The 134555-nt window shown below is 42.4% G+C and overlaps 10 protein-coding genes across 13 annotated transcripts in view; 4 read left to right on the top strand and 6 right to left on the bottom strand.

The window, feature by feature from the left end:
• acadl (acyl-CoA dehydrogenase long chain) overlaps nucleotides 1–3477 on the bottom strand; it is a 9475-nt gene extending 5998 nt beyond the window's left edge. Inside the window, exons 1-7 of the mRNA XM_030764917.1 lie at nucleotides 3359–3477; nucleotides 1811–1987; nucleotides 1388–1525; nucleotides 1147–1311; nucleotides 538–604; nucleotides 295–459; nucleotides 1–95 (exon numbers count right to left, since the gene is read on the bottom strand). The exon at nucleotides 1–95 is cut by the window's left edge and continues 7 nt beyond it. Of these exons, the coding sequence (XP_030620777.1) occupies nucleotides 1–95; nucleotides 295–459; nucleotides 538–604; nucleotides 1147–1311; nucleotides 1388–1525; nucleotides 1811–1987; nucleotides 3359–3450 (899 nt within the window). The 5' untranslated portion in view covers nucleotides 3451–3477. The remainder of the gene's footprint in view (nucleotides 96–294; nucleotides 460–537; nucleotides 605–1146; nucleotides 1312–1387; nucleotides 1526–1810; nucleotides 1988–3358) is intronic.
• Nucleotides 3478–13032: 9555 nt separating this feature from the next.
• On the top strand, nucleotides 13033–23005 carry scg3 (secretogranin III). The gene is given in 12 exon segments (XM_030766736.1): nucleotides 13033–13129; nucleotides 13538–13590; nucleotides 13821–13888; nucleotides 14007–14185; nucleotides 15581–15723; nucleotides 15893–16051; nucleotides 16151–16370; nucleotides 16459–16575; nucleotides 17578–17661; nucleotides 18116–18226; nucleotides 21328–21417; nucleotides 22887–23005. Coding segments are annotated over 12 exon segments (1440 nt in total).
• A 1703-nt stretch (nucleotides 23006–24708) lies between these two features.
• lysmd2 (LysM, putative peptidoglycan-binding, domain containing 2) lies at nucleotides 24709–29599 on the bottom strand. Its single transcript, XM_030766432.1, has 3 exons — nucleotides 29221–29599; nucleotides 28069–28409; nucleotides 24709–25193 (listed from the first exon to the last, which is right to left on the bottom strand). The coding sequence occupies exons 1-3, from the start codon at nucleotides 29464–29466 to the stop codon at nucleotides 25145–25147; spliced, it is 636 nt and encodes a 211-aa protein (XP_030622292.1). The 5' UTR covers nucleotides 29467–29599; the 3' UTR covers nucleotides 24709–25144.
• A 13563-nt stretch (nucleotides 29600–43162) lies between these two features.
• tmod2 (tropomodulin 2) lies at nucleotides 43163–62516 on the bottom strand. 2 transcript variants are annotated; one of them, XM_030765975.1, is made up of 10 exons: nucleotides 62420–62516; nucleotides 57722–57919; nucleotides 56953–57109; nucleotides 49932–50054; nucleotides 49630–49695; nucleotides 47716–47846; nucleotides 47486–47593; nucleotides 46745–46888; nucleotides 45936–46080; nucleotides 43163–43320 (listed from the first exon to the last, which is right to left on the bottom strand). In XM_030765975.1, the coding sequence occupies exons 2-10, from the start codon at nucleotides 57845–57847 to the stop codon at nucleotides 43289–43291; spliced, it is 1032 nt and encodes a 343-aa protein (XP_030621835.1). In that variant the 5' UTR covers nucleotides 57848–57919; nucleotides 62420–62516; the 3' UTR covers nucleotides 43163–43288. The 2 variants fall into 2 exon arrangements, with proteins under 2 accessions (XP_030621835.1, XP_030621836.1); XM_030765976.1 differs by having other exon boundaries at nucleotides 57722–57900.
• Nucleotides 62517–81589: 19073 nt separating this feature from the next.
• Nucleotides 81590–82321, bottom strand: LOC115806168 (regulator of G-protein signaling 9-binding protein). The gene has a single exon (XM_030766919.1). It carries the CDS (start codon nucleotides 82319–82321, stop codon nucleotides 81590–81592), a length of 732 nt encoding a protein of 243 aa, XP_030622779.1.
• A 15989-nt stretch (nucleotides 82322–98310) lies between these two features.
• On the top strand, nucleotides 98311–115004 carry zdhhc7 (zDHHC palmitoyltransferase 7). The gene is made up of 8 exons (XM_030766985.1): nucleotides 98311–98475; nucleotides 100034–100169; nucleotides 105939–106235; nucleotides 108027–108151; nucleotides 108309–108405; nucleotides 109451–109532; nucleotides 112083–112213; nucleotides 113615–115004. The coding sequence occupies exons 3-8, from the start codon at nucleotides 105945–105947 to the stop codon at nucleotides 113792–113794; spliced, it is 906 nt and encodes a 301-aa protein (XP_030622845.1). The 5' UTR covers nucleotides 98311–98475; nucleotides 100034–100169; nucleotides 105939–105944; the 3' UTR covers nucleotides 113795–115004.
• Nucleotides 115005–116023: 1019 nt separating this feature from the next.
• Nucleotides 116024–117884, bottom strand: nip7 (NIP7 nucleolar pre-rRNA processing protein). 2 transcript variants are annotated; one of them, XM_030766986.1, is made up of 5 exons: nucleotides 117744–117884; nucleotides 117430–117516; nucleotides 117192–117330; nucleotides 116925–117065; nucleotides 116024–116834 (listed from the first exon to the last, which is right to left on the bottom strand). In XM_030766986.1, exons 1-5 carry the CDS (start codon nucleotides 117797–117799, stop codon nucleotides 116715–116717), a joined length of 543 nt encoding a protein of 180 aa, XP_030622846.1. In that variant the 5' UTR covers nucleotides 117800–117884; the 3' UTR covers nucleotides 116024–116714. The 2 variants fall into 2 exon arrangements, with proteins under 2 accessions (XP_030622846.1, XP_030622847.1); XM_030766987.1 differs by lacking the exon at nucleotides 116925–117065.
• A 98-nt stretch (nucleotides 117885–117982) lies between these two features.
• cog8 (component of oligomeric golgi complex 8) lies at nucleotides 117983–121864 on the top strand. The gene is made up of 5 exons (XM_030766984.1): nucleotides 117983–118311; nucleotides 119540–119747; nucleotides 119919–120737; nucleotides 121073–121241; nucleotides 121440–121864. Exons 1-5 carry the CDS (start codon nucleotides 117983–117985, stop codon nucleotides 121640–121642), a joined length of 1728 nt encoding a protein of 575 aa, XP_030622844.1. The 3' UTR covers nucleotides 121643–121864.
• A 1003-nt stretch (nucleotides 121865–122867) lies between these two features.
• Nucleotides 122868–126805, bottom strand: nob1 (NIN1 (RPN12) binding protein 1 homolog). Its single transcript, XM_030766982.1, has 9 exons — nucleotides 126721–126805; nucleotides 126199–126331; nucleotides 125905–126038; nucleotides 125752–125823; nucleotides 125289–125432; nucleotides 124910–125101; nucleotides 123775–123872; nucleotides 123432–123576; nucleotides 122868–123278 (listed from the first exon to the last, which is right to left on the bottom strand). The coding sequence occupies exons 1-9, from the start codon at nucleotides 126787–126789 to the stop codon at nucleotides 123003–123005; spliced, it is 1263 nt and encodes a 420-aa protein (XP_030622842.1). The 5' UTR covers nucleotides 126790–126805; the 3' UTR covers nucleotides 122868–123002.
• A 143-nt stretch (nucleotides 126806–126948) lies between these two features.
• Nucleotides 126949–134555, top strand: part of wdr59 (WD repeat domain 59) — an 11785-nt gene continuing 4178 nt past the window's right edge. The window contains exons 1-23 of one of the 2 annotated variants that reach the window (XM_030765840.1): nucleotides 126949–127004; nucleotides 127517–127566; nucleotides 128010–128145; nucleotides 128410–128495; nucleotides 128602–128682; nucleotides 128780–128817; nucleotides 128918–129006; nucleotides 129294–129410; nucleotides 129515–129592; nucleotides 129721–129877; nucleotides 130156–130235; nucleotides 130361–130490; nucleotides 130701–130825; nucleotides 130961–131125; nucleotides 131409–131504; nucleotides 131836–131980; nucleotides 132094–132163; nucleotides 132372–132525; nucleotides 132888–133021; nucleotides 133142–133223; nucleotides 133399–133511; nucleotides 133678–133828; nucleotides 133998–134076. In XM_030765840.1, coding sequence (XP_030621700.1) covers nucleotides 126951–127004; nucleotides 127517–127566; nucleotides 128010–128145; nucleotides 128410–128495; nucleotides 128602–128682; nucleotides 128780–128817; nucleotides 128918–129006; nucleotides 129294–129410; nucleotides 129515–129592; nucleotides 129721–129877; nucleotides 130156–130235; nucleotides 130361–130490; nucleotides 130701–130825; nucleotides 130961–131125; nucleotides 131409–131504; nucleotides 131836–131980; nucleotides 132094–132163; nucleotides 132372–132525; nucleotides 132888–133021; nucleotides 133142–133223; nucleotides 133399–133511; nucleotides 133678–133828; nucleotides 133998–134076 — 2410 coding nt within the window. In that variant the 5' untranslated portion in view covers nucleotides 126949–126950. Of the gene's footprint in view, nucleotides 127005–127516; nucleotides 127567–128009; nucleotides 128146–128409; nucleotides 128496–128601; nucleotides 128683–128779; nucleotides 128818–128917; nucleotides 129007–129293; nucleotides 129411–129514; nucleotides 129593–129720; nucleotides 129878–130155; nucleotides 130236–130360; nucleotides 130491–130700; nucleotides 130826–130960; nucleotides 131126–131408; nucleotides 131517–131835; nucleotides 131981–132093; nucleotides 132164–132371; nucleotides 132526–132887; nucleotides 133022–133141; nucleotides 133224–133398; nucleotides 133512–133677; nucleotides 133829–133997; nucleotides 134077–134555 lie in introns of both variants that reach the window. The other variant, XM_030765841.1, reaches the window with a different exon arrangement.

The following is a 134555-nucleotide window of genomic DNA, read 5'->3' as shown; positions in this document are numbered from 1 at the left end:
AGTTCATTCATGAGGTAATAGAAGCCTTTGTTGACCTGACCTAAGAGGGCATCTGCAGGCAGACGGACATCTTCGAAGAACAACTCAGCTGTATCCTGGAAACCGAAGTTAAACCATCAGATCAATCAACACATGGAACCACTTTTGTTTCCTTTTTTTTCTTTTGCATAGCGACTGAATACTGTGGCTGCTCGTATGAGGTGTCTGGATATCTGTAATATGCCTTTTATGACCTCTTTAATAGTACGTAAACATTCATAAATACAAATGCATGTCGAGGGGTTTGAATGAAACCTGAGCTTTGAGGCCGATCTTCTCGAGTTTGCGGCCTTTGTGGAAGCCCTGGGTCCCGTTCTCGACCAGGAACAGGCTGATTCCATGAGCAGCAGTCTTTGCGTCACGGTTTGTCACAGCCACCACCACGACCAAATCACTCATCCAGCCATTCGATATGAACACCTAGGATCCAAAAGAAAGCAGTCAACCCCAGTCTGAAAACAAAGTCAGCCAGCATCAATCCCAGCATCCTCTTCTCACCTTGTTTCCATTGAGGATCCAATCACTGCCATCTTTCCTTGCATATGTCTTCACGCCTTGGATGTCACTAATTAGAAATCAGAGAGATCTGAACCTCTTAAGCTTAAGAATAGTTCGCAAAATTACGTTTTTACAACAGTGAGCTGAGTAGCAGGAGGTGAGGAGGAGGAAACCCACCCTGGAGTCTGCTCGGATCCTCATAACCTGCTGTGGACATACGACTTTTTGCACAGGTTTGGAATTTTGGAATTTCACTGCCTGTTTTAGGTCACAGTCAGATTTAATTACAGTTTATAATTCTGTTAATTTAGCAGATCTCTATTAAGAAAATTTGATTCCTTTTTTTTTTTTTTTTACATTGCTTGTGGATAACTTTAAAATGGCAATCAAGTCATATGAGTGTGCATTTCATTACCAAGCCCAAAACTATTGTGGTTAAGATCAGGAATGAGTCCAAAAGTTAGGGTTAGGGTTACAGCCTTACAGTGAAGTCCGTTTATCCCGATAATGAAAGTGATTCTGAACAGTTTTTGGAGAAGACCCTTTCTTCTCTAGGACAGTGTCGGAATGGGTTAAACTGTGAGTTTGGAGACTACAGGGAGGCCTCACCTGCCTGCACCTGGCTCTGTCATGGCTATGGCTCCAATGCATTTCCCAGCTGTCATGTGAGGGATGTAACGGTCTATCTGTCTCTTGGTGCCATAGTGACTGATGTAAGGCATGACAATCTCTGAGTGCAGGGAAAATCCTGGGCCAGAGCAGTTACAGTACATTCTGGGACGACAGGGAGAAAATCAGTCAAGACAATATACAATATACTGTCTGCAGAACTTACAGCATGGACACTCACTGCTCCTCCCAAACCACCGCAGCAGACAGCAGGTCTCCTCCAATCCCACCATGCTCCTCTGGAGTGAAGACTCCTAACAGTCCCTGCTGCCCAGCCTTCTCCCACACATCTCTGCTCACCTCTCCAGCTTTCTCCCACCTTCAGTGACAAATCACAACTAATAAGTTATCATGCATCTGTAAATATTTAAACACCTACTGCCAAAGTTGTGTTAACTCGACAAAAACAAACAGGGTTAGTCTACTGCATGTAAATCTCCCAGGAGTAATCTGTCAAAGCAACATTGTGAAGGATTTAGACGAATTAGGCTTTGAGATATTTCAGTGATAATGAATACTGATGACATATTCCTCTACATACGACAGAACAGAATAGACCAGCTTTATCCTGCAGTCGCCACGAAAGAGCCCAATGCAAACTTACTGAGAATGGTAGGGAACCACCTCCTCCTGGAAAAAGCGTCGAACGCTTTGGCGAAAAAGGTCGTGCTCCTCTGAGAAGATGCGACGGGTGCCAATGTCCATTAAGGTTTTAGCAGTGGAGGTCTCTGGGCGAAATGACGCCTGTGTGTTGCCATGTTGAGCGTGGGTATGTTGTGTTCTGTGGGGGTGGAGGCATAAGGTCAATAATGTCACTTTCTAACAGAGGCACAGCCATCTTTCTTAGGCTGCTTTCACACTTGGTCTGTTTTGCTGGTCCGTACCGAGTGCGACCCCCCCCCCCCCACCAACCCCCGCTGATCTGCTTTCACATTACATCTTTTGATTGCAAACCCTGGTCTGATTACGTCATCAACACATAAGGAACATGCAACTTTTATTTACCACTGTCGCTAAGCAATGACGCAAAAGGGAGTCAAAATGGAAAGCCAAATTATATTTGTATTCTTATTTTCTTATGTGTTATCTTTTTGTTAACATGGTGTCAGCACCGAAATAACCGTGTTCGGTATTTTCACTAGGCCATAAATGCGTCCTGCTGTCTGAGACTGATGCAAGCTGCTCGGATAAGGAGGTTTTTGCAGAGACAGGCGGCAATGCGAAATGAATTTTGCAGCTTTGCAGAGCATACACGCACACCTTCAAGGTGAGCGAACAGTGTGGCTGCTTGCAGTTATTTCCCGAATAATTTTTAGATGCGACAAGTATGAATTGTCACGTAATTGCCTGTTAATTAATAAAACGAATTACATTAATAGTGTTTACTTCCTGGTTTTTGAATCGGATAGCTTTCACACCAATGCGAACCGCACTCGAGTTCAAGCGAACCGTACCCTAGACCCCAGTTTTCTGGAGGACTCGGGTACGGTCCCTTGGTCCGCGACCGAGTTCGGAAAACAGCGTTCACACCAACAAAACGAACCGTACCAACGGCTGAAGCGTACCAACGCAACACCAAAAGCTCTAGTGTGAAAGCACCCTTAAAGTTGAAAACAAAATGCATGAATGCAGCTCTGTGAAATTTTGATGCATGGCACTGTTCAAAACTCAACAACTCAACGCAACATTGTTCTACGCAGCGGGACTAAATCGGAATTAGTCATATGACTAGGTGACTCTGTCACGCGTTCATGAAGGTTATAGAGATGAGTACTTCTGGGTACTGGAAAAGCCAAGCCTAGCCTACCCGACAGACAAAGTGACACTATGTTGTGTGCATCTTATTTCCGCAAAACCAGTCTGAACAGTAGAAGCTACAATGAGCTGGTGTTGGAGAAATATTATTCTCCTTTAAGATAACCACTGTAGCAACCATGATAAACAATGTAACAATTATATATTCGTTATTATAGGGGTGAATCAATGTAATCGTTTATATTAACAGCTATAACTATTCTGCACTGGTAAGAACTTGCAAATCTGGCTACGGACTCAAAGTCTGACAAGATTAAGCGACATCCTCAGGTAATACTGGCGCATGTTTTAAAAACACACTTGACACCAGTCATAGTCAAGCTACACAATATCGTACCTGACATTTAACACAGACAGAGCTTGTCTGCCTCTCAGACAAACACTTTTCATTCCAAGACCACTTTTTTTCAAAACTTCAAGCGTAAACATTGTGCAGCGACCTCTGGCCCGTCCTAGCTTTCTGTCTTGTAAGCACTATGAAGTCAGCACATTTAATGAAAATTAATTTCCGGCCCACGATACCGACGAAGAACGCCAAAATAAGAGTTCGCTTCAGCTTCGCTCTCCACGGCACTGCACTGCTGTTCGAACGAGAACAATTTGCGTGGCTATTCCGTATTAATGATGTGGTTTTGGATGGGTATCCATGATCACTGAGTGTTTTCGGAAAGCCTAGTGGCAATCGAAAAATTGCAGACTTAACATTATTTTTCACATTTCAGTGTGTGGAACACTGAACAGTGGATTTAACGTGCTTCTCCATTTATTTTTGGATTAACGCTGTTTTTTGTTGACCGGGGTGAGGAATTATTATTGTGAGAACAAACTGCATTTGCAAAACTGAAAAAGAACAGGAAAACTGCCTGCTAGGGCAAATCTCATGAGTTTAGACGTATTACAGGAGCTTTCCTCACCAGTCTTGTCTGTGTCTAATATACTACATCGATCAGTTTTGCACAACTGGATTTGTGAATGTTTGCTTCTTTTGTCTTGCCAAAACTGTGCAGAATTTGTGGGGCTCCTTAGGGGCACTGGGCAGCAGTCTTCACATGATGCCACAAATATTTGATTAGATTAAGGCAAGACCACTGTAGGGCAAGTCGCTTTCAAGAACATTAAAGCTTTTAATTTCCTTTTCACAAGCAGAGCTGAATATGTATGTTTTTTGTTTAAAAAAAATTCTAAAGAGAAATTAAACAATATCATTTATGCCTGTTGCAGAGATGCAGGTGAAAACTGCATTTGGTGAAAAGAGCAGAAGTACAGTAGTTGGTGTAGACTCAGAGCGTAGACACTGAAGACACTGCACTGAAGTACCAGTCATGCATTTTAAGAGAGGTGCAGAAAACAAAGTTGAATATACTTCACTACCAAGCATCTCTGCCGTCCCGTCAATGAACACAGCGGCTCCCAAAAGGCACCACAATCCATGAGGTGTTAGTTGGTAAACTGACCAATGCATGGTCAAATCTTGTCACGACTGTGGAGTTTTGGTGCAGTGGGCCTGAAGTTAGTCCGATTCGGAAGGACACGCCTGTTGAAGCTGAAGTGGAAAGGAGTATAATTCCTGACTGCAGTCTTGCAGAACCAGACACAAGGTTCACAAAGCAATCTGAAGTTCAAAGTTCAGGGTAACATGCCAAACCGAAGAAGCATGAACTATCTTCTAATTTCACTGGTCTCCCCTCAGTTTACCACATACAGCCAAATGGGGTGTGCTAAAAGGATGAGCTAAAATATCTCAAAGTACTAACTCATACAAAGAACAGGATTCTACATCTTTACCAAAAATGTACAGACAGATCAGTGAACAATGGGAAGAGAGACTTTGTATAATGTGTCAGGGCTCAGTGCTCAGTGTGAATTCACTCATTCCAGTCGTAATCCCGTGTGTTCTAAATTAACTAATGGTCTGTAAAACTGTGCAAATTTCCTAAGAGAGGGATGCATCTAACAGCTTTAAGGTTTGAGCATGTGAAAGTAATTAAGAGGCCTGCTGATTAAAGCAGCACCCAGCAGTCTGCCCTGCCACTGCAGGCAGGTGGTTTATGAGTGAAAATAAGCATTGTGTGAGGCAGCTCATGTTTTAAACATAATCACACCACAACTGTCTTCCTCTTACATAATTCCACCATTCCACCAAGAGATGCCAAACAAAAAGTTGAGGAATTAGTGACCCCTTGTGGCAAATGATATTCACAATTCAGTCATGGAACTTTACAAGGCTGCCATGTGTTTTGAGTAAAACTCAATGGAGAAAGGTCTTCCACAGAGTATAGTTACATTTTCATTTCTGTTTTTAATTTCTATTCACTTCTGCCTGGTCTCACTCTGTATGTTAGTTGTTGGGACCAGCAAAACTGCTTTCATAATTCACTCTGTATAATTCAGTCTGCATAAGTTAGTTATCAAATTAATTTTATGCATGAGTAATAATGAAGTTGAATAATGGATAAAGAATAATCAATAATGCATAAGTAGTAATTGCTAAAGTAAAATTGCTCATTGGGAGTTTAGGCACTGATCTCTATTAACATGCTTTGAGACCATGTAATTGTGAAAAGTGCTAAGCAAATAAATTTGAAATTGAAATTCAGTGTAATAATTGGCAGAAATGTACCGTGAACTTAAACAGTCTCTACTTTTGGATAAAGCTGTCTGGTCTAATGATAATCAGCGACACGAAGACATGAAACTTGATATAAGACATCCAGCTTCTATGGGTTTTTACAAGGAGATGTTTGTGTTGCATTAGGAGTAGAGATGTATGGGAGTTGTTTGTGTTGCATTAGGAGTAGAGATGTACGGGAGTTGTTTGTGTTGCATTAGGAGTAGAGATGTACGGGAGTTGTTTGTGTTGCATTAGGAGTAGAGATGTATGGGAGTTGTTTGTGTTGCATTAGGAGTAGAGATGTATGGGAGTTGTTTGTGTTGCATTAGGAGTAGAGCTGTATGGGAGATGTTTGTGTTGCATTAGGAGTAGAGATGTATGGGAGATGTTTGTGTTGCATTAGGAGTAGAGATGTATGAGATGTTTGTGTTGCATTAGGAGTAGAGATGTATGGGAGATGTTTATGTTGCATTAGGAGTAGAGATGTATGAGATGTTTGTGTGCATTAGGAGTAGAGATGTATGAGATGTTTGTGTTGCATTAGGAGTAGAGATGTATGAGATGTTTGTGTTGCATTAGGAGTAGAGATGTATGAGATGTTTGTGTTGCATTAGGAGTAGAGATGTTTGGGAGATGTTTGTGTTGCATTAGGAGTAGAGATGTATGAGATGTTTGTGTTGCATTAGGAGTAGAGATGTATGGGAGTTGTTTGTGTTGCATTAGGAGTAGAGATGTTTGGGAGATGTTTGTGTTGCATTAGGAGTAGAGATGTATGGGAGTTGTTTGTGTTGCATTAGGAGTAGAGATGTACGGGAGTTGTTTGTGTTGCATTAGGAGTAGAGATGTATGGGAGTTGTTTGTGTTGCATTAGGAGTAGAGATGTATGGGAGTTGTTTGTGTGCATTAGGAGTAGAGCTGTATGGGAGATGTTTGTGTTGCATTAGGAGTAGAGATGTATGAGATGTTTGTGTTGCATTAGGAGTAGAGATGTATGGGAGTTGTTTGTGTTGCATTAGGAGTAGAGCTGTATGAGATGTTTGTGTTGCATTAGGAGTAGAGATGTATGGGAGTTGTTTGTGTTGCATTAGGAGTAGAGCTGTATGGGAGTTGTTTGTGTTACATTAGGAGTAGAGATGTATGGGAGATGTTTGTGTTGCATTAGGAGTAGAGATGTATGGGAGATGTTTGTGTTGCATTAGGAGTAGAGATGTAGCATGCTCATGTACAATGCTAGAGTGCATTAACTGTTCTTTGTATTTGCAGTTTTTGTGTGAATGATGAAGATAATATGGTTGATATCTTCTCTAGTCCTGCGTCAGGGGAATGACAGTTCTCCCTTGAAATGACATAAAGATGAAGTTCAGAGTAGGTAAATGGGTCAGGCAAAGGGTCAAGACCAAGAACAGGTATATAAGGGCAATCTAGGAATCAAGGCGAGAAAAGCACACAAGGTCAGTACACAAGGAAAACACAAAGACTTAGAATAATTTGGCTTGGTACACTTAGATGATTAAGAGACATTGCCTGGAACTGAATGATTCCAAGTAATATATATACACAGGGAGAAATGAGGTAACTGAATGAAACAGGTGTGATCATTAGACAATGAGCAGAATACAACAGTGGTTAGTGATCTGGGGAATCTAAGCTCTGATAGGTCTGACGAGGCAGAGGAGACGAAGGCATGACAGAGACCCAGAAGAACAACTAACCCAAGGAAAGAGTTGTGATGAACAAGTTATTCTTATTCTTATTATTATTATTATTATTATTATTATTATTATTATTATTATTTATACATACACACATATATAAACAGATCTGGGTTCGAGTCCCTGTTACGGCTCCTCTCTGTATGGAGTTTGCATGTTCTCCCTGTTTTCTTATGGGTTCCATCCAGGTACTCTGGTCTCCCGCCACAGCCAAAAAGACTACAAAGGTGCAAGAGAGGAAGCAGTGCTAATAATCAGGATGCTGCAAAAAATAATCAACAAAGCAACTAGACTTCTGCCATAACAACAAAGTGGGTCTTTCACAGCATAATATAAACCTATAATGTACCTTTCGACAAAAAGTATCTCAGAAGTTACTTATACCCACCATAAAGTTCTTGAAGGTTGTGGGGCGAGTCTGTGAGTCTGCAGACTGGATGGAATTCAGCAATTCATTCCAGGAATGTGTAAGAAGATGCCAGTTTGTGAGTTTCTGCTGGGTGTTGGTGGAATCACCAAATGCCGTTCCCTCGCAGATCATAATGGGTGGGATGGAATATAGGTTCTAATGAGTGACCTGATGTATATAGCCACAGTTCCACTAGTTGATCTCACAGCAAACAGCATCTGGGACTTAAGCTTGATGTGGGCAGATGCTTGGAATAGTGGGGGAGATGAAGAGGGGTGTGATGTATGGGTGGGCAATACAACCAAAATATCATATCACAATATTTTTATTCAGTATCACAACCAATGTTAATTATTGTGATTTTTTGGAACAACTTCATACAACCCAGCTAGAAATTATGTAATGCTCCATTCGCAACCTTTTAAGATCTATATCTATACCTAAAAGAAATCTCCACTCATAAAATTATGGTATTTAAAATGCAAAAATGTAAAAGAGTAACTGAAAGCCTGTTTGCACTGCAGTTTCCAGTCATAAAAGAGATGAATAATGAGAAATGGCACCAGGGGGCTTGGGGGAGGTGCCCATGGAGGCATTCACTGGCAGGTGGGCAGTGCCAGCAGAAATTCTTAAAGTCTGCTGTCGGTCCCGACCCTGTCCTGGATACATTCCTCTATGTTTCATGCTCCGAGGTGGCCTGCCATTGGGTGGAAGTGTGCTAGATCCACCTCCATGTTGATCTGGCTCCATGGCATCACCTCACTTGATTGCCGCATAGTAGATGTGACAAAGGACTTTGAATGGCGGGCGACTCCTTTCTTCAAGACTTGTCCTGGGTAATGGAATTCATTCCCACAGAAAGCCACAAACCCTAACCTTAGTTTCATGCAGGACCAATGTGACTAGGAGATCTGCTACAATGCCCACTGTGACAGGATCGTCTCCAGGAGGCCCTACGATCCTCACCGTGACAGCTGGCATGACGTACATCCCCACTGACACAGGCAATGGCTTCCCCTGCACATGAACCAGATGGGTGAGGGGTTTTGGATGCCCCTCCTGGTGGATGGTGCAACCAGTCAGCGTGATGTTTTGCCCTGATCAAGCCCTGGTATAAATGGGCATTGACTTATCCCATGGAGAAGGTGTTTGCTCCCAGTACTCTGGCCATGAGGTGCCCTCTGCACCACTCCAATCCAGGTCCAGGTTTCCTGAGGTCCTCTTCTGGATGCTGAGATGTTCCTTTCTCCCCCTCAGCCTTCTTTACTAGTGCTAGGGTGACCACAGCTCATAGCCTCTGCCATTCCAGCTGGGTATGAGCAGTTTTGCAGGCTGACTACCCATGCTCTCCAGTTAAGGGAGAGCACAGACAAAGGGATTCATGGCCACCTGCTCAAAGGATTACTGTGTGGTATGGTGCCACAGTTGAAGCCAACGTTTAGCCACCCCTCATCAGCTGGGTGGGAGAGAGGAAGTGGAGGTCACAGCAAAAGGAAACAGCAGAGGGTGAAACTGTGGGGTTTAAAGGGAGAGAGACTACACACTAATAGCTCTTTTCCACTAGGACGGTGCTGGCGCCTGTGCCGGTGCGGTGCCTGTGCCGGTGCGGAGCCAGTGCTGCCTTGGTGCCTTTTGAGAACCGGCCCGCATTTCCACTGGTTTGGGAACCGAACGCTACATAGCAAAAGTTTGGGTAATTTCCGTGGGCAAAAAATAATGGCGGACAGAACACATCTGCTTTCTTTTTTATAAATTTACTTTTACGCTAGGCTTCCACACAGCAAAACACCTCAGGAATTTTGCCCTGAAACTTTTCGCTCTGTGGGCAAAATTCATGAAAATAGTAAGTCTGTCACCTAGCTCAAAAGTTAAAACGAGTGTTTAAATGAAGGTCTGCAGTGGTCTATTTGCACCAGCCAGAGCCAAGAGAGAGAGTGTCTTTTTCTGCCACCCTGGGTCTGACTACGTTCATGTAACATGTAAACAACAGCCCGTGTTGATGTAGACACAAATTGTTGCTCATGCATCTTTTAATCATATACATATTTTCATGCTACAAATAGCCTCTAGCCTACCGCTACTTGGTCAGACGTTTTTTGTTACTCCCGCCTCTCTAGAGAACGTCACGTACCAAACACATCAAACGCTGAACTGATTGGTTCTCGCGTGGTTTTTATTTGCATAGCTTCTGACGTCAGCGGTTCCAGCTTTTAGGACCAGCAATTCTGTGGTGCCGTGCCGGTGCCGGCTTTTTGGCACCGACACCAGTATTTTATCAGTGGAATAGCGCGGCCCCGGTGCTCGATTAGGCACCGGCATGGCACCGCGGCAGTGGAAAAGGGGTATAAAAGGAAAAGTAATCTGATATGTACAAAGCAGTAACAAGGGAGATGTTAATAATACAGTTAAATGTCAGGATGGGATCCAGTTGGTTGCCTGTTTTGTGCACTGCTGAAGTGTGGAGGCATTTAAGGGCAAATGGAGTCAGGAGGGAGAGAAATTTAGCAGCATGTAGTTTGTCCAGGTTTATGTTCAGGTCTGGAGAATTACGGATGGACTAGCATATTCTGAAATAAATGACAGCAGCATGTCTAGTCCTTCAACAAAATTCCCTAACTGACCTGGAGGACAGTAAATGACAACACTGTACATTTTGACAGCAGTGGTGACAGATGGTAATAGCATGGTATTCGAATGAAGTGTTAATGCATAAGGAGGAGAGGTAAAAATTTCTAGCTCTAAGAAATCAGCAAATCTGTTGATCAGCCCTAATTGTGGGAGGAGGAGAAGTTAGAGTTGCTGGAACTGGAGCCTGCTGTGTTTTCTGTACAGATCCATGTTTCAGTGAGCACTGGAGCCTGGTGTGTTTTCTGTACAGATCCATGTTTCAGTGAGCACTGGAGCCTGCTGTGTTTTCTGTACAGATCCATGTTTCAGTGAGCACTGGAGCCTGCTGTGTTTTCTGTACAGATCCATGTTTCAGTGAGCACTGGAGCCTGCTGTGTTTTCTGTACAGATCCATGTTTCAGTGAGCACTGGAGCCTGCTGTGTTTTCTGTACAGATCCATGTTTCAGTGAGCACTGGAGCCTGGTGTGTTTTCTGTACAGATCCATGTTTCAGTGAGCACTGGAGCCTGGTGTGTTTTCTGTACAGATCCATGTTTCAGTGAGCACTGGAGCCTGCTGTGTTTTCTGTACAGATCCATGTTTCAGTGAGCACTGGAGCCTGCTGTGTTTTCTGTACAGATCCATGTTTCAGTGAGCACTGGAGCCTGCTGTGTTTTCTGTACAGATCCATGTTTCAGTGAGCACTGGAGCCTGCTGTGTTTTCTGTACAGATCCATGTTTCAGTGAGCACTGGAGCCTGGTGTGTTTTCTGTACAGATCCATGTTTCAGTGAGCACTGGAGCCTGGTGTGTTTTCTGTACAGATCCATGTTTCAGTGAGCACTGGAGCCTGCTGTGTTTTCTGTACAGATCCATGTTTCAGTGAGCACTGGAGCCTGCTGTGTTTTCTGTACAGATCCATGTTTCAGTGAGCACTGGAGCCTGCTGTGTTTTCTGTACAGATCCATGTTTCAGTGAGCACTGGAGCCTGCTGTGTTTTCTGTACAGATCCATGTTTCAGTGAGCACTGGAGCCTGGTGTGATGAGTGGTTGGGGAAGGCAGGGATGAGGTCTGATTTGCTGACAGCAAACTGGCAGTTACAAAGTGTAATGGAGAGTGAAATCACAGTAGCAGTGCATTTTTGGAGTGAACAAGGTTGTCAGGGTTGCGTTTTCTCCAGTAAATAAAGTAGGATTTGTTTCGGTGGTGCATGCTTCCGATGATGCTTCTGCATCTGTGTAATTCTCTGACTTAAATTTTCCAAATGTAATTGTTTACAGTGGACAGTGCATGAAACAGTAAGTGGGTGTCCTCGACGTCCACAAGTGAAACAAACCAAAACCAAAAGGTTAATCTGATCTGAGTAAATGTTCTAATTTACCTGACATAGCACAAATTGTTTCAGGTTACTTAGCTAATTCACAACTAGGCCCTGGCAATTAAGGCCCTTGCCTACTCAGCAGGCAGTAGTGACCTAAAGCTAAACTGTCAATGAAACACTTTACTAAAGACCTCACACATTCAGGAGAGTGTTACCAGGGCTAGCTACAATGGCTCTGATGATGTCATCCATATTGGTCACCCATATTGGTGTTATTTATTAGACTATAATTTGAAAGGTGCATAATCTTCGGGAGCTATAGTGTTTCTGATTCCAGCCATTTTATTTCTCAATTTTATAAAATTTCCTCCTGTTACTTTTTATCATCTTTTTCCAATTATGCCAATTACCCATAGCCTACTACTGTAAATCTTCCATCATGACAGCATTCACATCTATCACAATATAGATATACAGTAATGCTATTTTTATTCTATTTATTTATTTTAACTGCTTTGCCGCTGATTCACTTCTCAAATTATATGTTTGGGCACCCTTGACATAGATCGTGACTGTGATAATATATGCATCAAAGTACATCAACTGTAGGTCTACACAACAGTTGTCTATTGTGCAGGCGAGATACGCTAGTGCTAGTAGCTGAAAAACCGTAGTCTCAAATATATTAACTTTTTAAAATACTTCCTCATTGTGTTACGCCAAAATATTATCGTTAGTATTGCAAGTTAGTGTGGCAAGATAAATTATAGTTACTCACCATTTGGAAAACTAGCATATTAACCAACAAATCAACCTAGAAATTACCCCTCACGATTCACTGATTTATTAAATTCAGCCTTTGTCTGCCCATTTGGTCAGCCTGTTCCTATTGTAAAATCAATTGAAGATGGATTGTCTGACGCAGATTGTGTGGAGCTGACGCACATGGGCGGATATTCTTTTTCATCGGCTGGCTGAAGTCCGCTCTTGTCTTGCCATTGCAATAGAGCAGGTGCAGTGGAAGGCTCGCACGCGGCTTAGAACCAGGGAGCGTCCACCAGCTTATCCCGTTTTAATTATAGCAAGCGACCTGATTTCAGCACCGCGGCTACATAACAGCTCCACAGCACCTCGTTTCCAAACGCTACCTTGTACCACCAGCTTGAAGGCGCTAAACACACACTAAGCAGCAAGTCTCAATCCCATCATCACCAGGCTTGACCAGGCGGAGTTCATCAGTTTCTTCCCACAGTCGGTAGAAGAGGGCACAAATAACACCAATAAGGGGAAGACAACCAGGGGCTCACCTCCTGGACATCGCCATCACAGTCTAACGGAAATCCGTTCGAGAATGGCGTTTAAGGGCATGGAATTTTTCATTTTATTCCAGGTTTTTGCTGTAATTCTGCACGACATCTCGGCATTTCCTACACCTGCTCAAACGGAGGGTAAGCGGCGATCTTCCATTGTTGGAGTTTTCAATATTGTTAGTGAATCAATTTACTAATCTGGAAAATCAAGAGTGTTGAATTTTGATGGGCTCGCTCGTAATGTAGCCCGGTAAATCGAATGACCAGAGGATGAAAAATTAAAACGATTTGGAGAATATGTTAACAGTAATTCAACAACAACGAGGCTTGTGTTGGAGCTCTCGAACGCTGTTTTTAAAATGTCTGTTGCGCATGATTTGAGGTTGACTGTACTTTGTTTTTATGGTAATTTAATCTGTTGTTCAGTAAGCCGATTACGCCGCTCCGACTGGGCCGTCTAGGCCTATGAGAGCATTAAATATTGTGTGAGACGAACATATAAAAATATGTAGTATGCGGTCGTTCTGTCTGCTTTTTCCATTCCAGATCAAACTCTGTCCACCAGACAATTGAATGAGGAAAGACCATTACAGGAACAGGTATTTTATTATTTTAATAATAAAATTTCCTTGCGAAGGAACTATATCTGCAGAATTACAGATCTACAGTTATCAAATTGATCTTATAATGTAAGAGGTTCCAAAAGATGTCCATGTATTACAAATTACTTACAAGAGAGTGAGGCTTAAGAGTCAAGGGGCAAAATAAGCTTTGCCTACTGTGAAACTGGCTGATTAGACACATGTGTGTTGGTTTAAATCTCTGACAGATTGCAGAAGCAGACAGTATCAGGAAAGCAGAGACAAACGGCGAGTAAAACCTTAACAACCATACATGGTCAGTATTACTAATAAAGCCTTAATAAATGTTGGCGTCATTGTAACATGGTATTGATTTTTTTGTTATCAGAAACCAGACCAACAGAGCCAAGTGAGGCATACACAGATGCAGACAGTGATGACTTCAGTTTGTTGAGGTCTTTAGCTGAGAAGCAAAAAGTCACAAATAATCTGACGCCAAACTCCGGGAGTAGAAATGATGAGAACTTCCCTGATGAAGCCGACTCCACCAAGAACAGGAGATTGGTGGAGGACTATGACTCTACCAAGAATGGCATGGACCAGAAGTACCAAGGTATGGTAACCCAGTGCCAAATACAGTCCCAAGCTCTGCCCAACACAGTGAGAAACATAGTGCCAAACATAACATCAGTCCTCACAAAACAGTGTGTGCGTTGAACATGAATACTGAGGAAATGTCTGAATACAGAACAGGCGAGTGGAAATCAAACTGCAACATCCAGTGGACAACATCCAGTCTATATCCCATTTATGATAAGCCCTAAGCTGCTGTCACCAATCCTGTCTGCGTGACGTGATCTTTGGCTCTGTTGGCTAGGACAGTAGGAGACATTTTGTTTGAAGTAGAGAAAGGATTATCAGTTCACTGGCTGTTGCCTGAAATGTTTGAAGCTAAACCCCTGCCATGCTTTCACACACACACACACTCTTTTCGCCTCACCCTTACACACACCCCTATTCTCATTCTACACTAAAACTAACCAAATGTAAGTTCAATACATTATGAAAACCTTTTGGTTCACTGGTATTTAATATGTGTTGTCACGATAAATCCAAAACTAAATTCAATAACAGCATCACATTCTGAGGCTTGTGAAGTGTAGTATTGTAGCATGTTGTATTTCCTGTGATTTTATTTTTTGAACAAATAATCTACATTATCTGGGGATCTTTTATCCAGACTCATGCTACTTGATCTGAGCTTTCACACAGTGTGCTATTTGACATGATCACATCAGCCTTATCAGTGCTCAGAACTACAGTTTCTTCTGAGGAGAACATATGAAACATTAAAAGTAGCACTGAAATCCTGTCTAAAGGGAGCATGTGCAGTAGTGCTTTGGAGGTGATCATATCCATTTTGCTGGTTTAGTTTTATGTTCACATTTAACATGGTGGTATTAGTGTTGTTTAAGTTTAGTATGGTAATAATAGTGATTTGTGTGTAGTTTGTTTATAAGAGGAAGTTTGACGTTTAGTGGAAGAGTGCTTTTATTTGAGTAGCCCCTCACTGAAGTGCTAGACACTGGCCGCTGATTGCTGGAGCACTGCTGTGTTAGCGCATTATGGAAGAGTCAGATTACACAAAGCAGAGGCAGTGAAATAGACTCATATCACAGATAGACAAAGCATAGGCACTCTGAAGTCTTGATTTACTTTCATCAACAGCACTGTTCAGCTCCAACTCCTCAGTGTGTGACAGACCTACTGTGCCGCCGAATGTGTCCCAGTCTTTCTGTAGCCTTCTGAACACAGGCTGCGTGAGCCAGAACCCACACCTGCTCAGAGCACATGACATATATGCAGACATACATGGGCAGGTCCAGATACCCATCAGCCCACAAGTGGAAAACTAAGAACCATCGATGTCTGTAAATGAATGAGGACTCTTTCTATGTGGCCATTAACAGGCATAATCAGATTTTCATTACAGGTGTTTTCATTTCAGATGACCCAGAGAGTTTCCGCAAGCTGGACGGAACCCCACTGACTGCAGAGGATATCGTCCAGAAGATCGCCAACAAAATCTACGAAGAAGATGATAGAGGGGTGTTTGACAGGATCGTCTCTAAACTCCTCAAACTCGGACTGGTATGGGCAGCTTTCATGGGACCTGTTTTTAACTAATCAAATCCCTCCAGCTAAGCTGATTTTCATGTAATGGTGATTCAATGAAATATCAGTGCTACACATATCAGAAAATGAAATGAGAGATAGAGAAACAGTGTGATCGAGCCCATGCTTCATCGTTCGCTCTAAGATCACGGACAGCCAGGCCGACACTCTGGAGTATGAGGTGGCAGAGGCGCTACAGGACCTCATCACTAAAAACGCCAAAGACAATGAGGTTGATGATCTCAGCATGGACTACCCCATGTCCAGAGGCAGTGATGTGGAGGAAACCACAGAAGATAACATGGTAGGACAAGGTTATAATGATTAACTGGCTGTGTAGAGTGTTTAAGAGTAGATGCCACCCCGACAAATGGACTTGTTCTTCTCTGTCATCTGTGTTTAGGAAGAGAATGACAGATCCAGTCGCAGGTATGAGGAGGAGGAGGAGGAGGAAGAGTCAGAGGACACTGCGAATGCTGATGATACAGTAGAGGAGAAGGCAGACGACACATGGGATGTTGCCAGTGAGGGAAATGACAGAAATGAGCTGAGCCCAGAGGACGGCCTTCAGGACCTGCAGTATTTCCCCAACTTCTATCGGCTCCTCAAGACTCTGGACTCAGGTAGATCTGGGGTTACAGTGATCAGTTACAATCATCAGACAAATATCACTGTGCTTTGATACAAGTAGTAAAACTGTTTATTTTGTAGAGCAAGATGCAGAGGAGAGGGAGACTCTGATTACCATCATGAAGACCTTGATCGACTTTGTGAAGATGATGGTGAAATATGGCACTATAACGCCTGAGGAAGGAGTGTCTTATTTAGGTATATCTCAGTCTCCTAATTGGCTGTACTGTGTGTATTCTTTGTGAGTGTCCCAGATTTGCTGTTGGCAGTGGGTAAAAGTGTAGGATTTTAGAGAAGCCGTTTTAATCCTAGTCTGACACGTGCACATGTGGTCTTGTCTGTGAACAGTTTCAGGCGACGACTCCCGTATAGAACACACACAGTATCTGTATGTTAACAGTCTCAGGGTGACTCCTGTATAGAACACATATCTGTATGTGAGGTACCTTTGGCAAGACAAGCAGGGTGTCAGATTGACCTGCATAACTGGGAGCCAGTTTTGGATTATTTACTGCCACCACTGATAGATATGATCAATAATCACAGTTAGTACAAAAGCCACCAATCAGCATTCACCAGCTTTATCTTCCACCGTTCCTCGCCTAATGTGCTGACAAAGGTCATTAAGACGGAACAAAGATGACAATATGAAACCTCCATTACGCACACAGTGGGTTTCCATGGTAACCTCCACCACATTATGTCAAGGCTCCGTGCTTAACGGGGCATGTAGTGATACGTTGCCAAGCAACAGCCTGCTGTTGACCCCCACTGTGTTCCTGGTGTCATCTGAGCGAAGATGACTCACCTGTCGCTCTGCCTTTATCTGCATCTTGCAGAGCACAGCTGAGCCATCATCAGATTTGAGTCTTTCAGGCAAACACAACAGTGACGGCAACAAAAACAGGAGAACAGCTCCCAGCCACCTACAGCATTTACCCTCAGGAGAGACTCGCATCAGGCGTCGTATTGGACTGAGCATGAACATGAGACCTGAGACAATACTGCTTGTTTAATGATATTTAACAGAAGTTGCATATTTGTTTGGGGCTTTTACAATAGATATAGTCACAGTGCAACTTTACAGGACAACAGATCTACGACATAGGTTAACTGAGTGAACCTATGCACTACTAACAAAACTATTATTCATTGAAGATACTATTTGCATTATGTAATAACTCAATATATGTTACCCAGAAAACCTGGATGCCATGATTGCCCTACAGACAAAGAACAAACTGGGCAAGTCGCTGGGGAAAGTTGATATCACACCACCCACAGGTACCTGTCGCTCTCTAACCCTTACCCTAACCCTAACTCTGTCACTCTCTAACCCTAACCCTAACCCTGACCCTGTCACTCTCTAACCCTGACCCTAACCCTAACCCTGACCCTGTCACTCTCTAACCCTAACCCTGACCCTGACCCTGTCACTCTCTAACCCTAACCCTAACCCTAACCCTGTCACTCTCTAACCCTGACGCTAACCCTAACCCTGACCCTAACCCTGACCCTGACCCTGTCACTCTCTAAACCTAACCCTAACCCTAACCCTGTTACTCTCTAACCCTAACCCTAACCCTGACCCTAACCCTAACCCTGTCACTCTCTAACCCTGACCCTAACCCTAACCCTGACCCTGTCACTCTCTAACCCTAACCCTCTGCTGTGCATCAGGCTCTGGTGAGCGGCATTTGGCCTGAACCAAACGTTCTGTTGTATCTCCTTGTCTCAGGAAAGATGTTTGATGAAGATGACAATACGAAAGCAGAGGCTGCCAAGATGCAGAAGGAGTACGAGTCTCTGAAAGACTCTACAAAGGATGTCCAGACAGCGACAGAAACCGGTCAGTGCATGTCAACGCTGTTATTAACGCTTTCAGTTCCATCCATTCATCCTATGTGCTATGATGAAGGATGATATAATATGCTTATGTGCTCACACTGCAATATTATGGAAGGGGAACTCTCACAATAGCTCATAAACCCACATTCTGCAGTCTGTGTGCATCTGATAGTCCAGAGGAGCAACCATGTCCTCATCAGAGCAGTTCAGGAGCACCTCCAAAGCACCTCTTAAAGCACCTCCAAAGCACCTCTTAAAGCACCTCCAAAGCACCTCTTAAAGCACCTCCAAAGCCATCAGAGGAGAGCCAGAGAGAGCAGCTGCTTAAGTTTAAGCTTCAGTTTAAGCACTGAAAGTCAGTTTAAGCACTGAAAGTCAGTTTAATCACTGAAAGTCACGAGGGTTCAAATCTGTGGGAAGGATTTCATAGTGAATCAAGATTCAAATGACTGTCTAAATGATGATTATTACCTGTAACTTCACTGACAGCATTTATATATCACTATTATATTGTAATGGGTTAACGCATAGACCCACATACAACACATAACACACAGCACATAATTTACACAGTGACACTGTAGGATCACCTCCCAGACTGTTTCCCTGTAGCCTTTATGTGTCACCTCCCAGACTGTTTCCCTGTAGCCTTTATGTGTCACCTCCCAGACTGTTTCCCTGTAGCCTTTATGTGTCACCTCCCAGACTGTTTCTGTGTAGCCTTTATGTGTCACCTCCCAGACTGTTTCCCTGTAGCCTTTATGTGTCACCTCCCAGACTGTTTCCCTGTAGCCTTTATGTGTCACCTCCCAGACTGTTTCCCTGTAGCCTTTATGTGTCACCTCCCAGACTGTTTCCCTGTAGCCTTTATGTGTCACCTCCCAGACTGTTTCCCTGTAGCCTTTATGTGTCACCTCCCAGACTGTTTCCCTGTAGCCTTTATGTGTCACCTCCCAGACTGTTTCCCTGTAGCCTTTATGTGTCACCTCCCAGACTGTTTCCCTGTAGCCTTTATGTGTCACCTCCCAGACTGTTTCTGTGTAGCCTTTATGTGTCACCTCCCAGACTGTTTCCCTGTAGCCTTTATGTGTCACCTCCTAGACTGTTTCCCTGTAGCCTTTATGTGTCACCTCCCAGACTGTTTCTGTGTAGCCTTTATGTGTCACCTCCCAGACTGTTTCTGTGTAGCCTTTATGTGTCACCTCCCAGACTGTTTCTGTGTAGCCTTTATGTGTCACCTCCTAGACTGTTTCCCTGTAGCCTTTATGTGTCACCTCCCAGACTGTTTCTCTGTAGCCTTTCTGTGTCACCTCCCAGACTGTTTCTCTGTAGCCTTTATGTGTCACCTCCCAGACTGTTTCCCTGTAGCCTTTATGTGTCACCTCCCAGACTGTTTCCCTGTAGCCTTTATGTGTCACCTCCCAGACTGTTTCCCTGTAGCCTTTATGTGTCACCTCCCAGACTGTTTCCCTGTAGCCTTTATGTGTCACCTCCCAGACTGTTTCCCTGTAGCCTTTATGTGTCACCTCCCAGACTGTTTCTGTGTAGCCTTTATGTGTCACCTCCCAGACTGTTTCCCTGTAGCCTTTATGTGTCACCTCCTAGACTGTTTCCCTGTAGCCTTTATGTGTCACCTCCCAGACTGTTTCTGTGTAGCCTTTATGTGTCACCTCCCAGACTGTTTCTGTGTAGCCTTTATGTGTCACCTCCCAGACTGTTTCTGTGTAGCCTTTATGTGTCACCTCCTAGACTGTTTCCCTGTAGCCTTTATGTGTCACCTCCCAGACTGTTTCTCTGTAGCCTTTCTGTGTCACCTCCCAGACTGTTTCTCTGTAGCCTTTATGTGTCACCTCCCAGACTGTTTCCCTGTAGCCTTTATGTGTCACCTCCCAGACTGTTTCCCTGTAGCCTTTATGTGTCACCTCCCAGACTGTTTCCCTGTAGCCTTTATGTGTCACCTCCCAGACTGTTTCCCTGTAGCCTTTATGTGTCACCTCCCAGACTGTTTCTGTGTAGCCTTTATGTGTCACCTCCCAGACTGTTTCCCTGTAGCCTTTATGTGTCACCTCCTAGACTGTTTCCCTGTAGCCTTTATGTGTCACCTCCCAGACTGTTTCTGTGTAGCCTTTATGTGTCACCTCCCAGACTGTTTCTGTGTAGCCTTTATGTGTCACCTCCCAGACTGTTTCTGTGTAGCCTTTATGTGTCACCTCCTAGACTGTTTCCCTGTAGCCTTTATGTGTCACCTCCCAGACTGTTTCTCTGTAGCCTTTATGTGTCACCTCCCAGACTGTTTCTCTGTAGCCTTTATGTGTCACCTCCCAGACTGTTTCCCTGTAGCCTTTATGTGTCACCTCCCAGACTGTTTCCCTGTAGCCTTTATGTGTCACCTCCCAGACTGTTTCCCTGTAGCCTTTATGTGTCACCTCCCAGACTGTTTCCCTGTAGCCTTTATGTGTCACCTCCCAGACTGTTTCCCTGTAGCCTTTATGTGTCACCTCCCAGACTGTTTCCCTGTAGCCTTTATGTGTCACCTCCCAGACTGTTTCTGTGTAGCCTTTATGTGTCACCTCCCAGACTGTTTCCCTGTAGCCTTTATGTGTCACCTCCCAGACTGTTTCCCTGTAGCCTTTATGTGTCACCTCCCAGACTGTTTCCCTGTAGCCTTTATGTGTCACCTCCCAGACTGTTTCCCTGTAGCCTTTATGTGTCACCTCCCAGACTGTTTCCCTGTAGCCTTTATGTGTCACCTCCCAGACTGTTTCCCTGTAGCCTTTATGTGTCACCTCCCAGACTGTTTCTCTGTAGCCTTTATGTGTCACCTCCCAGACTGTTTCCCTGTAGCCTTTATGGATCTTTATTAGATGATACAGTTACACTGCATAGTTCAGAGTCTGTGAAGTGCAGTCAAAAGCAGCTTTGGCTTTTCTTTTTGCCTTCAAAATGTTTTGTGTCAAGTTTATTCACTCAAATTTTATCACTATTATGTTGTTGTTATATCAATATTATATCAGTCATCTCACCATTTACATATTTATGTTTTCTTTTCAATTCTTCTCAATGCCTCCCTCTGTCCCTTTCTCTCTCTCTGTCTGTCTCTAGGCCACCCTAGCAAATCAGAAACCTATTTGGAAGCAATTAAGAAGAACATCGAGTGGCTCAAAAAGCACAACAAGGATGGCGGCAAAGACGGTAATGTTTTTCCTCTGCATTTAATAGCCCTGGTTTCAATTATTCAGACAATCTTCTGCTCACTGCACACTGCCACACAGAGAACAGGTCTGAGCAGGCAAACATATGCACCAGAATCTGAATATGAATATCCAGAATCTGAGTTTATACCCAGAATATATTGAAAATGAACAGTTGCTATGCTAGAAAAAGACATTCCAGTAATACTGAGCACAAAAAGGAACAATCCAGTGAAAATTCTCTTCCACAGACTGGACTATACTCTAGATTATACTCTAGATTATACCTCTGTGCAGTGAAGACCTAATCCACACTAGTGTTAAGTGTGTCTGTGCTCACACACGGGGCTGTGAGCACAAACACAAGGACAGAGGATCTTTTTGTTCAACTGAATTTGCAATTGAAATAAGTGTGGGCAGAGAGGGAGTGGGTTCTTCACTGAGGCAGGTCATGAATATTTATGTGACGGGATGAGCTTGACCCAATTACTGTAGGGTTCCTTTCAAATCTGAGCCTTTTCTCATCTTTCCACCTTTGACCACATGTGAAGGTTACGGTTAGCTAACTGGACACAAACGCTCAAACTAACTCAAACCTGCCTGCACCACTTTGCACAGCTGTGAGCAACTGTCTTGTGTTGACAATGCCATTGTGAAGCCCTTGAAGTGGATAATACAATCATTACTCGAAAACTACCCATCAGTATGTTTTGTTTAAAGAATCTTGACAAACTAGCAATGAGTTACTTTAACACAACAACATGGTTGGTTTTAAGAGCCATAATCCATCGTTTAGCGTTTTCGAGTCAGTCACTTAGGTTGAGCAGAAAGTCTAGCTGACTGCGGGAAATCTACTGAGCAAGAGCTGGTGAATGGTTAACGAGTGTTACAGGCCCGTCCCCTGTAGTTTAGCTTTTCTAAAAATAGATAACTTCAGTGAGGTATATTTGTCTCTTTTTAATTTCGGAGACTTCACAAAAAGGAAATGCTGATTGGAACAACCGTGTGGCACACCATGTGCCTTATTCAATGGACAGTTTGTCATGTGTTACTAATAATAGTCCTATGTGTTACTAATGCTAGTTACTGAGGCTGGCAGACATTCATTGTCTGTTGATCTTAAGTTGACACTCAAAGGCGTTAGCATGGAGAGATGCATTTGTTTTACATATGAACTAGGTTTTGCTGATGTTGTCATACATGTATATTGGGTTTTTCTGAGGTTGTTTTACATGTGTGCTGGGTTTCGCTGATGTTGCTATACATGTATACTGGGTTTTTCTGAGGTTGTTTTACATGTGTGCTGGGTTTCGCTGATGTTGTTATATATGTATACTGGGTTTTTCTGAGGTTGTTTTACATGTGTGCTGGGTTTCGCTGATGTTGTTATATATGTATACTGGGTTTTTCTGAGGTTGTTTTACATGTGTGCTGGGTTTCTCTGATGTTCTGTTTCTCTCTGTGTCTCAGACTATGACCTGTCCAAACTGAAGGACTTCATGGACCAGCAGGTGGACGCTTACATAGACAAAGGCATTCTCCAGAAGGATGAGGGCGAGGTCATTAAGAGGATTTACGGAAGCCTGTAGTGAAGACAAATGCATAATTAACCATGTCTCACATTAAGTTATGACAGTTAGACAACATGCTCAAATACCTAATACCTGCCTATTGAATCACAGTATAATCACAGTTACTATAGTGACATATTATTAGTCATGTTCACCATTTGATCTGAGGCAATATTGACTAAACAGTCAGCAATACTCCACTGGCTGGCCAATCCTTACCATCACCAGAATATAAGCGCTAGAAAACTCACTGACAGAAAGAACAGAGATTTCATAATGTTCAAAAGGTCATGTCTCTGAACTTTCAGCCTGTTCAGTAACACACTGCAGCGTTTTCTACCTAAAGGCCTGAGGCTCCATGTTTTCGCTTATATGAGTAGAAAGTAGCTTTATGTCAGCGTTTTCTCCTGATTTGCAGTAGAAAAGTATCACACCATATATATCATAATTATTATGAGTAATCTGTCCTAGCATTCTCCCGTCATTCTTTTTCTCTTCAGCAAAACCATAAAAACCGAGTCCTGGCTTTTCACTGAACCACAAAAGAGTCAAAAAAAGAGTCAAAAAAAAGGGGCAAAAAGGAAGAAAAAGCCGTCTGTTTTGTTTTGTTTTGTTTCTTGGCGCCTAGAAGGTTCTGTTTTCAGGTCCCTGCATGTGTTAGTATACATGTTCACTGTACTAGAAACAGAAAATCAAGTATTTTTAAATGTAAATATTTGTGATTTTTTCCAAACGGTTGAAGCAATTAAACATTGCTTTTCTTTATCTGTGTGGTGGATGTGACTCTAATTTATGGCATCTAATAATTTTATTGCTGGGAATCATCGATCTAGCACCCCCTGCATTACTGTTTCCCCATCCTGCTCCTTCAGATCCACAGCCCTGAGCATTCTCCACCTCTCTTGACTCAGCTCATCAGGCCCATCAGTTAATCCTCTAGCCCTGTGTAAACTTCACCTCACCTGGCCAGTCCTGTCAATTCATGTTACATGGTCAACAACATTCTCAAATTGAAATCGACGTTACAAATGCAATTAGTGACAAGAAAGACCTTAATGTTGAAATGTCCACAGCTGCATCTAGCAACAGATTTCGACCATCAGGAAACGTTCACGGCTGAGCTGCCCTTGAGCAAGGCACCTAACCCCCAACTGCTCCTGCGCCCCGTGTGTGTGTGTGTGTGTGTGTGTGTGTGTGTGTTCACTACCGGTGTGCAAGGACGGGTTAACTGCAGAGGATAAATTCACTGCTCACTGTTCACAGTGTGTGTGTGTGCGTGTGAGATCAGGGGATTTTATTCTATTCTAAAATGGAATGTTTAAATCATTTAAATGAAAAATGTACTGCAAAGAACCGGTTAGTTCCTGGAACAGAGATCATTCATAAAAAGTCTCTTTCTCAGTTGCCTGTAACAGTCTGTCTGTTCTTGAATGTTTCAACTGAATCTCAGGTTGCATTGTTTTCCAGTCAGATGGTCTTTTATTAGATTTGTTTATTAACTTGTTTGGCATTTGTCATGTTAGTTTGGCATAAATGTGAATCAAATGTTTTCTCCCCCAGTATGAATCAGACATGTGGTCAGTTTGATTTACAGATTAATTTATTGTTTCTCAAACGCAAAAGTCAAGAAAAGCACAATAAAATATGGTTCAAAGCACACATCACACACAAACAACACATTCACACTGCCAAGCACAAGCTGATTCCCTTACTACACCCAAAAGCTCTGCATGGGATTTCAACCAATGATGTCAAAGTGACAGGCTGTCAGCCTTCGGTTTCATATTGTCTCACTAAGACTAAATGCAGCAGAGTGTGTTCACATACACTGGGTTTTTAGAGGAAGGACTTTCCTTCATATGCTTATGCACTACACAGGCTGTTCCTTATGTAGTCTGGGAAACTGAAGCTTTCTCCACAGCACTCAGTGAGTTTGAATGGACGCCTCTATGTCCCTAGGATCTTATTTTTGAAAGTTTGGATAAATTATTTAAAAGAGTAACAATAACCATAACAGTTTGTGAAAGGCAAAAACATGACACTCTCAGTGCAAACACATGGACGTGACCTCCCGTTTCCTGGTTTGGTGAAACGGTTAAAAAGAGCCGGCATAGGATGAGGATTGGATCATGTCTATTTCAGGTAAACATTGTTTTCTCAAATCTCCTGATACAGTGAGCCTTGAAGTGATGGATCTTCATCCTCCCTGTAAGCAAACAAACAGACACACCAGTGAAATTCAGAAGGAATCCTACAAAATCCGAAGCCAAAGCCAGACACTCTGACGTTATTAAGACTGCCTTCAGGAAACTTCTGGAAAAAGCTCTATTAGAAATCTTTTGAGAAGTGAAGATCGAGAGTGCGGTCTGGACCGTTGGAAGCGTGTGGTTTCAGAGCCTCACAAAGTGTCACGTTTCCCTGACACCACCCTGCTGCTGCATCCTCCCTTTCCAGGCAGAAAACAGGCTCTGGTCCAAACTCACCTCCCAGCAGTTCTCTGCGGCGCACTCCACAGCCCATACAACAAACCTCCAGACTCAGCACTGTGTTTACTGAGCAAACGCAGCTCAGACAAGGAAAAGATTTGAGATCGTTTACACAGAGCACAATGCAAACACAGGCATTACGCTCAGCTCTGTGCGTGTTCAGTCTGCCAATCTGACGATCTTCACTTCAAATCTGAAACTGAAATCTAAAGCCAAACACACACCATTTCCCTTCATTTCACATCAGCAAATAACGGACAGAGAGTCAGAGCATGAATGTTCCACCATAAGAGCAAAAACACCCGAAATTTGGACAGCTGGCAGGCAAAGCAAGGTTATCAGTGCCAACTACACTGATGTGGTTATTCAAAGTAATAATGATCTCCTCTGTCACAGTGTTCCAGCCGCTGCACAGGACTGTCTGCAGGTTTGTATGTGTTATGTGACCAATGACTTCAGGAAGGAAACGGGTCTTACAATGTCTAAATCTAGAAGCAAATTAATCTTGGTTTTGCCCAAATTCAAGGGGGTTAAACAGTGAAATGTATCCATACTAAAAATAAAGAGAGTTACAAAGTGCTAAGCATTAGGTTTCTCCTGGATGTGGCTTGATTTTCCACCCAGATATGCAGGCATTGGAAATTCACTGCAGTGAATAACAGTACGAGTCCTGTCTCCCATGCATAAGCTCTTCACTACCACAAGCACTTACTGTCTTTCCCTACACTTCTGCCTTGGCTGGTAAACAAACAAAACAAGACACTGGAAAGGTCTCCAGTACAGACAGCCTAGACGTAGACAGTGGACTTGAGTGGAACCGGTAGCGATGGAACTGAACCAGTTCACGGAGTTTCATCATTTATTTATCAGAATCCAGAGTCGGCTCAGTTACAGCAGAGCTCTGCACCCCCACAGCGTGAAAATGCTTCTGGGAGGTTTTAGTCCTCTCTGCCAATACCAGTGTGATGTGCCTTTGTCCTCAGAAGTCTAAAATCCTGTCTGTTCAGTTTCAGCTACAAAAAAAAAAAGAGAGAGAGAGTATGATAAGCTTTAATGAGCATGTGAGATTTTTTGTTTCAAGGCCATTCCTGTTAAAGACCCCTCCACAGCATGAACTGGTGAAAATATGTTTCCAGAACATTTGGAGAATGCTGCTTCAAGCCTCTTCTTTCTAATGACATGAAGCAATATCATAAACATGAAATGGCTAAGAAGTCATCCACTGCCTTCTCATTTAGGCCACAAGTTTTGTCTTAAACTAGTAGTTTTAAGAATCAGTTCAAAATTATCCACAAAACATATTTATATAGCTCTCCCTTCCTTATCAATGTCATCAACCTTCAGTGTCCCACTGATGAATATATCCTGTGACGGATGAGAGCCTGAACACCTCTCTTTGCCTGCAGGCTGAGGAGAACCTGCACATGGGAACACAGAGCTTATGGAGGTCCATGCTGTTTTCCATCAGCATTAGGAATCACTGCAGCACGGAGACAGGGAGGAGACTCCGACCGCCCGAATCACACACTATGTGGCCGCCTCCTCTGTGACACCCAGCTGGTGATAAAACTGTGGGTCAGACACGCGGCATCCTTGGTGGGTCACAGTGTCATTAACCACTGCACCAAACAGGGGTGCGTAATACAGGTCAGTTTATCCTGAATGTTACATGCATTAGCATCTTATGAACATCACCCTCTGGGCTCTCACGCCCTCCTTTCATCTGATTGGTTATTTGTAATCTAAGTATTTATGATGTTCAAAAAAGCCATGAGCAAAGTGTTAAAGAATATACGAACGCATCATAAACAAAACACTTATATTAAAATGTTAAACACATATCAGAGCTGAAAACACTGTGTGGATGGATGGTCAGCCAAACACGGTCGTGGGCCATTCTTCCTTACAGAATGCTGTGAAAGGCAGTAACGCTGGCATGTTTCACCTCAGCACGAAGCAGAGCGCTCTGGGAAAACAGATCACAGAGGCTTGAGTTTAACACTTTTGTGAAGCCCTGATGCCCTTGGCTTTCCTGTTGGCAAAGCCAAGAGTCAAAATGCACATGTAAGTGGCACACACTCAGAGTGATGGCTCTGATCTCCCCGCGGTGGGTCAGACAATTCTCTCATCAGCTGAAAAATATAAACAGAATTACAACAGGGGTGTGTAATTCAGTCCCACAAGTCTAGAGGCCCTTTGGTTCTGTATTTAAAAATCACCATGTGTGTTTGGCTGTACGAGTCACTCCCTTTTTAACCAGTAAAAGCCTGACCGTAAAGCAGCATCGCTTCAACCATCAGGGAACATGTTTCAGCAGCACCACTGCACTGACACAGGGAACACTGTACCACTTTCTCAACACAGCACAGAGAGACCCACCAACTAACCCACAGAGAAACCTGTCAGTCACTCAGGGGGAAAGAACTGTTCCCGAACATTGTCTGAAAACGAAAAGCTATCTTCAGTGAATCCCACAATCAGCTTTCATGTAAGATGTGGGTAACATTTAAGGTGACTCTTTTATGTCTTCTAACTACACCAAGTTTATTGTTGCTGATTAGCACCCTTTGACATCATGCCAAACAGAAAACATACCTGCCATCCTCTACTTTAAGTTTTCTCGCAGCCAGTTTAGATAACTTAATTTGCATGTCCAGTCTATGTAAGTAGTCTTTTGCAGAAAGCTCCTCTGCTTGCTGAGATTGGCTGCTGGATCCTGACGGTCCTGGGGCAGGAGAGAGAGGGGGAGATGGATCCTCTACATTCTGCGTCACACACACAGGCTCCTGAGGTGTGTCTGCCTCACTCTCAGGAGATTCCAAAGACAGTCCGTTAAAGAGAGCGGGTCTCTCTGACACAACCGGAATGTTTAAACTATTCCGCAAAAATATGCAGTCATTGCTGAAAAGCTTGTTCGCCCTTTTGATCTGTTCCATCTGTGTTAAAGATATAAACAAAGAGAAGGAACGTGTCAGTGAAAAAGACACATTACAGTTCAAAGTAGCCTCGCGAAGATGACAAAAATTACCTCCCATAAAATCATGAAGAAAGGACATGCAGTGCTTTTCATTTCTTTTAAAAAAATTTGACTAATAACCTCTTTATAAGGAAAAGTATACGCTCGACTATACGTTCTCCATAAAAAGGTATAAAATATAGGGCGACAATAGTTTACTTACATATTTTAGCTCACTCCATTTATTGTGCATTATCTGTGTGTTCTACATTGCTTTATTTACTGATTTTCTGTATTCGTTTAAACCTTACGGGTAGTCTTCATTCTAATAGCTAAGCTTATGAGTGCACTACCGCATTTGTCATATTTGCATCAGACTCCTGGCTCTCTCATCAAACGGTCTTTTTAGCCATGCTGTAGACTATGAACGGACGGACAAGTCCCTCCACTAGTACTTCCTGGTTCTGAGTAAAGCCTCAATCAAAGCTTCTGTCACTCGAATACGGTTAAACAGTTTAACAGGCAAACGTCTCACCTATGCTTCATTACTTCCATCAATCACTTAACATTCCAACACGTCTTAAAATAACCTTCTTAAAGAATCCAAAGGCATTCCTAGATAACGCTATCATGGCAGTGCCTTGAGAGTCAGACCATCCCTGGTTATTTTGACGACAACAACCTGAGTACAAACTCATGTGATAAGATCAGGTATGAATCTCTAATAGCGCGTATTTGGCATTTTGTACATCCCTTCAATATTTTGTCAGTTGTTTTCGATTCACGCTTACCGTAACACCATATTTAAGCGCTATTCCCTGTAAGGTATCACCGTCCGTAACACGGTGCTCCACATACTTCTCTCCCAATGGGGCAGTAACGCTGGCTGTACTTCCATAGGAACGGGTTTTTGTCCGGGCCAAACTCTGCGACAACTCACTCTCCGATTCTGATCCGGACCGAGATCTTGGAAATACAGGTTGACCAAACCGTCCGCCTCCATCCCGTAAAGGCAGGACTGGGGAAAATTCCGCCATCTTCTTTCTTATAAATAAAGCTGTCCTGCAAGGACACTAACGCCGATTCGCCTTACCCACAAATGACAGTTCTTTAAACTACAAAAGAACCCGTCCCTTCTCATGTCACATTTTTGAGAATAATATTTCACCACGCTCACATTAACAGAGACGAACCAATTTCATGGCGATGTTCAAACAGTAGGGTACCACCACACCGCTGTAACTGCATGCGTTTTATGATGAGCATGTTGACGCTGGCAGTGATCCAACGATTCCTCGGGGAGTGTCTGTCGGGAATTGTAGTATGGAGGCAATTGAAAAGAAACGTTAGGATTCCTTGGTAGAAATTTCATTGCATTTTCATCTTTCAACAATTAGCTAATGTGAACGCTTGAACAAATTTTCTCATAGTGTAACGAAGTCCACCCTATCAAATTTTACCATGTAACTGTAGGCCTAATTGTGTTTTTTTCTTGTTTTGAACTTGGACGTAAAAATACACGGACGTAAATCTATCCACGAAATACTGTATGTAGAGTCATAGCACACATCTGCGGTCTCTATGTGCAGTCATCCTCCATTAACTTTAGTCAGCTTTCCTCATCCCGCCGTGACCTTTGGAATATTTCTGTGGAATGTCACACCACGACCTGATCGGTCGAGGATTAATCAAGAGAGTTCATTTGCAAGACTTGGTCAAATTTAACAGTCCAACGACGGAGGCTCAGTCATCATCATCTCCTCTCATTCATACAGTGTGTGTGTGTGGTGTATGGTGTGTGTTCCATGGTTTTAAATGCTTATGTCTTTAAATAGTTATTTCTTTGTGTTTATTTCTGAATTTAACAACTTTCTGAACTAGTTTGTAAACTCAATGATGATAATAATAGTAATGATAGTAATAATAATACTTTATTTGTATAGCACTTTTCATACAAAGAATGCAGCTCAAAGTGCTTTTACATTTCAGCATATGACGGAGGAAAACATAGAATAGTAATAAACAGACCACACAATAAAAAACAAAGATAAACCACACAATCCAAAGGGAATAAAACGGTCAGGATCATCTCAGATACAGAATAAAACAGTCAGGATCATCTCAGTTACAGAATAAAACAGTCAGGATCATCTAAAGTAAAGAATAAAACAGTCAGGATCATCTCAGTTACAGAATAAAACAGTCAGGATCATCTAAAGTAAAGAATAAAACAGTCAGGATCATCTCAGTTACAGAATAAAACAGTCAGGCTCATCTCAGTTACAGAGTAAAACAGTCAGGATCATCTAAAGTAAAGAATAAAACAGTCAGGATCATCTAAAGTAAAGAATAAAACAGTCAGGATCATCTCAGTTACAGAATAAAACAGTCAGGATCATCTAAAGGAAAGAATAAAACAGTCAGGATTATCTCAGTGACAGAATAAAACAGTCAGGATCATCTCAGTTACAGAATAAAACAGGATCATCTCAGTTACAAAATAAAACAGGATCATCTCAGTTAAAGAATAAAACAGTCAGGATCATCTCAGTTACAGAATAAAACAGTCAGGATCATCTCAGTTACAGAGTAAAACAGTCAGGATCATCTAAAGGAAAGAATAAAACAGTCAGGATCATCTAAAGTAAAGAATAAAACAGTCAGGATCATCTCAGTTACAGAGTAAAACAGTCAGGATCATCTCAGTTACAGAGTAAAACAGTCAGGATCATCTAAAGTAAAGAATAAAACAGTCAGGATCATCTCAGTTACAGAATAAAACAGTCAGGATCATCTCAGTTACAGAGTAAAACAGTCAGGATCATCTCAGTTGAAGAATAAAACAGTCAGGATTATCTCAGTTACAGAATAAAACAGGATCATCTCAGTTACAAAATAAAACAGGATCATCTCAGTTAAAGAATAAAACAGTCAGGATCATCTCAGTTAAAGAATAAAACAGTCAGGATTATCTCAGTTACAGAATAAAACAGTCAGGATCATCTAAAGTAAAGAATAAAACAGTCAGGATCATCTAAAGTAAAGAATAAAACAGTCAGGATCATCTCAGTTAAAGAATAAAACAGTCAGGATCATCTCAGTTAAAGAATAAAACAGTCAGGATCATCTAAAGTAAAGAATAAAACAGTCAGGATCATCTCAGTTACAGAATAAAACAGTCAGGATCATCTCAGTTACAGAATAAAACAGTCAGGCTCATCTCAGTTACAGAGTAAAACAGTCAGGATCATCTCAGTTACAGAGTAAAACAGTCAGGATCATCTAAAGTAAAGAATAAAACAGTCAGGATCATCTCAGTTACAGAATAAAACAGTCAGGATCATCTCAGTTACAGAGTAAAACAGTCAGGATCATCTCAGTTACAGAGTAAAACAGTCAGGATCATCTAAAGGAAAGAATAAAACAGTCAGGATCATCTAAAGTAAAGAATAAAACAGTCAGGATCATCTCAGTTACAGAGTAAAACAGTCAGGATCATCTCAGTTACAGAGTAAAACAGTCAGGATCATCTAAAGTAAAGAATAAAACAGTCAGGATCATCTCAGTTACAGAATAAAACAGTCAGGATCATCTCAGTTACAGAGTAAAACAGTCAGGATCATCTCAGTTGAAGAATAAAACAGTCAGGATTATCTCAGTTACAGAATAAAACAGGATCATCTCAGTTACAAAATAAAACAGGATCATCTCAGTTAAAGAATAAAACAGTCAGGATCATCTCAGTTAAAGAATAAAACAGTCAGGATTATCTCAGTTACAGAATAAAACAGTCAGGATCATCTAAAGTAAAGAATAAAACAGTCAGGATCATCTAAAGTAAAGAATAAAACAGTCAGGATCATCTCAGTTAAAGAATAAAACAGTCAGGATCATCTCAGTTAAAGAATAAAACAGTCAGGATCATCTAAAGTAAAGAATAAAACAGTCAGGATCATCTCAGTTACAGAATAAAACAGTCAGGATCATCTCAGTTACAGAATAAAACAGTCAGGCTCATCTCAGTTACAGAGTAAAACAGTCAGGATCATCTCAGTTACAGAGTAAAACAGTCAGGATCATCTAAAGTAAAGAATAAAACAGTCAGGATCATCTCAGTTACAGAATAAAACAGTCAGGATCATCTCAGTTACAGAGTAAAACAGTCAGGATCATCTCAGTGACAGAATAAAACAGTCAGGATCATCTCAGTTACAGAATAAAACAGGATCATCTCAGTTACAAAATAAAACAGGATCATCTCAGTTAAAGAATAAAACAGTCAGGATCATCTAAAGTAAAGAACAAAACAGTCAGGATCATCTCAGTGACAGAATAAAACAGTCAGGCTCATCTCAGTTACAGAATAAAACAGTCAGGATCATCTCAGTTACAGAGTAAAACAGTCAGGATCATCTAAAGTAAAGAATAAAACAGTCAGGATAATCTCACTGACAGAATAAAACAGTCAGGGTCATCTCAGTTACAGAATAAAACAGGATAATCTCAGTTAAAGAATAAAACAGTCAGGATTATCTCAGTGACAGAATAAAACAGTCAGGATCATCTAAAGTAAAGAATAAAACAGTCAGGATCATCTAAAGTAAAGAATAAAACAGTCAGGGTCATCTCAGTTAAAGAATAAAACAGTCAGGATCATCTAAAGTAAAGAATAAAACAGTCAGGATCATCTAAAGTAAAGAATAAAACAGTCAGGATCATCTCAGTTACAGAATAAAACAGTCAGGATCATCTCAGTGACAGAATAAAACAGTCAGGATCATCTCAGTTACAGAATAAAACAGTCAGGATCATCTCAGTTACAGAATAAAACAGTCAGGATCATCTAAAGTAAAGAATAAAACAGTCAGGATCATCTCAGTTAAAGAATAAAACAGTCAGGATCATCTCAGTGACAGAATAAAACAGTCAGGATCATCTCAGTTAAAGAATAAAACAGTCAGGATCATCTCAGTTACAGAATAAAACAGTCAGGATCATCTAAGTTAAACAGTTTAAGGCAAAATAATTAAAAGAATGGATAAAATGAATCAAAACCAATAAAAAAAATTGAAAGAGATAATTGCTAATAATACACTAGACTGAAAAGGTATATTTTTAGTTGCTGTTTAAGACTGTCCACGGAGCCTGCCTCTCTAATATTGTTTGGTAGGGTGTTCCACAGTTTAGGTGCAGAGTGGATGAAGGGATGTTTCAGAGAGCTGCTTAGAGAAGACCCAAGGGCTCCTGAAGGGACAGAAAGCAACAGAGAACTGGTGATGTAAGAGGGTGCTAAACCATTAAGAGCTTTGTATACTAGTAGAAGGACTTTAAAATCAATTCTAAAAGATACAGAGAGCCAATGCAGTGCAGCTAAAACAGGAGTAATATGCTCTCTCTTCTTTGTTTTCATTAAAAGTCGAGCAGCAGAGTTCTGAATGAGCTGTAGATTCTCAGTTGACTTTTGTGGAAGACCAGTGAAAAGAGCATTACGGTCATCCAGTATACTGGAAATAAAAGCATGAGTGAGCCTCTCAGCATCCTGCTGAGTTAAAAACAGGCGTAGCTCAAGTAAGAGTGCTTCACTTCAGTGAAAAGACTAGACCTCTATGTCAGTAAATTCCTGCCAACCTCACAGGCCACCAAGCTTATGATACAATACAAGCCTCTTCAACTGTGTTAATAATACCTCAGAGAGGTACATACTCACACATTATTAATGAAAAACAATCACTTGTGTAATTATAAATATTTTCTCAATATTATGAAAGGAAATTCTGGCTTTAGACACCTAAAATGAATACTTTGCATAATGTTGTGATCAGCTACATTGTTTATTGATGCGATTGATCTCCAGTATGTATTTTGCAATGTTCTCGAAGAACGACAATTTCATTTTATCTTCAGGTAATTGCCAAAGTAAATGTGGATTATCAAACCCGTATGTCTGCTTTACAAAATGGCTTTGTTTTGCTACACCTTAAACTAAAGTTAGGATGTTGCCTGCTAATGGGGAAGCAGGTGTTTTGAGGTTTCCCGTTCATATGCCTGTAGGTCAGAGCTCCATAGCAACCAGGAAAACACAATGCAACTTAAAAGGAGATTTAAGAAAACTGCACTGCCAATGCTACCAGTGGTCACTTAGACAGAAAGAATCTCAAGTCTAATTAATCAGGAGTTTGGCAGAATTGACTTTTACTGAGAATATATGTGACTCAGGGAGACCTCTTTTGAGATTTTGTCTAAAATGACAAACAAACAACCAAACAAACAAACAAACAAACTAAAAACACGAGGGGCTCTTGGAGGTCTGCAGTAATCTCCTATACAGAGATATAATCTCCTATAGAGGCACTCCTTTGATAGAGAGATATAATATAGAGACACTCCTTTGATGTGTGAAAAACTTGTGGGGACACATTATGTAGTTGATGCTGGCCTCCAGCAGATACTACTCCTCCACAGAGGGCTGCATAATGTTTGTGTGTGTGTGTGTGTGCGTGCGTGTGTGTGTTGAGGGGCAGTAACGTAGATGGTGTGAAAACTAAAACGTGTGTGGGCTGTACAATATTACCAACCACATATTCTTTATAAGGTACAATCAAGGTCAGCAAATTAGGCCAGTTGTTTACAGTATTGCTGGTTTGCATTTGGAGAATTGCAATAAAGAACAGTAAGTATGAATATCAGTTAAATGGTCAAAACCTTCCTGTGCTAATCTTCCATTCTAATCTCACAAAATGTGTGTGCTGTATGCAGTGAGGGGAGTGTAGTGTGTGCTGTATGCAGTGAGGGGAGTGTAGTGTGTGCTGTATGCAGTGAGGGGAGTGTAGTGTGTGCTGTATGCAGTGAGGGGAGTGTAGTGTGTGCTGTATGCAGTGAGGGGAGTGTAAAATGTGTGTGCTGTATGCACTGAGGGGAGTGTAGTGTGTGCTGTATGCACTGAGGGGAGTGTAGTGTGTGCTGTATGCAGTGAGGGGAGTGTAGTGTGTGCTGTATGCAGTGAGGGGAGTGTAGTGTGTGCTGTATGCAGTGAGGGGAGTGTAGTGTGTGCTGTATGCACTGAGGGGAGTGTAGTGTGTGCTGTATGCACTGAGGGGAGTGTAGTGTGTGCTGTATGCACTGAGGGGAGTGTAGTGTGTGCTGTATGCACTGAGGGGAGTGTAGTGTGTGCTGTATGCACTGAGGGGAGTGTAGTGTGTGCTGTATGCAGTGAGGGGAGTGTAGTGTGTGCTGTATGCAGTGAGGGGAGTGTAGTGTGTGCTGTATGCACTGAGGGGAGTGTAAAAATGTGCTGTCAGATAGAGTGCTAAATGACATCCAAACCTTTACCTCCTGACTCACATCAGATCCATTTCAGGAAACAACATGAAAGGATAATGGGTTTAAAACACCATTTAAAAAACAAAACACACACACACACACACACACATAATGTTGGAGCCAGAATACGGTTTTATTATTATTCATGATAAGAATATTAAATATTTCATTTAGCTTGCATGTATGGTTGCATAAGGTGCTGAATGCATATTTATTATGATTTTGTTAAGAGTTTGGTTTACCTGAGCAATGTGGAGGTACACAAAGACGTGCCCATTTCTTCAGACAGGTGACTGCAGCACCTTAGGGCTGTACTGCAGAGTGAGGTCAGTGGCTTATCCAGGGGCCTGTACTACGAAGCGAGGCAAAGGTAACCTCTGGTTAAGTTAACTCAGAGTAAGTAGTAAACCCTCTGATAGAAGAGACCTATGACCTCATTCTCCTTGTAAAACAAGGCCATAGGGCTCTTCTAGTAGGAGGTTTACTGCTTACTCTGAGTTAACTTAACCAGAAGTTACCTGGATAAGCCAGTTACCTTGCTTCATAGTACAGCCCTCTACTCTGTTAGGCCTTATTTAGAACGAAACTTGTGTCTCTAGGCAGGAATGCAGCCATACGGTTTTTGACCATGGCAAGCGCTACATTTTTTTAAAATTTATAATTTAGAAAAACTCAAACAACACATGCACCTCCATATTGCATGCTAAGACCGACTCCTTACTGGATTTATTGTCATTCTATCAGATCAATAAACAGATAAGTTCCCAAACAGATAAGTAAATAACGGCATTCTGAGACAGACAACATTATCAGTAAACAGATCAGTAAATAAAGGCATTCTGAAACAGACAACATTATCAGTAAACAGATCAGTAAATAAAGGCATTCTGAAACAGACAACATTATCAGTGAACAGATCAGTAAATAAAGGCATTCTGAAACAGACAACATTATCAGTAAACAGATCAGTAAATAAAGGCATTCTGAAACAGACAACATTATCAGTAAACAGATCAGTAAATAAAGGCATTCTGAAACAGACAACATTATCAGTAAACAGATCAGTAAATAAAGGCATTCTGAAACAGACAACATTATCAGTAAACAGATCAGTAAATAAAGGCATTCTGAAACAGACAACATTATCAGTAAACAGATCAGTAAATAAAGGCATTCTGAAATATTATTAGTGTGTATTAGTGCTTTTGCTGTTGTTGTTGTTGTTGTTGTTTTGTTTTTGTTTTCTGTGAGCTACAGATGAACAGAACAGACCAACAGCCAAAGGCACTGACTGAACAGAAGAGTGCTGCTGCTAATGTGGCGATACAATAGCTGTCCTGTAGAGGGCGTGGGCCAAGCAGCGGGACAGGCTGTTTCACACAGGACTCCTCTGCCCTCGTAGGCCAAGCCATCAAATGAAGTCATGCACTTGTTTTACCCACAGCAGTGGATAATATTACAACAATATTACTGTGATTTTGTTGTGGAAATGATATCATTTTAATACCCAGATAAAAAAAGAGGGTAATTATGTATTTTAATGTGTGTAATGAAAAGCATAAGTGAACTAGAGGAAATAAGATTGATTGGAGACTGAAGATTGTTTCTGTGTTAGGGGATTGTACTAGCTGTTCATCAAGTGAAATTCTTGACACACTTTAGAAACACTTTAGAAAAAAAGACATTTATGAGTAGGAGCCAGACTGGCTCTCAGATAAAGTACAGTCATACTGTAGCCAGGCTATAGGAGCCAGACTATAGGAGCCAGACTGGCTCTCAGATAAAGTAAAGTCATACTGTAGCCAGGCTATAGGAGACAGACTATAGGAGCCAGGCTATCGGAGCCAGACTGGCTCTCAGATAGGCTGTAACTGGGCAATCTGCAATTTGTTATGTTGATGTTATATTTGCAGTGTGATATAATGTTGATACAATGTTAGTAATATAATGTTGGCGATATAGTGTGGGTAATATTGATGGATTTCAAAAACTGTCCCAGTTTCACAATATCAATATTAATATCAATAAAACTGAAAACATTATATAGAAATATTAATTAAAAAATTAAATAATATAAATATGTAAAAAATGTAATATCAAAACCACTGAACAGACAAGAAGTGGTTTGTAATGGTCATCAGGGCGACTGGATCATCTGTTTGTCCCACCACCTTTGACCATGGCCATCGATAATTCAGTTGAAAGGTTTCAGAGGAAAGTGATGTTGTCATGACACGGTGAGAGCCGAATCAGCCCTTAACCCTAACCCTAACCCTGACCCTTCAATCTGTTCTCCTCCAACTATGTTCGCCTGATGATGCAGCGGCGGCAGGTGTGTGTGGAAGGGCATTCTGCTCCAGTCCAGCTGGTCTAAACCCACAGTTAAGCACTGAAGCTCTTTGTTCTCACAGTTTAATGAGAGAATGGTGCTTTTGGATGGTTTCCTCCCTATACTTTACAGATGAAAACATCACTCAGCTCCTCTCCAGTGCAAGACTGTATTTCCCTGGAGTTGTACCAGCTGATCCTAAAACAAACAAAAATATTAAGAAAGAAGTAGATGAAATTCAAAAATAAATGACTGATCAACAGGTAATTGTAATGTAAGCAAACTGCCCCACCATGAATTGATTACAACATGACAGTTTAAGCAATGGTTTGTGTGGTAGGGTAAGCCGAAGAGGGGTTCGTGTTGCCCCAAAACACAAGAAATGGCTCCGCCGCAAATAGCACTATAGTGCAAGTTGTTTATTTACAGCGCACAAATTCAGTCCCAACCAAAGTGAAAAAAGTGAAAGTGTCCAAAAGCTGAAATATGTATATATACAGTGAAAGAAAAATATTTACAAGTAAAAAACAAACAAACAAACAAACAAACAAACAAAATATATATATAGAACAAAGAATTTGATAAACAAGCCGCTACACACAATGATTGAAACCCACTTTTCACTCATAAGCCCCTCCCCCAGAACATACCACATTCGTTCTGTTTATTTAAAAATAATATTGCATATCATATTCATTTCATTGTAGAGAAAAATTAACCACTACTTTTACACACTTCAAATTTATACAATTCCAATTTCACATGCCCCTATACTTTCAATGGATCATCACATTTTCACATCAAACTCTTTCGCTGGTTTTGTGGTACCTTCCCATACTACACTGCGCATGTGCAACTCCGGTTAACCGCACTAAGCTAGCCCGTGTTGCTCCAGCTCGGTTTAATCCTCCACTGCACCGGTAGTTGTACCCCGCTATGGCACAGACTAACACACACACACACACACACACACGGAGAGAGGAAACGGGGAACGGATTGAGACACGACAATGAACAAAATCCTGTATCGCAGAAAGACATTTAAACCGCTAAGTACAATAAAGACGGGAACAAACATTTAAATGTGTAATTGTGTGTTTGTGTAACATGATAAAGACGGTGACCATAAAGACAACGACAGTAGAGACGATAACAAACAGTTAGGTGTAGTTGAGTGTGTTTGTAGTGTGTTTTAAACTGTAGGATTGTGAACGTGAATTGGAAATGTTTGTGTGTATGAAACCGGGTAATCTCCTGCTTGCTTCGAGTGTGCACCCTCGAAGCTATCGCGATATTTTAGTGAAATGTGCGTTAGTGATATGTATGTAAACACGTACAGGCAACGGGACACAAACACAAATGAATGAATGAATGAATGCTGTGGAACTATGGGGTAAGGTGGGAGAAAGGATGCCGCTCGCGCCCTGAGACAGAGCTTTCTGTCACAGTTTACCTGTTTAGAAGTGGATGGGGAAAATAAGATCTGCTCCGTCAAGCCCAACAGATACGTGTGGTTTATTATGACACCTACTGGTTAAATGTGATATTACAACCCTGCTCACTCAATGAATGTGCCACCACGAACCCATGATTGTGTGTTAGTGATGACGTGTGATTTAATTTCACTTTTACACAGTAGATGGCGCTATTACATTAGCTTGTTCTGCTGTGAACACTTTCCATCAGAACAGTGATCTCACATGTTCCTCAAATTTATCCACAAATACCAGGAGGAAAAATATCAATTTTACTTTGTTGTCTGTGACGATCAGTGTGACACATAACATTAATAATCTCTGGAGGTTTGATCAAAATGAGGTTTGATGTATATGAGGTGTGGTTAAGAAGTTCTAAGATATTTATTTGAAATGGTCAAGTCACTTTTATTTATAGGGTTAGGGTTATTTATATAACACATTTAAAACAACAGGAGTTGGCCCAAAGTGCTTTCCAGTTGAGGCAGAATAGAGTAATGTGCATATGTCATTATTATGTGATGTTCCCACCACTTGTGAAGCATTGCTGGAATCCAGCTGTCATTCTGTCTTCAGATTTTCCCTCTGATTTTCAGGATCAGAAAAAAAAAAATCCATTCCTGTTGTGTGGCATCACACAAATGTTTTTTTGTTTGTTTGGGGTTTTTTCTGTTTTTTAATACATTCATGTTGCCCTCCTTTTCTATCTATTGTTATTCAGATGGGTAAAAAAATCTGTCTATATTTCTTAAATACTTTTCTTTTGTACTTATCTCAGTGCAGTTCACTGCCTCCATATCGGCACCTGTAAGAGAAAAGGTCTCTTATGAAGTGATCATAAAAGAACTTTATCACTTCATAAGGGTTAAGGGTTTTTTTTTTTTACCACTGAACACTGATGTAGTAACTGAATGTGAATTGTGCTTAATTCCCTAGCACTTCCAAGATAAACAAATACACCTCTGCACTCATTCAACACACAATACACTCATCAGAATGCTCAGCTGAAAGTATAGTTTGGGTCTTGTCTTTATATGGGGCTTTGTTCAGGTGTACGCCTTTTCTCTGTTGAATCTTATCAGGCTGACAGATGAGTCTTTACTCTGCTGACACTGACTGAGGTCACATGTGTACAGACACAGGGCCTCACTGTTAAACCCAAGGCCAGGGGAGGCCACTGGGCCCCGCCCTGGGACCTATGCGCTCAGTAGACTGAAGTGAAACTTGAAACGGGCGTGTCCCAGCCCGAGCAGAGCAAGCTGCAACAGCCCTATTACATCATCACCGGGCAGACGGCTCGAACCTTAGAATCAGCTCAGCCTCCTGTGTACTGCTGTAAACAAACAATGCAGCCAATGGGATATTAATGTCCTACAGATCTGACGCTTTCTCACAGCTTCAGCGGCAGCACTAGCCAGAGAGCAACTTTCACAAAAATCCCCTTCCAGCACACCACCACAGAATGCTTTCACATTCCCTCAATACAGCTTCACAAACAGCTGCTTTTCTTCACTAAAACCCGACACTGAGAAAGACTGAAAACACAGTGTTCTTTCTTCTCTCCCTTTCATACACACACATCAGGTAGAGAAATGTATGAGGTACATGAGTCAACTCCCACTTGGCAAGACCTCCAGGCAGCCGGGTCTGCCGAGCAGTCAGAGGAGCCCTGGCACACAGAGCAGAGACGTCACCTCATCACATCACACACGAGGCATGTGGAAAGAACCACAAACTGGATCTAATTAACAACGCACTACCTGCACTTCTCCCCTACATACAAATGGATCTGCTTTATTTTCTAAGAGCCATGGAAAGTACCACTCACCTCTGGCTTTGAGTGTCTGCATTTCTCTTCATAATATTACCAGATTTCTAAAGCTGGTGTCCAGGGCACTGTCCTCTGATTACAGTGAGACCACTGCAGAAACTTTGAGGCCACAGTATGTAAAAACCTTTATTACTGAACATGTTTGAGATTTTACAGTGACACACAGAGTCATGTGGTTATTAACAGTACAGAATAACATCTCCCCCAGAGCCCAGACTGATATTGTTAATCTACAAAAATCTCAGAGAAGTTACACACATATATACGCGTGTGTGTGTTTGTGTGTGTGTGTGTCTATAATGTGTGTGGGAATTTCTGAGGGAGAGACTTTGAGATGGACATTTATAAAACACCTGAAAAGACTGTTGAATATTCACAAGACAAAGAGGACTGTATTTAGAAACCTTCCATTAGCGCAGCATAACTGCTAAAATCAGACCAATACATGCCATAAGACAATATGAACTACAGGAAAAATAAAAGAAACTTGGTCACATAAGCATGAGCAGATTCCATCAACATTTCATCCTTAAAATCAACAACAACAACAACAACAACAAAAAACCCATGATCATAAATGCACTGATTGTTACATGAGACTGTTACACAGACACACAGACACACACACACACACACACACACACACACACGATCCAAATGAAACTGGTCCAAGATTTCACATTGAAAGCATGCTTAAATGATCCAGCTAAGTGCAGTGTACTGTACTGGCCCAGTTTCTTATGTGAGGAGCCCGGTGCTTGGGTCCTGTACTGAGCTGCAGTTATGTGTCTTGGTGGAAAAACCTCAGACAAAGTCTTGCATGTCTCCCATCTCTGAGCGGAAGCACAGCCCCTCTCCCAAAGGGCATGTCATCAACTATACACAAATGAAGCTCCTTAAAATGAACTTCTCAGTTCTTATCATCCCAAATGAGTTTCCTGCAAAACCACAAGTCTGTAGAATTTCCATTGAGAGCTATGGAGCCTAAATGAGTTAGTCTTTGGCATGGAGCTAAGCTGGCTGCACTGTCAGAGAGAGAATGTTTCTCCTCTGGATAAAAAACAAGGCCAAATAAAACTCAGTATATTGATGGCAAATTTTCCAATTTTCCTTTGTTTAGAAAAGCATCTTCCTCATCACTGGTAAAGGAGGCAGGACTAGACAGAGAGACTCTGAGAAGTGCAGTACAGTGGCTAATGACAGGTCAGACAGAGCTGAAGCCATGCAAGTCAGAGAGCACATGCTACTGGGCTACAGGCTGCTATAGCAATGGAGAGGTGTTCAAAAGCGTCCTGTCTTCACATAGAGTCAGACACCAGAAACATAAGACGACATGGAACCACAGCCTAGAGTGAACCAGTTGAAAGTACACTGCACTTTAAGCCAGGGAGTGTCCACTACGATACTGGATATGTCTTTCATCTGAGTGTGTAGTTGAGCAGTGTGGAATACCTCTAAAATGTCTGTTGGTTTCAGTCATTGTCTGGTACGGCCAGATCAGTGCAAGCCTTTCACCTGTATTTACCTCAGCTCTCTAGAGCTAGGAATCAGAACAAGACATTAATGAAAAATTGGGTTGTGTTCCTTCTTATATGGACAGTAGAAAAACAAGATTGACAAGAAAAACAAGAGAAAACAGGGGAATGAAATGAAGTAATTAAACTAAAAAAAGATAAGCTGCAATAACAACAATAATAATAATAATAATAATAATAACAATAATAATAATAGTAAGAATAGAAGATGAGTCGGTTGAACATTAATAATGGAGAGGGCAATTCCAGTTTTTTCCCTTCTTCCCAGACGGTGCTCTTTGAGAATATGCCTTGCTCCAGTTTGGCACAAGACTCTGATGTACAGCTGAGTGAGACGCAGATTGGACAGGAGAGGGTTAGGGGCGGAGCCTTACATGTCACGCTCCATTCGTCTCTTCCGCACTGAGAGAGAGAGAGAGACAGAGAGAGAGAGACAGAGAGATGGAGAGAGAGAGACAGAGAGAGAGAGACAGAGAGAGAGAGAGAGATAGACAGTGAGAGAGAGAGAGACAGAGAGAGAGAGAGACAGAGAGATGGAGAGAGAGAGAGGGAGAGAGGGAGAGAGAGAGAGATAAAGAGAGAGGGGGGGGGGGAGATGGAGAGAGAGAGAGGGGGGGGGGGGGGGAGATGGAGAGAGAGAGACAGAGACAGAGAGAGAGAGATGGAAAGACAGGCAGAGAGAGAACACAAGAATTAGCACAAGAAAAGAAATTCTAAGTTGCTGAAATAGAAACATTCTCTCTAAGCCTCCAGTGTGTTCTATCAGGAAAAGCCTGCAGAGAAGTTTAACAGTTAAAAAGAGCTGGCGACTGGAGCAGACTGATCATTCTCACAGAGTCTGGGGTTCTTCTATATCAGTCATTCAAGACATTAGCTCTGGAAATTTCTGACAAAACATCATTTTTATTTCTCACAAAAATATAATTTGTTTGCTCTTTACTTCCAATAAAACCAAAACGATGGCTGAGCTCACACTGCGTGTAATACGTGAGAACATGCAAACACAGTGTGTTTTCAGAGTCAGCACTGAGAGGGCAAAACTCCACATGACCCAGAAATGTCGAAAGGACAAACAAGGTTATCAGGCACACACAGCGCACAGTAAAAGTGTTGGTCATGTATGAGTTGCGTAAATTAGACCATTCATTTCAGGACTCAATTTGGACACACTGTAAGGAGAGACTTTTAATCTGACATGGTATCAATGCTTGGTTCAATGTCCAGGTGAGTCATAAAGGGTTTGTTTAAGAGTGAAGCTTTTCACACCCAAATAAGGCATTTAGACCTCAGTGGACACACTGTAAACCTGTGAGTTTATGAGCAGCAGTTAGTGTGTGTGAGTTTAAGGTTTAAAAACATGCCTAGACAAAGTACCCAGAGAGAGAGGAGCTGCTCTGGCACCGACACCATACACTGCCTGTGTGTGTGTGTGTGTGTGTGTGTGTGTGTGTGGCTGTGTGACAGTCACACACATGAACACGGTGCCTGAAAAGCTGCTTGTGCAGAAGAAGGACCAGTTTCCCAACTTCAGCGGAGAGAAAAGCGACACACAGATCATATAACACCCTCCAGGGAACCCTGAGCAGGACAACAGCACAGCGTTACCATGGAAACAGCACTTTTTGGCATGTAAACAGGAAGTCCTAACATACTGTTTTAAAGCTAGAGAGGGGAGCATACTGTATCCACCACAGGAAATGGCAGAGCACCAGGGATTTCAATAATTACATTTCCCTCATTAAGACTCACCAGCCTTTCACACACACATGTAGTTCCCTCATTAACCCTAACCCTTTCCCTCATTGACCCTAACCCTTTCCCTCATTGACCCTAACCCTTTCCCTCATTAACCCTTACCCTTTCCCTCATTGACCCTAACCCTTTCCCTCATTGACCCTAACCCTTTCCCTCATTGACCCTAACCCTTTCCCTCACTGACCCTAACCCTTTCCCTCACTGACCCTAACCCTTTCCCTCATTGACCCTAACCCTTTCCCTCACTGACCCCAACCCTTTCCCTCACTGACCCTAACCCTTTCCCTCATTGACCCTAACCCTTTCCCTCACTGACCCTAACCCTTTCCCTCATTGACCCTAACCCTTTCCCTCACTGACCCTAACCCTTTCCCTCACTGACCCTAACCCTTTCCCTCACTGACCCTAACCCTTTCCCTCATTAACCCTTACCCTTTCCCTCACTGACCCTAACCCTTTCCCTCATTGACCCTAACCCTTTCCCTCACTGACCCTAACCCTTTCCCTCATTGACCCTAACCCTTTCCCTCACTGACCCTAACCCTTTCCCTCACTGACCCTAACCCTTTCCCTCATTAACCCTTACCCTTTCCCTCACTGACCCTAACCCTTTCCCTCATTGACCCTAACCCTTTCCCTCACTGACCCTAACCCTTTCCCTCATTGACCCTAACCCTTTCCCTCACTGACCCTAACCCTTTCCCTCACTGACCCTAACCCTTTCCCTCATTGACCCTAACCCTTTCCCTCATTGACCCTAACCCTTTCCCTCACTGACCCTAACCCTTTCCCTCATTGACCCTAACCCTTTCCCTCATTGACCCTAACCCTTTCCCTCACTGACCCTAACCCTTTCCCTCATTGACCCTAACCCTTTCCCTCACTGACCCTAACCCTTTCCCTCACTGACCCTAACCCTTTCCCTCACTGACCCTAACCCTTTCCCTCACTGACCCTAACCCTTTCCCTCATTGACCCTAACCCTTTCACACACACATGTAGTTCCCTCATTGATCCTAACCCTTTCACACACACATGTAATTCCCTCATTAACCCTTTCACATACACATGTGGCCTTAAAGACAGGTCAGGCCAACAACAAAAAAAAAGACATGATTTGTTTCATATAAGAGAATATCTATGTTGTTTTCACAGTGTTTGAGCAGAGTTGGTAACTCTTGTCAGGGCACATGGGTAGTCGGGGGTCTGGAAGACTGAGGTGTGTCCCCTGAGACCACACTGTTTGAGACTCACTCTCTTACCCAGGTCGTTGTTCTTGGTGATGGCTGCGGCGGCCCTGGCCCTGGGGCCCTGCTGGGTGAAGTGGTAACCAAACTTGATGATGCTTGTGTTCTCTTCCAGCATCTTGGCAATTTCCATCTCTACATTAGTGCCCAGCTGCTGCCGCTGCGGGGGGGAACAGAGGGCTGCATGTTACAGTCTCTCACAGTCTGTCTGCATGTTACAGTCTCTCACAGTCTGTCTGCATGTTACAGTCTCTCACAGTCTGTCTGCATGTTACAGTCTCTCACAGTCTGTCTGCAATGTACAGTCTCTCACAGTCTGTCTGCATGTTACAGTCTCTCACAGTCTGTCTGCAATGTACAGTCTCTCACAGTCTGTCTGCACTGTGCAGTCTCTCACAGTCTGTCTGCATGTTACAGTCTCTCACAGTCTGTCTGCATGTTACAGTCTCTCACAGTCTGTCTGCATGTTACAGTCTCTCACAGTCTGTCTGCATGTTACAGTCTCTCACAGTCTGTCTGCATGTTACAGTCTCTCACAGTCTGTCTGCATGTTACAGTCTCTCACAGTCTGTCTGCATTGTGCAGTCTCTCACAGTCTGTCTGCATGTTACAGTCTCTCACAGTCTGTCTGCATGTTACAGTCTCTCACAGTCTGTCTGCATGTTACAGTCTCTCACAGTCTGTCTGCATGTTACAGTCTCTCACAGTCTGTCTGCATGTTACATGTTACAGGGTCAAAACAAATCCTCACACAATGAGAAACTGAGCTCAACCAATAAGGGAATTATTCAGAAAGCATAAGCTGGTCCTGCTGTCGCTCCTACCTGATTATCAATCTTGATTTCAGAAAGCGTGTCGTTGTCTCGGAGAGCTTCCACTAAAGCCTGAACACCGGCGCTGGTGATGAAGTTTGACTCCAGATTCAGACTCTTCAACGTCTTGTTCTCTCTCAGCATATCACTGAAAGCCTACAACACACCCACAATCAGCTCATCACTGAAAGCCTACAACACACCCACAATCAGCTCATCACTGAAAGCCTACAACACACCCACATTCAGCTCATCACTGAAAGCCTACAACACACCCACATTCAGCTCATCACTGAAAGCCTACAACACACCCACATTCAGCTCATCACTGAAAGCCTACAACACACCCACAATCAGCTCATCACTGAAAGCCTACAACACACCCACATTCAGCTCATCACTGAAAGCCTACAACACACCCACATTCAGCTCATCACTGAAAGCCTACAACACACCCACATTCAGCTCATCACTGAAAGCCTACAACACACCCACAATCAGCTCATCACTGAAAGCCTACAACACACCCACATTCAGCTTCAGAATGCAGTAGTTCCCCAAACCCAACCCCAACTACAGGCAAATAAAACAGGAAAAACTAGTCTTCAAAATGAGCAATCGCAAGCGAAAACAAGATACACATTAAGGATCTGCGTGAAAATACAAATTTAAGTGCATGTGCCTATTACAAGCATTTATTTCTATGAGGAGAACAGTTTTTCATCATTTCCATTGTTGAGATAGGATTCTCACCACAGCAACTGGGTCATTGCTCCTTGTGGCAGCCAAGCTGAATTTTTTAACATGTGTGTTGGTCTCCATGGCCTTCGCAAAGTCCTTGAGCGTTGGAATGGGAATGTTCTGAAGAACAGCGAAAAAAAAAAAAACCTGTTAAGACACACAGACATACAGACACAGACAGACACTCAGACAGACACACAGGCACAGACACACACAGAGACATACGGACACACAGGCACAACCTTAATGTTGTTCAGGTTGACTTCTGTAAGGGTGGCATCGTTGGTCTTTATTCTCTGCAGAGTCTCCTCCACGTTAGTGGGGTTTGGTGGCTCATCAAAGACTGGTTTAACTTTTTCCCCTTTAATAACATCTGCAAAACAGCACACACCGTCTCCTAATCACATCAACATCAAAAGCCTTAAACACACTTAACAACCACCAAGACAGCTATATTTATTTTATCAACACATCATGAGGAGAGTAATTTTCCATTGTTTTTTTCCCGATAACTTAATGTTAATGGTAAAACACTGAGGCTTTGCATGACTAAACACCATCACTGACTATAAATACTGAATGCTACCAGCACGATATTGTGCCATGAGCACAGGTTTCATCTGAGTGACTTGTGTCTGTGATCTCAGGGGCTGTGTGTAGTGACTGTGGATGTGAGTGACTTGTGTCTGTGATCTCAGGGGCTGTGTGTAGTGACTGTGGATGTGAGTGACTTGTTTCTGTGATCTCAGGGGCTGTGTGTAGAGACTGTGGATGTGAGTGACTTGTGTCTGTGATCTCAGGGGCTGTGTCTAGTGACTGTGGATGTGAGTGACTTGTGTCCGTGATCTCAGGGGCTGTGTGTAGAGACTGTGGATGTGAGTGACTTGTGTCTGTGATCTCAGGGGCTGTGTCTAGTGACTGTGGATGTGAGTGACTTGTGTCCGTGATCTCAGGGGCTGTGTCTAGTGACTGTGGATGTGAGTGACTTGTGTCCGTGATCTCAGGGGCTGTGTGTAGTGACTGTGGATGTGAGTGACTTGTTTTGTGATCTCAGGGGCTGTGTCTAGTGACTGAATGTGAGTGACTTGTGTCTGTGATCTCAGGGGCTGTGTCTAGTGACTGAATGTGAGTGACTTGTGTCTGTGATCTCAGGGGCTGTGTGTAGAGACTGTGGATGTGAGTGACTTGTGTCCGTGATCTCAGGGGCTGTGTGTAGAGATTGAATGTGAGTGACTTGTGTCTGTGATCTCAGGGAATGTGTGTAGTGACTGTGGATGTGAGTGACTTGTGTCCGTGATCTCAGGGGCTGTGTGTAGAGACTGTGGATGTGAGTGACTTGTGTCTGTGATCTCAGGGGCTGTGTGTAGAGACTGAATGTGAGTGACTTGTGTCTGTGATCTCAGGGGCTGTGTGTAGAGACTGAATGTGAGTGACTTGTGTCTGTGATCTCAGGGGCTGTGTCTAGTGACTGAATGTGAGTGACTTGTGTCTGTGATCTCAGGGGCTGTGTCTAGTGACTGAATGTGAGTGACTTGTGTCTGTGATCTCAGGGGCTGTGTCTAGTGACTGAATGTGAGTGACTTGTGTCTGTGATCTCAGGGGCTGTGTCTAGTGACTGTGGATGTGAGTGACTTGTGTCTGTGATCTCAGGGGCTGTGTCTAGTGACTGTGGATGTGAGTGACTTGTTTTGTGATCTCAGGGGCTGTGTGTAGTGACTGTGGATGTGAGTGACTTGTGTCTGTGATCTCAGGGGCTGTGTGTAGAGACTGAATGTGAGTGACTTGTGTCTGTGATCTCAGGGGCTGTGTCTAGTGACTGAATGTGAGTGACTTGTGTCTGTGATCTCAGGGGCTGTGTCTAGTGACTGAATGTGAGTGACTTGTGTCTGTGATCTCAGGGGCTGTGTCTAGTGACTGTGGATGTGAGTGACTTGTGTCTGTGATCTCAGGGGCTGTGTCTAGTGACTGTGGATGTGAGTGACTTGTTTTGTGATCTCAGGGGCTGTGTGTAGTGACTGTGGATGTGAGTGACTTGTGTCTGTGATCTCAGGGGCTGTGTGTAGTGACTGTGGATGTGAGTGACTTGTGTCTGTGATCTCAGGGGCTGTGTCTAGTGACTGTGGTTGAGACTAGACGTGAGCGCGAATGACACTCACTGTTGAATCCGTCTTTCTCTTCACAGCTTTGTGCGCTGGTCACCAGAGTGTGGACTCCAAGGATAGCTAAAGAAACAAGCATCAGAAAAATCATCCTCAGTAAATAACACAGAGTGAAATCTGGCAAAGCTGCATAACTGCCGACACAGAGTGAAATCTGGCAAAGCTGCATAACTGCCGACACAGAGTGAAATCTGGCAAAGCTGCATAACTGCCGACACAGAGTGAAATCTGGCAAAGCTGCATAACTGCCGACACAGAGTGAAATCTGGCAAAGCTGCCCTTTGTGAACGTGCCAGTACCTGCCAAGTCACACAGCTCCGTGTCTGTGGCACTGGACAAGGCTTCTTCCAGCTCAGGGTCAAGGGTCGTCACCTCCTCCTGTCGCGTCTCAATTGGCTTTTGCTTCGGCACCCACATCTTTCCTGAAAAACCAGCGATAACAACTGAATGGCCAGTGTTACTCACCTAACACCTGAAAAACCAGCGATAACAACTGAATGGCCAGTGTTACTCACCTAACACCTGAAAAACCAGCGATAACAACTGAATGGCCAGTGTTACTAACCTAACGCATGACGGCTACAGCAGAAAACGACACCATAAATGGCTATTGCATAACCTTTACTCACAGAGGAACTCCTCTGTTAAACATAAACGCAAGCAGGCGATTCAGCCAAGACAGCGGGGTGTCTCACTCCAATTCCGCTCCAAACAAATGGCATTCATTAGAAAGCCCCAAGGACTTAGCCAAACAGCAATCAGATTAAAAATATTATATGCAGAGTCACCAGAGTAACCAATCACGTCAAAGAATACTAAATGCAGCATGACAAGAGTAACCAGAAAATGTACATACAGAGTAACCTGTGACTCTACATCAGTCACCTCTGCAAGCCTGCACCGACACAGACAACCAATTCTGAGATTTGAAGCTCGTGCACAAAGCTAACGCAGGGAAGCAGGGGATAATCTGGCATCGGGTTAGAGCGCTGCTCTGACATCGAATGAAGACACATGTATCTCGACTCATTAACAAAGCTTTAGTCTGTGTCCAGCTGTGTCCTGTTCCTCTTACCACAAGTGAGTCATGTTCCAGTTAAGCATCAGTGTCTGCTTTTCTATGACACACTCTTTCCTGAAACACAACCATACAGTAACCATACTGTTAACCACTATACTAAACACAACCATACATTAACCACACTGTTAACCACTATGCTCCAGACAACCATACATTAACCATACTGTTAACCACTATGCTAAACACAACCATACATTAACCATACTGTTAATCACTATGCTCCAGACAACCATACATTAACCATACTGTTATCCACTATGCTAAACACAACCAATGACTAACTATACTGTTAACCACTATGCTAAACACAACCATACCTTAACCATACTGTTAACCACTATGCTAAACACAACCATACATTAACCATACTGTTAACCACTATGCTCCAGACAACCATACATTAACCATACTGTTATCCACTATGCTAAACACAACCAATGACTAACTATACTGTTAACCACTATGCTAAACACAACCATACCTTAACCATACTGTTAACCACTATGCTAAACACAACCATACATTAACCATACTGTTAATCACTATGCTCCAGACAACCATACATTAACCATACTGTTAACCACTATGTTAAACACAACAATAAACTAATCATACTTCTAACAAACAGCTTTCGCCAAATGCCTGAATCCAGGCTCTCATACCTTACACCCTTTTTCACTCATACCAGCATTACCTGGATCAAACACACGTTAGAGTCCCAGCCAAATCAAACAGGAGGATCTAATCTGCATGTCCCAGTGCACTGGCCCAGACCACCTGCACCTCCACCTGCTCATTACAGAGCTGAGCTTCTCTGGGCACATGCACAGACTCAAAACTATTTTAACACAGTGAAAACAAAATGACTAAAGCTTTTATTTAGGGAAAACAGAAGGACGTGCTCCCCTAAGGTGATGAGTGCATTTCAGGTCACATGATCACAAAGCTCTGCTTAGAAGAGTGATTTTGAAGAAAAAGCACACAGCCACCGTATACAATTAAACACAGTCTGGACCTTTGACATGTGAGATCATATGAAAATCTAAAGGCTAGAGAGATTCATGCAGGACTCTGCCCACCCCCCAAGGCAGCTGTGGCCTAAAGGTTAGAGAACCGGCTTGTTGGTAAAGATGCCTGTTGGTAAAGAGAAGGTTGGTAAAGGGCTTGTTGGTAAAGACGCCTGTTGGTAAAGAGAAGGTTGGTAAAGGGCTTGTTGGTAAAGAAACCCGTTGGTAAAGACGCCCGTTGGTAAAGAAACCCGTTGGTAAAGAAACCCGTTGGTAAAGACGCCCGTTGGTAAAGGGCTTGTTGGTAAAGACGCCCGTTGGTACAGAAGCCCGTTGGTAAAGGGCTTGTTGGTAAAGACGCCTGTTGGTACAGAAGCCCGTTGGTCTTGAGGGGTGGGAAAGAAGCCCTCCCATTACTGTTAGCCCACTGTAGTCACCCCCGTTTACAAGTCATAGGGAAAAAAAAAGGATGGATTCTCATAAAAACAGTTATTTTTTAATATAGAAGGGTTAGAAGGACTTTTGATTTCTTTGATATTACTGATTGTGAGTTTTGCTTTCAGGGTCAAACAAAAACAACATATTCCTGACAGAAAACATTACAATTTACGATGGTACATAATATGATGACATGTCTTTAGGCCCACATTTTCACAGCTGTGAAAATCTTCTCTCTCTAGTGCTGCAGCACAAATGAAATTAGTGACAAACTTTTCTCCCCTCACTAGCCCAGAGTCTCTCAGTGTGGGGCGGAACTTGGCCAGTGTCCACAGTGACCTGGAGTGGGTGCTCAGGGCTTTGCTGACTCCTGGAGTTTACCCAAGCTTGGCAGTTCTCTCCTCTGCTGGCTATTTCTGCTCTGGTTCTCTCTCTCAGCCAAGCAACATTACAATAGTTCTCTGCAAGATCAGTCACAGCAGGCAGAGAATCATTTCCTCATTAATAAACATCCTCACCAACACAACAAGGATGTGTACAGTAAGAACTCTGACAACGTGCATTTTTTTCCTCTAGAACCTTCTTGAAGTCAAGTGGACTTTCTCAGCAGAAGCAAACCATAATGAGTACAGAAAGTCCACATTCAAATCTGCCTGTGAGAGTCCTCACACACCATCAGTATGAAAATCAGGCTTCAGAAGTGCCCTCTGCCTGACATCAGTCACCATAAACTTCAATGCATCACCATGGAAACTGCCACCTCCAATGCCAGAGGAAAACAGCAGTCTTACTGCACAGACAGAGGCCATTGTGCTATGGGAGGAAACTTGGCTGGACCTAATTCTCTCTGTTACCCCTCTGCTGCCATTAAACAGCTATCACTGTTGCTGTATATCAATGCCTTTGTCCAGAACATATAAAAACAAATCCTGAAGGACAAAAAGACTGTGGTGAATGAAGAAAGCACACACGATATTCTTGTTACATAGCATGTAAACGGATAGGTAACTGTAAAAAAATCAGACAACACATATGAGCATTTGTTTTGGCCTGAGACAGGCTCCCTGTGGCAGTGTGATAATTAAGCTCTGATCTTCAGCTCGGCTCCTAGGTGCCTGACTAGGTCTGAGACAATCATCAAACACGGCCCTCATGATTCAGGCAGATATGATGCATCACAATAGGCTCTAGGAGTTACCAGGTATTCAGTGCATATCAGCTTCCTTACAAAGTCATGTATTGGCACTGCACATGTGTGTAAAGCCATATGGATGTTCAGGAACGAGGCAGCTTCTAATCTCATGTTACGTCACAGATGCAAGTTATAATCCAAATTATTTATGCACAGACTAGCATTCAAAACACTTTTTGATTCGAAAATGACACTCACACAGCTTCACTTCAGTTGGGCGGGAGTTATTTTCTTAAGAGAAGCAGCAGTGAAGACGTCATACTCCAGTTATTAAAAATAACAAAGCAACAGAGACTGAAACATCCACACTTCTTACCAGTGTCTCTTCTCAAACACTGCAATGTGATAAAACACCTATTAAGGAAGCCCAGGGCTGAAGTGCGGTGATATTCAATCGCTGACTGTGAATCCTCTGCCTCAGTGGTTTTCAATCCTGCTCCTGGGGGACCCATGCTCTGCATATCTTCTATCTATCCTTGCTCCAAACACACCTGATTAGTGTGATTAACATGCTCTTGATTAAATCAGGTGTGCTCAGCCAATCAAAAGAGCTACTGATGAGTTCAGTCAGGTGGGTAGAGCTGGTAAAGATGGAAAACGTGCAGAGCAGGGGTCCCCCAGGAGCAGGTTTGAGAAACACAGCTCCGTCTGACAAAAAAGGAATCTCTGTAAGTGGAGCAGTAGACACAGAGGCAGCAGACACAGAGGCTGACAGTATTCCTCCATAAAGCACCCTGGATGCTCAGGGATCTACCTTCACTGCTAACAGTCGGATACTGGGAATGTGTCAGGAGGTTATTTTCCACAACCCTAGTTTATTTAATTCACCCACTTGTTTGAATGGCTTGGGAGCAATACTCATGTCTCTGGAATTCCTGTGGATGGATTCCAGAGGGGAGTTTTCCTGTCCACTAGGACTTCACGGTATATTACAATTCCCAGTCCCTCTTTCTCCAAGTGCTGTGGGCATTCCGCCATGCAACAATGATAGACAGAACCAATGCGTCCCACGCACACACACACACACACACACACCCCAACCAATACCTCAGACTAGGGGTGTGCACGATATATATCGTCTACAATAATATCTTAATCGTTGTTTTAACAATGTGCGCTGACATTATCGAGTATGTCACTCACTTGGCAAAAACCAATCAAGAACACAGCTTTGGAGTCCACGCATTCACTGCGTCGTGTAGCCTAGTAGGACAGACCACTGTGTGTGCGCATTGAGAGAACATGCAGTGTGCTAGTATAGGTGTACATGGTCACTGCACCACAAGTTAGGGTTAGCGTAATATCATTTTTGTCAATATCACACATCCCTAACTCAGACACAAAAACAAAAACATACGAGGGCTTAGACACACACACACACACACACACACCCCAACCAATACCTCATCCATACATGCAGCTCCTCACTAAAGCTTCTAACAGGCAGACAGACAGACAGACACAGACACACACACACACAAAACCCAACCAATACCTCAGACACATTCATACAGCTCCTCAGACATGACGTGACTTGGGGCTGTGTTCACTGCATTGCCACAACATAACCAAGAGCAGCCTACTCAAAATCCTCTTGTCCATAAACTACCATCTGACCGTTCATATGATCCTGAACATAACTTAGCCCTTTCAGATGGCAGTGTTCTCCGTTTTGGGGGGCTCTCATGGATAGCCTGGCAGTTCAATCTCAGCTGAGGGAAAATAGGAGAATCTTGAAATAATTTTCCAGGACCACACATGATTTCCTAGGACGTTCTCTTTGTCTCTCATTCTCCATGCATTTTCCATGTGAGCCAGAGAAAAGCCATTCAGGTCTCCTCTAGTGTTAGTGTTACTGCAAAACCAACCCACTCTCTCCCTGAAGCGTTTGCTCTGTCCTTATCTAACAGGCGTATCCATTAGTAATACCTGCATAGCCAGCACTGCAGAAATTACAACAGCTGCTGATGCAGCCCAGCCACAAAGAGCAGGTCTAAATACCTGAGACTCACCTCAGTAATATACATACTGTATAATACTGTACTGCACTGTGCACATACTGTATATTACTGTAATGCACTATGCACATACTGCATATTACTGTACTGCACTGTATATTACTGTACTGTACTGTACACATACTGTATATTACTGTACTGCACTATGCACATACTGTATATTACTTTACTGCACTGTGCACATACTGTATATTACTGTACACACTGTATATTACTGTACTGTACACATACTAGAGGTGAGAGAAAAAATCGATACAGTGTAGTATCGCAATATTGTACGGGCCAGATATTATATCGATACAGCAGCACAAAGTATCGATATTTATTTATTTCACATTATTTTATAATTTTTAAAATTTATTTAACATACTTTTATTTTTGTACATATGTTGACTCTGATAACATTGTTTCTGAAGCCCGCAAGTAGCTCAAGACCTCGTACAGTAACTGTCCTTTTACGACAGTAGTACAACTCGTCTCCTGGTAACTCCAGGTAATGCAGGTAACTCCAGGTAATGCAGCAAATGCAGGTAATGTGAGATGAGCCCTCAAGTTCAATCGGTCTCCACAGTGCGAGCATTTCACTCGCATTTGCAACTAAAAATAGCCGTGTGTGAACTGTGAAGTGTATTTAGGAGCCCGTGTGTGAACTGTAAAGTGTATTTAGGAGCCCGTGTGTGAACTGTAAAGTGTATTTAGGAGCCCCTGTGTGAACTGTAAAGTGTATTTAGGAGCCCCTGTGTGAACTGTAAAGTGTATTTAGGAGCCCGTGTGCGAAGAAAAAGTATTCAGACAAAATTCAGCCCAATCAGCCTCTCTTTTTTTTTCCAATGAAAAGGCCAATATCACAACAATAATGACGATGACGTAGTCACTGCACTGAACCAATATCGTCTGTAAAAAAATAAATAAATCATGTGATCCACTCGTCAGCGCTAAGGGCCCTCTAGCAGACTTTTTTGACGGTTAGAACTAAAAACTACTGTATTACAGAGCTGTTCATACCATTTATACTGTTCATACAGTTTAAAGTATAAATGATGATATAATTATTACATAAATACATTTTGAAGCAGAAATATTTAAAAACCAAGTGTACTTTTTGTATTCAAATGAATTAAATCATTTTGCTTGTCAATATCTCTTTGTATCCCTTTATTAAGGAAAAACACATCATTTATATTATTTATAAAGCATCGCAATAATATTGCATCGTGTCGCAAAATATCGTGATAGTATCGAATTGTCACCTCTGTGGCAAATCCCATCCCTAGCGCATACTGTATATGACTGTACTGTGCAAATACTGTATAAACTCAACACAAATGTATATGAATATAGAAAGTGGGCAGTAAGATAATGAAGATCTGAACAAATATGCTGACACCTGGAGAGAGCATGTGGCATGACCAAAGTGAAGGATATAAACATGACCAAAGTGAAGGATATAAACACACATATAGAGAGCATGTAACATCTGTCACATTCAGCTTATTTGACTGCCTTTGATTTTAATGCCCAGTGTGTTACTGTTCATTGCATAATCCAGGAGCTAGCTGGGATAGGCTAGAATAAATAGGTTACCTTTCCTTTCTCCAGTGAAGGGCACATAGTCTTCCCTGTCCTGGTACTCCAGGGCCTGTTTCTCCAGGTAGCTGAGGAGACGCTCTCTGTTGAAGGGTCCTGTTGCTGGCTTTGAGGTCTGATCCTTCTGCCTGAGCCCGGCTGGCAGTAGCGCGTTCTGAGAGACACAGACACACTTCAGATAAAGCTCTTGTTATCATCCTCTCTTATTACCATTCTCAACACCTCAGCTGGTCTCCTCTTTCCTCCCAACCACATTTACCTATTCAACACAGCTGGGCTATTCCTGAAGCCAGCCTTCACAGACATGTCTAAACAAACAAACTCTGAGTTGTTAGGGTTAAGGTTAGTCGTTGTCTTCAAAGCACAGACATTTTCCACATCCATCTCTCAATGTTGTGATGGATGGTTCTTTTCCAGACAAAACGATGAGTTTGCTTTGACAATGTCCTCTCATATTTAAAAAAAAAAAAGGTTTTAGAAAGCTTTCCACAGTTGCTTGGTTTGACCAAAGAAACAACCCAAATCATCCACTGGCACCATTAAGATGTCTCAGCTCCACTTTACATTTCTGGTTTGTCCTGTATCTTGAGGATTCCTAACACTGGTTTTCATCAATGATCAGCATGCCAGCACATACAGTTGTGTATTATAAATTAGAGCATGCAAAACTGTAAGGCTGTATTTGGTTAGAAGGCTTACTTCTAAAGATCTACCATTATGTGGGACTAACAGTAGAATATTCAGTGTATCTCCCATCCCCTCTCACCTCTGGGTCCATCTCCTCCAGGGCGTTTTCCAGTTGTTTGAGCTCCTCCTCGGAGAGCTTGTTAAGGATTTCATCCTCATCAAGCTCCTTGTACTTTTCCAGGTCTTTCTTGAAGGGCAGTGCCATAGCTACACAGACTATCTAGCAGTGGTTGGAGTGAAGCCGTCTCCTCAGCTGGCCTGTCCAGGGAGAGTCACACTGTAAGAACAGAGAAACTTACTACAAGCCAAACAACTCTCCACTCTCTATGAATATACATCAAATTAAACAACAATGAAGCCCAGGAGCATCAGTGAAGGGTCTCTGCTCTTTAAGAATCAAAGCTAAATGCAACCATGATGGTGTACCAACAGTACACAACATAAAAATACAATAGAGAAATACATCAATAAATGTTTAGCCCAAAATACAGCAAAAGCCTAAACCACACCAAATCAATAAAGCTCTCTCACACACTAGCCTCACACACAAGGAATCTGTATCTTAACAGATCACATCCGGTCATGCCGCAGAAATGTGTTCAATTTCCAGATTCCTTGTAATGTCCCTCAGCCGTTCATCGTTCCGAAGGCTAGGGAGTGCTGGACTCACATACGACCTTTGACTCCTTACTGGAACACAGCTCATTCCTGTCCTGACCCTTAACTAAACTCCCACTGCACTCTAGCCCGGCAGGAAGTCAGCACACATTATATGTGAATGGAGCAGATCAGACATCTGTTACTAATTACCTACACTAGCATAGAAACCATCACTGAGCACCACTGAATGCTGCCTGAAATGACTAGATCTACATACATGTGCGATTTATATCATTAACACTTACTATTTATTTAATATGGCATTTATAATAACACTAACGGTGCTTTACAGGTGAGCTCAGAAAGGTACTTTTCTGCCAAAAAGTCCTCTCTGTCATCTTGTAAAGAGAGGGGGCAGTGCTTACATACTTCATGTGTCCATTAGAAGGCAAGTTTCACTCGACATACACACAGTTCCACTCGACATACACACAGTTCCACTCGACATACACACAGTTCCACTCGACATACACACAGAGCTTCACTCGACATACACACAGAGCTTCACTCGACATACACACAGAGCTTCACTCGACATACACACAGCCTCACTCGACATACACACAGAGCTTCACTCGACATACACACAGCCTCACTCGACATACACACAGTTCCACTCGACATACACACAGAGCTTCACTCGACATACACACAGAGCCTCACTCGACATACACACAGCCTCACTCGACATACACACAGCCTCACTCGACATACACACAGAGCTTCACTCGACATACACACAGTTCCACTCGACATACACACAGAGCTTCACTCGACATACACACAGTTCCACTCGACATACACACAGAGCTTCACTCGACATACACACAGAGCTTCACTCGACATACACACAGCCTCACTCGACATACACACAGTTCCATTCGACATACACACAGAGCTTCACTCGACATACACACAGAGCTTCACTCGACATACACACAGAGCTTCACTCGACATACACACAGTTCCATTCGACATACACACAGTTCCACTTGACATGCACACAGTTCCATTCGACATGCACACAGTTCCATTCGACATACACACAGAGCTTCATTCGACATACACACAGTTCCACTCGACATACATCAAGTGTGTGTCTTAAAATCATGACAGGACTTGTCTCTCCCCCCTGTTCTGTGATGTTTTAGCTCCACCCTGTGCAGCAAACTCAGGTCACAATAATACAGTCAATTAGAGCTTGGCTTGAAACTTTTAAACAGCCTTTAAGACTCAGTTACAGACTGATTCCAATGAATTTAATTCACTCATTCTCAAAAACCAAGACCGAAGACCCTTTGCCTTGACAATATTTTCCAGTTTTACTGCTCTGCTTATTCATGCTGCATTAGTGCAGCTCTGGATCACGTCAGTTTGAGTAAAACCACAGAGAACTTTGCACAAAAGCTGTGGATATAAAATGCTATACGTAGAGGGTTTGGGAATGGTTTGCACACTTAAGTCTCTTCTTTCCCACCTTGACTTTTCTATAGCTGTGCAACAAAAAGCTACATTTACGTTTCATGTCCAGTACAGACTTGTCATTATTCCAAACCGTCGCTTTTCTTTGTTTCCCTCTGCAAAGCTTACATTTCTTCACTTACCCAGGTACTGTAACAGAGGCGGCTGTTCTTACAGTTACACGTGAGGCAAATAAAGCTATTTCTAATGTACATGTAATGATACCGACCAGTCTTATCATTTCAGCAGGTATAGGTATAACAGACTACATGATGTCGCCTAATCTACCACAAAGGAGCATAAACATAAGGAGTTGTTAAAAAAGAACGTTACTGGCCCTTTAAGAAGGCATGCCGATTATATAAGCAGTAAAAAAAAAAGCTTTAGACAGGGAAAAAGCACAGCTCTTTTACATTACTTGGGAACATCAGTAGAAGGATGGAGCTAAAGTTAGCTCCTGCTCCCCAGAGCAATCTCCCTCCATTTCCTCCTCAAGAACATGTACTGTCTTATGGGAAATAAGGAGATGGCCTGTAATCCTTTGTTCAGACGTTTACTGTATGTCAGAGTATGCTGTGGAGACAGATGCTGGCCACACTGTCACTGTGTGCACACATGCAGCTGAATATATATATATATATATATATATATTGTTTGAGCAAAAGACCAAGCCGTCGGAGAAGAGCAGAGAACAGGTCTGCCAAACCACAGGGACCTGGTCTGGGTTGAACAATACTCAAGGTGGGAAAGAGATCCCCCCTTTTGCTTGAATTACAAAGGTTCCTGGAACAGGTAGTCCTGGACTGGAACCACCAAGTTTGTTCTGAGGTCTGACACACTACTCAGAACTGGTCTGGCACTTTTACAACAGTGAGAAAAATTCCATGCAACTCACACTAGTCTGACATCAGCCAAATTTTACAGACGTATAACTTAAAAACAACCAGCGTAGATAGAGAAGACTGTTTCACTGTGCACTGTTGATGCGAGGGAATCTATTTAAAGAAAATGACGTGTAGGCTATTCATAAAAACCAGCAGTCCACTACGTTATGTTCACATTTCCATTTAGTCTTTCTGCAGATGCTTCTCCCCAAAGTGACTGACATAATGAACACATATGACACACGGACAGCTAAGCCGACCAGACACATCAAACAATCCGCTTTGACAGTCCACAAAGTGCTGTAATTCAAAGTGCTCCATGCAGCGGTGAATATAGTAAGACACAGGCAGAGAACCTAAACACTTAAAACAAACCGACTGGTCAGATCTTAATATTATCTTATACCAATCATCCAAATTAATTGTGAGATAATTATGTCCTACTATAACCCGTCAAAGCATTGTCATATTGCCGACCATGCTCGAATCTAAATAAATCTCTCCAGTTACATCGACATGTTAATCAGCAACTCTTGCGATCGAAATAAAATATTTTCAAAAAACATTAAGAGTGAATACTATAAACTACTTCCCCTGCCAACACCCAAAGACATCACTGATTTCTAAAGGCGGGCGTGATCTTTAGAATCAATCGTCATGCCTCCATGATTTGGACCACGCCCTGTGTAACTACAGGAAACACAAACCTCAGAGTCATCAGGGGTGTGCCAAAAAACACACAATCCACATGTACAGCACCAGCTATGTGAGGACGATTCTTCATATTCACTATCCGAGCATCGCAATCAATTAAAATAACAGAAATAAAAACGAGCAGCTGTACATTAAAAAAAAAATCAACGACTTTTACCATTCCAGGTCAAATATGTAATACCAGCAGTGACAAATGCATATACTGTTAGTCAACAATAGAAACCCGTGTATTAAGAAGTTCCATTCATGTACACGCCTACCTGTCGCAGGCTACGCAGCACAATTACTTGTCAGACGAGCCAAATCAGCCTGGGACACTTCGACACATCTGTAGTAACACGCCATAACCTTCTTACCTGTCTTCTCATGTTTAAATCAATTAATTACTGACATACACACTAAAACTCGAATAATCGTATCCAGCAGGACTTTCTCCCAATTAAACTGAACTAGGCTGTCAAAATAATTAACTGGGAAGTGGTTAATATGCGGATCAATTCATAATCTAGCATTAGGAGTACTTGGCTAACTTATCTGTCACCCTTACCTGATTCCTAACATTCGAGATGTTAAATTACTGCGACCGGCTGGCCAGCTTTAACTTGGCGACCAAACACTGCATCAAAGTCACGTTTTCCCTTGGCATACTTGGCAAATACATTTACCAGCGACAACGCGAAGCAAACGGCTTCTCTGAACAAAATAACCGAACTAGTCACTTAATGAAAATATCGTGGAATCAAATCAAGACTAACTGCTAGCACTAGCTATTACAGTCATCCAGTAAGCCAAATGCCATCTCATTCTGCAGAAACTCTATCGTCACCTCATCCTCGTCAATCGTTCACAGATGCGGCACGGTGAGAATGTTTACTTGAGCGAGAAATGTACTTGCAGTAACTGAATAAACCTCGAGAATAAGTCGCGGCTCTGCCTTCCTTTCAACGCGGATAGCTTAGCTTCTTAGCAAAGCTAACTACACCACAATCCACAGCTCAGCACGCGTGCATTTGCAGGTAATTATAACATACGTGGAAGGGACAAATGGGGTCTCAAACCTCTCAGTTATGCCTCTGAGCGTCCTCTGATGAAAGTGTCCTTGTCCCCGTTAGGGAAGAAACCGTGAGTTTTCCCCTTAACTAGTGAGTATACCTCACTTTTCTCCTCTAAGGGCGGTAACGCAGGAAGCGGGTTAGAGAGTCCACAACTACGTCCCTACGTACGACAACTAATGGATGACTCAGATCCCTCCCACTGAGCGAGATTTTACTTTATACCGGAAGTACGACGATTTCTAGGATCAGCGGTACAGAGCAAGTAGATTTGTTCTGAGGGCTGACACTGAACTCGTAGCGTTGAATTCAGTGGATTTTGCATGTTTATGCCTTTAACAAACGGGTGCTTTTGTACCCATCATTCTCTGGATCTTCACTCAGTGAGAATACTCAACATAAGTGTGTCACGCAAGGCAGTCAATTTAGCTCAGTAAGGGAGCTAACTATTCAGTTGGTTAGATCATCAAAATGTTACGGTTCCTATCCTGCAAAGTCTGAAACAGCTATAAGAACAGTAACGCAGCTTGTTCAAGATTTTTCAGACATTATGCTCAAAGTGTACTTTTTTGCTCTTTAAAATGCGTTGTGTTGCTCTTTAAAATGCGTGCATGTGTCCGAAATTCTGCATGACTATTCTTGTTAAAATAACAAATTATGATTAAATAATAGTGTCCGAAGAAGCCCAACCATAATCTGTTTATTAAATTGTTCGGGGGACAAGAACAAGATTTGGAACATGGTGTAAGTTCTGGCACAATACCAGAAAATCACTCAGAAAGCGACAGAGAGACCTTCAGTGCGAAAATGCTGTTAGACATATGTCATTCTTCCCCACAGTTTTACCTGTTTTCTTTGCTTGTGCTTACAGTCGCCTGGATTAAAGGGCAAAAAACGAACAAACTGGTAGTCCATCTCACTTCAGGCTTCCTTATAAAGCTTACAGATATGATGTATTTTACATGCAAATTTTCATGCAAATCTCCACTACTACGAAAGTCCATTACTACTTCGTGGCCACTGCCTGTTTCTAGTGACATGCGCATCATAAAATAATAAATGACAACTTTATTCAAACGAGATTTACATAAAACAGAAGTTTTCATGAATATAGTTAATGTCAAGATTGAGTAATAATGTCAAGGTTATGTTAAGATCATGCAGGTCTGACTGTGGCTGATTCAAGGCAGAGGCTCTAATCGTAACCCCCACCCCACCCCACTCAACCCAACTGTGCAATTGTGCATAGCCCATTTTTAAGCAGTGACTTTCACCTGCTGAACGAAGGCTGAAAATTAGTTTATATGTTTCCATAGCAGACGCCACAAGCTTCTATTCTGATTTTATTTACATTTATTCTAATTAACTCTGTTCTGGAGAGTTTGACATATGCTATGTTTTGAAAATCTAACATTGTCAATTACCAAATTGTGCAGAAAATTCATTTAGTATAAATACTACTTTAGAAAACCCAGACTACACAGAATCTGCTAATACATTACAAAGTAACAATCAGAGAGAGGAGGTTCGCCTGTGGGAGGTATTTGAATATTTCTGTTCACAAGGTTAAGATTTCAACTCTTGAGTGAGAGAGATCTTATATTGAGGGAAACTGTCATAACACAAAAAATATTACAGGCTCACGTTTCCTCAGTTATAGTCCATAAGTCTGAAGATAAATGCATATCATCCAATGTTTCTTTGAGGTCTGCAGTACTGGAGCAACAGACATCTGTGAAATGAAGCGAGACAACATGGTAGCTTTACTTAGTTTGGCCGTAGGACTTGTATTGAATATGGACGTATATCAACCCAGACACATGGGTGTTCCAATCTGAGTTTGGAACCACAGACAAATAATTCCTTTATCATCTCCATTTAAACATAGGTGCTTCCTCACAAGGAAACAGATACATGCCCATGTTTCTGAAAAAAGAGGTAATTGTTCAGTGGACAAGATACCCTTACAAAATCATTATCAGATTACACTGGACAAATATTTCATTTTATACACAAAATGAGTTTATCTTGCAGAACACTCTCAGCTGCATTCAGGATGGGAGTGCAAAATACACTGTAGTTACCATAACAACTTTAAGAATGTTGCTTTAAAACTAATAATTAACACCACCTTCAACAGTTAACGTCAAGCTATTGAATTATGTGCAGTATCACACAATGTCAATCTCTGTCTCCCCCATTTGGAGAGACACATGTAATTGGCGTAGATTATCCACTGACTCTGAGTGTGCATTATAATTAGTGTAAGATCACAAAGCTGAAAAGAGGAAAAAACATTGCTGACAGAACCACTTATAATTTGAGCTGTTTTTATCAGGCTGGACTGATTCATTTTGGATCCTTGCGGAGTGGTAATGGCTCCACTTTCTGGCTGGCTGTCTGGATTCACCACCCTATCAATTTAAGATGGCAATGTCTTATTTACATTATGTAAAAGTCAAAAGGGGCTCTTCTTGTTCATGCAGGTACCTGAATCAACATCCAAGCAATTTCTAAGCACATTTTAACTGAAGCACTAACAATTACAGACAAAATTATGCATAAAGCTATTTGATATTTATTCAGAATGCACACATGTGAAGGTGAACATGACAATATGTTCTCTTTCTAATTTACATGATCAGTAATCCTATGAGGTTTGCAGCAACTGAAAAGGTAAAGGCCTGAAAAAGGAGCTCCTTTTCTCTCTACATACAGATGGCTGTAGAAGTCACTATGATAACAATTAAACTGTTATATTTTCTGATGATACAGCTGTGCTCAGTACAGGACACCACCTGTATTTGAATGTTAAGAAGAGCAAAGAAATGGTATTAGATGCTTAATCCACTGGTTACCATAGCCCAGTGCGAGTGCAGGGGGAAGAAATTTAGCAGGTAGCATTTTACAAATATTTATGTATGTTTCTACATCATGGTATGAATTGGGTCAGCCAGACTAAACATAAATGCTCATGAATAAACCAACCACCTGCACTTTCTTTACAGATCAAGGCTCTATGGAGTCAACAGAGATATCATGTTGCTTTTTTATAGAGCAACTTGTCAATCAGTACTTCACTACAAGTATCTCATTATTGTTCTGTAATTTAACTGTGAAATCACAAATTCAGATCAGAAGAGCAGGAAAAATAATAGATATCAAATCTTCAGGTTCTTTGCAGGAAATATTCAAAGAAACAATAGTAATACAGACTTTGAAAACTGCGACTGACCTTAACTATGTTTTCTATAAAGAATATGAGCTTATGCCATCTAGAAGAAGCACAGACTACCTCAATGTAAATCCAGTATAGGTTTTCCACAGTGCCAATGTTTGGCACTGATTAGTTTATTTGTTTGTTTGTTTTTAATGGTACTAATTGTTTTTAAGCATTGTACAAGTGAATGAGTATGTGATAAATTTCTCTATGGAGACCCATAAATTTGACCTTTGACCTTAGAGGACTTACAGTGACTTAAGGTCATTAATGATGAAGACAGTTAGTTCCAAGAATGCGTCTGCTGAAAAAATACCAGAAAATAGCCAGTGCTGACTGGTTTTAAATGTCAAAGAGGTTACAAGCAGAGGTTAAAAATCTTATATTCATGAAGTCCTAAGAAAATGAGCAACCAGACAATAAAAACCAATATCGCAGGGACACACATTTCTATAAAATGTTCTCAAAATACTGAATTTTGTAAACAACAATAAAGGCCTGCTATAATTTCCCTGAAATTAACCCCACAAAGTTATTGAGGTAAGTACAGATCGCATTAAGGTTTTATGAATAAAGTAAAAGTAAATGATGTTTGTCATATGTCAAGAACTTTGGCAAGAATAAACCACATTATATGTGTGAGCCAAGAACCACACAGAGACAGTTAGTGCAGGAATTCCATGATGCTTTATTACATGGGAGTTCAATAACAACCAGCATTTATATTGCAATCCACCTGTGGCCACAGGGTGGCAGAGCAGTCCCACACACAGAGGCCTCCCAACAGCTTACCTACTTAATTAAAACCATTTCTCTCTGCAACTTTAGATTAAGGATAAACAAACGCATGTAAACACGACTGGGGGACTGTAAAGGGGTTGTATAAGAAGTGATGATTGTGAAAAGAAAGAATACAATTTTAAAACTCAGGCTGAAGACAAAGACTAAGACTCAGGTGTGCTCTTTTGGCAGCTAGAAATTGTAACACCTTCATACATTGTTTTAAAATAGAGAGAGGAATTCTTCAGGATAGAGAATGATACGCTGCCTCCACCCCGTTGGTACTGCTAAACTGTTCATTTTTAAAGGGCTCATCCTAAACAATCCCAGTATTTACCATTATCTTGTTCATTGTCTCAAGCAGACAAGATTAAGGGATGTGTAGATGGAAAGGGTTCACTCAATCATCTCAAGTTGGGTCGCATATCTCATATTTAAAACTGTTCTCCAGAAAAGTAAATATCTTAAATAGGAAAGGTTGTTCAAGAAGCAACTTTACCAACATTTTGATCAAGCTAGCATAAGCAATGAGCTGAGTTCCAAAAAAGTAACCATGCTAGGTGAGAGGGGTACAGTATGCTAAAGATATGCATTTGGAAAGCACTGGTAAATGACACAAAACATAGATAAATGAATCTAGACAAAAAGTGTCCATGTATCGTGTAAGTATATAAATGAGTTTTGATTCTCAAACCACTTCCACTCCCGCAATGTGTGTGTTCCACTCCTGCCTGAACCCGCAAACATTCTGACCATTCGCACCTGCACAATAGAGTTCCACTGAGTTTTTTCCATTATTTTTAACCAGCTGATAAAAAATAAAACTAGAAGGGCACTCTGAGAGCGCAGACCTCCGCCAAGGCCAATACTCCACTCTTCTATGATATTCAAATCTGCGACTGCAACCACTCTATATGTGTGGATATATTTCCAAAACTATTAGAACAAAAAAATCAGGACATATGATTGTGAAGAAACGATTAGCGATTATGCACGTTATGCAAGCCTACAATAACTTCTAAATAGGCTTATTTTGGTCATATCAACTTTGAAAATGGACAGTAAGGATAATTTAGACATTGCTTATTTCTTACATACCTGCTGCATTTGTTCCTACAGGGGTGTCTGAGGTCGCTGTTATGTTTTGTTGTATGTTTAGTCACGGCGTAGCATTCACTGCAATTACGACGAGTTCGCGCATGTGCGACGAATTCAGTTCATTTTGGCCTATCTTGCGATGTTAACGAAAGTGGAAAATAATGCGTGGATCCATCCTGTAAGACTTATCCGCTCCAAAATATAATGGGTTCCTCCTTGGCCCATGCTACACCCCACCACCAAGTTCCTGGGACCCATAGTTTATTTTTAAACCGCCCACTCCCAAATCAGACAAAATAGGACAAACCACAAAACAATAAATGGCCCAATACAATCAATAGATTGGTTATAACAGGAATATGACGACAGCGTCAACAGCAATTATCTGTAGCTAGGCTACATTATAATAGATAATAATACATTATAATTATAATAGAGGTTGTGTTGTGAAGTTCTGTTATTATCCATTACCATTCTGCTGAATAATACCTAATAGTACTAGTAAGGTTACATGTTGATCTCACACACTTGGAATCTCTGGCTCCCAAAATTAGCTGGCAAGCTATTCCAAGAATGACAATTCTGCTTTCTTATTAGGGACCAGGTGACATGTCTGAGAGAGACAAGGAGATTTAGGCAGGGAGAAGCACTGAGTTAGTGGTAGGTTATGCTGTACATAAAGTAGTAGGTGATGCATGTTCACATGCAGTGAAAGAGCTAAATATTGTTTCACATAAAAAGAACACTAATATTACAGTTGGCATGGTTTTGAATGTGGCTGGGGCTTTTCCATTTATGCTATGTGGTGTTCCTCTTGGACAAGACAGGGAGAATGTGGCACGGAGGAGCACTGAATTACAGTCAAGTTGCAGATGCTGTTTTAAAGGTTAGTATCACTGATTAATTTTTGATAGAGTGAGAGGTAAACATAGCTTCCCTCAAACTGAAGTGCATTAAAGATATTCAATTAATATGGTTTTCAGTATAAACGTGGCTTTTCCATCTCAGCATCAATGCACTACAGGAATCTATGTGAGATGGAGGCTGGGAGAGCACTGAATTGCAGGTGGCTTGTAGAAGGGTTATGCTAGGTCATTTATTTTCGATGGAGGGAAGAAGTGGATACTTTCAGTCACAATAAACTTTCAAAACAACTGCTCCAGTCCCCAGTTCTGGTTGTGCAAGGTTTGAAGCATGCAATGTAATGAAGCTGTTGTACAATTCCTGATGCTCGGCATAATGCCTAAGAAGACCCCTAAGATGCTGTCATTGTAAATGGTCTGAGAGAGGCTGGATGCAAGTGTAGGCAGTTCTTTGAGATCCACATCATAATCCAACTCATGGTCAATAAACAGGCATGGTCTGGTACACTAAACTGGCTACTGGGGGCTAGGCAGATCATACTCAAGAGTAAGCTAAGATCTGTTCACTGGAAGGCTAAACAGAGAGAACAGGGTTAACAAGGCTAACTGGGAACAAAGCTAAACAGAGTTTGTGTGTGTGTGTGTGTGTATATATATATATATATATATATATATTTATTACACACACACACACACACGAACAAACTGGGGACAGGTGCACATAATTAAGTGACAAGGTGGTCAGCCAATCAATCAGATCCAGCTTTGCTCTGATTGACCAAGAGACATGTGGAGACAGGGACGTGACCCCTAATGCGTGGCTCCTGAAGCGCGACAGCAAGCCCCCTCCTGGGGAAAACGACAGCCTCAGGAGGACTGGAACGACCAGGAAATGAATCTGGAGGAAGAGGAGATTCTGAAGGCTGCACAGGGGCCCTTGGTAGAACCAAAGGTGGAGCTGGTGAGTGTGGAGCTGGCAAGGACCTGGGTGACAGGACTGGAGACACCAGAGGCAGAGTGACCAATAGGACTGGAGGTTGGAGACCTGGAGGCAATGGCAGCAGCTGAGGTCGAGCATCAGTCTGGGCAGGTGATGACCCAGCTGGCAGGGCTGGAGGAGCAGGAGACCTAAGTGGAGCAGACGGCAACCCAGGTGACAGGACAGAAGGCTCAGGAGAAGCAGGAACAGAGGGTTTGGAAACTCAGGCAGTGCTGCAGAGCCTGGGACTGCAGTCTTGTCAGTGATGGAAACAGGCACCAGAGCATCAGTTTCAGGGGAAGTAGGGACAGGAACTGGAGCTGGAGCCAGAGCCCCCCAGGCAACAGGTACAGGTGCAGGAACAGGAACAGGGGCAGAAGCCTCAAAGGAGACAGGAACTGGATTTGGAGCAGAGGCTTCTAAGGCAACAGGACCAGGAGTAGGAGACCCAGAGGTAAGCCCAGCCTCTGCGGTGACAGTAGCCATAGCAGGAGGTCCAGAGGTGGCCATAGTATGTGCAGCAGTTGGAGCTAGAGTCAGAGGCCGCTCAGGAGAGTGAGGAGCTGGTGCTGGAGGCACTGCTACTGGCACTGGTGTCTCAGCAGTGATGGAAGTAGGGACTGTGACGTCAGAGGCAACAGGAGGCAGGAGTGGGACCTTAGGTGCTGGAGCTTCAGAGGTGACAGGAGCCAACACAGGAATCTTAGCGATGACAGAAGCAGACACCGGTATTGGAACCTCAGTGGTGACTGGATTTTGAGCCATGGACGCTGGGCTAAGCAAGGACAACAGGGTAACTAAGAAGAGGACTAACAAGAAACAACATTAACAGAGCAACAAGCAAAACTTGCAAACAAAGACTGGCTAAGTACTGACAAGGGTAAGACTTTGCAAGGATACAAAGGAAAACACAGGGGTATACATACACACACAACAATGGAACAAACTGGGGACAGGTGTACACAATAATTAACCAACAAGGTGGTCAGCCAATCAGATCCAACTTGGCTATGATTGTCCAGCAGACAGGGAAGTGGAGGCAGAGACCTGACATGTCTCATGTGGTTTATTGTTTAAATAAATGCAATCATATTAATACAACAAAAATGGAAATCTTTTTGCTTTTCCATATAATCTTCCATAATAGTTTAGCAATTTCCAGCAACTTCAACATATCACATCACTCAAAATACTTGGATTTTGCTTCAGTCTTAAAAATTTGGTGGTGACACAAAGTCATTCAATTTGAAAGTGAAAATGCCCTTTCCCCCTATTTCTACCAAAAATGTCAGGGTGGACTGGATACATTTGCAGGGCAAGCTTTCTTTTGAATGTGTATTCCAAAATCCAAGTCCCTAAACAAGCAGAGCTTGATGCACAGTAATCAGACTAAGACTAAACCAGGAATCGATAACCAGACTCAGGTCAAAACACAGGAACAAAAGCAGAAAAACACAAACAGTCAACGTGAAATTGAGCGCACATGCACAAGCACCACACTCCACCCTCTCTCCTCCCTCAATTAGACCGACTGTAATATGCTAATGAGTATGAATAGGCCTAGGCTCCCCTCTCTTGAAATTCAAGAGAGACGGCGGGAGAATGGCGAAAGCAAGTGGCAAGTTGGCAAAAAAAAGAAATTTCATTGAGTGCGAGGTGAAGGTGCTATTGTCAGAGGTAGAGGCCGGTAAAGGTATTTTATTTAGCACTCTGTCCTCTGGCATTATAATAAAGGGAAAAAAATGGAGTGGGACAGTGTGGCGGAGGCTATTAATGCGGTGGGGTCGGAGAGCCGCACGGTAAATGAAATTGAAAAGAAGTGGTCCCACATTAAGGTGGACGTGAAGCGGAGAACTGCTGCCCACCACCGAAGTGGTGGCAGAGCGGGCGGATGTGCAGGTGTCGAGGAACTCGTACCATTAGAGCAGAGTTTCCTCTGTTGTGAATGACACTATTTTTACAGGGATATTGCCGGCATGTGAGGGAGACTCTGGATGCGTACGCAATGAGGGAAAAAAAAATTCCATGTATTTGGCTAACCTTCCTATAGAGCCTACCAGCCTTCCCAGAGCCTACCAGATAAAAGTTTACATGTAAAGATGCAATGATGCCAAATAGACATCCCTGTTTACAATTAATAGCCTGCAATGTATGTTCTTTGGCTTTAGTGCGATTTCTTTATTTTCAATCAGACTGTGCGGCGGCAAGAGAGTCCAGTGGCACGTACTCTGAATCTGTCCCTTCCAAACAGCCCAGCGTCTCCGGCATCTCCATGTGGTCCGACAGATTGGTAAACCAATTCCCAATGTTAGCAGTTTCACTGCATAGCCTCTAAGTGTCGCCGACACACAAAAACCATTAGAAATGAGCGTACGCCAGACATGAAGTTGGCGTGGAGGAACGCACATTCTCACGTTCATTTCACTCTTGATACATCCGACCGTGAGCATGAAAGATGGCGTACGCAACGTTTTTGTGCATACGCAATGTCTGTACATGAGGCCCCAGGAGACTTAGGAATTCTGGCTGACTCAGGAGGACCAGAAAACCTGGGAAGTATCTGGACTGGCACAGAAGGACCATAAAATCCAGACAGACCGGGAGATGACCAGGACTAGATGAATCTGGATTACCAGCAGGATCAGGTGAATCGGGAACACTCTGGAGGGACTTAAGACCCTGACCATTCAGGTGTGACTAGAGAGAACCACGAAGGCCACAGCAGAACTGTAGACCCAGAAGAAGCAGGAGAGCACACAAAAGAGACGCATCTTCTTTGGAGATGGCCAGACACTTCTTGGGTATACGACAACTCAGAGAACCCTTAAGAGGTCCAGCAAATACTAGAGACTTCTAGACACTGATCTCTGTAAAGCTGCTTTGGGACAATTTTAATTGTAAAAGGCGCTATACAAATATACTTAAATTCAGCTGCTGACAGTGACTGGAATATATCCAACAGTGACTAGAAGTAGACCTGGAGGGGCTGCAGTACTATTGGCAACAGTTCTAGGGGAACTGGAGGTGGCAGGACAGGAAGTGGTTGGACTGGAGGCACTGGCAGTAGCTAACACTGAGTCCAGGGATGAGCTGGAGATGACCCAGCTAACAGAATTGCAGGACCGAGAAGCAAACCAGCCAATAGGTCTGTAGGAGTTGGAGCCTTGGCGGACAGGACTGGAGGGACTTGGGGCAATGACCTAGGTGTGTTAAGGGACCCCAGATGACAAGCCTGTTGGAGCTGGAGACCCAAGTGACAGGCTTGTCAGTGCTGGAGACCAGGGCAGAACAGGCCACAGCCTCAGTGACTTGCGTGCAGGGACAGAAAATCGAGGTGGAGATGGCAGCAGCCTGGGGAAGAAGATTGCAGAGGTTCAAAATACCAGTGGAGGGACTACAGAGGCTAGAAGCCCTTTAAGAATGGGAACTGGAGGCTTCTTGGGAGGCACAGGGATTGGAACTGGAAAGCGCCTTGGAAGAATAGTAAGCAGAACAGGAGGCAGCCCAGGAAGAACAGGAGACTTTGTAGGCAGCCTGGGAGGAATAGATACTAGATCAGGAAAAGGAAGCTGTCCAGGGGCAACTGTAACTACACGCTGGGAACCCCTTACGTTTAACTCCTATTAGTTGTTTGTGTTAGTTAAGTCGATCTTAGTTTGTAAACACTTGATTTTTTATCTGTAAACAGGCTTAACTTTTGGTGTTGGTGGGCACTTATTTTGAGTACCTTCATTTAGGTTCAGTTAGTGCCGTCAGAAAGCAGACCAGAGGACTCACGCCTTTTTCTTTTCCTGGGATCGAGGCAAGTTGCTTTACACCCAAGGAAGAAAGAGTGAGGTCTTTCCTTTGTTTTCTGGGGTTTTTTTTGTTATAACCGCCACACTCCGTTATTTTTGATGTCATTTACCATTAAACTTGTAAGAATTTTCCCCGTGCCAAACTGTGTGGGCTTTTATGTTACAACGTCCTGCTTTTTAAAAAAGTTGGGATCGTAACAAGCGAGCAGTGCCTAACCCCTAGTGAGCAAGCCCAAGGCAACAGTGGCAGGGAAAAACTAACTAATGAAGTGAATAGGAGGAAGAAGCCTAGGGAGGAACCAAGACTCAGCAGGGGGAACCCATCCTCCTCTGGCCAGCACATAAAATAGACATCCACAGTGTAAAAACAAAGTCTTTCTTTTTGCATATAAATTTGAAGTTTTGCATTTAAAGATGGCATAACTTAAAACTAATACCATGTTTACAAGTAGCATTACCAAGAAGTAGCATATATAAAGAAAAAAAGCAGTGTGCCTAAAACCCTACCTTGCAGAACACCAAACTTTACCTTGGTATGTGGAGAGAAGTCACCATTTACATCAAACCAATAACGAACGGTCAAATAATACCCGAGCCAGGAGAGGGCCGTTCCCTTAACTCCAACAACATTTTTGAGTCTGTCAAGGAGAATAGTATGATCAATGGTGTCAAAAGCTGCACTAAGGTCAAGCAACACAAGCAAGGAGACACTACCCAAATCAGAGGCCAACAGTTGTTAGCCAAAACACATTTTGGCTAGTACCCCCCCCCCCCCCCCCCCCCACCTCCCAGTGTTCAAATGACGCATAATTTTTTGTGCTTCCCCAGAATGGGGTCCCAAGTCCATGTATCAAGTCTGGTTTTGAAACATGAAACCGTCGCTGAGTTATGTCCTCACTTCCTGTTTGGCAACTTCGCCATTGCATACGATTGCAGAACAGGAAAAGGCAACATGTCCAGCAACCCAGGATCATAAAAGGCATGACTTTAATTAAATATCATGATTTTAGACCAAGGATGTGAAGAGTAATGAGCAAAAACATGTTTTTTTCTTATTACAGCGCCCCCGAGTGGTAAAACGGGACAGTTTTTTTCTGGATTCCTTTTGGGTGGAGTCTTGAGTCAATCCACCAAGTTTGGTGTAGATCAGGGGTCTTGAACTCTGATTTTTGTTTTCACCTCTTAGTTACCTGTTGATTTTCACCTTGAAAACAGGTGTGGACACTCTTCAGCCAATCAGAGATTCTATTTAGTTGATCTACAAGAAAAACAGCAGGACCCCGGCCCTCCAGGACCGGAGTTTGAGACCCCTGGTGTAGATACATCAAATCGTTGCTAAGATATGGGCTCACTTCCCGTTTGGCGGCTTTACTGCCAAATTCGCCATTCCAAATGCTTTGGAAAACCAAAAATCCATGTTATAAGTTATGTGAGGCTTAGTCTGAAGATCATCTGTGGCAAATTTGGTGAAGATTGGAAAAAGTTTGTCTGTGGAGTAGTGAAAAAAACACCTTTTCATAAAATACAAAATGGCAGAAAATCCAATACACCAAATACAATTGCAGAACAGGCCATGGCAACATGGCTTGATCTAAGGAATCCAATGGTATCTCATTTTTGAAAATCAGGGATACAGTGCAAAAGTTATGTGCATAAATGCACTTCAAATTTGACCCATTGGTGGTGCTAGAGTGCTCGATGTGCACACACGAAACTTGGTGAAAAGAATCAGGGCACTGAACACACTGAACAAGCTGAATGTTTGCCATGATGAGTGTTTAACATACCTTAGTTAAAGATTTGTTGATATTATTTGTGGCAGATCATTCATAGAACAGCAGCAGCAGCAGCAGCAGAGTTGCACAGGAATGCACTGGAACCGGAGTTTCAGGGACTACACCTGCAAAGGAGCCTCAGGCATTGCAGTGACCAGAGCAGCAGACCATGGTAACATGCTGTCAAGATGACTGCCATTCTCTGGGCTCTCCCTCAACTTTCATTTTTTGGTTAATTTATTCGCACTATTTGAAACAGCATCTGCGGTTACGAATAACGTATTATTCCTTGGTTTTGTGTGTGTCCACTGACCTCACTTAATTGTCTATACCTCATATTCATATCTGTGTTTGCAAGTATATATATAGCCTATATGATGGGGTCGATTTGTTGCTGACATTCTGAAAAGCTAAATTTCGTGCTGTATACACTTTAGCGTGCTTTAGTGTAGAAACCGGAAATAGATTATGTCAATGTTGTGTTGTAGCTTTTACAAAATTTATGCATTTGTTTACTCATTTATCTATTTATTTATGTATTGTCCTATCTTATTGTTGTTTGTTGTTTATTATGTTTATGGTGTCACAGAATCTTGATTTTATGATCTTTATGTAAACTGTTAACAGGATTATTTACATCACACATGCTACGCTATGCATCTGTGTGCAAATAAATGCCGCATTACACAACAAGATATAACCGTTACTTTATGTATCTATATAGCGATTAGATTTCTGTTGTAAACAGTAATTATGTTGCTGTGTAGACATTTTCATCGCACAGTATAGGCCTAGTTATTGTTAAATCACAATCGTATAATGTTCTCCGTTCCCCCCCTCATCTCCTGAGTGTTTGTCTCATATACTTGAGTATGAATGCGTCATGTGAGTGTTACTGTCTTCCTCCCAGGTGTGCCCTGCTCCCCTCCGTCCTCCTCCTCCCTCCCTGTCAGCCTGCTCCTCATCACCATCCCTCTCATTCTGCTTTTGTTCTCCTTAGTTTGTCTGCTAGTGTGTTTTCTTTTGCATTATGATCGTGTAACTTGTAATTGCCCACTGGGTCGGCACCTATTGCACACTTGTCTGGCCAAGAAAGGGTCTTTTCTCTCTGTGGTCCTTCTCAAGATCTCTTCCATTTTTTCCCTGTTACACCTGGGTTTTTGGAGAGTTTTTTCTTGCCAGCTATGAGGATTAAGTCAGGGGGTGCAGTCCTGTTTTGTTTGTTGTGGGCATGTAAAGCCCATTGAGACTATACACAGTGATATTAGGCTCTAAATAAACCTTTCCTTGAACTTGAGACTGGCACTCTGTCAGCGACAGGCACTGAGGCATTACACACATCAGGTACCACCATTACTTCTGGCTGAACAGGACATGGCTGGAATCAACACTAAAGAAGGAAGTGCAATAGAGGTGGAGACAGGAGAGATAAAAAAATGACTTATTGCCCTAAGAGCTAGGAACTTCAGCATGGACAGCTGGAGCAACAGATCTAACTCATTGAACAGTCTTGTGAAAAGTTGGGTCAAAAACAGACCAAAATAGGCAAATGAAACATTTGTAAGAATTAGTCTCCTCCCATCCTCCCCAATTTCAACTGCCCAGTCCAAGGTGCAACCCTTGAGCAGACAAACAATGGTAGTCGACTGACAATCATCTGAAAGGGGGATACCAGACTGATATGCAAAGTACTGGGAGTACTGGCAGAGAAAGCCCATGCACTTAGATTGTGTTCCATCAACCCTGACTGGAAGTGTTTGATGTGTTTTTGGAGAGGGAGTTGCCAATTGGGCACAGAGAGGACTGGAGAAAATGTGAAGGATAAGGTGAACTGCTTCAACATTTGCATAATTTCATCTATAGATATTTCAAGTTTCTTAAGAGTTCTTTGCTTCTCTCCAGCAAAATGTTCTTTTTTGGTAATGGCATTGTGAATGTCTAAAGCTGCAGCAGCATCCTCAGCATCCTCTGAATTGCCTGCAGCATCCATGTATGGCCAAAGAGTCATAAATACACAGGAAAGTAGGGTGAATGTCCTGGACAAGCCAGATGTGATTCAAAATCCATGTCGCTAAACAAGCAGAGTTTGATGCATAGTAATCAAACTATAAAAGACTAAACCAGCACTCAGTAATAGGGGGGTATTCCAAGTATCCAAGGTTTAGTGACTAACCCTGACATGTTAACTCAGAGCAAGTAGTAAACCTCTAATAGAGGAGCCCTATGGCTTCATTATCCTAGCAAAATAAAGCCATAGGGCTCTTCTATTAGGAGGTTTACTACTTACTCTGAATTAACTTAGCCGGGTTAGTTACTAAACCAGGACAGAGGCTTAGGTTGAAACACAGGAACAGGAAAAGGAACAGGAGTAACAAGGCTACGTTCAACCCAAAGACATGACTTTATGTACCCCCAAAGAGAGGGCTGCCAAAGATGTCTTGCTCTGAATCTGCCACAGAGTTCTGGACGTCACGCGACTCTTTTGTATCCAACGCCATGTTGGCAGGAAAAGTGTGAGCAAAAATGAATGGGCCAGCGTAGATTTCAAGCCGTTAGAGTTCACCGCACACTTTAATGATAAAGACACTGAGGGCTATATTGCAAAACTTTGTAGATTAAACATTACTCACCCTTATAATGCACCCTGGGTATTGAAAAAAGCATCGGCTAAAATTGCTTTGCCTACACTGAAAGGGTAAGCACCACTTCATTTTAGTTAGCATAAGCAACGGGCAGTGTAATGTAATCTGTGTGGTAAATCGAAGATACAGACTAGTTTAAAACTACATACAAGTTGGCTAATGTAATGTAATCGGTGTGCCAACTTGTATGCAGGGTTAAGCTAATCTGTATCTCCGATTTACCACACTGATTAGCTAGCTACATTACACTGCCCGTTGCTTATGTTAACATTACCCTTCCAGTGACTACAAAACAATTTTAGCAGGTAGACTCCAAATCTGAATATTCATCACGAATCCAGATTTCGTCGATTTGTACTTCTCCAGGCTTCTGTAGGATTTCAAAGACTCTCCAGTGTAGGACGAGGGTCACAAGCCCGGTTCGCTAACCTCTAGACCACGGCTGCCCGCAAAGGTCATCGGGGTGCAGCCCCTGTTACTGTCATGTCACTAGGTCAGATCTAAACGTTGACATCATATGGTTTACATGGCTTTCATGCCTGTCAAACCATTAAGTGACCATGCACTGTGGACTGAAGCATTGTCCTCCTGGAGGAGACCACTCCCACATGGACAGAGATGCTTCACCATTGATAGAACTACCATCCATAAAGATGCTTTAAAATGTGAATGTGTAAAAAGAAAACTAGCCTTTCCTTTAAACATAATGAATATTGTTATACATTCCTAATAAGATAGTGAACAAGCGCTACACCTATACAACAACTTTGCTGAAGGTTTGTGTAGCTCAGGGGACACATAATGTACCACTTGAACAGTCAACACAGCAGGATTTACATTAACTACATTAATCACTCAGTTACTGCATATGTACTGACCAGTATTCATCAGGGGAGAGAGCACATCTTAGACAGACCCATCAACACTGTGCTGCTGGTATCCATCTGTTTATGTGTATAAATCAAGTTTGATTAATGTGCCAGTGCATTTTTGTAAATTAAACATCTAATGGTGTATGTTTGTTTTATTCAACACTGAGTTCAACATATTTAGATCATATGTGTGATTCTACAGTGTCGTAAGATGTAAGAATCAAATAAATTAAAACTCTATCACTGTACCTCATTACTTTACCTAATTCTCCTATTTCTTTGTACATCATTTTTTAGGAACAGAAATAGTGATACAACTCTTTCCATATTTATCTATAATTCAGTGTGCATCTGTAAAATGAAAATACAAAAGGAAGTGTTATCTGTCCCTGGACTATAGTAAAGCTCATAGAGACATGAAAGCCAGTATATATACACAGCCAGCCAAGCCACGTGGAAGACTGAATGGGTTTAGAAACAAGTTGTTTTAATTTAAACAAGTCATTTTGTGTCAACCAAGTCAGAAACTGCTCTCAAATGTATTAAGCAAATCATATCAAAAAAACGCAAATTAGTTGGATTCATTCACTGATGTCCACCCACAACATTAATGTGTAGGACTGAGGGGACTGCAGTTCAAAGAGACACACAATGACTTCCTTATCTTCCCTCCTCTGAGGGAGTGACTTCACTGAAAATACTGTGTGGACAAGAAGCCAAGCACCAATAACAAGCCTTCCTCTCTGAAAACGAGAGTGAGTGCATTCTCTGCATGTACACAGCTGAAGAGAGATGCTTAGAGCACATGCTGGGCATGCAAATAGTCATTTCTCTTGTGCTCGGTCACAGTAAATGCAAGGTACCTGCTGGATTTGTACCTTGACCTTTAAATGATATTGATTTTCTTACCTTTCCTTCATTCGAGGGGAACACTGAACAGGCAGGGGCTCCAGTCATTAGAGCCCTCATGGGCCAAAAGGCACAGGGGGGAGGTTAATTAATCAATGCAACCTAAAACAAAAATACATGTAATAGGGTAGACGATTTAATGTGTACCTTTTATTTATTTATTTGTGTGTGTGTGTGTGACTATAAGTTTCAAGTTTATTTAGAGCCCAATATCACTGTTTACAGTCTCAATGGGCTTTACATGCCACAACAAACAAAACAGGATGGCACCCCCTGACTTAATCCTCATGGCGGGCAAGAAAAAACTCCCCAAAAACCCAGGTGTTTGTGCACTCTGATGGTGCTTGATGTTATTTTGAAAAAAAAAAAAGTATATTATAGCATTACTGATGATCGAGCTATTTGTTTGTTCATTCATTCATTCATTCATTCAAGAAAGGACATGAGTCATTATTCCTTGACTGTATGCACCATGTTGTTGTAAATGGCTCTAAATCAGATACATAGCACACAGTACCCTCCTGCCATTCCATGTTACAGATTCCTTAGGGTTCAATAGACTTCCAGCTAATCACATTAGGAGTCAGAGTGCTCAAGACCTATTTGTACTCAGTCTATCCTCGAAGGATAAGAGTTGGTAAATGAGATTCAGGATGTACCCTCATGGCATGTCTAAAAACTGTAAGGGAAGCTTAGTTTCCCTCTCACAGAACAGACTGCATATTAGTGTATCTTACATAATGACTTTTGACGTAAACTTATGGTCTTACTTAGAATAAAACCAATGTAGATTCATGATCCAATAAGCTTGCCCTCATAATAAAAAAATATAGAGAGACTTTCCTGACATGTTAGTTGTGCATTCACTGTCTTATTCAGCTTTAATATTAAAATGGTGCTGAAAGTTAGGTAATAGGTCCTTTGGAAACCAGACTTACATATGTACCATGGGCTACTGTAAGTTAGTGCTGTTAGTTCTTATGAAACTCAATGTGAAACAGCAGAATGAGATCAGCACTAAGAGGCAAAGTAAGAAACAGAGAAAAATAGATCATAGGGTATTTTCTTTTCACCAGAGATTCTCTTCACAAGCTTGTCCATAATAACTTAGGATACTGCTATAACCTTCCAATAGTGTCAGATCTAAGGAAAATATTTATGTATCTCTGTAATTGTGTTTAAAAGTCTTCAAAAAAAAAAGATAACCTGAGCACATTTCGAGTCATTTATTACAATAAATCAATAAATATACTCAACTGTATGTACACTATTTAAAACAAGGATACGACTTATTTACAAATTCACTATACATTGTCATATATTCACCAAAATACTGCACAAACATCCATGATAGTGTTAGCTACAAGGAGGTAATGAAGCCATGTGAAGAATAAAGAAATCGTGAAATAAAGAAAATATTTTCGATGTGCTATCTATATGATGGACATTGTTTTTAAATTAGGTGAAAAGTAGACGGTCATGTCTAATTAACCGTGGTCAAATACTTAGCAGGCGTGAATGTAAAAAAAAATCGACCTTTGTTTTTTAAATTGTAAATGCAGATTATATGCAATTTAATTTAAGCGTTGGTGAACATGCATCTCTTCGAGTAAACTTTAGGGTTAGGGTTATTCCTTAATAGGTTACTGTCAGTTTAAATCCAGAAAATCGTTCGTGGTGTGAGGAACCCAATGAAGCGATCAAATGCCTGATGAAGTTTCACTTCGAGTCCAATAAGATTCATAAAGGTGTCAGAACAGCTATTTGATTCGACACCTGCCGAGTACCCCCCACAATTACCTCGATAGGCCTACAGGTCTGACACTAACCTGTATTTTGATCTTGTTGAGCGGACGCATCATGTTTTCGTTACTATTAATGCAAACATGCACTTAATACAGTTAGTTTTCTTTGATTTTGTTTTTGAAGGTTCCGATTTGATGTCTAAATTCATAGATTCCCAAACGCGCACGCCCTCAAAGAAACTGCTTAAACAAGTGTGGGGTGAAGTGCTTCCGTTGTATAACAATTTCGGTTCAGGATGTCTCTTATCTCTAGAACGTACTACAACGTTTTAGCTCCAGTTTACTTTCGGACAAACGTATCTAATCCTGTCCCGGTTCAGCCAGCACCACCTCCACACAGATTTAATGGTGGTCCCATTCACATCTTTGGGTACATAGTTCTGCTTACAGACTACCGTTTACAAAGCACATAGGCTATTATACTGGCGGCTGTTGTTCAAGAGAGGTTGATTACGAGGTATCCCAAAATTCCAGCAATCAGTAAAACAGCCGTAAAAATTACCCCTGCGAAAACTCTCATTACGTCACCCTCGCCTTCTGCGGCCTCTTTAGGTTCCTCCTCACAAATGGAAATCACCCCGACCGAGGAATTTCCTACACTGACAGTACTCTTCAATTCAGCACCCGCCTCCTGTTTGGCCTCGACTGCCCAAGGCGCCACCTGGACCTTCATCTCCATCTCCTCCATCATCTGGTCGACCTGAGCGATTTCGGTCTCCAAGTCTTTCAGATCCGCTGTATCAATGCTGGCATCCGCCTCGTACTTCATATTCTGTACGCTCATGGCACGGGCGGCCACGGTGGTGGTGCTGCCGGTCATCCCAGTTTGGATAAGGTGTCTTGTTGGTACTTTCAGAGGAAAATCTTGACCAATCTCCAGCGACCTTCTCATGTCTACCTCCAGTATTTCCATACTGCTGGAGAACAGGACCCATAAGCGTTCATATTCTGCACGATCGTCCTTGCTGATGGTTTTGTCTTTTAACAGAGCTGTTAATTTAGTCCTGTTGGCCACAGCCAACTCTTGCGCCTTTTTGCGGGTCTTTTTCAGCTCTTCTCGTAGATTCTGCGAGTCCGAAGTGCTACCAAGAGCAATAACCAAGTGTCTGTAACATGCGGTCACTTTGTTCAGTGCGTCCAACATGGTTTTGCACTCGTCTTTCCCCATCTTTACTCAAATTTAACGCTAAAATCCTCTGGTAGAAATTGTATCCAAGAATTGCGGTGCGCTGGATGTACACAAACTGCCTTGTGATGCCTTTGCTATGCTGTGCTCGAAGGTGTTTTTTTTAGTTTCGACGGGAGCAGCACAGCCATTCAAATCCACTCAGCTTTCTCGTCATTGCAAATTCCTTTCCATCCATGTTCTCTGTCTGTGGCAGAGAGCAGTCAGGCTTAGCAATAAACGGATCCGTAAACGGCTTTAGTTTTGCCTGCGGAGATTAGTCGGCGTCAGTGCACCCTTTGCTTGGGCTTACTGAGCATCAATTTAAAACATATTTGCCCCTCTTTGGTGGACAATTACACGCACCGATGGATGGCTGTTAACAGGTGTTGAAGCACGGCTTCGCAAACTTCAAGCCCTGTTGATTTCCGTTAATAAGAACGAAATGATGCACCAAACAAATCAACTGATGTCGAGGGAGAGGATATCTGGCTTTGACGGCTGCAGTGCAGTTAATGTCCGATTAAGCATGTTCAAGCTTCCAAAATTACAGCATCATTTTCTGTCCATTTAATAAACAAGATACCCTGTTGTGATTTTTTTTTTTTATCTGTAGGGAGCTGTCCACCTCAGCTTCGTTGTCGTCGATGTTTAAACACACTAAGCATCTTGACCGGTTCCATGAACCCATAGCAAAGAGGAAACCAGTGAGTATCGTTTGCTCTGGCAATAACAGCCCGAAGGCCTATCCGAACGCTGCACTGATTGGTTGGCGTTAGAGTTTTCAATTTGAATATCAAATACAATTGGTCCAATCCACCTATCACTCGGAAACAACCACACACAGATGCATTCTTTCTGGAAATGGGGGGAATAGAGTTTTACATCGTTAAATTCATTTTATGGTGGAAAAATAAAGAATTGGGTGGTCCTACATATGAAATATAAGTACCACTCTAAATGTATGTTTATTATTAACGGAATTTATACACCCTATACTGACCTTCAAAATATCAGTCGATATACATACTCGCATACTTCTGTAGACTGTTAAAAACGACTTGATCGCCCGTGGCATTCAATATAATCAGGGGAATCTCACTATCTGGCAAAACTAAAGAACTAAATACTTGCAAAGTATTGCCCAGAAACAATAAAAACTTGATCATATTAGTATCATTTATGTATGTATCTTTTCACTTATTTTACACTTTAAACTAATGAGGAACGTCAACGAACAGTATTAAGCACCGACGAAGTGTCAGCAACAAGTGAACAACCCTTTTGAATGTTTCTGTGTTTGACACACAGGTGGCTGTGATGACATTAGAGACTCTCTGGAAAGCATTATAATAAAATATATGCAGAGAATTTGATAGAAGAAAGGAACAAAGGACTTTGCTACTAAATACAACCTTTTAAGTTTCTCACATTTTTAGTAGATGAAATGGATTCTCCCCATTTGTTGTCATCTGTATTTCCAGTTCCATCCACAGTTATGACAATAGATAAACAGTTCTTTCACAATCTAAATGAAGTAAAATACATGACCTAGTCTAATCGGTGCCATTTAACAACGAATATATATACTGTGTGTGTGTGTGTGTGTATACACACACACACACACACACACACACACATATATATATATATATATATACACACACACACACACACACACACACACACACACACACACCACACACACACACACACACACACATATATATATATATATATATATATATTCCTCTACCTCTACTCAGGCTTTTCTTTCTTCCACTTTGACCTAAATCACAAAATGTGTTATTACCAAGCAGCCAAGCCTGCATCAGTGCTGGCATGCTTATTAATGGAAATGAGTCTGTTATGTCAGTGGGGGCACTGGGGAAAGGTGCATGTCAGAGAAACACACACAGTAGGTGTTAGTCATCTCAGCTTTAATAAAAATCAAGTCCTCTTAGGGGAAAATGAGGCAACATTAAGGACATCTTTTTGCCCCTTTCATACACTGTGCGCTGACTGGATGTAGGGAGAGACTGTAGTTGAGAAAGCACTAATGCTGGTGATGAGTGAGGAACCTCAGCAGTCAGAGAAGAGACTCAGCAGAGCAGATTACAAATGTTTAGGGGAATGGCCTCAGAGAGTGAAAACTGTGTCTGCTCAGCAAAGTTTGCACAGAGAATCAGACAAAACAACTTACTTTTCAGAGGCAGTGTGATGCTTTCAGAACGTTCTGTCACATGCAGATGAACCAGTGGCAACCCATGCCTATCAGATCTGCCCCCCCCCCCCCCCCCCCCCCCCCAAAAAAAAGATCACTAACCAAAAACACAGGCGCCCCTGGCCATTTTTGAGCTTTAGTAAAACTATGATCTTACTGGGCCATCTTCCAAAATTGTGTCGTTCTAGTCTGAACACACACACACTTTCGGGCGTCACAGAGGCAGTCGCTTTATGTGTGGTCATTCTAAAATGCTTAACGTGAAAAACCTTAATGTGGCTTAATGCTGCAAAACTGCGATCAATGATCACCAAATTCACCTGACATTTGGTGATCACCGGGTTTTGGAACATTACAGCATGTTAAGCTTTTTCAAGGTCAGTGTTTTAGAATGTCTGGATTTAGGGAACATTGCCAAGATTGTTGTATTTCCAAATTTACCACTAGTTGGCAAAGCACACTGTCTATGTAGTAAAGTAAAAAATAAATTAATTAATTTCGCAACAATATCATCTCTAACTGTTTCCATTTTTGACGTCGGTTATCAATCGCTAGTTAGCACTAAGCTAGGTCTCGTATCTGAGCAAGTGAGCCGCGGCTCTTCCAGAATACCCTGGAGTCGCGGGAAAACCTGAGAGAATGCTGAAACATTGGCTACAAAACCAAATATGACTGATTGATCAAATTGTAAATCCAAATTTACGCTCTCATTCCATTGAATGGTCAGGGCATTCTATCAAGGATACAGAATACCCCAGAGGGAGGATTTTCTCCCCAGAGACTACCGTAGAACATATCTGATTGGTTGCATTTTTTCCAACACAAAACCGCTCAAATGCGAAGTGCATGGACAGAGAACAACAGAAACAAGTCAGCGTAACACAGTAATATAAAAGACAGGCAACACAGAGACCATTTTTATTTCTTTTATGTATTCATTTTATTTCAAATTGATTTTATTTATACAATTAACCAGATATGTTTAACCAGAGATTAACCATGCCGCACCTCACGGTCATATTGCTGAGGATAATACCCAATAGCCCAGTGTGGGGTCCTCACTGAAATACTGCCCGAGTTTATCTAGGATATTGTTTTTTCACTATTTCACTACTTATGAATCTGTGTGTATCTATGTACATTTTTCACTTAGAGCCCTGAAGGCCTTGGTGATCAGTCGAGACAGAAACTACTTCTGCCATTCATGTGTAGAGCAGAACAGCACTACACTTAAAAAGGCATCTGATTAGCCCTGGAGATATTTTAAACCCATCAGATTCTGACAGAATGCCTGATTCAGTTTATCTGCCTTCATTGTCCATTCACACTGAGTGAAGGCTGTTTATCACACTAACAATTAACACAGATTTTTAAGGTTGCACCTCTATGCTCTATGCCACTTATCCTCCACTGAGATGAACTGGGTTTCAGCCCAGGTTTGATCTCTTTTCTGCATCCCTTTTTGTAAGAATTTGCCATTTAACTGACAGTTGACTGCAGTGGTGCTGTGTAATGGCTGTTTTGGCCATCTTGGTGTTGCTTTTAAGAAGGTTATACTGGTTATATATTAGATTATATATAACCTAAGGTTACACTGTATTAATTCCATTGGTTTCTGCATATGGGCCTGCCCTCTGTTACATGAACTGAAAATAAAATAACTCCAGCTGGGTAGAGATGCTTCAGATTTCAGTGTACAAAGTGATACAGTAAAAAAGACAACTGTAGAAGAATGCAAATTCTGGTAAAATGAAGAATTTGAATTCTTCGTTTTACCATCAGTGCACCATTGTGTTTGTGTTTAGACATTGTCAAATATGGTTGGAAATCCTGTAACCTCCACAAAGTCTGGAGGTGACATAGTAGTCTAATGGATTTGTTTCAGTCTAATAGATCTAATTCCCAGTCAAATAGATCTAATTCCCAGTCAAATAGATCTAATTCCCAGTCAAATAGATCTAATTCAGCAGTAAGACTGTGTTGATTTAACAGCCTATGATTCTTCTGTTAATGGATCCTGTGTTGTCTTAAAGATGTTACTTAAACTTAATCACCACTGGCAACCAATCATCTTTGTACCTGCTTTCAAAGGTATTTCATTTTAAAGCATCATTCAAATATCTCAAATATAGCATAAGATGCTTTTTATAAGTCAACTTGAGTCTGTAAGTACATGACAAGTTGTATTTATACGTCAGAAGTAAGGGTTCAGTTTTAGTGACGAGCATTAGAGTACTCCAGCAGTTGCATCAATTCTCGAGTACTCGCTAATCACATGATGCTAGATCTCGCGCGCACTCAGTTTCCCGTTAGAGCCCTTGGTAAACTAGAGGAACAATGGTGACAGCATGAAAGGGTGAATCGATTGTTTGTTTGCTTTATTGTATTTCACTGTGCAAATTTTCTCTCCCAGCTGTCGTTGTGATGAAATAAACGTTCAGCAGTTGTGGTTGGATTTCTCAAGGATGGCTCTAACATCGAGTCTGTCATGTAATAGACTATTCTACTAACGCAGCTAAACAAATTAATGTTGTTAAAAGATAGATGCAAGCAAATATGACTAATTTCCTTTTTAAGTCGGTAAGGCTTACTAATATTGACCTGGCAAAAACCAACCGCTAGCCTATATCTAAACACAGTAAGAACATTTAATGGAGAAATAATTGTGCGTTTTCAAATTTACCCGGGTTAAACCCACTATAGTTTTGTTGTCTGAGCGAGCTTTCTGTCTTGGGCTACTGTAGAATTTTGGTAACAATTTTGCTAAAATATCGTCGGTATCAGCCATGCTTCACCATTGCGTAAAGCAAGACCAAGTGTTATCTTCATATCATATCGTTAATTTGACGCTTTGCCCTATGCGCTGGGACCAATCGCATCATAGTTTTAATTGATACAGCAGCACCCCCCACTCCGCATCGAGTTGTAAAATTACGTACTCGTGCAACCCCTAGGGCATGCGTGCATGCACGCTTAAGTTTTGCAGGTGATTACTCTTTTGGCCCTCCATATATTTAATTTATCAATGCCAAAACTAATATGGTCACAAAAAATCTTTCACTCACTTTCTGTGATTCATTATCATTCATGAGTAATGAGCCATTTAATGAATATATATCTTTTATTTACAACCATTTACAAACACTAAATTGGTCTTTATACTGTAGCACTCTTTCTAACTTCAACAATAGAACATTTCTCTCTCCACCTGTTTAATCTCCTCAAAGATCAATCTCCTGGTCAAGCTCTGGTATGCTTGTTCCATCTGTTGAGTTTACTTTTTCCAAAAGGGATTTCTATAAATCAAGGACTTTTTTCTTCCAGCGTTAAGGTTCATTTGTCATCTAGCCTCATTCAGCTAGCCCTGTGTATGCTAGTGATTGTGGTATCACAGGGCAGTATGCCCATATTCAAATGTCCTGGATTGAATTGAGTTATACACACATGATAATTTATTGGTGTAAGCACAGAGCAAGGATAAGAAATGACATCAAGGCTTGGGTTAAAGATGTGTAATCCAGGGCTAAAAGACATGGACAGAAAGCCACATGAAGCCAAACTTTTCATACACAAAATACACAAAGACCTCAGATTGTTCCATAATTTTGTTTTGTTTTCTTTCATTGCTTCACTGAAAGAGTCTGCATTTCTAAAACTGTTGGATTATTTGACAGTAAAGCCACTGTTCTTCCTCTAATGAGACTGATGTAGCACAGAACTCTTTCATACAATAAGACTAATTATGACACAGAGTCTGCACCTGCTGAGAGACTCATGAGGAGTTTCCTCCAGAGGGGGAAAAGCCCCTGTCAATCTCCTGAGTTAACTTCCTGTGTTAACCTCCTGTGTTAAACTCCTGTGTTAATCTCCTGTGTTAACCTCCTGTGTTAACCTCCTGTGTTAAACTCCTGTGTTAATCTCCTGAGTTAACCTCCTGAGTTAACCCCCTGAGTTAACCTGCTGTGTTAATCTCCTGTGTTAATCTCCTGTGTTAACCTCCTGTGTTAATCTCCTGAGTTAACCTCCTGAGTTAACCCCCTGAGTTAACCTGCTGTGTTAATCTCCTGTGTTAATCTCCTGTGTTAACCTCCTGTGTTAATCTCCTGAGTTAACCTCCTGTGTTAAACTCCTGTGTTAACCTGCTGTGTTAATCTCCTGTGTTAACCTCCTGTGTTAATCTCCTGAGTTAACTTCCTGTGTTAACCTGCTGTGTTAACCTCCTGTGTTAATCTCCTGAGTTAACCTCCTGAGTGTGCAAAGCAGCAGATACCATCTTGTCAGTTATAGGAACAGAGTCTCTGTATTCACTGTACTGAACATATCTCAGTCACTCATATCAGATGAACCATTGTTTGTACATGTTCAGGTCTATTCGCGTGAAAGGAAGAGAATACTTGCTGTTAGTCAGGAGCAGCATTAAGAAACACAAATCTAGGGAACCAGTGAAAGAAATTTTTATAAATTTGTGTTATTGAGTTTAATGATAGACCTGTCTGTATTGTCTGCTGGGTGTAGTATCAAAACAAGATCTTTAAGCCACCAAACTGCAAGCAAAATGCATGTGTCGATCCTCTCTCACTGTGCAAGGTCCACAGAGGAGATGAAAATACTTCAGCTAGTGCATTAGTGCAGTATTCTTTTAGTCACAGCTAGACTTGATGATGAGTAAAAATATATCAGTTCAGAAAGGCCTCATATAAACTATATGACAAACATGGATCCTCTTTGTAACAATTTCCTCTCTTTACCTTTATTAGCATAACATATTTGGTATTTACCCTGGCAATTACATATATTTTGTGATAGAGCTGAGTCAGGTAATCTTTGTACAAAATTTTGTCAGAAATAAAAGAGCTTTTGAACACTCGAAAGCCTCAGGGCCAGACCATCTCTCAAACGGAGGGACTACATTAAGAGGTATGTGTGTTTCTAGAGTGGAAAATGTGTGTCTTCTTCCATATTTTCAAGTGTAAATTGCTACTGGAAACGGACTAGGATGAAATTAATATCCCTGGGATCCCTAAACATTTACAGCTCCTCATATATTAATGAGCAGGCAGCTGTGAGGGAGTCTGTCTGTTTCTATGTGAAGTATTTATGCAGATGCAGAGGGGAATGGAGACAGAAGTACTTATGCAGATGCAGGTGGTAATGGAGACAGAAGTATTTATGCAGATGCTGGAGGTAATGGAGACAGAAGTATTTATGCAGATGCAGGTGGTAGTGGAGACAGAAGTATTTATGAAGGTGCTGGTGGGAATGGAGACAGAAGTATTTATGCAGATGCTGGTGGTAATGGAGACAGAAGTATTTATGCAGATGCAGGTGGGAATGGAGACAGAAGTATTTATGCAGATGCAGGTGGGAATGGAGACAGAAGTATTTATGCAGATGCAGGTGGTAGTGGAGACAGAAGTATTTATGCAGATGCAGGTGGAAATGGAGACAGAAGTATTTATGCAGATTCTGGTGGTAATGGAGCCAGAAGTATTTATGCAGATGCAGGTGGGAATGGAGCCAGAAGTATTTATGCAGATGCAGGTGGTAATGGAGCCAGAAGTATTTATGCAGATGCAGGTGGGAATGGAGCCAGAAGTATTTATGCAGATGCAGGTGGTAATGGAGCCAGAAGTATGTATGCAGATGCAGGTGGGAATGGAGCCAGAAGTATTTATGCAGATGCAGGTGGTAATGGAGCCAGAAGTATTTATGCAGATGCAGGTGGTAATGGAGCCAGAAGTATTTATGCAGATGCAGGTGGTAATGGAGCCAGAAGTATTTATGCAGATGCAGGTGGGAATGGAGCCAGAAGTATTTATGCAGATGCAGGTGGGAATGGAGCCAGAAGGTGAGTCTGCTGAACCTTCAGCCAGAGCTTTGTATCTCCATCTGATCCAAACCAGGCCCCACTTCTTCCTCAGAAGAAACCACCTCTTTTCTGTGTTTGACCACTCTGTGTTCGTGAAACTCTCCCATACACAGAAGGGCAGTGGTTACAGTGTCCATAGGATGATCTACGCCAGCTGTAATCCAGATTACCAGGCTACCAAAGGCCCTAGGATTAGCGCTATAATGCTCACTAATGTTCCTTTTAATGGAGGCAACGCTCTTTCCTCTCTCATCAGACTCATATAGAATGGCTGCTTCATCCTGTGACTCTCGACTTCTCAACCATCATTAAAACCTTTTGTTCTGTACACATCCACAGAAGAGATTTGCATGCACTTTTTTTCTTCACAAATGGGTACCTAGATGCACACACATTTTTGGGGTTTTGTCTGTGTATTATGTAGCTTGGTTGTCATAAGGAAGATGATATAGCTAACATCTCTTGCATTAGTCTAAATCCAGGACAAAGTGGCTATTCCATTTCAGGGCTGAAGTGAATTGATATCTGCTGAACTGTCATTATTGTACAAAAGTTGTTTCGGTTAAATGTGTATATCAGTTCCATATGTCTCAGAATTAGAATGGGCTGTGTTGCTTTTGTAGAGGCAATATGTGAAGACATTACAGAGAGTGCACAGAGTGATGCAAGCAAAAAGGAAAGAGGGAGAAAAAAGGAAACCAATCTTTTTATTGAATTATTGATGCACCCCTTCCACTCCGGAGGCTCACACCCTGTGTGGTTCCTGGCATTGGTACACTTGGCCTGAGCCCTCAGTCAGAGTATTACACTGGCATCCTGGCTGAGAGCGACCTGAACTAGCCTTTGCTTCTTGGTGAAGAGAAGCTGTCTGCTTGCTGTGGTTTTTCTACTTTGCCAATAATCCTCTGTTCTTCCTTTATATGTATGCAAGCGCTCTACTTCCTCAGCTCACAGAATTCTGCAAATCCGCATATCCATGTAACCAGGGGCCCTACCTAATATCACTGTTTTTCACTACCACCTCTACCATACTCCCATCGTAGATATTTTGTAATGTGACGATATGGCACCTAAAGAGTTTTCAGATATGCTAGTGTAGTAACTAAACTTGTGTTCTTTTTTCATAAATAAACCTATTCTTCTACGTTAGAAGCTTTCTGTGCTGAACTGGGATCATCCTAAAGACGCTAGTGCATCTGGTGGTACCAGGTTTAGCCTTAATCCGATTGCAGACTCATCCACAGCAAGCCAAGAACTTGAGGTGAGAGCAAAAATCCAAACTTAACCACCTCATCCCCACCCCCACCCCCGTTCGTACTCCCAACACACAGCGGCCAGTGTGTGCTCACAGAAGGAGAAGTCATAGTAGAGAGGCACTGCTGTGCTGTTTACCTATCTCTCTGTTGTCCTGCCTACACTGAACTATCTCTGACAGATGAATGAAATGAGGGATAGCACACTCTGTCTTTGGCCCTTAACCCTAACCCTAACTCTAACAACACCATATCACCTCCATGAAAACAGTGCCTGAGCATTTGTCATTCCAGTCAGTCTGTCATCATGACTTATCAAATTAACTTTACTTTCCACTGTGCCATAAGATTGAGTAGGTTTGTTATCATGTTTATAGTAATTAAATGGTGCAGAGGTGGCTGCGAGGCATCCTGCCTTCTTTAGACCTGTCTGCTGGCAAAACTGGTGGCTTTGGGTTCTTGGAAAATCTCCCTGGGATATTTCAAGACCAGATTTACTAAAGGAGAGAGGAGGAAAGAGCTATGATTAAAGACACAACAGTTATTTACCAGGTGCATGTCCCCAGGACAGCAAGCCAGGAGCTCTGATTAGCTTCTCACATTCATCCTCAGGCCATGTGACGTGTGTGTGTGTGTGTGTGTGTGTGTGTGTGTGTGTGTGTGTGTGATATGCCTTTCTGTGTGTACATTTCCCCTTGCTCTGTTCTCGGTGGCTCTGTTTAAATCTTGCATCAGATTCAATTTTGGTGATCCGATCACAAGTGGACAGCTCCAAAGTACATCCATTTACACCTGGCTTTAGAATCCGTCTCCACATGTGTCTTGATTGACCACTTGTGATCGGATCTCACTTCCCCGCTCAATATGCAAATAAACCCCATACATCATTTTCGTTGGCAGAGAGGATCGACGAAATGCGTTGTTGTTTTTAACAGGTGTCGAATGAAATGTAATGGCATGAAATCTGGAACATTTTCAAAGGAAATGCGTCAAATTGTGTCGACAGTTACTAATGTTAACTATCATGCTCGGAGCCTCCAAACTGTGAAACGGCTGTTAAAGATACTACATACCTAAAAAAGCAAAGTATGAAGGAATGAAATTTCTGTTTTGTGGTGTATCTAATTCCTTTACAATATGTTTGGCAAACTGAGCTAAACGTATTGTCTGAAATATGGGCCTTGTTGACACACCGACGGTTGTAAATATCCTGGATGGAAGGAAGCTCACGTCCACCGATGTTCTCGGCTGTCTGCACCACCCGCTGCAGTGCTTTACAGCTGAGGGCCTTGCAGTTCCCATACCAGGCAGTGATGGCTCCCATCGGAACGCTTTCAGCCAAACTTCTTCAGCCGCCGGAGGTGAAAGAGGCGTGGCTTAGCTTTTTTCACCACGTGGCCTGTGTGTGTGTCCCAGGTGAGGTCCTCGGTGATGTGAACTCCGAGGAACTTGAGGCTGCTGACTCTCTCCACAGCAGCCCTGTTGATGGTGATGGGGTCTAGCCCTGTTGATGGTGATGGGGTCTAGCCCTGTTGATGGTGATGGGGTCTAGCTCGTCTCCTCTCCTGTAGTCCATGATAAGCTCCTTGGTCTCACCGATGATGAGGGAGAGTTGTTCTCCTGGCACCACTGTGTCAGGTTGATGACCTCTCTCCTGTAGGCTGATTCATCGTTATCAGTATTCAGGCCTATCACTGTCATGTTGTGGGCAAACTTGAATACCATGTTGGAGCTGTGTGTGGCCACGCTGTCGTGGGTACACAGGGAGTAGAGGAGGGGGCTCAGGACACAGTCTTGGGGGGCACCTGTGTTGAGGGTCAGAGGGGTAGAGGTGTTGGAGCCCATCTTCACCACCTGGCGTTGGCTCAACAGGACGTCCAGAACCCAGCTGCACAGACTGGAGTTGAGTCCTATGTCCCTGAGCTTGGTGGCCAGTGTTAATCTCGTCAACGACGAAAATGACGAAAATATTCGTTGACGAAGGGATTTTTAATTTAGTCAACGATGACGATGATTAGATGAAAGACTGCACTATGATGATATAAGTAGTAAATTTGATTTCATTATATTATTGATGAAAATATAACGAAAAGAAAACATCATGAGACATTTGTTATATCCTAAAACATTTTAGAAAGAACAGGGATGATTTAAATAGTCCAATCACAAGACAAGCATTTACTGTTGCAGAGGAGCACTAGAAAACGCATGCTCATTATCGACGGACAGGCAACTATCATTAAGGAAACATCTGCACTCTTTTCTTCCATTTCATCGTCGTGTCTTCAAAAAGCCACATGGTATGGCAGACAACCCTCCAGAACCGGGGAGGAAAAGGACAAATATATGACAGTTCTTTATTATTATGGTCGTTTTTCTGACTGTATGTACTACTGTAGTTTTCACGATATCAGTTCCATTGCAGCGGTAACAGGTCCGTCCTAATACTGTGTAGTGTGCTTGTATACAGCCAAGCCGTTTTTAATCGTTTGTTTTCCCATTGAAAATGAATGGAAAAGTTGCTGTGGCGCAATCACATTGGCATTTTCAGGTGGAAATGCATCTCTAGTTCTAATCTACAGGTAAAGAATTGTTACAATTTGACAAATGTAATTTCATCAACTAAAATGATATAATTTTTGTTGACTAAAATGATGTGCCATTTTAGTCAGTGAGTTATTGCCTAAATTGAATCAATATGACATGACTAATATCTGACTAAATTTAAGGGACGTTTTAGTCAAAAGACTAAGACTATGACTAAATTTGAAAAAATGTGTAAAGATGCACACTGCTGGTGGCGAGTGTGGAGAGGACTGCGGTGTTGAATGGGTGGGTGAGGGTGGTGCAGAGTGTTGTGTGGAGGGGATTGCGGTGTTGAATGGGTGGGTGAGGGTGGTGCAGAGTGTTGTGTGGAGGGGACTGCGGTGTTGAATGGGTGGGTGAGGGTGGTGCAGAGTGTTGTGCGGAGGGGACTGCGGTGTTGAATGGGTGGGTGAGGGTGGTGCAGAGTGTTGTGTGGAGGGGACTGCTGTGTTGAATGGGTGGGTGAGGGTGGTGCAGAGTGTTGTGTGGAGGGGACTGCGGTGTTGAATGGGTGGGTGAGGGAGGTGTACAGTGTTGTGTGGAGGGGACTGTGGTGTTGAATGGGTGGGTGAGGGTGGTGCAGAGTGTTGTGCGGAGGGGACTGCGGTGTTGAATGGGTGGGTGAGGGTGGTGCAGAGTGTTGTGTGGAGGGGACTGCTGTGTTGAATGGGTGGGTGAGGGTGGTGCAGAGTGTTGTGTGGAGGGGACTGCGGTGTTGAATGGGTGGGTGAGGGTGGTGCAGAGTGTTGTGTGGAGGGGACTGCGGTGTTGAATGGGTGGGTGAGGGTGGTGCAGAGTGTTGTGCGGAGGGGACTGCGGTGTTGAATGGGTGGGTGAGGGTGGTGCAGAGTGTTGTGTGGAGGGGACTGCTGTGTTGAATGGGTGGGTGAGGGTGGTGCAGAGTGTTGTGTGGAGGGGACTGCGGTGTTGAATGGGTGGGTGAGGGAGGTGTACAGTGTTGTGTGGAGGGGACTGTGGTGTTGAATGGGTGGGTGAGGGTGGTGCAGAGTGTTGTGTGGAGGGGATTGTGGTGTTGAATGGGTGGGTGAGGGTGGTGCAGAGTGTTGTGTGGAGGGGACTGCTGTGTTGAATGGGTGGGTGAGGGTGGTGCAGAGTGTTGTGTGGAGGGGACTGCTGTGTTGAATGGGTGGGTGAGGGAGGTGTACAGTGTTGTGTGGAGGGGACTGTGGTGTTGAATGGGTGGGTGAGGGTGGTGCAGAGTGTTGTGTGGAGGGGACTGCGGTGTTGAATGGGTGGGTGAGGGTGGTGCAGAGTGTTGTCTGGAGGGGATTGTGGTGTTGAATGGGTGGGTGAGGGTGGTGTAGAGCGTTGTGGTTATGGCGTCGTCCGTGCATCTTCCTGTGTGGAGTTAGCATGTTCTCCCCATGTCTGCGTGGGTTTCTTCTGAGAGCTCTGATTTCCTCCCACAGTCCAAAGGCATGTAAGTCAGGAAAATTGGAGATACTAAGTTGGCCCCTATGTGTGAAAGTGTTTGTCTGTGTGTCTGCCCTGCCATGGACTAGCGACCTGTCCAGGGTGTTTCCCTGCCTTTCGCCCAGTGAGCACTGGGATAGGCTCCAGCACCCTCCCTGCAACCCTAATTAGGATAAGCGGCTTAGAAAATGAATGAACGAATGAACAGCTTCTTTACGTGGTTGAGTTTGCATGGTCCTGGATAGTGCAGTACAGAATGATGTGCAGCCCAGGAATGTGAAACTGATTTTGCCTGAAACTGATTTTGTCTGAATCTGCATGACAGAAAAAGGATGAACGTCACAGGTCTCTGTAAGCCACATCATGTAGTTTAGTTGTAGTCAAGAACAGTGACATAGCCATCTTTAATCAACACTGTTTACATAACAAATATTTTAACCATATAAAGGCCTATGTTATTTCACAATACAAAACCTTTCATGTAGCAGTAAGCTGAAATATGAATATGAACTTTTGTGGTGTGATATCCATTCAGTACACGACAGTGGATGGACCAAGTGAAATGTTATGTTTACTGTAGTGTGGTGTGATAATAAACCCGTGCTGGAGTGGCCATTATGGGCATTTTCTCAGTGACTTTGATCAGAGCAGAAAGCAACTCCTCATTCATCACCACCTACCGCTAGTCCTGTGTTTGGCCAGGTGACAGAATCATTAACATTTCAATGCGCTTCTAATTCATCACACTAGCCTGAACAACAGGCACTGTTTGGAAAATGATCTGACACCCTTTATTTGCTTTAGAATAAGGATTTATCTTCAGTGTTAAATGCCACAGATTAGAATCTTATTGACTTTGTTCATGGGAATTCTTATTCTTTACAGACTTTACTTAGTCTTCTACACAGCTCCACAGGGATAAACATAATTCTCTGACTTTTCCAATACAATGAGTAGTTGTAAAGGAACTCAGTTTAAAATATTAAAGAAAAACGGTCCATAGGAAACATAAAGCATTTCAGAACATGAGGACATGTAAATGTTTTTGGGTGTAGACATTTTCCTGAATAAATCTGAGCTGCATATTTGCAGAATTGGTGCAGTCTGTGGCATGTTGTCAGTGACTTAGAGGCTCACTGGCTGTAATACCCATCCCGCAGTAATGGAGAGAGGCAGTCAGGGAAATGGACAGGACTCTTCCTCTGGGGCTTCAGCCTTTAATCAGCTTTAGGGGATTTCTAGTGCATTTTTTTTTTGTTGAGAAGACAGCAGATCCATGCCCTGGCTGAAACACAAACAAAAATTACAAACACATAGTTTCAAACAGCCATGCTTGAGTCGAGAAATGTCAATTTCACAGGTGTTTTGCATGTGGTCTATAGCCTTCAATGTCTAGAGAAAGATCAGAGTTCATGTGGTCTATAGCCTTCAATGTCTAGAGAAAGATCAGAGTGCATGAGGTCTATAGCCTTCAATGTCTAGAGAAAGATCAGAGTGCATGTGGTCTATAGCCTTCAATATCTAGAGAAAGATCAGAGCTGTAAATGTAATAAAAAAATGTTTGAATAACAGGTTGGGATGATTTTCTGATCAGCAAAGCAATATGACATTTGTATCTAAGATGTTCCTGAGGCCATGCTGAGTTTAAAGACAGCTCAATGATACCACCTAGTGGAGATTAGTGGACAGTTCAGGATGATTTGTCCCGTGCAAGAGGTGCGGTCACAGGAGGGGTTACTGACAAACTGCACGATTGTAAGTCACCCAAAATCATGCACACCCCACTTATACAGCTAGGTTTTATTACCATCCACTCAGTCAACCACTAATATGCAGTATCCTCTGACAGTATAACCAGTAATGCCAAAAAAATGCTAATTTATTTTCAGTGTTAACTCCAATGTATGGCATAATTATTCTTCCAACAGAAAATAGTATCATTTGGAAATATTACTTTTTTTCTTTTTTCTTGGCTTCATTTATGCTTTCTGAGTGACTGTGTGAATTAATTGTTAAAGCGTGGTGAGGATTTCCCCATGTCAAGGCCAAATAATCATCTCTGTATTGAATATCAGAGACATAACAGTTTTTTTTAAAATAACAATGCTAAACTATTTTTGTGTTTGTCAAAAGATCAGAGGAGACTATAGGCCTTTTATGTAGCTGATGAACAACAACATGGATTTTTGTTTTATTCAGATTTGTAATTGTTTTTGAATATTGTATAATAATTTTATAATGACTTCAATTCCATTTTAGCCGTGGACATAAATTAACAATGAGGTATATATACAAAATTAAAAAATAACAGGGCTAGACCTTACAGTGCAGAAAACATTACAGTGATCCAATAAAGATGTGTTTTATTTATAAAGACCATCCAGCAGTCTACAGTCTTTTGTATAAATGACAGTTTACAGTCTTTCGTCTTACGTCTCTTTTGTTTTATGAATAAAGTTTGTTTAAATAGTCTTACAAAGCAAGAGATGCAAATGGGTGCCGGAAGAGGTCCATATACCTCCCTGTATACCACAATTCTTAGCGTAATCGATACTGTACAACGATGGAGCTTTCTTTCGTCAGTTTATCTACGGTATCAGTTCTTCCAATCCCGGAAGTCTCAACCCTAGTTACCCAAAGCAGTTTTGAGATCTTTTACGATGTAATCAGCAGAGAGACAACAACTCTCTGAGATTTAAATCGTTAGTGAGATGAAACTGGTTTATTGTACTCTTGCCTCGTAGCTGATAAACCCGAAGGCACGAAGAACACAACCCCTGGAAATATTTTGGTAAGAACTCGCGAGGAAATAATGAACTAGCATTAGCTAGCAGTAGGCTTACATTTGTCTTCTACGTATTAGCACAAAACTATGGCGTGCCAAGTCCTAGCAGCGAGCTAAGCAAGTCACGTATTATAGTGCGGCTGGACACTATCACATTGCTCTTTACCAAATGTCTGAAGAACATCGACAACTGTTTTCCCCTTTAAAATGACCGACACAAGCTAACACACAAGGTGGTTTGTCGTAGATGTTGTTAGCCAATTGTTCTTTTTGTGATTTACTTATCTAAGCTAATTGGCGTTATCGATTATTGTCCACCAAAACTAGTTACCCGAGATAATTTGTCTCTCTTAGATTTACTCGTGCAATTACTAAATCAGGTCCGATAGGATAATAACCAACAAAACCGGCGTATTTTGAGTTACAATCCGGCCACTTGGTGGAAATTCTTTGAGATTTTCCTCTTGCTAATACAGGTTGTGAGGCGAGTGAGTCTCATTATTGGGATATATATCATGTAAATTCAGAAGAATTTGAGTCATCGTGTTCTTTTGCCGCTCGGATTTCTTTAGCTAATTGATATTCCAGTCCTCTGCTGACTTAAGACGGGTCTATGTACCTTATGCTAGTAGGCAAACATCCCAACGTTTTATATCCCGGAAAACGTTAGAGCCATGTAATTAGAAAATCCCCTCGAAATTATACATTAATATCCACTTAAGTCCTGTTAGGGATGGTTAGTTTTAGTGATAGACTTGACTTATTGCCCACAAGTGACGACGTTGGGGTCCGTGCATAAACTCTAGCCTAACCAGTCCTGCCCAGCATTTGGAATGCTAATAGTCAAAAGAAATTTAGACTGGTCCCAATACGGAGGCGACCGTTTATTTACTAGAGGGCTTGGCAGTTTGCGTGTCTGTAAAGGATGATGTAGCCGGCTGCGTTTGCTTTCACTGATAATAGGCCCTACATTTAGAAATAGTCATTTTCTGTGTTTTATCCGACGATGGACTTTAGCTGTCCATTCACCGATGGCTTGCTCAAAACCTGAGTTGCCTTTAGTGTGGGTCTCTGCGGACATGAAAGGTGCGAAATGATTGAATGGGAACGGACTTTAGGACAGGGTGTGGTGGACTCCCTGGACATGTACTGCGGCCTGCCTATTGAAATTTTACAGGCCCAGACATATGTACTTAAACACAGTGCAGTTTCATTATCCTGGCTAAGTGTGCACTTGGTTTTGGATCATTTATTTTCCCAAATAACTTCATAAAGTTGTTGACTTGTGTGTGATGTGTAGTTCCAGTCTGTATTAAACATGTTAATTCCTGATGCATATTGTGTGTATTAAATAAAATTCTTTGAGAGGTACACACCTCATCACAGGTCGTTGCTCATTCACCAGTCTAATTGCTGAATTGTAATATGTGTGGTCATACATACTGGTGCATACCTCTGTCTGTATGCACATCTACGTCAAGAGTTTTTTGTCACGGCACGTTTTTCTCCCAGGCTGGTTGTGAGAAATCTCCTTCAGCTGTGTGTGTGTACATGCTTTTCGCAGGTGGTTCTGAGGTGTGGATGTGCTGCCACCTGAACAGAGTCCAGAAGGGTTAAGGGCATGTCCGTGTAACGAGTGCTCTGTGAAAACTGAGGCAACAGGGCTTTACACTATGCCAGTGTAAGAGGGAGTTTCTGAGGTGAGTGGTGTGGAGTAATGTAGTGTGCAGTTTGCTTTGATTTGAAACCGATTTTCAGATAGGAGCAAACAGTGCTGACATTGCTGAAAATCAACATATGGAGGAAACACCTCTTTAGATATCTAAGCAGTTTGTGCATCTGCAGTAAAGTTTAGTAATGACATTTTTCATTCTGTATCTTAACTGTGTAAAAAGTAGTTGGTAATTGAAGCATTGCATTTACCATGGTCTTGATCAGTGAATTGCTTATTTATTTATTTCAGTTCTTTTTCAGTTATTTTCTGTATTTCAGTTATTTTGAAGATAATTTCCAAAACTCATCAAAACATTTCTCAAAATAGCAAAGTCAGATCAAACCATCGGTTTGTGGCAAAGGTACATTACGTGTGCTAGGGATTTTACTTGGTGTTCTCCATGCGGTTCACAAATATACAATAAATACAAAAAACACAATAAATACATTACAGTGTGCAATACAACAGTGGATACAAGACATCCAATATACAGAACAATACATGATACAGGGCCTGCAATATGCGTACAATATGCAATACAATATACAATATACAATCCAATACTCAACACCAAGATAATGAGTAGTGTAATGAAATAGATAAATGTCAAATGGTTGATGATGTATAGAATTCACAGTAGGTCAGTGGTATGTGGTATGAGAGATCGACACAGAAGGTGTTAATGTGGTATGAGAGATCGACACAGAAGGTGTTGATGTGGTATGAGAGATCGACACAGAAGGTGTTAATGTGGTATGAGAGATCGACACAGAAGGTGTTAATGTGGTATGAGAGATCGACACAGAAGGTGTTAATGTGGTATGAGAGATCGACACAGAAGGTGTTGATGTGGTATGAGAGATCGACACAGAAGGTGTTAATGTGGTATGAGAGATCGACACAGAAGGTGTTAATGTGGTATGAGAGATCGACACAGAAGGTGTTGATGTGGTATGAGAGATCGACACAGAAGGTGTTAATGTGGTATGAGAGATCGACACAGAAGGTGTTAATGTGGTATGAGTAGTCAATACTGAAGGCACAGTGGTACTGCATAATACAAATACAGTAAACGGTGGAAGAGTTCAGGGGGTGTTGAGAAGGGCTACCGCTTTGGGATGGAAGCTGTTTTGGTGTCGTGTGGTTTTGGTCTTGACAGACCTGTCCCGCCGTCCAGAAGGGAGTCTTATGAACAGGCTGTGGGCTGGGGGGGGGGGGGATCAGCCACAGTCTTCCATGCATGTTTCCTGGCTCTGGGGCTGTGTAGGTCCTTGTTCAATAGAGACTGTCTCATTTGCTTAAGCTGTGTTGTTTGTCTGCTGATCTGTTGTGACTGTGTGAGACAATATACGTGGCAAACCTGTAAAATGTCTCTGAGAAGAAGAATGTTAGTGGTGTAAACTACTGCTGTGGAGTTAGGGGACCCCACCCCTGATGGGGACTCCACCCCTGATGGGGACCCTACCCCTGATAGGGACTCCACCCCTGATGGGGACCCTACCCCTGATAGGGACTCCACCCCTGATAGGGACCCTAACCCTGATAGGGACTCCACCCCTGATGGGGACCCTACCCCTGATAGGGACTCCACCCCTGATGGGGACCCTACCCCTGATAGGGACTCCACCCCTGATAGGGACCCTACCCCTGATAGGGACTCCACCCCTGATAGGGACCCTACCCCTGATAGGGACTCCACCCCTGATAGGGACCCTACCCCTGATAGGGACCCTACCCCTGATAGGGACTCCACCCCTGATAGGGACCCTACCCCTGATAGGGACCCTACCCCTGATAGGGACTCCACCCCTGATAGGGACTCCACCCCTGATAGGGACCCTACCCCTGATAGGGACTCCACCCCTGATAGGGACTCCACCCCTGATAGGGACCCTAACCCTGATCCCACGGACTCACCGCAGCTGCACGCATTCGTCAGCAGCAGGAGGAATTTTTGGGAAGTGAGAGATGAGCACTGAGTACACTTTCCAGTCCGCCATGTTATTTTCTCCCTCTGTTATGGTAAAGGCCTTTTCCCCATAAGTATGATTGCACTCCTCCCAGTGTGAGGAGAAGCTGAAGCACACTGAGGGATCTGAGCTCCCAGACCCTGTTTTCACTCAACTGCACAGCTGCCTGTCAGCAGACTGCTCCCAAAGGCAGTGCTAACCCAGTCCGGCAAAGGCAGTGCTAACCCAGTCGGGCAAAGGCAGTGCTAACCCAGTTGGGCAGTTCAGCAGGAAGGACTGCTGGGGCTACTGAAGACTAATTAATGTCTTTATGGACTCGGCGCCGTACAGTTGACGAGAAACCCTAGTGTTGAATGGAACTCAAGCATTTCACTCTGTCTCTTACAGTCTGTCTAAGTCTGTCTCTTACAGTCTGTCCAAGTCTGTCTCTTACAGTCTGTCCAAGTCTGTCTCTTACAGTGTGTCTAAGTCTGTCTCTTACAGTCTGTCTCTTACAGTCTGTCTCTTACAGTGTGTCTAAGTCTGTCTCTTACAGTGTGTCTCTTACAGTCTGTCTAAGTCTGTCTCTTACAGCGTGTCTCTTACAGTCTGTCTAAGTCTGTCTCTTACAGTCTGTCTAAGTCTGTCTCTTACAGTGTGTCTCTTACAGTCTGTCTACGTCTGTCTCTTACAGCGTGTCTCTTACAGTCTGTCTAAGTCTGTCTCTTACAGTCTGTCTCTTACAGTCTGTCTCTTACAGTCTGTCTCTTACAGTGTGTGTAAGTCTGTCTCTTACAGTCTGTCTAAGTCTGTCTCTTACAGTCTGTCTCTTACAGTCTGTCTCTTACAGTCTGTCTAAGTCTGTCTCTTACAGTCTGTCTCTTACAGTCTGTCTACGTCTGTCTCTTACAGCGTGTCTCTTACAGTCTGCCTAAGTCTGTCTCTTACAGTGTGTCTAAGTCTGTCTCTTACAGTCTGTCTAAGTCTGTCTCTTACAGTCTGTCTCTTACAGTCTGTCTAAGTCTGTCTCTTACAGCGTGTCTCTTACAGTCTGCCTAAGTCTGTCTCTTACAGTCTGTCTAAGTCTGTCTGCTCAGTTACCACAAAGATCTTTCCTCTTGCAGTTTCATGTTGTCTTAACTGCTGTATTGGAAAAAAATTTGCATATGAAATTTAGTCATTGACATTCAAACTCACCGAATGCAAACAAAAAAGTTCAGTGAAGCTACTGTTTTGCATCTTTCGAAAGCTGTTTGATTGACAGCATATATTCGAGCTGAAACCAATTGAGTTCATGGAAAAGTCCCATTGCATTTAAGTGTAATAGAGACAGAACTTGTTTTTTTGTTGTGCCATAGGGTTAGGGTTAACCCTAACCCTGACCCATAGGCATTCCTCTACTGGTACTCTGTGCACCACAATGTTTCTTTCTGATCTTAACTGACATATTTGTTCACACAGAATGCACATTCACATCCACAGCAATTTCCATCTCCAGTCATTCACTTTTATATGCCTGGAAAATTGAGATCAGTGCAAATACCTTATATGAGTCATCTTAAAAACCTCATACAGATCAACTAAATGCCTTGTATGAGTCATCTTAAAAACCTCATACAGACCAAGTAAATGCCTTGTATGAGTCATCTTAAAAACCTCATACAGATCAACTAAATGCCTTGTATGAGTCATCTTAAAAACCTCATACAGATCAACTAAATACCTATGGATTCTGACTGTACTGTGCTGCCGTTCTGTCATAGTTTGTCATGTCATAGTCTCAGCTCATTGACCATGTCTCTCTCTCCCTGTACTGACCATGTCTCTCTCTCCCCTGTACTGACCATGTCTCTCTCTCCCCTGTACTGACCATGTCTCTCTCCCCTTCACTCACAATGTCTCTCTCTCCCCTGCACTGACCATGTCTCTCTCTCCCCTGTACTGACCATGTCTCTCTCCCTGTACTGACCATGTCTCTCTCCCTGCACTGACCATGTCTCTCTCTCCCTGTACTGACCATGTCTCTCTCCCTGTACTGACCATGTCTCTCTCTCCCCTGCACTGACCATGTTTCTCTCTCCCCTTCACTGACCATGTCTCTCTCTCCCTGTACTGACCATGTCTCTCTCTCCCCTTCACTGACCATGTCTCTCTCTCCCTGTACTGACCATGTCTCTCTCCCTGTACTGACCATGTCTCTCTCTCCCCTGCACTGACCATGTCTCTCTCTCCCCTGTACTGACCATGTCTCTCTCTCCCTGTACTGACCATGTCTCTCTCTCCCCTTCACTGACCATGTCTCTCTCTCCCTGCACTGACCATGTCTCTCTCTCCCCTTCACTGACAATGTCTCTCTCTCCCCTTCACTGACCATGTCTCTCTCTCCCTGCACTGACCATGTCTCTCTCTCCCCTGTACTGACCATGTCTCTCTCCCTGTACTGACCATGTCTCTCTCTCCCCTTCACTGACCATGTCTCTCTCTCCCTGTACTGACCATGTCTCTCTCTCCCCTTCACTGACCATGTCTCTCTCTCCCTGTACTGACCATGTCTCTCTCCCTGTACTGACCATGTCTCTCTCTCCCCTGCACTGACCATGTTTCTCTCTCCCCTTCACTGACCATGTCTCTCTCTCCCTGTACTGACCATGTCTCTCTCTCCCCTTCACTGACCATGTCTCTCTCTCCCTGCACTGACCATGTCTCTCTCTCCCCTTCACTGACCATGTCTCTCTCTCCCCTTCACTGACCATGTCTCTCTCTCCCTGCACTGACCATGTCTCTCTCTCCCCTTCACTGACAATGTCTCTCTCTCCCCTTCACTGACCATGTCTCTCTCTCCCCTTCACTGACCATGTCTCTCTCTCCCCTTCACTGACAATGTCTCTCTCTCCCCTTCACTGACCATGTCTCTCTCTCCCTGCACTGACCATGTCTCTCTCTCCCCTGTACTGACCATGTCTCTCTCCCTGCACTGACCATGTCTCTCTCTCCCCTGCACTGACCATGTCTCTCTCCCTGTACTGACCATGTCTCTCTCTCCCCTGCACTGACCATGTCTCTCTCCCTGTACTGACCATGTCTCTCTCTCCCCTGTACTGACCACGTCTCTCTCTCCCTGTACTGACCATGTCTCTCTCTCCCTGTACTGACCATGTCTCTCTCTCCCCTGTACTGACCATGTCTCTCTCTCCCTTCACTCACAATGTCTCTCTCTCCCCTGCACTGACCATGTCTCTCTCTCCCCTGTACTGACCATGTCTCTCTCTCCCTGTACTGACCATGTCTCTCTCTCCCTGTACTGACCATGTCTCTCTCTCTCCCCTGTACTGACCATGTCTCTCTCCCCTTCACTGACAATGTCTCTCTCTCCCCTGCACTGACCATGTCTCTCTCCCTGTACTGACCATGTCTCTCTCTCCCCTGTACTGACCATGTCTCTCTCTCCCCTGCACTGACCATGTCTCTCTCCCTGTACTGACCATGTCTCTCTCTCCCCTGCACTGACCATGTCTCTCTCTCCCCTGCACTGACCATGTCTCTCTCTCCCTGTACTGACCATGTCTCTCTCTCCCTGTACTGACCATGTCTGTCTCCCTGTACTGACCATGTCTCTCTCTCCCCTGTACTGACCATGTCTCTCTCTCCCTGTACTGACCATGTCTCTCTCTCCCCTGCACTGACCATGTCTCTCTCCCTGTACTGACCATGTCTCTCTCCCTGTACTGACCATGTCTCTCTCTCCCTGTACTGACCATGTCTCTCTCTCCCCTACATTGACCATGTCTCTCTCCTCCATCTCTCAGGTAATCATGCAGACGTCAGGTCATCGGCTACGGGATGTGGAGCAGCACCACCCGTTGCTGGGCAGTGGGGATGAGGAGGAGGGGCCAGTGGCCCGTGTGTGGTTCATTCAGGACAGCTGTGGAATGGTCTGTGCCTCTATGACCTGGTTTTTGGTGATGTACGCTGACTTTGTGGTGAACTTTGTCATGCTGCTGCCATCCAAGAGCTTCTGGTTCTCCCTCATCAATGGTGTGGCCTTTAATTTTCTGGCTGTGCTAGCACTGGCCTCACACCTACGCACCATGCTGACAGATCCGGTAAGACATCTGCTACTTTCTGTAGAGAATGATGCACTAAACTCGGCCGTTCAGCCCTTGAGTACTCAGTGGTAACGTCAGTGACTGTGCAGCAGGGAGAGGAAGCCATGGCCAGTTCAGTCACATCTGTGATTATAAAATATCTTAGCAGGCTAATAGGCTAACTGTCCTCTCCGTTCTCTCTCATTGACTGCCACACACAGATACACTGATATGTGGGTGAGGCTTGTGTGCGAGTTGTTCATTTGTATATGAGGATTCATTTTGTCTTTTGGTGATTGCTTTCCTGGAGGTCAGCACAGAGGGGGTTAGCACCTAATGTATTGTTTGATTTGCAGTGTTGTGCAGTCAGGACAGCAGCTCAGCTTTAAGGAAAGTGTTAAATCATTCACATTTATACTATATATGTGCTACCTCTAGGGCTGTGACTTACGACTGTTCCACTATTCGGATTATGAATCGCCCAGTTACTCAGTGGCTCTTATTTATCTATTGATTGTTAAATTAAGCTTGAGGTTGTTTTAGTCATATGCTAACTATCAGTAAAGACAGGAAAGGAGAGCGTCATTCAGAAATACATCTTTTAATGAATGGTTACTCGGACTAATTCAGTGAGGGCACTTGCTTGCTGGGGAGTAGGAGTCTGCTTCGCTTGAAGAAAGCCATCCATGGTAGCATTAGGAGATTCAACAAACCCATAACTCATTGGAATGTAACCCACATTGGGCATGCGCACATAGACACGAGTTGTATGAATCTTTCATGATGTAGAAAGTGTCAAATTCTCCGGCGTTCTCTAAACTTGTGCACCCGACAGCAACACCATCTCCAGCCAGAAACGTCACCATGACAACGATGCAACGTTTAAACAGGGAATTTCTAAATAGCAGACTAGCTCTGGTTTAACATTGTGAAGTTAGGGCACATTTGGGATGTGAAGAGGATCATTGTGAATAATAGGTTATTATTTGCTACACTGTATGTTCAGTGTTATCAATAATTTATCGATGAAGAGAAAATTGATTTGAACATAGAAAACGTTACATCTCATAACGTGAAGTAACATGGCTTGTAACATTAACGTTTGCTATGCTAGCGAGGTAACTAACGTAAGGAGACGAGCCTTCGTCGTCCAGAGAGCCAACGCGCCACCTCCTCTTCAGGCGCTCGGGCAGAACTGATGTGCCCCCGTGCCAGGAGAGGTCAGGGTTGCAAATGTTGCAGGTCACGACCTTCTTGGCAGAATTAAGAGTGAAAGGCTGCCACACTTTTAAGGTCTTTGGTCGTGCTACCTGTATTGTTCCCTCCAGTAAAGCAACGTGGCTTAGGCTACATGTCTGAGCATTCTGAGTCAGCTCAAAAAACACACACAATGACGTCACCAACTAATCAACAGTTAAATTCGTTGGCAACTAATTTGATCATCGATTTTAATCAACTACGTCAATTATTCGTTGCACCCCTAACTACCTCCTGGACACATTAAAAATAGGCCTGCATTTGGATGTGTATTTAAAATTTCTTCAGTGAGCTACAATGATTGACTCTGACTCTGAGAAGGTGACACATTTACGCCATCTCCATTGTGAGCGTGCTCTGTGAGTGTGTGTTCTGTGAGCGTGCTCTGTGAGTGTGTGTTCTGTGAGCGTGCTCTGTGAGTGTGTGTTCTGCGAGTGTGTGTTCTGTGTCATGACATTGTTGAACTTTGGGTGTCTGGTGCAGGAATATGGTTGTGCATATCTTATTAACTTCCCTCAGTTTTTGTAACATGTGTAATATTGTGTATGCCAGGGGGCAGTTCCCAAAGGCAACGCCACTAAAGAGTACATGGACAGCCTGCAGCTGAAGCCTGGTGAAGTCATTTATAAGTGTCCCAAATGCTGTAGCATCAAGCCAGAGAGAGCACACCACTGCAGGTGAGAGCTGCACGTAGGAATAGATGATTATAAATAAGTAAACATTCACTTCAATATTTGCTGTCTTCTTGTAATAGATTGTTGTGTGTTGTTTGGGTGCATGGTGTCTCAGTATGGAACTCAAGTCCCAGTTCTCCTGTCTCCTGTTTCACTCCAGTATCTGTAAAAGGTGCATTCGGAAAATGGATCACCACTGTCCCTGGGTGAACAACTGTGTAGGAGAAAAGAATCAGCGATTCTTTGTGCTGTTCACTGTAAGTATAGTATCAGTGAATCACTCTGCCCCCCTGAGCCACACTGAGGAACCAGGATAGATTTCTCTGTCAGGGGAGGACATTACTGTTCATTTTTCATTCTCATTTTATTGCTCACTGGCTGATATTTGTGTTTATCAGCCAGTGAGAAAACAAGCGCAAGACTTAAGCTCATTATGGTTGAAATGATTGTGCACAGACGTTGAATATTTATAAGACAAAAGTACATATGTAAAATACGCTGTCAGCCGCCAGTTAGACGTCAAGATTCCACTTCCACCTGCAGCCTCAGTGTGAGTATTCCACGTGCACAAACGTGTGTTACTGGACGTGTCTAAAATGTCATAGGGTCTTCATGTCCAAACACTGCTTTTTCACTATTGTTGTGAGAGAACACTATCACGGGTACACATCTTCCCTGTAATATTAGTTGTACTCTCTGGTAGTATAAGCAGTCTAAAAATTCGTTGTATTATCTGTTCGTATGATCAGTCTAAATTAGTCCTGAGGTGATGCGGCATACTGGTAGAACCAGCTGTTCATCTGACAGAGCTGGACTGTCCTTTGCCTGTAGATAACTGGGGAGGAAATCTTACCTAAGCACATTTTTCTGTTTCCTTCATTTTATCTGTTCTGTAATTCCTTTTTGGAAATGTGTTTTTAGTTTATGTGCAGTTGAGAGATTTTGGTCCTTTTTTGCATAAGAAATACTCTCAGCTGAACGATTTCTTCTCCCTTTGTAGCAACAGACTTTCTCTTCTCCTTCACTGTTCTTAGGCTTGTTTTCTTGAACACACGAGTTACTTTGATTTCTCTGTCCTCTTCACAGATGTATATAGCTTTGATTTCTGTCTTCTCTTCACAGATGTGTATAGCTTTGATTTCTGTCTTCTCTTCACAGATGTATATAGCTTTGATTTCTGTCTTCTCTTCACAGATGTGTATAGCTTTGATTTCTGTCTTCTCTTCACAGATGTATATAGCTTTGATTTCTGTCTTCTCTTCACAGATGTATATAGCTTTGATTTCTGTCTTCTCTTCACAGATGTATATAGCTTTGATTTCTCTGCATGCTCTTTGCCTCAGTGGGCTCCACTTCTACACCTGTGTCAAAGTTCAGTGGAGCGGTAGGTGTCCTGAAATTTTACTTTTTCTGTAAACGGGTTTTCTGTGAAATTTGACCTTTTCTGTAAATGGGTTGTCTGTGCAATTTTGCAGTGTTAGGGGTAAGGGAAGCAGACAGATAACTGTACTTCACAGACAATGTGTTTCCATAGAAAGGCATTTAACCCTAGGTTTGACCCAGAGAAGGGCTCGCAAAATTTCTAAACCCCTGGTAGGGGCAGTCTTCAGATTTTGGTAGCCTGAAATGAATTTTGACTAGCCCAAATAAAAAAAAAAAAAGTAATGAAAATCATTTAGGCCCTGTTTACACTTTGCATTAAGGTCAGATTTTGGTGATCCGATTGCAAGTGGACTGCTCAAAAGTACAGGTATGAACGCATCCAATGCACATTGAGGTCACATTGAGATCCGATCTCACAGACCACATTCGGAGGTGATCTGGACCGCATATGACCGCATTCTTAGAGCAGTGTAAACGCGAATGCGAGCTCGACCACATTGAACGACCGCCTACTCAACTGATGTCCTCTGCTTATGTGGAAGTACAAACTCATTCACGTATGTACTCATTCGCCATGTTTAAGAGCAACAACAACAGCAACAGGCAAAATGGATATTGTGTTGATTTTTTCTTCTTTTAATATCCGACAGACTAGGCACAGGAAGTGCATTGATGCCTCCCAATTAAAAACAACAACGTTTAACATGAAAAACCTTAATGTGGCTTAATGTCCCAAAACAACGATCAATGATCACCAAATTTGTCTGACATCTCACATGTCATAAGCACTATCTCCAATCAAAAAAGCAAAACTGAAATTCAGCGAAGGCTTAACGCGTTGGAAATGATTTCCGTGTTTATTTGCGTATGTGGCGGAGACGTGGGATCCGATCTTAAGTGGTCCCTTGAGACGCAGATTCTAAAGCCAGGTGTAAACGGACGCACATAAAGCTGTGATCCTAATGCAGCGTGTAAACAGGGCCTTATTTGACCAGCTGAAAACTGCAGCAATCATCATATATAAATGATTCAACAGTGAGTCAACAATCATCAAAAGAAATATTCATTTAGATCTAGACATCTTAGATTTAGATTTAAAATCAGTAAAAACGCTAAAATAACATTTAGATTCTAGATTTACTTTTAGAGCAGTATTAACTAACAAATAAAATGTTAGATGCAGCTTGCTAAGCACTTTTCGCCAGCCAGCATAGCTAGACTCAAAAAAGTTCAGGTAAATGTTCACACAAGATGTCCAACATAACACTACATCCTGAGCTGTCCCTTGATTCAGTTTTGACAACATGGTCCTACAAATCCGACATGATCTTCTTATAACGTTGCTCTATCTTGAGACCAGATTCTCAAACCTCACTATAGTTTATGATTGTTGCCTTTCGATTGGATCGAAGTCATCTTTGTGATTTAAAAAAAAATATTTTCAAGCTTCAAAAAAAAAAAAAATTCTACACGCTCCCTCCCTACGTAGTGCACTACATTATGTTCACTCACTCTCTCACTCACTATCTAAGCCGCTTATCCTAATTAGTGTCGCGGGGGGTGCTGGAGCCTATCCCAGCAGTCATTGGACGAAAGGCAGGGAAACACCCTGGACAGGTTACCAGTCCATCGCAGGGCAACATCATGTTCACTTTATAGTAAAGAGTGAGTGAGTGAACAGGTGAGTGATTTTGAACACAGTCTTCTGTCAGACTAGGCACGGTTTAGTGCACTACTGTCTCGCACTGGTGTAGTTATGTCATTGTCTCTTAAGATCTGTGAGGGCTCTACTGGTCAGCACGGTGTAGGCAAAACCCACACCGTAGGGCAGATTCACTTTAGATCTGTGAGGGCTCTACTGGTCAGCACAGTGTAGTCAAAACCCACACCGTAGGGCAGATTCACTTTAGATCTGTGAGGGCTCTACTGGTCAGCACGGTATAGCCAAAGCCACACCGTAAGGCAGATTCACTTTAGATCTGTGAGGGCTCTACTGGTCAGCACTGTGTAGTCAAACCCACAGCGTAGGGCAGATTCACTTTAGATCTGTGAGGGCTCTACTGGTCAGCACGGTGTAGTCAAAACCCACAGCGTAGGGCAGATTCACTTTAGATCTGTGAGGGCTCTACTGGTCAGCACGGTGTAGTCAAAACCCACAGCGTAGGGCAGATTCACTTTAGATCTGTGAGGGCTCTACTGGTCAGCACAGTGTAGTCAAAACCCACAGCGTAGGGCAGATTCATACCGGTGTACTTTCTATACCGTTTATACCGTGCACCCCTAAAAGGAGGGAATTTTATTTCACTAAAGGGATCATTTCTGACAGCCCGCCGGGCAGGGTGTCGTACCATTTCGGTAGCTCAGTGGGAAAACTGGATTGTCCCGGGACGTCTGTGTAGCGATTTTGCGAGCCCTGTGACTTTTATGTAGAGAGGGAGAACAGCCACTAACATCTGTGTATTCCTTAATGTACATTTTCTATTTTTAAGACGGTGTAGTGCTGCTCTTTAGAGTCTGCTGTTTGTCTTGAAAGATGCTTTCTCATCCTCAGAGTGCAGTGACTTCTCCCCCCCTGTGGCTGTCATGCTGCTGATCTTCCTCTGCCTTGAGGGTCTCCTCTTCCTCACCTTCACTGCTGTCATGTTTGGCACACAAATCCATTCTATCTGCAACGATGAGACGGTGAGGCCAAGTTTTCCTTACTGCTCCATTCATGTCCTGTATGTGATCTGTCTGTGACAGCACTGAGCCAAGTTTTCCTTACTGCTCCATTCATGTCCTGTGTATGTGATCTGTCTGTGACAGCACTGAGCTGTGTCATGGTTTGTCAGCGCCTGTAAAGTCAGTGAAACAAGACTAATCCATTTGTACAACTGTACTCACGGTCTTGACAAACGAAGAAGAAACATAAGATTACTGTAAAGTAACTCTCTCACTGGGAGTTTGATTGCCTGACCTGGCTGGACGTTAGCATCTGTAACTGGAAACAAGGGTGTGAAAATGACCGGGACGGCCAGAGAACTTTTTTAAGGGTGTTTAAAATGTTTGTTTAAGGGTCTTTAAAATGTTCATTTCTATAGTTATACTTCAACCATAGAGTGTCTGACATAATTGTTGTTTTGAAAGTGTCTCCGGGGTAAGTTACTATAAGAGGATTTATTTATGTATGTGTGTATTTATTTATATTTGTACTTGTTCCCACCCCCATTGTGCTGTCATACTGATGTGAACAGTGTGGATACATAATGCAGTTTCACTACTGAGTGTGGGTTGGACTGCATCCACATCACATCTGGTCATTTAGTAAATGGTTTTATCCAGATTGACTTCTAGGTTAGGCGAAATGCAAACCTAGCATGCAGCCATTAGGGAGCTGCTACAGCTGTCAGTATGAAACCAGATTAACCCTATCAGTGTGAAACCAGATTAACCCTATCAGTATGAAACCAGATTAACCCTATCAGTATGAAACCAGACTCGAGTGCAAGAAAAGCTGAAAGAAGTAAAAGAGTCAAAAATTCATTTGGGTTCATAGTTGTAAAATTCATTTGGGTTAGTTCATAGTCGTAAAATTCATTTGGGTTAGTTCATAGTTGTAAAATTCATTTGGGTTAGTTCATAGTTGTAAAATTCATTTGGGTTCATAGTCGTAAAATTCATTTGGGTTAGTTCATAGTCGCGGAGGTAAGAGTTGGATGGAAAAGATGAGTCTTCAGGCACTTGTGAGAGAGTCAGCAGACTGGATGGGGATGGAACCTTGCAGTGAGGAGTCCAGTTTGTGACCTTTTCTCCTACACAGTGGTGGAGTCACCAGGCGCTGCTCCCTTGGAGACTGTAGTGGGTGAGATGGAACATAGGTCTTCATTAGTGAGCGAGTGTGTGTAGGTGCAGTTCACCGGTTAATCTGAAAGCAGCATCAGGGTCTTGCCAGGGGCAGATGGAGGGAGCCAGTGGAGGGAGGTGAAGAGGGTTGAGTGTGATGCTCGGTCAGTTTGGAGTATATGAGCCAAATATTTTACTGCTTTTTACAGTCACATTAAAATGACAATGAAAAACACAAGACAATGATTTGCTGGTTTGTAGGAGATCGAGAGGCTGAAGAACGAGAAACCCACATGGGAGCGGCGATTGCGTTGGGAGGGGATGCGGGCTGTTTTCGGAGGTCCTCCCTCTGTGCTCTGGTTCAACCCTTTTGCCGGACTGCAGCTGCGACGCCTAACGATGACCCGCTCTCGGAAGAGTGGACCCGAGTTCTCGGTCTGAGTGTGAAGTTCTGGCATCGCAGCGTGTCAGCCCAGCATCGTGCGGGCAGTGGCAGGGAGACCTCAGACACTATTCTGCGCTGTGAGACTCCAGAGACCTGTCAGCTCCACGTACGGGAAGGACATTCAGACAAACCTCCCACACCTCACTGGATGAATGGTTTTATACATGTCTGTGTTGACTTCGCCTGACTCTTCTACATGAATATGTGTTTTTTTTGTTTGTTTTTTTTAAATCAAAGCATGCATGTTGGAATTGGATGGAGGTGAAAAGGCATTAAGATTGACTGATTAAGGCTATTAATCAGTCTACAGGATGGATAAGACACAAGGGACTAGTCTGTACACAATCAGCCTTGTACAACCTTCTGACACTTTTCTGTCATTCATAAGAAAATCTAAGCCCTGATTAGCTCAGAATTGACACCTTTATGTGCCAGTCACACAGAAAGAACATGAGTGGTGGACTGGTGATCCCATTTCCACTGGATGACAGTATAGTTTGTTCTGAGGTCTGAGGGTGACTGTTTCAATCTCTAAACACTAAAAGCTTCTTTTGGTGACTGGACGTGTAGTAGAAAATCCCATTCATGTCCAGATCCTTACCCTAGCACTGGACTCAGTCCACTGCTGCTTCAGCTCAGAGTGGCAAGTGAATGTGTGGACAGTGCACCACGCATCAACAAGCAGAACTGATGACCTTTTACCCCCAAGTACCTCATAAGCTGAAACTATGGAATAGTTACAGGGAAGAGTAATCACACTCCTGAAAATGTTGTCACTACACACTCTCCCCTGTGTGAAGGAATCACAAAGGCAGTATATACTTTGGTGGATGTGCTTGGCTCTGTGTTCATTTTACATTCTCTCCTCATTGGAACAGAACTAGCTTTTAGTCAAGTGTTGCTGGAAGATCTCTTTATAATAACCACTCATGATTAAATAAGATGCTGGAAATGTTTTTGTAACCTTGTGTACATCTGGACCTTCCAGAACAGTTCACATTTTTCTGTCTGGCACATTTGAACGCCACATGAAACAGAAATTGTATGGAGACAAAAATAAAACCGACAGTGGTCTCCCCTGACCGACTGATCTCAGACCTGCATACTGAAATAATGAACGCTTTGAATGCAGTCAAACTTTTCAATAAAGAAATTAGTCTTCAAAACAGAAGCTTTTTTTTTTTTTTTTAAGCCAACGCTTTTCAGTGCCCATTACAGACTTGCTAGGCAATAGAGTTTCCTTACTGAAATAATTTTCCCATGGAGGCAGTATGGATTACTCAGCAATCTTCACAAATGTGTTTTGTTTTGTCGCTGTGGCCTTCGGTAGTTTAACCATAGATCAAACCTGAGGAGTGCAGTCTTCTCCTCTCTGCTGTCCTTTACAAATCAGGCCCGCTGGCTCCAGTAGTCAATCATTGTATACATTGAGTAATTCATTTTTAATCATGTTAAATGCCAAATCAAATTGCTTGTTGTAGTTTTAAAGCCATTAGACTTTGGTCATGGAGGAGAGGAGTTGTGGGTCTCATTCTTCCCGATCTGCTGTCCTTTATTACGATGTTTTGGAAAGGTCTTGGGTTGTATCTGAAGTAATTTGCCTTTTTAAGTGAACTTCACTGAGAATGTAATTCATGCTTTTTATCTATTGTTTATGCACAAAGGAATACAGGGAAAATTATTTGTTGACAGTTGTGTTTAACACAAGGCCTGTGTTTTGCTTATTCATCCTACAATACAAAGTATTGCTCCCTCTGTTGAGGAAAGATGACAGTTTTCATATGTTAGAATTTTATGAGATGTTTTTATTAAGACAGTTTCCCTCCCTAGTCCATAATTCTACACCAGCAGGACAGCTATAGAAAGGAACTTCTGTAGCCATATGTTCTGTCTATAAGCTTAACGAGAGAGAAATAGCAGACCGTTATCAGTGCTCAGCTGACATAAGCAGGACACATGGCAAATTTTCAGACTGTAAAACGACTCAGTGCACAGAATTATGCAACTGGCCAAAATGTCTCAGCACCTAAATCAAACTCAACGGTAAAGAAGAAAACACCTAAATCAAACTCAACGATAAAGTAGAAAACAAAAAGATGTTGGGGGTCAATATTCTGGCTGACAACTGGAGAGCAAACACAGGTCACTTGTAATCTACATTACAATGGGTATAATTTATCAAAATATTTTTAATTATGTGTAATAAAATTATAAATGTTCTTTAATGTGTTGGGTTTTTTTTGCATAATCAAATACATTAAAACTTAAATACATTAAAAAAAGAAACATGAGTAAGCAAATGTCTAATTCATGACTGCCCTTCAGAATACCCTAACCCTGACCCTAACAGACATCATATGACTCACAAGCTGCCATCACTGCTCTCAATTTTTTATCACTGGAACAACAGAATGAGTAATAACAAAATACATATATTTGCATGAATGGGCATTCAGCCTTGCAGCGTGTGATCTACTATGAACTATGACCATATACTACTTCTTTCTGGGCTGTCAAAAGTATTCAGTCCCATTTTTATCTGAAGGGAACAATGAAGACAATAATTCACCAATCCAATCCAAAGAAAAGACATTTCATTCAATAAACCACTTTACAAAGCCAAACCATACAGTCTTCATGTATAACAGCTAACAGGAGCCAGTGGCATTAGTCCACTGATTCTTGAGTTCTGATATTCCCAGTGTTCTTGTTGAGCATAGATGATGCCATTTGTGTGTGTGTGTGTGTGTGAGATGAACACCAATCAGGATAATATACCAGTTAAAGAAAAGATCTACAGTCACAATAAGCCATCCATACTGTTGTGTATCGCAGACGGGTTTTTCGTGTGAAGTTACTACTGTTCTTATATACATGTGAAAATGCAGTCACACAAAACTGTAAATAACAGTCCTCTTATGTCAGAGTGTCCTCGTTTCTGATGTACTCGCCAATGTCGGCCTGGTGGAAAACCACGATAGACATGGGGTCAACCTTCCGACACTCCTGCGTGCTCTTTGCTGCAACTCCAAAACCCTGGAGAAAGAGGATCAATATTCTCTTTAAGCGTCAGCAATTACATTCAAATGCTTGTGGCTTGAGCAATTCTCATTCAGGAGCTCTTACCAGTGGTACGTCTGCCATAGAGTACACGACCACACCCTGGTACTGGGCTGTATTCTCTGTTATTCTCCCCAGGCCTGACTTCATGATATGGTTCCCATACAGGAAAGACTGCTCAGCTCCAGGCTTCACCCACACTTTGAACTGTAAGGGTGCAATTACACAGCAAATTACCTCTAAAATATGACCGTTTAAAAGTAGTGCATATTTTTGCATGTGTCAATGAACAAAATATCTCGAATCCGCTAAATTTAACGGACAGACGCATACCTTTGCATATGGAGCAAGGAAATCCAAAGCTGTGATGTGCAAGCGGAACTTCTGAGTCTTGGTGAATTTCCCGAAGCAGGTACCTACAGATACGAGTTTCTCTCGGGAAATGTTTGTGGCCAATTTCAGAAGTTTTTCACTGGTTCGAAAAATAAGAGATCGGCAGAATGTGAGGGGCACTGACGTAACTATATGATTAGCTATAAAAGTGATGTGATAAGATCTTTTCCAATATTACCTAATGTAATACACGCGGTCGCTGTGAAGTCTGAAACAATACGTTCCATCTGGTCGATCTACGAGAAGTTTGACGTTCTCTCCAATACTGCCAGGGAGACCAAGCAGCCAGCATTAGAAACCCTCAATACACGTGTAGCAGAAATGTTACAGTTATGACTAAAGATATGCTACAATATACAAATTACAAACGATTCGATTCCCCTTGGTTTATATCTTATTCGCTAGCCATTGCTAATGCGAGTTAGCGTAATTTTTCACCGTGATCTAGCTATTATTTCACAACCTTAGCAGATGAGGCAGTGAGGTACTTACTATTTAGAGAGTTTCTCGAACATAGTTTTCGTCTCCTCGTCCGTTAAAGGACGCATCCTTAACTGAGGGGTTATTAAAACAATCAAAATGATTTTGAAAAATTAAATCTTATGTATTGCAGAGGCACAACGTGGACCAGGCACTTCGTACTCAATTGTAAGACAGGACGTCGCCTATCTATGACGTAAAGAATTTTAAATAAAGTTTTTTGAAACGTAATAGAGGAAGTGGCTCTAAAAATGGCAGCTGTAGACGTGGAAGACGAAAGTATTCTGGCGTCTATCTTCAAGGATAGCTTTCCTGATAACTGGAGAGACAATCCAGATTTTGCGGCATATTTGTCAGAGCTAAGCTCGTATGGCGTGGAAAAATTAAACAGGGAGCCCGATCGTTTAGCCGAGGAGAGGGCTCAGATATTGCAGCAGACCCGTGAACTGGCGTTCTCTAACTATAAAACTTTCATCCGCACAGCTGATTGCACTAAGGAGATTTATCGCGATTTTGGACGAGTGGAGAGCAGTGTATCTAAACTCTTGGATAAACTGCCAAGCTTTGGTGAAAAATGCAGGTTGGTGTCTTGTAGAGTAGACATATGAGTAGACTTAATCATACCTCTCCACTGTTTTATCACATGCGATTTGTGCCAGCTACAGCTTCAAAATGCAATTCGTAAAATATTACAGCAGCGTAGCAGGCCGCTCTTACAAATGCACAATTAAACTAAAAGTGAATATATGGGATTTTTTAAGTAGCCTACGTCACTAGACAAAATTCAGTATAAAAAATATACTTACACTTGCCGGTGTAGATGCCTCTCACAGTTTTCCCTTCTTCTCCCTTCCCTCTACTCTCTCTCTCTCAACCGTGTTGTGTTTTTGTGTAACTAACCCGTTCTCCTCTGTCTGTGTGAGCGGTTGGTGTCTGTGTCTCCCTGCATGGATGTGGCTCCATCCTCAGGTCGGCGGCTTGACTGTCTCCGTGCCCTGCGTGGCCCTGCTCCTCCTGCACCATCCACAGCCACCTGCTAGATTAGCATTAATGCATCTGTATACTTTACTCTTTATTTGTTCTATTAAGTTCTAGGTACCCCACTAATGTTCTCCTTTTCCCCCCTCACCTTCTACTTGTTCTTACCATTGTCACCCCCCTCGACCTAGCGGCTGCGGTGGCCTCGTGGCTGGTCGCCTTCCTGTGCTGCTGTGGCTGTGTCACCTGTCTTGGTCGTGGCCCAGTGCTGCTTTTGTTGTCCTTACTCTGTCTGCTGGTGTGTTCTCTTTTACATTACATCTGTATTGTTTGCAGTTGCCCACTGGGTCGGCGCCTATTGCACACCTGTCTGGCCAGGAGGGGGTCTCCTCTCTCTGTGGTCCTTCTCAAGATTTCTCCCATTTTTTCCCTGTTACATGTGGGTTTTTTGAGGGAGTTTTTTTTCTTGCTCACTATGAGGATTAAGTCAGGGGTGCCATCCTGCTTTGTTTACTGTAAACCTGTGGGCCTGTAAAGCCTTTTGAGACTGTAAGCAGTGATATTGGGCTGTAAATAAACCAGAACTTGAACTTATTTCTGTGCTAACTGATTCACGCATTGCAGGTGATGTCAAACACAAGTAAGGATGAGAAAACCCAATTCAGTGCACAGAGTTTGAACCCTAACCCTAACTCACTTCCGCTCACATACTCTGGTGTCTTACTTAGCTCGTTGAAAACAAAGTCGTTTTACCCACTGTACGCGCTGATTGAAGCACTGATGCAGAGCTGATAAATGCCATGATTATGGTCATTGTATTTTTCTTGCAGAGGTTTCATCAAAGAGGCCGAAGACATCGGGATTAGTCGGCGCATGAACAGCTTGACGCTGAACCGACACACTGAAATCCTTGAAATTCTTGAGATCCCTCAGCTTATGGACACGTGCGTTCGAAATGGTTATTATGAGGAAGCGCTGGAGTTGGCAACTTATGTGAAAAGGCTGGAGAAGAAACACTCCTCTCTTCCGGTCATACAGGTGAATGACTTGCACCTTGCAATGAATGCACTGAAACCTGAATGTGATGATTTCTCAGCTACGTTGTGTAGGAGCCTAAACAAGATAAAAAATAATCCAGCTGTGTGATATTTTTGTGTTTAGTGACTAGATAATAGTCATCTAAATGTTACTCTTTGGGTCTTTCTACAGGGGATTGTACAGGAGGTGCGACAATCTGCACAGCTTATGCTAAACCAGCTTCTGCAGCAGCTGCGTAGCAACTCTCAGCTTCCAGTTTGTTTGCGTGTGATTGGCTATCTACGCCGCATGGATGTGTTTACAGAAGCGGAGTTACGTGTTAAATTCCTTCAGGCCCGGGGCAGTTGGTTGCGTTCCATTTTGACTGCTATCCCTGACGATGACGCTTACTTCCACATCACCAAGACCATCGAAGCCTGTCGTGTGCACTTGTTTGACATCATCACACAGTACCGGGCCATCTTTTCAGATGACGACCCTCTGCTGTCACCAGGAGGATGCACAGTGAATGAGAGCGCCATCTTCCATGGATGGGTGGTACAACAAGTGGCACAGTTTTTGGAGACCCTGGACAGGGACCTCCAGCGTGGGGTAGGAGGCCGCTTGGACTCTCTTCTTGGCCAATGCATGTACTTTGGTCTCTCCTTCAGCCGTGTGGGAGCAGACTTCCGTGGCCAGCTTGCACCCATGTTCCAGAGAGTGGCCATGGATACTTTTCGTAAAGCGACAGAAGAAGCTGTAGTGAAGTTCCAGGAGGATATGAATCTGTACACACTCATTTCTCTCCCATCAGTGCTTGGCAGCACAATACCCACTGTGGCTCCAAGCACTCAGCCAGGGACACTGCAGCCACCAATGGCCCTGCTGGATTTCCCCCCATTAGCATGTTTTCTCAACAATATTTTGACTGCATTCAATGATCTCAGACTCTGCTGCCCCGTTGGCCTGGCCCAGGAAGTTACCAAATGCCTTGAGGATGCACTTTTGAAGGTACATTTGAAAGTTTCTGTTTCATTTGATATGTAAATTGATTAGATTTAGGTGACATTTCTTTCGTGGGCAGAGGCTGACCAGGGACTCTCGGGGGCATAACAGTTCCAAAGAATCATTCTTTACAGACACAGTGATGCAAGTTACTATAATGGCATTTATGGACTATTTCTCTTTTTTGTCCCTGAATCAGTCTTGGACAATGTTCCCTTATAAAGCATTTCAGTAGTGGAGATATTTGACTGGTTGCATTCCCATGTAGCTTTCGTTCCTGTTACTGTTTACTCTTTTTTTAAAGAAAGAATGTAATAATTTACTTGCTAAGCTCTCCTCAGGTGACAAAATTGATCCTGGTTTTCCATCGAGCAGAAGAGTCTGCGTTTAGCAGCCGGGAGCAGGATTTGTTTGTTCAGTTCTGTTGTGCTTTTGCGGAGGACATGGTGCCTTTCCTAAATCGCTGTCTGCAGGTCCTCTTCCCCCCAGCCCAACTTGCTCTTATCCTCGGTAATGTTTATTGCTCGTGTTTTTCCTGACTTTCTCACACGCTGTTAATTCTGATGACACCTAACCCTAACCTGAATGTAACCCTCCACAAGCTAAGAATGACTGGAGTCATTAATTATCACCAAACATCACCAATTAATCACATTTCAATTATCACCAAACATCACCATTTAATCACAGTTCCTCCATTTCCTTTAGGTGTTCCGCCCACACAGGTTCAGAAATATGGCAGCCTAGGGTGCACTGATGTGAAAGCTGTTCTGGAACCTCTGGAGTTTGTGCTTCCCAAGAAGGAGGTGCCCACTGTGGATCTTTGTGCTGAACTCACCAGCATAACCAGTATGGAGCCTGAACTCCAGCCGACTGGAGCCAAAGAAGAGCTGTTGTCAAAGTCAAACTGATTCTCAGTTGCAAAGATTATTTAATTCTGCTTGCTCCTAAAATTCATCAGACACCAATAGAAATAAGGATGGAACAGCTTGATTTCATTTCCTCACTAGAATTCACACAAAACTAATTTGGGTAATTTGTTTAATTTTGGGACATGCTGCATGTATTTGTAAATATGGGTTTTAGTTTTAATACATGTTAAATACTGAATATCTCCTTAACCATCAATGTGTTGTCCAGTTGCTGTTCTGGCGAATTAAATGTAAAGTTTAAGTTTTGGAACAAGTCATCTCTTCATCATTTTTTCCTTTATTAATTGGCATACAAACCACAATTTGAAAATGTATTAAGTGAGGCCAGTTTTCTACACCACAGCAAATATAAAATGTCTATTGATATCAATTAGTCTAATGGGTTTGAATAAACATTTAGTTCATTCAGTAAGAATGGCCAAAACACAAAAGCATGTGCATTTGATCAATTATATGCATAAATTCTCTTAGGAATGGGCAGTATAGATCTCACATTAGCTGTGTTGTGTTGGTTCAACAACTATGACACAATACTGTGACCAGGGTTTCCCTTAGCTGGCAATTACTGGTTTTTGCCTGGTAAAATTTATTAAAAAAACGGACAAATTAAAAACTTGCCGGTGAAAATGTCCGATAAAACTGCTCATACGAAACGTAGCTATAATGAAGGATATCCCTTAACATGGCATTTGTGTTTTGACAGTGAAACAGCCCATTAACAGCACTGCACGCTGCAAAGACACATTGGACACGTTTGATTTCAAGTCGGCAGCAGAGGACTTTGCGAAGATGAAAAAAAGGAGAAAATAAAATGTTACCTGGGAGCCTACAGGCTATATTTGATGCCGTGTAGGCCCAGCCTTTGTTTAAACAGGCTACAGATGTTACAGGTTACAGATGTTTCGTAATAGCCTACATTTTAGCCGCTAGAGTTGAGGTTTTGCTCAATCGTTACTGTTCGTTGTGCTTACTGCTCATTAAACAGTCAAACTGATTTGAGGTCGCTGTCATTCTATTGTCAACCTAGGTGTACATTGTAGACCTATCTGCGTTTGTAACATAGATTGTTACTGAAACATGACTGGTAAGTTTAAATTTTGTCTGGTAAAATAAATTCTTTCTGGACACTGGACCAGCAAGAAAAATTCCTAGTGGAAACCCTGACTGTGACATTAGTGTAGAAGTCCATCAGTTATTTCTTTCTTTTTTTTTTTTTTTGTAATTTACCTTTTATTAGGTTTTTTTGTTGTATAAAGAACAAACACAAGTGCCAATTAGACACAGTTCACACACTCAAAACAAAAAAATAATAATAGTCAACCAGGGGAGAGTCCATGTGTCATTTTCTCTTGACAAACTTCTTGCTGGTAGCATTTGGGTTAATGCGGCGTCTGCCTCCTCCACTCTGGCCGTCCCTGTCACGCAGGTGCAGGCTGGCACATCGACTGTAAAGGTCATGCTCACAGAACGGTGAGCTGCCAGCCAGGTAATCGGGGTCAAAAACGTTTGTCTTCTGCCGAGCCTTTCTGGACAACCTCTGCTGAGGGAAGTGCTGATCTTCCACCAGTTGGGGGTTGTTGGCATGCTTGCCCCCCTTTGGCAAGGGTAAGGAGTACTGCAGAGGGGAGACAGAGAGGGACAGACAAACCCAGTAGATCTATAACTAAGGGTAGCATACGAGTGTGAAACTGAAGTGTCCTGCCAAGAAGACACTTGGAAAGAAAAAAACCAAACCGAACTTGAGACGCTACACATTTCCTGTTCTTACCCTCAAGCCTTTGGGATTCAGGACTCTGGGGTTTTTAGAAAAATGCAGATGCACGCTGCCATCCTCGTTAAGAGTGACGGCAACCTTCTTTAACGTCTGGTTCCCACAATGTGGGCAAAAAGTTTTGTTCATGTTTGTGGTGGTTCTGAAAACAAAATAAAGATAAAAGATGGATAATAAATTACACACAAAAATGTCAGCAGGGAAAACAGATAACTTCTTATAAAAAACGTTTATAGTCAATATCATTCTCTATCCCATAAGCAACAATTTAGTTTAAAGAATTGGACAACTTCATCTGTTATGAGGCACTAATGCTGACTTCATGTGACATTCTACTCACTTGAAACAGGCATGGCAGCGCAGAATGTAGCTTCTGGTTTGTTTTATGAGCATTCCATTCACTGACAGGACATGAAGACCCATCTGTATGAGAACATTCTGCCAAACAATGTTACAGTTAGGGTGGCGGTTATTCAAACGAAAGCTTAAGTTTCTGTTATTTTTGACCCAGTGTTTTCCAGACAAGTTTGTCTGAGCAGTAATACCTGCAGATGAGTTTGCCTGAGCAGTAATACCTGCAGATGAGTTTGCCTGAGCAGTAATACCTGTAGATAAGTTTTCCTGAGCAGTAATACCTGTAGATGAGTTTGCCTGAGCAGTAATACCTGCAGATAAGTTTGCCTGAGCAGTAATACCTGTAGATAAGTTTGCCTGAGCAGTAATACCTGCAGATGAGTTTGCCTGAGCAGTAATACCTGTAGATAAGTTTGCCTGAGCAGTAATACCTGTAGATAAGTTTGCCTGAGCAGTAATACCTGCAGATGAGTTTGCCTGAGCAGTAATACCTGTAGATAAGTTTGCCTGAGCAGTAATACCTGTAGATAAGTTTGTCTGAGCAGTAATACCTGTAGATAAGTTTGTCTGAGCAGTAATACCTGCAGATGAGTTTGCCTGAGCAGTAATACCTGTAGATAAGTTTGCCTGAGCAGTAATACCTGTAGATAAGTTTGTCTGAGCAGTAATACCTGTAGATAAGTTTGCCTGAGCAGTAATACCTGTAGATAAGTTTGTCTGATCAGTAATACCTGTAGATAAGTTTGTCTGAGCAGTAATACCTGCAGATGAGTTTGCCTGAGCAGTAATACCTGCAGATGAGTTTGCCTGAGCAGTAATACCTGTAGATAAGCTTGCCTGAGCAGTAATACCTGTAGATAAGTTTGCCTGAGCAGTAATACCTGTAGATGAGTTTGTCTGAGCAGTAATACCTGTAGATAAGCTTGCCTGAGCAGTAATACCTGTAGATGAGTTTGCCTGAGCAGTAATACCTGTAGATAAGTTTGTGTGAGCAGTAATACCTGTAGATGAGTTTGCCTGAGCAGTAATACCTGTAGATGAGTTTGCCTGAGCAGTAATACCTGTAGATGAGTTTGCCTGAGCAGTAATACCTGTAGATGAGTTTGCCTGAGCAGTAATACCTGCATAGAGAAATCTGTCGTCACACAGCCCACTGTAACATCATCCAGTGTTCCCCTGTTGCCCACTTCCATCTGGATCTGTTTTATATTACTGGGAGTGATCCAGCCACCACCATCATCCTCCTCTTCCTCTTCCTCCTCCTCCTCTTCTTCCTCCTCACAGCTGTCTGTTGTGACTACTCTGTCTGTACTCTGAGGGAATACCAGTATTCATTGCCATGTATTTGCGTTTTACTATATAGATGTTGACAGCAGGCAGTTAAACAAGCCCAGCACCATTAGCCTGCATGACAAAGTGTTGAAGTCGTTATAGGCCATCAACAGTACGGAAATAAATACAAATGCACTGATGTACTTAAAATCAGTAACAGCCTCTCACCAACAGCTCTCGTAGGTCAGCCTCAATATTTGGCAGGGGGCTCCTCCAGAACTGGAAGCTGTTGAATTCCTCACTCTCTGATGCCTGAAGGGTCTGTGCTATTGCTGGGGTTGGTGTGCCGTCGCTTGGGCTTTCAGATGGCCTCTAAGAGGACAAAGAGGAAACCACACTCAAAAAGTTAATACGCATTTCAAAATACAATACCTTGTTATGAAGGCCAGAACACCATTCAACAATATTTTCAATACAGTCGCACCAATTCTGTAACGTCATGTTATCTGAACCACAGTCTTTGAAGGACCTGATTGGAGGGTTTCCAATGACTCAGTTTACTAACCTCTCATGCTGACCACCAAGTTACAATATATACCTGTTCATACAAAGTCAGCATCCTGTAACTGACTGAAAGTAAACCACTACTAAAACAAGCAGAGTGTGTATGGTTTTGCAAATGCTAACTTACTTTGGAGGGAAGATGGAATCCAGCAATACCAACTGGGGCCTCTGGGTGCTGCTGTGTACTACAGATTTTAACCTGTTCATGGGATCAGACATTAACCCAATGTTGTGAAAGTGATTTATTTTACACTAATATTTTGTCATTCATTATGATTACCTTCACTTCAGGTTCTTTCTTAAGATGGTCAGCCCCGACATTCTCCAACTCCAGCTGGTAGGTTAGTGCCAAGACCTTGATGTCTGTGGCAGACAGGCTGGGGTAATCTCCTGTCTTTTTTGCGAATTCAGTTACTATCATATACAGACAAACAAACAAAAAATAAATATAAATTACTGTAATCCCTAAGTAGCATCACCATATAAATCATACTGCAGATCTGCTTGAGCACAGAGTAAAAGGGCTAGGCTTTTGAATGGCAAAAATGAAAACAGTTACAGTACTGAAATATACCTAGTCGTATGTGCTCTGGGAAAGGTTCTTTGAAGTTAAGCTTGTACGGTAAGAATGCCAGGTTCCTTCTGGTTTGTTTATCTCGAATTTCATCAACGACGTCCTTTATAGTGTAAATGTTCTTCCCAATTTCCTTATACGAGGTAATTAAACAACAATTAAAATGCAAAAACAAACCAAACGTGATAGCGCAAAAAACATTCATGTTATTACAGAATGAACATAGTCAAGAACTGTAAATGCACCTAAGTCTGTCATCAAACCATTCCTGTTAATAATAACAACAACAACAACAATAATCATAATAATAATAATAATAATAATAACCCCTCAATAACAAGAAAGTTCATATTTACTGGGCTTCGCTTACGCTTCATGCAACTAGCCAGAAGTAGTGTCCGTGCTAACTTCACTAGCTAACTCAAGTAGATACAAAAACAAGAATAACGGGAATTCCATTGTTCGACATATTAAATGAACTCATGAACCTTTGCAATATGGTAAATCATAAAGAATTCTTACGTGAAGCGGAGCTTTTTTCAGAAATGCCCCTGCGTCAGCCACAACATGCTCTGCTGTGGTGGCCACCATCTTGACTATCCCTAACCACTGGGAGAAACGTGTCACTGCACGACTTTGTTTGCTGCCTGATTTTCGCGGAAGTACGAAATTCGGAAGGTCCGGTCCTGAAACGCGTCATACTCTCGCGGCTTTCAACTGACGTCGCATGTTTATGTTTTTATGAAAGGAAGATGGCGGCCCGCTGGAGTAGTGAGAATGTTGTGGTGGAGTTTAGAGACGCACAGGTTACTACCGCATTACGGGTTTGTGGGGTATAGAGGGATGTTGTGCTCGAAATGGTCTGGCTCTCAAACAGCAAAAGCGTTTATAACGATTCATATAAAATGCTTTCGCTTTACCCTCTAAGAGCTACTTACCAACATGCTTAAGCATCTCCGTATCTTTTTACGCAGATAGAGGCTTACTTAGACTTATAAAGATATGAACTCTTAACTTACTGCATTTAGAAGACAATTAATTGAACAAATTGAGAACATGAAGTCGGTATTGTCTAAAATAAATGTAAATAAGTGAGCTTCATATCAAGTCTGAAATAAACTCCTTAAGCCACTGAAAATTATTTTAACAACCTCTTTATGTTACAAAAGAAGATATCTGAATGACATAATGAGCACTGCCAGTCTGAACTGAGATAGTCACAAGAGCAATATAATGGGGACTTGTTGGGTTAGTGTCTCTATACAGTATTAAATGTGTTCAGTTCGCCCTTCTGAACCTGTGTCTTTTTACCTTGCAGGCAACTGCGATGTCAGTGGATTGCTTGGGTCGTCATGCTGTGTTGTCTGGGTGTGTGCCTTGGCTAATACCACAGTGGAATGTGAAAATATCTGTATCCCTCCAGCATAGTGCCCGTCAGGGAACCTAATGCATTTTGAATTACCACTCGATGTCTGTAACGTGTAATTTCCCATTACATAAAAACCTTAATGTTTTATAAATCTGTGCAAAGTCCTTAATGTGCATAAGATAAAAAAGAAATGTGTATGAGACCTTTTTAATTTTGAAACAAAATCATTTTGCAGTTGTGATAATAGTTCATAGTTTAGCAGTAATGCTAATAACTTTACGTTTATTTTGAGGCCATTTATATTAGATGTTAGATTGCAGGTATTTAAAGTTCAGAAAGAAGAAAGAACTGCTATCCCATCTTTGTATTCATAGGCGGAGGTTCTCATATGTATTTCTGTATTTGCAGGCGGCGGTTCTTATATGTATTTCTGTATTTGCAGGCGGCGGTTCTTATATGTAGTGAACTTGGAGATGCCCTCCGAGGCTCCACGGAAAATCGGGCGTCAGAGCAAATGGGATGTGGGGACTGTGCAGTGGAATCCTCACAGAACAGAGGCGCATTTATTTGCTGCATCGGTGTGTCCAAAGTCCCGCCCAATAATTAACATTTTCTTACTCTTTTGTGTGTTAGGCAGTGAAGGTGACACCTCATTTTAGCTGACAAATGACTGCTTCCAGTCTGTTTGCTGTTCAGTGCTGGATTGTTGAGAAAAATTCACAGTTTGAATTGAGGAGAGTTGAATCCACCAGTGTGTTTGTGTGTGTGATGATTTTTAAAACATACAGTACAGTCCTGTTTATGTGATTCTGGTAATGCCATTCTGCTGCTGGTCATTGTAGAGTAACCAGCGTGTGGACCTGTACGTGTGGCAGGATGGGTGTGGAGAGGCTCACACATCCTTGCTGGGTCATACACGTGTCATAAGGTAACTTCAGGAAAGAGATAGTATGCAGTGTCATTTAAACTTAAGTAACTCATGATAGCAATATTCAATCATTTTATTGTTTGTTTTGATCTCTTTCTAATTGCAGTGACTTAGACTGGTCCTGGTTTGAACCTGAATTCCTTGTCACAAGCTCTGTGGACACATATATCTACATATGGGACACTAGGTCAGGATGAAAAAGTGGTTTCTGTTTTGTTCGCGCAGTCATGTTATGCATGTAACATACGTGTGGTGATTTTTAAACATTGTTTTTTGCTTTCAAGAGACACTCGTAAACCCACCGTCGCCTTGTCTGCTGTGGGTGAGTGTTTTATTTCTCCTCATTTATTGATGAGTATATTTGATTGTCAGTGTCATCCTCTTACTCTATCCTCCCATTTTTCTCTGTCCTGCTGGTGTAGCTGGGGCATCCCAGGTGAAATGGAACAGGCGAAATCAGTACTGCTTGGCCTCCAGTCATGATGGCGACGTGAGAATCTGGGATAAAAGGGTGTGTGCCTGGTGTCTGATGCTCATGCCTTGTCCTCCCCACAGAGTCTGCTGACTGACCATGAATAACAGATACATATGCTACAATATCAACGTGCTATATGTGATTCTCTCTGATTTGTAAAAATATTTGAACGGCTTGACTGTGTAACATATTGGGAAGCAGATGTTATTTGTCAGTGGAAGTTGTTACTGATACTGTCTGCTTTATGTGATGCGCTGGTTAGGGTTAGGGTTAGGGTTAACCCTAACTGTCAGTGACGTACAGTGTGTTTCATTCTGTTTCAGAAACCCAACACTGCCGTGGAGTATGTGGCTGCTCACCTTTCTAAAATCCATGGCCTGGACTGGCACCCTGACAATGAATATATTCTTGCAACCTCCAGTCAGGATAACTCAGTGCGGGTAAACTTATCCTCTAATTAGGAATAAATTGCTCTTGTCACGTCCAAAGCTTCGCTTTTATCTTGTACTGCGTATATTTTTCATGTGTATATTTCACTCTGCAGTTCTGGGACTATAGACAGCCTCGGAAGTACTTGAATATCCTGTCTTGCCAGGTCCCTGTGTGGAAAGCAAGATATACAGTATGTTCCCTCCATCCAACATCTGACTTAGTTAATCACAGTCCCATTCTGTCTGTCTGCTGAACAGTATTGACTTTAAAGTATCAGAAGTTTATGGTATGAAAGTTGCACTGCTTCTTTTCTCTCAGCCTTTCTCTAACGGGCTGGTGACAGTGATGGTTCCCCAGCTCCGGCGGGAGAACAGCTTATTGCTGTGGAGCACGCTGGACCTCAACAGCCCAGTTCATGCCTTTGTGGGACATGATGATGTAGTGCTAGAGTTTCAGTGGAGACCACAGAAAGAGGGTGAGCTTCACCTGGATGGGGGAGATAAGTTCCAAATGTCAAATTCCAAGTTCCAAGTGCCAAATTTGTATTTCGTTGTGTTGCCACTCAAAGACAAAGGAAAAGAAAGCGTTGGATTCACCTGAATCTTAAAAGCATGCAGGAAACAAGAATGGTATACACAGGAAGTATTCATATAAAATGTGTTGTACATGCATCAACAATGTTTTCAATAGGTGCTTGATACAGAAAGAAATATACTGCCAAGAGAAAAATGTATTAATAACCTGTGTTTTTAGGTTCTAAAGACTGCCAGCTTGTCACATGGTCCAGAGATCAGACCCTGAGAATCTGGAGGGTAGATCCTCAGTTACAGAAGGTGAGTGCCCTTTGTGCATAAGAATCTCTTTATTTGTAGGAGTTCCTTACCTTGACAAAGCTGTCAGTGTAGATTAAAGCAGTGGTTTCATCTGTATGATGTCTTGCGTTGTCTGTCTTCTGCAGCTCTGTGCTAGTGATATTGTGGAGGAGCTGATGGATGGTCTGACTCTGGCCACAGACTCAGAGAAAACTCTCCGCTCACAGGACTCTGAAGCCCCGCTTAGCCCCAGTCTCAATGCTGATGAGTCCCATGGTAATGACAATGACATTGGGAAGGCACTGTTTCCTTATTCCACTTTTAAAAACAATTGTCAGTCCTCTGCCTCTCTCTAATGTCTGATGTGGATGTGTGTTTGTCCATTTTAACTTGTAATATTTTACATTGCTTTAGCTGATTAATCCTCCAGTGTGCCAACCTATTTTAAACATTACTGTTTGGATTAACTATCCCTTGTGTGTCCAGATCAACAGGAAGGTGTGCAGTCCAGCCTCTCGACAAGCAGCAGGCATGACGCGCCAGGCCTGCCCCAGACACTGCAGCAGGAGTTCTCTCTGGTCAACCTGCAGATCCGTAACGTTAATGTGGAGGTGAGCAACTTCAGACCAAACCATAGAGGCCAATTCTATTCTGATATGGATTACTGTGGAATTTAACTTCGTTATAAAGTATTAATTCGCTAGTAGCAACATCGTAACAACAGCCCAATGTGATTCCTTCTGTAGATGGATGCCGTTAACCGGAGCTGTTTTGTGTCAGCTCATTGTGGAGCGAACCGTGTCCGGCTTGTGGTCAAGTTCCCAGCACAGTACCCCAACAACGCTGCACCATCATTCCAGTTTGTTTCCCCGACCACCATTTCTTCTTCCATGAAAACCAAAATACAGAAGGTACACATCATAGTTGGCTAAAATGAAATGATAAATCTGTGAACTGTAGGATATTAAGCTCTTTGTTTCTATGAAATACGTCCATAAAACAAAGCCTTTGTTTAGTTCTGATAGGGAGGGTAATAATATGTGAAAACTACACAGGGAATTACTGAAAATTATGAAATTATTAGGATGAATAATCAGCCAAATGGCATAAGGATCACTTGTTATTAACTGACCTGTATGAAAGATGTTGGCCTTATGCCCTTTGTGTCATCAGACAGTCTGTGTTTCTCTCTAGATCCTGACCGACACATCACTGCAGAAGGTGAAGAGAAACCAGAACTGCCTGGAGCCCTGTGTGAGGCAGCTGGTGTCCTGCTTGGAGTCAGATATAGTCAGTGCATCAGTCGCCATTATTTTACACATTCATGCACTTTACACACGTCTCAAATAAAACCAGGTTGTACATAATCTGCATGGTAGTTAGATTATTCTCATTTCTGTATCTTGATGTCACTGTCAGATCTGTCTGCTCAGGCTTGTTTTACACCCTATTCTGGAGCAAACATTTTTTGGTGTCCTCTTTGGTCAGTTATAACTTCCACGTGCATGTGCAAGCACTTACACGCACTTATCACCACCTCAGTTGAGCTGTACGGAGTGATGATGTTTAGCTCCTCGGTGCTGTCATCATTCATTTTTTTCTTGTTTCTCCACATATTCAGGAAGATGGCACCAACCCTTACATCCTCACAAACCCAGTAACCCCAGCTCTGCCTGCCTTCCCACGCGTCACAAACACCTACGGCTCTTACCAGGACGCCAACATCCCTTTCCCCCGCACCTCCGGGGCTCGCTTCTGTGGCACAGGTGTGGGCAGAGACAGCAGCTTACAGCTATTTGCCTGTACTTAGATGAGACTTTTTTTTTACCTTATTGTTGTAAAAGATTGACGTGATGACATGACCGAATGTGTCCTAAAGGTTTTCTGGTGTATTTCACACGGCCCATGACGATGCACCGCACTGCCCCCCCGACGGAGCCCACACCCAGGTAAACCCCAACTCCGACTCCCTGACAGCCTGATGAATGGAACACAAGGCCTTTTACCCTAAGAACAATTATGTCTCAGATATTATGACACATTAGAATCAACTCAAAGCAGAATTAAGGGCAGCCAAGTCTCTTGAGATATCTCTGCACCACCATACGTCGACAATGTATTTCGTTTAAGAAAAACTGTGTGTGTGTTTGTTGTCAGGTCACTGTCCGCTCTTTCTGCATACCACAGTGGGGTCATGACCCCCATGAAAATGCGCTCAGAGTCCCAAGCCACGCTAAGACTTTACAGCGGCAGTCCTACACGCACAGACAAAGAGCAGGTTTCCATCTCCTCCTTCTACTACAAGGAACGGGTAAGAATTATACAGCAAAGTTTAGGAACAAAATATTTATTTTTTTAAACAGTGAATGATGCATGGCACCTGCACCGAGGAACCAATAATGTGAGAAGCAAAGGATCAGTCATGACATGTATACATGCATTTTTGTATATATGGCATGTATATATGTATACCTGCATTTTTGAAGGGTATACATGAAGTTTCGATGCTCGAATTTTATATGGTCTAAATAACTTGAGATAACTGCCTCGTGGTGAGTCTGTTTTAACTGTGTTCAGTGAACTGTGGTAATGTGAGTGTACTCAGAGGATCATTTATGACTGGCTCTGAATCATTGTATTGTTTTCTGCTTCTCTGTTCCACCTGTACATCAGAAATCACGACGCTGGAAAGGCAAACGAGAGGGAACAGACTGCAGTAACAGACCAATTAAACTGGCTGGCAAAGTTATCATTCAGGAGGTCTCTTGTCTGCTGCCCGTACACAAAGCCCTTGGGGAGACCTATGTGTGCGTTCTTAAAAAAACAGAAATTGCACATTTTTGTCTGTGTTGGTTTTTATGCTTTCTGATAATCTGCATTTCTGTCAGCACGTTCTCCTTGAACAATCGCAGTGTTTCTTATTTCAGCCTTAATGTAAACGACATACAGGACACCTGTCAGAAGAATGCAGCAGCAGCTCTGGCCATTGGCCGTAGAGATCTGGCCAAGGTAAGAGACAAGGTCATGTGACCAGTATAGTCCAATCCTGCTTTAATCCTCTGCATCTACTTGGTTTGCAGTACTCCCAAGTATTTCTTAACATAGATTTACATTTGAGATGTGTGCTGTGTTTTAGATTTAAAATATATGCAGTATTTCAATGATGTGTAGCCATGTTTTGTAGGTGTGGGCCCTTGCCTCTGCTGCCACCAGCCTTGATCTGAGCCCCGACTCTGAACCTGACGCTGACACTCCCTGGGCAAGACATCCTTTTGGGAGACACTTGCTAGAGACACTGTAAATTTCCTTTTTTTCTGATCAGACAGTAAATACGGCCAGGATAAGACACGAAACTCGCAGCATTTATATTTAATGTTTTCTTTCACTGTTCAGCTATTTCATCACACAAACCCACACACAAACAAGGGGTCACCATCAGTGTATTTTCTCTCTGTGACACTAGGCTGGATCACTACAGTCACATGAGTGATGTGCAGAGCTTGGCCATGCTGTGTAGTGTATTCAGAGGGCAGGGAAGCCCTCATGATTCCTTCACTCTGTATGGACATCAGAACCCGCGCTCTTCTGTTCTCGCCCTACACCACCTACGATACGTATGGCATTTTCTCTTCTCCACATGCAGTTCATTGCTGTCAAACCACTTGACGAGTGTTGAATAAAAATCTTTTTTCTATGTCCACTGCTGATGATACAGCATAGTGAATATCTGTTTCATGGTGTATAATGCTTGTGTTCCATTGTTTTCTTAAATCCTTTTAACAGCCCAGCTATACCTCAAGCTCAGTCACATCTGGCTCCTGCTCCAGCACCTCTGACTCCACCACCACTACTTGGAACATGAGTAAGAGATGAACTGTCATCCCTTTATGCCACTGAGTCTCTATCAAGATTCAAAAATATTAAAATATGAACTAACTCTTATTTGTGCAGTTGGCATCTCCCAGTTGGCAATACACGTAACAGTACCAGTCATGTAAATTGTGATTTTTCTTAAGAGTTCTTATTGTACCTCAGGCCCTCTATAGAGGCCCTGCTGGACCTCTAGGTGGCGCTTCTTAGGGCAGCTGCATGAATTTTGGGCTCCATGATTTTTTTATTGCTCTATTTATTGATTTCAATACAGTATTAGATAAGAAGCACATAGACAAATCTTTAAAAGACAACATGGGTAATCTGAAGTCCAAGACATGTGAATGAAATCCACCTTTAGAAATTTTGGATGGATTCTAGGAAACGTGGCCTTCTCCTTCATAGTGGATGTGGACGGTGACTACAACTGGTAACTTTTTAACTTAACGTTCCTGGTTTTCTGGTGATAAT

This window comes from Chanos chanos, chromosome 2 (assembly GCF_902362185.1).
Source record: "Chanos chanos chromosome 2, fChaCha1.1, whole genome shotgun sequence".
NCBI classification, from domain to species: Eukaryota; Metazoa; Chordata; class Actinopteri; order Gonorynchiformes; family Chanidae; genus Chanos; species Chanos chanos.
This window is presented reverse-complemented; position numbering and strand designations above follow the sequence as displayed.

Bases quoted from the DNA above. Each gene is read 5' to 3' on its own strand.
- lysmd2 (XM_030766432.1), bottom strand. From the start codon at position 29,466: ATGGCGGAATTTTCCCCAGTCCTGCCTTTACGGGATGGAGGCGGACGG. The intron at 28,410-29,220 runs GTAAGCGTGAAT...TCTTTAACACAG, and splicing joins CGCTTAAATATGGTGTTACG to ATGGAACAGATCAAAAGGGC. The intron at 25,194-28,068 runs GTATGTTTTCTG...GTTTGCTTACAG, and splicing joins CTTAAAGTAGAGGATGGCAG to GGAGGATGAAGATCCATCAC.
- tmod2 (XM_030765975.1), bottom strand. From the start codon at position 57,847: ATGGCACTGCCCTTCAAGAAAGACCTGGAAAAGTACAAGGAGCTTGAT. The intron at 47,847-49,629 runs GTGAGTGTCATT...GCTGTTTTGCAG, and splicing joins AGAGAAAGACGGATTCAACA to ATGTTATTAAAGGGGAAAAA. The intron at 46,889-47,485 runs GTGAGAATCCTA...GGTGTGTTGTAG, and splicing joins GCAATGACCCAGTTGCTGTG to GCTTTCAGTGATATGCTGAG.
- LOC115806168 (XM_030766919.1), bottom strand. From the start codon at position 82,321: ATGGGGAAAGACGAGTGCAAAACCATGTTGGACGCACTGAACAAAGTG.
- zdhhc7 (XM_030766985.1), top strand. From the start codon at position 105,945: ATGCAGACGTCAGGTCATCGGCTACGGGATGTGGAGCAGCACCACCCG. The intron at 109,533-112,082 runs GTAGGTGTCCTG...TCTCATCCTCAG, and splicing joins TGTCAAAGTTCAGTGGAGCG to AGTGCAGTGACTTCTCCCCC. The intron at 112,214-113,614 runs GTGAGGCCAAGT...GCTGGTTTGTAG, and splicing joins CTATCTGCAACGATGAGACG to GAGATCGAGAGGCTGAAGAA.
- nip7 (XM_030766986.1), bottom strand. From the start codon at position 117,799: ATGCGTCCTTTAACGGACGAGGAGACGAAAACTATGTTCGAGAAACTC. The intron at 117,517-117,743 runs GTAAGTACCTCA...TCTCCCTGGCAG, and splicing joins TTCGAGAAACTCTCTAAATA to TATTGGAGAGAACGTCAAAC. The intron at 117,066-117,191 runs GTATGCGTCTGT...GCACCCTTACAG, and splicing joins TCCTTGCTCCATATGCAAAG to TTCAAAGTGTGGGTGAAGCC.
- cog8 (XM_030766984.1), top strand. From the start codon at position 117,983: ATGGCAGCTGTAGACGTGGAAGACGAAAGTATTCTGGCGTCTATCTTC. The intron at 118,312-119,539 runs GTTGGTGTCTTG...TTTTTCTTGCAG, and splicing joins AGCTTTGGTGAAAAATGCAG to AGGTTTCATCAAAGAGGCCG. The intron at 119,748-119,918 runs GTGAATGACTTG...GTCTTTCTACAG, and splicing joins CCTCTCTTCCGGTCATACAG to GGGATTGTACAGGAGGTGCG.
- nob1 (XM_030766982.1), bottom strand. From the start codon at position 126,789: ATGGTGGCCACCACAGCAGAGCATGTTGTGGCTGACGCAGGGGCATTT. The intron at 125,102-125,288 runs GTGAGAGGCTGT...GTATTCCCTCAG, and splicing joins CTGACCTACGAGAGCTGTTG to AGTACAGACAGAGTAGTCAC. The intron at 123,279-123,431 runs GTAAGAACAGGA...TCCCCTCTGCAG, and splicing joins TGAATCCCAAAGGCTTGAGG to TACTCCTTACCCTTGCCAAA.